Source organism: Rhea pennata, chromosome 12 (assembly GCF_028389875.1).
Source record: "Rhea pennata isolate bPtePen1 chromosome 12, bPtePen1.pri, whole genome shotgun sequence".
Lineage (NCBI taxonomy): Eukaryota > Metazoa > Chordata > Aves > Rheiformes > Rheidae > Rhea > Rhea pennata.
This window is the reverse complement of record NC_084674.1, coordinates 24329370-24470899: the sequence shown is the minus strand read 5'-3', so window position 1 is coordinate 24470899 and position 141530 is coordinate 24329370. Positions and strand designations below refer to the sequence as shown.

Below are 141530 nucleotides of genomic sequence, written 5' to 3'. Positions count from 1 at the left end.
CCTCAGATTCAGAGAGAAGAGTCTTGTGAAATTTTTTTTTAAACAGTTGCAGGCTTTTATCTTGGTAACTAGAAAAACAAAAAAAAAAAAAAAAAAAAAAAAAGAAAGCTGAAAACTAGTCACTTCCAAGATCCTTCTATCAGAACCTAAATTGGCACTGCAAGAGCAGAGAAGTTAGACAACCATCTACCAAGCTTATTTGTACTTCCTCTGTCAGCTCTGCAGCAGCCATTTTATGACTCCCACAGCTGGTACCAACACAAAGCAGCTTTGTGCACACCCTACTTAGCTGAGGAGCTAAGTGTATCTGTTTAACCCTACCAGTCATAATTTCTTGCTTCAGGAAAGACCTGCAAAAATTAAATCACGTCACTCTCACCCAGAAAAATCTTCAAATATAAACCTGGGTCCTATAGTGAAAAGGAAAAGCAGGAAAGAGTACATAGTTTAAAATTCATTAAGTCTAAGGGAAAGCACCTAAATATGTGTGAAAATAGTCTATTCAGATTGTTCTATTTTAAAGAAACACTGATAGCTTAACATTCAGCTGACCTGTTACTTAACACGCAATACTGACAGTTTAAATCCTTCCAAGACCCAAAATGGAAGCACTACAACATGCTTAAAATGGGCTCACCGCAACTGCGGCTTTCAAGAAAATGGCAGCAATAACTGCCATGCAGATCTGCTGATACAAAACCGTACATTTTTCAGTGGGCCAGGAAAGCCCATTCCTGGCTACTTACATCATTTTCTGTAACAGTGATGGGAAGGCCACGTAACATGATGGTCTTGCTTTCTTTCTCATCATTAATGTCATTCCTGTAGTCATGCTCTCCATAGTCGCCATCAGAATGGTACCCATCTTCTGATTTGTCACTATTCCTGCGCTCCCGCTCCCTCTAAGAAGCCAGCACCCAGAATTAATAGCCACACTTACAAAAAATACATAAGAAAAAAAATTCATGCAGAAGTACTTTTATTAGTTTTTGTCCTAGCACCTCCATGCAGAAATATGGATGTAAAACTTCAACTCTCACAACCGCCTTAGCAAAATGCTAATGCCTTAGCAAAATGTACAAAAACCAACACTAGGGACTGCAGGATTCCACCACTCCTAGCAGCACCTGTTTCAGGATCCGAGGCTGGTGCGGGCACTGATGCAGGGCCACAAAAGGCAAGCGCATCCCCCACTACACCCTGCCCTTCCCTTCCCCCCGGGGCGGCCAGAGCCACCCAGCACTGTGAGGTCCCACCTGCAGCGCCGCACTCTGGTCTGGCTCGCCCGCCCCACTCACCTCAGGGCTGTCGTAGTCGCGGCTATCATAATCTCTGTCGTAGTCCCGGCTATCATAGTCTCGGCTGTCACGACTGTCATAGTCTCGGCAGTCCCGGCTGTCGTAGTCTCGGCAGTCGTAGTCCCGGCTGTCACGACTATCATAATCTCGGCAGTCTCGGCTGTCGTAGTCCCGGCAGTCCCGGCTGTCGCGACTGTCGTAGTCCCGGCTGTCGCGACTGTCGTAGTCCCGGCTGTCATAGTCGCGGCAGTCCCGGCCGTCGCGACTGTCGTAGTCTCGGCTATCATAGTCTCGACTGTCATAGTCGCGGTAGTCATCATAGCGGTCGCCGCGGCGCTCCTCGCTGGACCTCTTATAGTCCGAGTCCCTGCGCCGGCTCCGGGACTCCCGCTCATCGCGATCCTCTCTCTCCACGATGGAGCCGTAGCGGCCGCTCCGCTCCGTCCTGCTCACGCTGCGGAGCACATTGGGTCAAGCTCAGTACGAGAATGGCCCACACCCGCAGCAGCTTCCACCATCTTTCAGCCCGCAGAGCGGTTCACGCCCGACCGCTCTCTCCCTCTCTCCAACCCGCACTCACCGTTTGTCTGAGCCCATGACGCTGACCGCAATCCACAAACACACCGCACCGCCAGACACAACGATACAACTCCTCACTCCCTCGCCACAAAATGGCGCTGAAGTGACTAGCTGTCTCCTACCCAGAAGGCACCGTACCCTCCGCCTGGAAGTTTCCAAGCGCTGCGCAAGCGCAGAGGCCGCCGCCCGCCGCGGGGCACGCTGGGCGTTGTAGTGCAGGGCCCCCTCGGGCGTGGCTTCGGTGGAGACGCAGTGCCCTCGGTGAGGGAGGCCGTGTGCGGCTCCCACCCGGGCCCGTCCTAGTCGGGGGGGAATTCGAGCGGTGGCGGCGAGCGAGCGGGGCATGCTGGGTCCCTCACCCAGTGTGTCCCCCTGGGGTCATTTCCTGTCCCCCACAGAAGGACTGTGCAGTGGGGTCTCAGCCCCCAAGGGAAGTGCAGTAAGCTGTGCTCTTGCCTCCTGACCTTCCTTTGTCCTTGTCCTCCAGGAGAAGAGAGGTTTCTGCCTGGCGACTCATACCAAGCTTCTCCTCAGCCTAAAGGGCACTAAATCTGTTCTGCAATTGCAAGTCTTCAGGAGGAGTAAGGGCCTTTCTCTTCCCACAAGAAGTAACCAGTTTCCAGCCGCCTTCTACAGTCTTAGGTACTGCTGAACTCAGCACAGAGCCCTCTAGCAACTTCTTTGCTGTGGGGGAGTGCGACCTTTAGAGCTGTGTGGTCTCCAAGAATACTCTAACTACTCCTCGTTATCGCAGATGCTACACAGCCTACTGACTTCCTCCCGTAACTCCTTTATCTGAAGACATAACTTGTCAACCACAGCACACCTTCTGCAGGAGAGCTGACTGTCACCCCAGGCCTAACGGAGAGGCCCCAATGCACTCTCTGCAGCCTGAGACCTGTAGACCTGCATCTGCTCTCACAGGATCTGTCCGGGTTGAAGCCTCTGACACACCTCATGCAGCGACTCGAACAACTACTGCAGAATGTGCTTTGCAGTATATCATGACGATATCTGAGGAAGTGCACACTTTAATATTGCAACAGAAAATACCTCCTTGCAAAACTTCTTCTACCCTGCTGCACAAACTTCAGGGACCTAAGCCACTAACTCTTCCCCTAAAATCTTCACACTATGAGGAATTTCTTCTTCCAGAAGTGCAACCTGAATGCTGTCTTCAAGTTGCTTGTTCTGGGGAAAAAAGCCCGTACTCCAACAGAAGCTCTGAGTCTCCTGTTGAGCTCAGCAAGGCAGACTTGGTGCCTTTCTTGAGCTTCTGCTCACACTCTTGCCATGCAGAGCCACTTCCAGGATCAGGGAGTTCAAGACAGGAAAAAGGTGTTAGCGGTTCATGAGAGCTGTGTGTTTTCTCTCTGTACATCCAGATGCACAGGCAGTCAAGAGGGATCCACCGGTTTTCAGTAGCACAGAAATCTGTTCTGAAAATAGCCCAGCTAACTCGGGAGCTGCCCTTACTCTGGCTGATGTGGAAGGCAGCGATCCACACACACCTTCGGTGGATTTCACGGGACACTGGCATATCTGAAATGCTTTTCCTTGTGCAGCGCTTCTGCCTTCCTCTCTGTTTTCTAGAGGGACACTGTCCTCTACTGTAGCTTTCTCTGGCATTTGAACTGTTTCTGGAACTTTTTTAGCAGAGCTTTCTTCCACATGGCCCCTTGATGCCCTCGGGAAAGAAGAGGAGCCGTGCTTCCAATGTTTGTTTTTCTGAATTGAGATTTCTCCATTCCCCTTTGTAAATCCATGCTGACTACTCCTGATCACCTTCTTGTCATTCATGTGCTTGGAAAGGGCTTCCCAGAGGATTTGCTCCATCACCTTCCCAGGGATCGAGGTGAGGCTGACCGGCCTGTAGTTCCACAGATCCTCCTCCTTGCCCTTCTGGAAGATGTCTGGGTGACATTAGCTTTCTTCCGGGCTGGAGGAACCTCCCTCAGTTGCCACAGCCTTTCAAAGATAGTCAGGAGCAGCCTCACAAGGACATCGGCCAGCTCCCTCGGCACTCGTGGGTGCATCAGATCAGGTCCCATGGACTCAGAGATGTCCAGTTAGTTTAAGGCCATCACCGCCCACACCCATTCAAGACATGCAAGTAGGCCCAAGACTCAGCTCACCTTAAGAAAAATCCGTTTTTAAAAATGTCTATTTATTTGAGTTGGTTTGATTTGAAGAGTAAGCCAGTCGAACAGGGAGCTCCAAAGCCCATGCAACCATCACTCACAAAGTCCAGGCCCTCAATGTCTGCACCACCGCATCACCCTCCCCCATGTACTCTGCCACTCATCTGCTTCTTTCCCTAAATCAGACCGCCAGAGACTTGCACAGCCACAAAGCAGCCCCCACATCCCCAAGCTCTCCTCCCACCGCTCCCTGCCACGGGGCACCCACCACCAACACCACCTGTGGCTGCCCACAAAGCTCTCTCCCAGCCCCACAGGCTCCAAAGCATCCCTTGCTGGATGGCCAGGACAGGCAAAAGCCTTCCCAAGGGTGCTTTTTTCCTGCAGCTAAAAGGTTGGAACTGCACAGCAAAAACTCCCCAGCCCCACCCTACCTGACAGCTGCCCTGGACCTCCATCTCACACCTCCAGGAACCTGTGCACACAAACAAGTCTTATCTGGCCTTCTCCCCGAATGTCTGCAAAGAGCACACAAACACAGACCTCACTGGACTAGCAGAAGCAAGTTTGTCATGCTTGAAATGGAAAAAAAAGAAAACCACAAGGAAGGGCTCCTGCCACGGAGCAGTTAATGCCCAAACTATCCGCATGCTCAAATAACACATGCATGTGCACACGCGCATGCCCACGCACGCATGCACACACACACATACACAGGGTCAGAAACAGCGCAGACAGCAGTCCCCTTCTGACTGTAAAGTGACAAGATGAGGTTAAGAAGCTACTCCTCATGAAAGTTTTGAGCCCGTTGATACTCCACAGTTTTTAAACAACCCACAGAGCAATGTTGCATCTGAGAGAGAAAGTCTGCCTCAAGGCTTGCCATTCCCTTGGAAGCCAAGTAGGGACTGGTGAAGGGAAACCTGTCTGTGACAGTTTTTCTACCATATTCTGGAGGGCCATGGGGTCATGCTGATGGGATGGAATATATCTTCTTCCAAGTTGCCATCAAGAATGTGAGACGACTTGTTTCACAGTGCATATGAAATGGGATGTTTCTGGGCAGTATTTGGACAATGTCTTCCCCACGCTGTGGTTTTCTGCAGCAGAGAATGAGCTTGTTTTCAGCCAAGGAAGCTGCCACCAGGGAAGAGCTGCCAGGCTGCAGAGGGCGTCCCCCACTGGTGTGCCGACTTTGCTTTTGTCTATAGACAAAAGGGGGATCAGTTTCTGGAGTGCCTTCCCTGCGGGAACCCTCCCGGCCTTGCTCCAGGGTTGCCCCGAGGAGCAGAAAGCAGTGCCGCTGTGCCCAGCGTTATCTCAGAAACGGCTGGCTTGAAGGGCCTTGCCAGTGGCCTTACTTGTTGCCAACGCCCTGAGCGTAAGGTAACTTCTCAAAAGCTCCCTCAGGGACAAAGTGAGTGTTGAGGGTCCTGTGAGGTGAGCACAACCGTTGCCTATGCACGAGGCCAGCAGACCTCGCTTGGAGAGTTTGCCTTTGCCTTTCCCAAGGAGTATTAGCAGGCAAAAGCCCCGGCTCTGCCACAAAACAGGAGTGCGAGGAGAGCGAGGCATCAGGCCTAAGCAGCCGAGAGGCTGATGAGGCAGGAATAAAGGAAGGGGCATGAGGGAAGGGGCAGAGGAGAATGGGAAAGAAAGAGAGCCCACCAAAGAGGCAGGCAACAGACAGCACTGGTAAGAGCTGCTGCATTCCCATGCTGGCTCTTGGCCCCAGATGTGCTACCCCTGGGGTCTGGTCAGCCTCTGGGTGCCTTCAGGCTTTGCGCTGGGGACAGCTGGCTCCAGCCCATGCCAGGGAGTGACCAGCGTTCACCCAGACTGGCCCAGAGCAGAGACCCTGGTGTTTTGGGCGGGGACATGGTGAGCAAAAGACTCAGAGCGCGAAGCAGAACTTTGGTAGCATTCAGGCAGCTAAGTCACCAAGTCGCCCCCCAAAACATTCCCCTCACCTGCTGACCAGCAAGGCAGTCCCTAAAATGCCCCATCAGGGCATGGCCCAGAGGGAGGGCCTCCTGGGACAGGGGGCTACCCGCTCTTCATGCTCCCACGTGCCCTTTCCCTGCCCCTCCAAAGCTGCCCTGCTGCCCCTCACAGGTTCACACCCCTTTCCGCCAAGGGGAGGCTCACACCAACTCAGAAAGGCAGTTTATTTCCGTGGGAACAACACATTTCTGTTGTAACCGCCCAGCTTGTGGTCCCACTGCTCTTTGTTCTGGAGGCTGCACATCACCAAAGCGCTGAGGGGTTGAGGAGAAAGACGTTGAGTCACTCGTGACATTGAGGTGCCTTCTGGAAATCTGATGGCGCAGCCCAGCTCCCCACTTGGTTTCAAGGCAAGGGATGCTTGGCCTGGGCCAAGGCCAGGCCCAGGCCAAGCTCCAAAGCCACTCTGGGTCCTGGGGCAGCAGGCAGGAAAGCACCCTCTTTCCCCCAGGCTGTGGCACAAGGGGCTTTGCAGGGGCAGGGACCCTGCCTGGGTTGGGGGCTATTTACCGGTGGTTCTCCTCCTGCTGCTTCAGCCTCTGGTGGTTTTGCTCCACCTTTTCCTTCCACCTGTCCCGAAGAACTTTGTAGGATGCCGTGAGCTGCATGTTCTGCTTTGCTCGCGGTGGCAGATGCCTGCAACAGGAGTAACAAAGTCCCTGTCCCTCTCCCCTGGCAGCCTTGGGGCTTCTTCCCTCCTCAGCCCCTGCACACCCACACGAGCAGAAATCAGGGGCTGTCCTATGCCATGCCCCAGAGCTGAGGGACTTGGGGTGCCAGCACCTCCGCGGGTGGGGGTGTGGGTGTGTGTCGTGGCCCACCGTCCCAGGACCTGGCTTGGAGCTCGCTCGCCTGGGCACACTCACATTTCGGGTAGCGTGCCTGTGTCTGGGGAACAGCGCTGGCCAAGGTGGAGTGGCTTCTTCAAAACTGGCATCTGTTTCGCAAGGGCAAGAAGAACAAAGGGTTTCGGGATGCAGGAGTGAACAGGGGAAACAGCACTGGCCCATTCGCAGGGCAGGCGCCTAGTCCTCGTATAGTCCTGCTCAGGCTAGGCAGGGAGCTGACAAAATGGGTTACAGTAGCTGGGCCCCTACAGCTCCGTGCCCAGCACGTCTGGGTCCAAGTGGCTCAAGCCAGCTGCCCCGGAGGCCTGGTTCCCAGGGCGAGGACCGGCACCCCAGGCAGACGTTGCAACCCCCCAGCTGCCCTCTCTGCAGCGCCTGGCTCCTCCTGGGCCCGGGATCTGGCTGCAGCCATCTTCCTCCTCGGAAGGAGTCTGCTAGCTTGGGCGCTGCTCCTCGGAGGTAGCAGTGTGGTTGAGGCTGGGCTGCCTGCAAGGCTCCACCGACCTGGAGGTAGGAAATGCCCCTTTTTCAGAGGGCTGTCAAAGGCATGCCCTACCTTTTCCTGAAGCCGGGCGCTTTTCTCCAGCACAGCCTGCTCTTGCTCCAGTGCTGCTTGCTCCCGCGTCTGTTTGAAGAGGGAGCCACGGGCAGCTCTTGGAACAGGCTGTGTGGTACGGCAGGCCGTTTCCTGGGGGGGGTGCACAGGAGGGCAACAGGATTAGACTTCTGTGTTTGGGGAGGGGGCATTTTGGGAGGGGGTGTTGCTGGCTTTTGCTCTTCACCCTCTCTTCTGGCCCTGCTCTTGAGCCTCACCGGCTGAGGTTTGGCCCCTGCTGGCACAGCAGGAAACCTGCTCTCTTATGCCCTCCCTGAGCAGGGACTAAAGAGGCACCGGCATGCCTTGCATGCCTTCAAAGCTAGGCAGCCCCCATTTCTGGCATTAACAAAACCCTGGAAGAGTTTTTGCAGGCATTTTGTGAGCAGCCAGACTGAAAATGCTGCTGCAAAAGTCGAGCCAAACTTGTACCGTTTCAGGACACAGTGGCCCAAAGAGGCCACTGAATGTTCTTGGGACCACGTGCTGAGGGCCCTTGACAGAGCGCGTCTCATAGCACCGAGCTTTTCTGCCAGTCGGTGAGATGCAAGCCTTACCCGGCGCCCCGTCACGCACCTGTGCTGCAGCCCTGGGAGCTGCGCCAGCAGGGCCAGTCCGAGGTCGGGCAGGAGGATGCGGGAGGTGTTCCATGTCCACCTCTTTCTCCAGTGAGCTGTCCGTGAGGTGGCCCAACAGGTTGCTACTGGTCCTGAGAAGACACCACAGGATGGGAGGCTCCCACACAAACTGGTGCACGCTTGCCATCCAGCAAGAGAACAACCTGGACTAGGACGTGTGTCAGGAGCCCTTCCGAAGCCCTGGGGCCAGCATGTCCAAAGGGGCCGTCTCTGCTGCACAGGTGCAAGTGCGCCCCTCACCCCTTCCGCCAAGGCTCTCACCTGGCAGCAGGCTTCTTCTCTGTGCCTTGCCGCCGCCTGCCTGCCCCCCAACTTGGCAGCATGGGGAGACAAAGCTCCTTGCGGTGCTGCAGGAGCTTGCCAGGACGCTGCTCTGTAAGTAGGAAAGGAGGAAGCTCTTCAGCACAGCCCATTCCAACCTGGCTGCTGTCACCCGGCGTGGGACAGGGACCCAACATGCTCAGGAGGCAGGCAGCTTTTGCCTTACCTTCGCTGGGGCTGGTGCTCCTGAGCTCTCCCGCCTTTTTCTTCCCCCAGGGGGAGCGAGCGGGGGTAGCCGTGGCTTCTGCACTGCCTTCCCCCATAAGCCGAAACCTGGAAACCAGAAGACAGGGCCCCAGATAGGCCCCAGACTCAGCTCACCTTAAGAAAAATCCGTTTTTAAAAAATGTCTATTTATTTGATTTGATTTGAAGAGTAAGCCAGTCGAACAGGGAGCTTCAAGGCCCATGCAGCCATCATTCACAAAGGCAAGACCCTCACTGTCAGCACCACCGCATCACCCTCCCCCATGTACTCTGCCACTCATCTGCTTCTTTCCCTAAATCAGACCGCCAGAGACATGCACAGCCACAAAGCAGCCCCGCATCCCGCAGCTCTCCTCCCACTGCTCCCTGCCCTGGCATCTTGCTGCCACCAATGCTCCTCCCTGCCCTCTGAGACCTCCTTGCCTGCCAACAGCTTGGCATCCATGGGTGCTTCTTTGGGAGTTTTTGGCTATGTCCCTCAAAGGCAGAGAACCGGGCCTAAATTCCTCTGAGCCCTGAGCCCCAGCAGTGCACGCTCGCGAGCAGGAGCTGGGAAGGCACCTCTCAGTCAGCCAAGGGCTGCAGGGGAAACACACTCACCTGGGGAACACACGGACAGGGCTAGGCTGGGTCCAGGGAGCAGTGGTCTTTCCACTGGGGACAACCGGATCCGCTGCCCATGGTCTCTGCAATGCAGCACAGACATATTGAGAGGTTAGCAAGGCGGCTTTCTGCCTGCTGCCAAAGGCAGCAGCCCTTCCTCCTGCTCCAAGAGGAGCCTGCCACCCCAAACTCCTCTTCTAAGCCCTCCAACATGCACATTAGCCCCTCGTCTGGCGTGGAGAGATTGGAGAACGGCTAACGTGTGTGCTAGGCTTTTAGTACGGACAAGGATCAAGGAACTCAGGACACCCTCTCCTTGCGAGTGGAGAATTTGGGGGGGCCAAGCACTGGGGAAGGTGTTCGACTAGCCCGCCAACCTGGGACAGCCACCGAGGCCAGGGTGCTTCTCCTTCAAGAGACTTCCCAAAGAAAAGGAAGTAGGCCTGGAAAGCTGAGCAACTCACGCTGCGAAGGGCTGCAATCAGGCTTGCAGAGTTCTCCAGCCGTTGGATACAGCTGGCGTAAAAGCTCATGCAGACCCTGTCTCCTTGGCGGGCCAGAACACCGACGTCCCTGAGGGCAAAGGTGACGTTCTCCTTGTTCCCCAGGTGGAAAGAGAACAAGTGGATGGTCTCTTCCACACAGCTTCCCACTGCACGCTGTGACAAGGAGGTGGCCAGGGACAATTGCCGGTAGTTCAACGGCACGATTTTGATGTTGTCTGCAAGGAAGATGAACAATGTGAGTGCTACAGCAGGCTAGATTTCCATTGCTGCGCCACCAAGGAATGCAAGTGGTGTGGAGCCACTTGTTAGGGCAGCTCAGAGAGAGAGAGAGAGCCTGACTTCCTGCAGTATTTGCAACAAAAGACTCCAGAGAAGGCCCTTCTCAGAAACAGCTCTCAAGGTTGTTGGTGGTGGGCTGTCTGAGGGGAGCAGTAGCCATTCTCCCACCTCTGGAGGGAATTCCCTGCTTCTAGTGGTATCCTTGGGTGCATTAGGAAGGGTGTTGCCAGCAGGTCAGCGGAGGTGATCCTGCCCCTCTACTCAGCCCTGGGGAGGCCACATCTCGAGTACTGCGTCCAGTTCTGGGCTCCCCAGCACAAGAGAGATATGGAGCTACCGGGGAGAGTCCAGCATAGCGCTACGAAGATGGTCAGAGGACTGCAGCATGTGCCCTATGAGGAAGAGCTTTGAGAGCTGGGTCTGTTTAGCCTGGAAAAGATGTTAGGGAGTCTCCTTCTCTGGAGACAGCCAAAACCCACCTGCATGCAATCCTGTCTAACATGCTCTAGGTGACCCTGCTTGAGCAGGGAGGTTGGACTAGAGGACCTCCAGAGGCCCCTTACAACCCTGTGATTCTGTGATTCTCCCTTTGATTCTGTGATTTGCCCCTTGCAAAGAGCAGGGAGTACATGCCCACCCCCCATACGCGGAAGCAGAGGGTGGCCACTGCTTTCTCACCAGGAAGAGTCACTTTGGGGCACCCGAGCCCCTGCGGCCAGACCATCTGCATGCCCAACTTGAAGATGGGTCTTCGAACCATCAGCACTTTTTCTGCACCCAGGCACAATGGCTCTCGGACTGTGCAGAAGGTGCCAAGCCCCGCTACCAGGACACCCTGCACACGGAAAAGACAAAAAGGCTGATGCACAGGCATTCTGGAGATGGAAAAAGTGAGGACTGTCAGAGTGTGGTGAAGCTGCTCTGTGCCCTCGCTGCTGCTGAGGTGCAATGGGACAAGGTGGAGCACTTTGGAAGGCTTTGGAGGAAAGGCACTTTCTCCATCTTTGGTCCAGATTTTGTCCTCACCCTCCTCCAAGTATTTCCTCCCATCCCAGAGCTTGAGAAGATCCCAGGGCCCCCTAAGAGCACAGGCGGAGGAAAATGCCTCCGTCTCTCTGCTTTGTCTCTCTGTTCTAGCCACAGGGAAAAGAGAAGCCCCACAAGGTGCTGAATGCTTTCTCCCTCTAGATCTGCACGTGGTTTCTCTCCCAGCTTGCCAAGGAGCTGCTCTGCAGCATGCAGGCCGGTGGCAGTGTGCTGCTGTGGCGCTGGGGGAAGGATTTCTCCCTGAGGCCCAGGGCTCCCTGGACACCTGAAACCACTCGGGGTGAGGGGGACCAGCACACCAGCCCACCTTGTCCTGCGTCAGCTGTTCCAGGATGTAATGGGACACAGCGTCCCAAATCGCCACAATCTCTGGAGAGCAAGGGAAAGACACATCAGGCCCTGCATGAGCCAGCTCACAACCTCTCAGCAAGCTGCTCAGCCAGGGGGTGACAGATGCAGGCGTAGGCAAACCCTCCAAAAAACCACCACCCCAGCTGCCAAGGTGGCCTCTGCCCCCATTTCAGGCCGCCAGCCTTACTCTGAGCCCAGTGGCGGTCCAGAGCAGAAAGGGGGACAGGGGAAGGGTTGGGCATAAGGGCAGTGGCCACCTGACCCCTGGCAAGGGATGCCACCTCCAAGCGCAAAACATCTTCTGCCCGCTGGACGTGTCTAAGGATGCAGGGAGGAAGAAACAAAGGGGATCCCAAAGAAGAAGCCGCCTTGGATTTTTCACAAGGTGCGGGATTTGTTTCCAACAGGGGCATTTGCGGCAGGGCCTGGACAGCCCTGTGGGAGCGCAAGGACACCTCAGGCTCCTGGAAAGGGGAACCCTTGCCTCCCAGAGCCAGTTCCCAAAGGGGGACCCCCCTCCCAGGCAGACCTCACCCTGGATTGCCACTCCATGAGCAGAGGGAGCTGTGCCCAGAGGAGCCCCAGGACCAAGACCCAGGAGTCCCGGCTGCCGCTTTGTCTCTCAAGCCGGACAGGACCCTCAGGCCGGGCTCTCACAACAACCCCCAGCCCTGTGCAGGGCTACAGCCCAGGGGCCACAGCTCTTTTGACAGCTAACAGTTTCTGCGGCACCCCGGGAAGCAGCTGCCAAAGCCCTTACCCTCCGTGGAGAGCTGCAGGAGCGTCGGGAACAAGACCCTGCACTCCGGGCTGATGGTCTCCGTCCAGGAGCCTTCCATCTCGTTTGCCCCCTTGCCCTTGGCTCGCCTCTGCCGCACGGCAGAAAGGATTCTCTTCCCACTTCCTCGCTCAAGACTTCTCTCCAAAGTGCCCCTGCTCTTCAGCCCGTTGGTGAGGGGACCCCAGAGCAGCCCCGCTGCCTCCTGTCCCCACTCCTTGCCACTGAGCTGCTCCAAAGAGTAGCAGTGGACCAGAGCACTGCGACCAGTGCCCAGCAGCACCCGGGCCTCGCAGGGAAGTGCCACACCCTGCCCCATCACTGGGGACAGGCACCTCCTTGTGAGGCGGCATGTCCCCCTGTCACCTCAGCCCATGTCATCGGGGGGTTCATGAGGTCACCAGCATGGAGCTGGCCCACCCAGGGAAGGTATGGAGGGATTTCCCCTCTTGCCCTGGGAAACAGGCAGCTCCCTTCCCCCCAGCCGTGTGGCAAAAGTTGCTGACAAATACATCAGCAATGTCTCTGGAGGGTGCCAAAGCCTGTGAAATGTGGAAAATGGGGCACTGTAGAAGCCGCTTCTGCCCCCAAGCACTGACAGCTCTCTGCTACTGGGAACCCTTGCGGGGAGGCAGCTTTGGGAGCTGGTCTGGTGGTTGGCTTTTTTCAGAGGTGGCCTCAAAGTGTCCCTCCAGAAAACAGAGAGGAAGGCAGAAGCACTGCACAAGGAAAAGCATTTCAGATATGCCAGTGTCCCGTGAAATCCACCGAAGGTGTGTGTGGATCGCTGCCTTCCACATCAGCCAGAGTAAGGGCAGCTCCCGAGTTAGCTGGGCTGTTTTCAGAACAGATTTCTGTGCTACTGAAAACCGGTGGATCCCTCTTGACCGCCTGTGCATCTGGATGTACAGAGAGAAAACACACAGCTCTCATGAACCGCTAACGCCTTTTTCCTGTCTTGAACTCCCTGATCCTGGAAGTGGCTCTGCATGGCAAGAGTGTGAGCAGAAGCTCAAGAAAGGCACCAAGTCTGCCTTGCTGAACTCAACAGGAGACTCGGAGCTTCTGTTGGAGTATGGGCTTTTTTCCCCAAAACAAGCAACTTGAAGAAAGCATTCAGGTTGCACTTCTGGAAGAAGAAATTCCTCGTAGTGCGTACCAGGGATCCGGTGCCACCAGCTTTGTGCACAGGGAGTTCAGGTCCTCTATGTCTACACCGTGTGGATCCCAGGGACTCCCCGTCTCTGAGGGAGGGAGGCCATGCTGCTGGCCAGGCCAGTGTGTGCAGTCTCCCAGGCCACCCAAACGCCACTCCCAGCAGGCAAAGTTCTGGCTGCAGCTAGAGTGTCGTGGTGGCCTTGCAGCTCCTGGCCTCAGCCACTTCAGCTGAGTCCTGCGCAGACAAGGGGACTGCCCTGTGCCGTTCCTCGGGCACGGAGTGGCAGAAGCAGTCCTCAGTTTCCCAGGCAGAAAGGCCAGGAGGCAGCACGCGTGACAAATGGATATGCTGGGGTCAGGCAGGGCAGGGGTGGCCCCTCACTCACTGCCGGGTCACCACCGCACTACAGCAAGCCAAGAGGGCCCTGCCTGAGCCTGTACATAGCCTGTAGCTGAGCTGCACAAAGAACCTGAGTACCCAGCGCCAGAGTGCACCCGTACTCAACCCTCTACCAGGTACACTGGCTGGCGGTGTTGTCCTTGCCAGGCCTACTTTTTCCCACTGCACTCCATGCTGCATGCAACAGGCCAGAGAAAGGGCAGCGCAGGGGGACACATATCTGCCCCCTCACCACTCTCATGTGTCAGTCACCACCTTGATGCAAATCCAGCCCCATCAGCTTGTGGCCTTGCACCCAAGGGTTCTTTGCATGTTCACTAGCATAAGGGCAACCCTAAAGAGCAAGGACTACAGGTGTAGCATGACCACAAGCAAGAAGCACCTTATGACTTGCTCGCACATTGCAATCTCTCAGCCTAATGCTCTATAGCCAGGCACTGTGTAGTCTACTGCCACGCTTTGGTTTCGCCATTAGGCAGCTGCCTTGCAAATTCCACCCCCTCAATGCCTCATCTGTCACAGAGCAACCACGGTGCAGGTGTCCCCTTCACAGTGGCTGGGGCTCCTGTGGTCAGGCCAGCTCTGCGCAGCCAGCTCCAAACCACACAGGATGGCCTTCATCTTCTTTCTACGGGTCCCTCGTTGTTCTTCCCTGGCAGCAGCAGTTGAAACCAGTCACAAGCCTAATTGCCCTTCAGCCACTCATGACCCTTTGCTCCTTCGTGATTGTCTTGGGTTTTACTTCTTATCACTACAGTCCCGCGAGAGCTTGAGCAGAGTGGAGAGGGTCGGCAGTGTCATTTTACTCCTTACCACTATTGCCACACTACTCTGTAGTGTGGTACTTCAGGCTGCAGACACCACAGGTGGCTGCCAGCTGCTGGCACGTACCAGCACCGCTGCTGTGCTAAGGGCTGGGCTACCCACGAGGCCCAGCCTTTCCCTCAAGCCCTGGACACAGTTACAGCAAACATGCCCGACTCTGAGCTTGGCCATGAGCTCAACCCCCTTCCCTTGACCAAGGGCAGCAGCTTCCAGCACAAGGGCAGAATAAACAGCACAGGCCCAGCCAGCTGTTAAAGTGAGCCAAGACAAGGCAAGCAACAAGGGCCGGAAGCTGGCCCAGCAAACACCGTTTTGGCCAGCAACTCCCGACACCGCCCAAGCCCTCCAGCTCTCCCAAGGGCGAGGGTGATGAACCCAGCAGGCAAACAGCTCAGCTGCAAAGCTCACACCCTCAGGTCAGAAAACAGCACCACATGAAGCACAAGTGCTCATGGCACTGACCGGCTCTGGCACCCCATACACCTGGCAGCATCCCCCCAAACCCAGCAACAGCCTCAAGCCCCAAAATGCCCCCCAAAGCCAGCAACGAGCTCCCAAGTGGGCTGCATGCCCTCAGCGCTGCCCCGGACTCCACATCGCCGACTAGCCTCCATGAGGCCCCTGCCCCATGAGCCACAGCTTCAAGGGAGCTCTCTGCAGAAATACTTGGGTATTGGGGAGCTGCGGCCCTGGTGCCTTCAGGAGCTGTTGGAGAAGAGCACGAGAGATAAGGAGGCAAGAGATCCCATGCTGCAGAGAGGGGCTTACTGTGCCAGGGGTGGGGTGGGCAGGCTGAAGGAGCAGCCCCAAGCAGTGTATGAGTCCTTCCTTTTGCAGTGGTCTGGAAAGCTGCTTCTCTGACAGAAGTGCAGGGGCACAAAGTCTTCCTTCAGTGAGAGTTACCCCGTGACTGTGCAGAGACTGGAAAGAGGAGGCAGGTTGGCTGTAGGGATGTTCTCAGGCTTCAGGAGCTACAGAACTGGCAGCTTGTCTTCTCACAAACTGTTGAATGAGTGAAAGTGCAGGCCTTGCCACCCTCCTTTGCTTCCAAGGCTGCAGGCCAGAGCCAGGACAGCAGTGGTGCGACGTGAGAGCATGCTCTGCAAAGCCTGCTTTCCCAAATAGTGGGTAGGCAGGGTTTTGGATGGTGGTCCAGCCACTGCCCTGGGAGAGCCGGGACGGCCGGGGGGTGCAGAGTGCCAGGGTCTGGAGGGACCTGCCAGGAGAGAAGCACTGTGCTGGCGGGGGGGGGGGGGGGGGAGAGTGGAACTGAACAGCCCGAGGCCTGACCGAGGCCCAGAGCTGAGAAACGTCTTTTCCCAGATTTGCCCAGCAGGAAAGATGGCCAAAATCCAGAGGAAATGGGAAAGCTTGCCCGGGAGGATGCCCCTCCTGGCCTAGCCCATGGTCTAATAGCCCGGTGGGGCCCAGGGGGCTGAGGAAAGCACAGGACACAGTGTGTGTGAAGGCCATGTTTACTCTTCTCTTCCCTAGTGTCTCTGTTTTAAGCATCGCAGCATGAGAAACTTTACTGAGGGCTTCTCAAAGCCTGGAGCCTGGTTTGACGCCTGCAGGAGGACAGCCCTGTCCTGTCCTCTCCCATCTCTCCCGACACACAGCACCTCCTCCTACTACAGAATGAATGACCCGCAGTAAAAATCAACGTAGCGGCTCACCTAAGCATCTCAGCCCAACCCTTTGTGCGCTTGTATCCCATGGGGCCTTTGAGGCCACCTCTGAAAAAAGCCAACCACCAGACCAGCTCCCAAAGCTGCCTCCCCGCAAGGGTTCCCAGTAGCAGAGAGCTGTCAGTGCTTGGGGGCAGAAGCGGCTTCTACAGTGCCCCATTTTCCACATTTCACAGGCTTTGGCACCCTCCAGAGACATTGCTGATGTATTTGTCAGCAACTTTTGCCACACGGCTGGGGGGAAGGGAGCTGCCTGTTTCCCAGGGCAAGAGGGGAAATCCCTCCATACCTTCCCTGGGTGGGCCAGCTCCATGCTGGTGACCTCATGAACCCCCCGATGACATGGGCTGAGGTGACAGGGGGACATGCCGCCTCACAAGGAGGTGCCTGTCCCCAGTGATGGGGCAGGGTGTGGCACTTCCCTGCGAGGCCCGGGTGCTGCTGGGCACTGGTCGCAGTGCTCTGGTCCACTGCTACTCTTTGGAGCAGCTCAGTGGCAAGGAGTGGGGACAGGAGGCAGCGGGGCTGCTCTGGGGTCCCCTCACCAACGGGCTGAAGAGCAGGGGCACTTTGGAGAGAAGTCTTGAGCGAGGAAGTGGGAAGAGAATCCTTTCTGCCGTGCGGCAGAGGCGAGCCAAGGGCAAGGGGGCAAACGAGATGGAAGGCTCCTGGACGGAGACCATCAGCCCGGAGTGCAGGGTCTTGTTCCCGACGCTCCTGCAGCTCTCCACGGAGGGTAAGGGCTTTGGCAGCTGCTTCCCGGGGTGCCGCAGAAACTGTTAGCTGTCAAAAGAGCTGTGGCCCCTGGGCTGTAGCCCTGCACAGGGCTGGGGGTTGTTGTGAGAGCCCGGCCTGAGGGTCCTGTCCGGCTTGGGAGACAAAGCGGCAGCCGGGACTCCTGGGTCTTGGTCCTGGGGCTCCTCTGGGCACAGCTCCCTCTGCTCATGGAGTGGCAATCCAGGGTGAGGTCTGCCTGGGAGGGGGGTCCCCCTTTGGGAACTGGCTCTGGGAGGCAAGGGTTCCCCTTTCCAGGAGCCTGAGGTGTCCTTGCGCTCCCACAGGGCTGTCCAGGCCCTGCCGCAAATGCCCCTGTTGGAAACAAATCCCGCACCTTGTGAAAAATCCAAGGCGGCTTCTTCTTTGGGATCCCCTTTGTTTCTTCCTCCCTGCATCCTTAGACACGTCCAGCGGGCAGAAGATGTTTTGCGCTTGGAGGTGGCATCCCTTGCCAGGGGTCAGGTGGCCACTGCCCTTATGCCCAACCCTTCCCCTGTCCCCCTTTCTGCTCTGGACCGCCACTGGGCTCAGAGTAAGGCTGGCGGCCTGAAATGGGGGCAGAGGCCACCTTGGCAGCTGGGGTGGTGGTTTTTTGGAGGGTTTGCCTACGCCTGCATCTGTCACCCCCTGGCTGAGCAGCTTGCTGAGAGGTTGTGAGCTGGCTCATGCAGGGCCTGATGTGTCTTTCCCTTGCTCTCCAGAGATTGTGGCGATTTGGGACGCTGTGTCCCATTACATCCTGGAACAGCTGACGCAGGACAAGGTGGGCTGGTGTGCTGGTCCCCCTCACCCCGAGTGGTTTCAGGTGTCCAGGGAGCCCTGGGCCTCAGGGAGAAATCCTTCCCCCAGCGCCACAGCAGCACACTGCCACCGGCCTGCATGCTGCAGAGCAGCTCCTTGGCAAGCTGGGAGAGAAACCACGTGCAGATCTAGAGGGAGAAAGCATTCAGCACCTTGTGGGGCTTCTCTTTTCCCTGTGGCTAGAACAGAGAGACAAAGCAGAGAGACGGAGGCATTTTCCTCCGCCTGTGCTCTTAGGGGGCCCTGGGATCTTCTCAAGCTCTGGGATGGGAGGAAATACTTGGAGGAGGGTGAGGACAAAATCTGGACCAAAGATGGAGAAAGTGCCTTTCCTCCAAAGCCTTCCAAAGTGCTCCACCTTGTCCCATTGCACCTCAGCAGCAGCGAGGGCACAGAGCAGCTTCACCACACTCTGACAGTCCTCACTTTTTCCATCTCCAGAATGCCTGTGCATCAGCCTTTTTGTCTTTTCCGTGTGCAGGGTGTCCTGGTAGCGGGGCTTGGCACCTTCTGCACAGTCCGAGAGCCATTGTGCCTGGGTGCAGAAAAAGTGCTGATGGTTCGAAGACCCATCTTCAAGTTGGGCATGCAGATGGTCTGGCCGCAGGGGCTCGGGTGCCCCAAAGTGACTCTTCCTGGTGAGAAAGCAGTGGCCACCCTCTGCTTCCGCGTATGGGGGGTGGGCATGTACTCCCTGCTCTTTGCAAGGGGCAAATCACAGAATCAAAGGGAGAATCACAGAATCACAGGGTTGTAAGGGGCCTCTGGAGGTCCTCTAGTCCAACCTCCCTGCTCAAGCAGGGTCACCTAGAGCATGTTAGACAGGATTGCATGCAGGTGGGTTTTGGCTGTCTCCAGAGAAGGAGACTCCCTAACATCTTTTCCAGGCTAAACAGACCCAGCTCTCAAAGCTCTTCCTCATAGGGCACATGCTGCAGTCCTCTGACCATCTTCGTAGCGCTATGCTGGACTCTCCCCGGTAGCTCCATATCTCTCTTGTGCTGGGGAGCCCAGAACTGGACGCAGTACTCGAGATGTGGCCTCCCCAGGGCTGAGTAGAGGGGCAGGATCACCTCCGCTGACCTGCTGGCAACACCCTTCCTAATGCACCCAAGGATACCACTAGAAGCAGGGAATTCCCTCCAGAGGTGGGAGAATGGCTACTGCTCCCCTCAGACAGCCCACCACCAACAACCTTGAGAGCTGTTTCTGAGAAGGGCCTTCTCTGGAGTCTTTTGTTGCAAATACTGCAGGAAGTCAGGCTCTCTCTCTCTCTCTGAGCTGCCCTAACAAGTGGCTCCACACCACTTGCATTCCTTGGTGGCGCAGCAATGGAAATCTAGCCTGCTGTAGCACTCACATTGTTCATCTTCCTTGCAGACAACATCAAAATCGTGCCGTTGAACTACCGGCAATTGTCCCTGGCCACCTCCTTGTCACAGCGTGCAGTGGAAAGCTGTGTGGAAGAGACCATCCACTTGTTCTCTTTCCACCTGGGGAACAAGGAGAACGTCACCTTTGCCCTCAGGGACGTCGGTGTTCTGGCCCGCCAAGGAGACAGGGTCTGCATGAGCTTTTACGCCAGCTGTATCCAACGGCTGGAGAACTCTGCAAGCCTGATTGCAGCCCTTCGCAGCGTGAGTTGCTCAGCTTTCCAGGCCTACTTCCTTTTCTTTGGGAAGTCTCTTGAAGGAGAAGCACCCTGGCCTCGGTGGCTGTCCCAGGTTGGCGGGCTAGTCGAACACCTTCCCCAGTGCTTGGCCCCCCCAAATTCTCCACTCGCAAGGAGAGGGTGTCCTGAGTTCCTTGATCCTTGTCCGTACTAAAAGCCTAGCACACACGTTAGCCGTTCTCCAATCTCTCCACGCCAGACGAGGGGCTAATGTGCATGTTGGAGGGCTTAGAAGAGGAGTTTGGGGTGGCAGGCTCCTCTTGGAGCAGGAGGAAGGGCTGCTGCCTTTGGCAGCAGGCAGAAAGCCGCCTTGCTAACCTCTCAATATGTCTGTGCTGCATTGCAGAGACCATGGGCAGCGGATCCGGTTGTCCCCAGTGGAAAGACCACTGCTCCCTGGACCCAGCCTAGCCCTGTCCGTGTGTTCCCCAGGTGAGTGTGTTTCCCCTGCAGCCCTTGGCTGACTGAGAGGTGCCTTCCCAGCTCCTGCTCGCGAGCGTGCACTGCTGGGGCTCAGGGCTCAGAGGAATTTAGGCCCGGTTCTCTGCCTTTGAGGGACATAGCCAAAAACTCCCAAAGAAGCACCCATGGATGCCAAGCTGTTGGCAGGCAAGGAGGTCTCAGAGGGCAGGGAGGAGCATTGGTGGCAGCAAGATGCCAGGGCAGGGAGCAGTGGGAGGAGAGCTGCGGGATGCGGGGCTGCTTTGTGGCTGTGCATGTCTCTGGCGGTCTGATTTAGGGAAAGAAGCAGATGAGTGGCAGAGTACATGGGGGAGGGTGATGCGGTGGTGCTGACAGTGAGGGTCTTGCCTTTGTGAATGATGGCTGCATGGGCCTTGAAGCTCCCTGTTCGACTGGCTTACTCTTCAAATCAAATCAAATAAATAGACATTTTTTAAAAACGGATTTTTCTTAAGGTGAGCTGAGTCTGGGGCCTATCTGGGGCCCTGTCTTCTGGTTTCCAGGTTTCGGCTTATGGGGGAAGGCAGTGCAGAAGCCACGGCTACCCCCGCTCGCTCCCCCTGGGGGAAGAAAAAGGCGGGAGAGCTCAGGAGCACCAGCCCCAGCGAAGGTAAGGCAAAAGCTGCCTGCCTCCTGAGCATGTTGGGTCCCTGTCCCACGCCGGGTGACAGCAGCCAGGTTGGAATGGGCTGTGCTGAAGAGCTTCCTCCTTTCCTACTTACAGAGCAGCGTCCTGGCAAGCTCCTGCAGCACCGCAAGGAGCTTTGTCTCCCCATGCTGCCAAGTTGGGGGGCAGGCAGGCGGCGGCAAGGCACAGAGAAGAAGCCTGCTGCCAGGTGAGAGCCTTGGCGGAAGGGGTGAGGGGCGCACTTGCACCTGTGCAGCAGAGACGGCCCCTTTGGACATGCTGGCCCCAGGGCTTCGGAAGGGCTCCTGACACACGTCCTAGTCCAGGTTGTTCTCTTGCTGGATGGCAAGCGTGCACCAGTTTGTGTGGGAGCCTCCCATCCTGTGGTGTCTTCTCAGGACCAGTAGCAACCTGTTGGGCCACCTCACGGACAGCTCACTGGAGAAAGAGGTGGACATGGAACACCTCCCGCATCCTCCTGCCCGACCTCGGACTGGCCCTGCTGGCGCAGCTCCCAGGGCTGCAGCACAGGTGCGTGACGGGGCGCCGGGTAAGGCTTGCATCTCACCGACTGGCAGAAAAGCTCGGTGCTATGAGACGCGCTCTGTCAAGGGCCCTCAGCACGTGGTCCCAAGAACATTCAGTGGCCTCTTTGGGCCACTGTGTCCTGAAACGGTACAAGTTTGGCTCGACTTTTGCAGCAGCATTTTCAGTCTGGCTGCTCACAAAATGCCTGCAAAAACTCTTCCAGGGTTTTGTTAATGCCAGAAATGGGGGCTGCCTAGCTTTGAAGGCATGCAAGGCATGCCGGTGCCTCTTTAGTCCCTGCTCAGGGAGGGCATAAGAGAGCAGGTTTCCTGCTGTGCCAGCAGGGGCCAAACCTCAGCCGGTGAGGCTCAAGAGCAGGGCCAGAAGAGAGGGTGAAGAGCAAAAGCCAGCAACACCCCCTCCCAAAATGCCCCCTCCCCAAACACAGAAGTCTAATCCTGTTGCCCTCCTGTGCACCCCCCCCAGGAAACGGCCTGCCGTACCACACAGCCTGTTCCAAGAGCTGCCCGTGGCTCCCTCTTCAAACAGACGCGGGAGCAAGCAGCACTGGAGCAAGAGCAGGCTGTGCTGGAGAAAAGCGCCCGGCTTCAGGAAAAGGTAGGGCATGCCTTTGACAGCCCTCTGAAAAAGGGGCATTTCCTACCTCCAGGTCGGTGGAGCCTTGCAGGCAGCCCAGCCTCAACCACACTGCTACCTCCGAGGAGCAGCGCCCAAGCTAGCAGACTCCTTCCGAGGAGGAAGATGGCTGCAGCCAGATCCCGGGCCCAGGAGGAGCCAGGCGCTGCAGAGAGGGCAGCTGGGGGGTTGCAACGTCTGCCTGGGGTGCCGGTCCTCGCCCTGGGAACCAGGCCTCCGGGGCAGCTGGCTTGAGCCACTTGGACCCAGACGTGCTGGGCACGGAGCTGTAGGGGCCCAGCTACTGTAACCCATTTTGTCAGCTCCCTGCCTAGCCTGAGCAGGACTATACGAGGACTAGGCGCCTGCCCTGCGAATGGGCCAGTGCTGTTTCCCCTGTTCACTCCTGCATCCCGAAACCCTTTGTTCTTCTTGCCCTTGCGAAACAGATGCCAGTTTTGAAGAAGCCACTCCACCTTGGCCAGCGCTGTTCCCCAGACACAGGCACGCTACCCGAAATGTGAGTGTGCCCAGGCGAGCGAGCTCCAAGCCAGGTCCTGGGACGGTGGGCCACGACACACACCCACACCCCCACCCGCGGAGGTGCTGGCACCCCAAGTCCCTCAGCTCTGGGGCATGGCATAGGACAGCCCCTGATTTCTGCTCGTGTGGGTGTGCAGGGGCTGAGGAGGGAAGAAGCCCCAAGGCTGCCAGGGGAGAGGGACAGGGACTTTGTTACTCCTGTTGCAGGCATCTGCCACCGCGAGCAAAGCAGAACATGCAGCTCACGGCATCCTACAAAGTTCTTCGGGACAGGTGGAAGGAAAAGGTGGAGCAAAACCGCCAGAGGCTGAAGCAGCAGGAGGAGAACCACCGGTAAATAGCCCTCAACCCAGGCAGGGTCCCTGCCCCTGCAAAGCCCCTTGTGCCACAGCCTGGGGGAAAGAGGGTGCTTTCCTGCCTGCTGCCCCAGGACCCAGAGTGGCTTTGGAGCTTGGCCTGGGCCTGGCCTTGGCCCAGGCCAAGCATCCCTTGCCTTGAAACCAAGTGGGGAGCTGGGCTGCGCCATCAGATTTCCAGAAGGCACCTCAATGTCACGAGTGACTCAACGTCTTTCTCCTCAACCCCTCAGCGCTTTGGTGATGTGCAGCCTCCAGAACAAAGAGCAGTGGGACCACAAGCTGGGCGGTTACAACAGAAATGTGTTGTTCCCACGGAAATAAACTGCCTTTCTGAGTTGGTGTGAGCCTCCCCTTGGCGGAAAGGGGTGTGAACCTGTGATGGGCAGCAGGGCAGCTTTGGAGGGGCAGGGAAAGGGCACGTGGGAGCATGAAGAGCAGGTAGCCCCCCATCCCAGGAGGCCCAGGTATTGGGGAGCTGTCCAATGTCAACATGATGGCCAGCACAGGGAAAAGTCTTCCCAAGTGTGCTTTTTCATAGAATCATAGAATCGGTAAGGTTGGAAAGGACCTCTGGAGCTCATCTAGTCCAACCTTCCTGCTCAAGCAGGGTCACCTACAGCATGTTAGACAGGGTTGCATCCAGGCGGGCCTTGAATGTCTCCAGAGAAGGAGACTCCACAACCTCTCTGGGCAACCTGTTCCAGTGCTCTGTCACTCTCACAGGGAAGACATTCCTCCTTTAGCTCTATCCCCTTGACACCCTCCCTTCAGGTACTTATACACATTGATAACATCCTCCCTCAGTCTTCTTTTCCTAAGGCTAAAGAGGCCCACCTCTCACAGCCATTCCTCACAGGGCAGATGCTCCAGCCCTCTGATCATCTTTGTAGCCCTATGCTGGACTCTCTCCAGCAGCTCCATGTCTCTCTTGTACTGGGGAGCCCAGAACTGGACACAGTACTCAAGATGAGGCCTCCCCAGGGCTGAGTAGAGGGGCAGGATCACCTCCAGTGACCGGCTGGCAACAGTCTTCGTAATGCACCCCAGGATACCACTGGCCTTCCTGGCCACAAGGGCACATGGCTGGCTCATAGTCAGTTTGTCATCCACCAGCACTGTCAGGCCCTTCTCTGCAGAGCTGCTTTCCAGCAGGTCAGCCCCCAGCTTGTACTGGTGCCTAGGGTTATTTCTCCCTAGGTGCAGGACCCTGCACATGCCCTTGTTGAACCTCAGGAGGTTCCTCTACACCCAACTCTCCAGCCTGGCCAGGTCTCTCTGAATGGCAGCACAGCCCTCAGCTGTAGCAGCCACTCCTCACAGCTTGGTATCATCAGCAAACTTGCTGAGGAGGCACTCTGTCCCTTCATCTAGGTCGTTGATGAAGAAGCTGAACAGCATGGGAGCCAGTACTGAGCCCTGGGGGACTCCACTAGACACAGGCCTCCAACTGGACTCCATGCCCATGACGACAACCCTCTGAGCTCTGCCATTCTGGCAGTTCTCAAGCCACCTCACTGTCCTCTTGTCTAACCCACACTTTCTAAGCTTACTTCTGAGGATGTTATGGGAGAGACAGCGTCAAAAGCCTTGCTGAAGTCAAGGTACACAACGTCCACTGCTCTCCCCTCATCCACCCAGCCAATCATTCCTTCGTAGAAGGCTATCAGATTGGTTAATCAGGATTTCCCCTTGATGAGTCCATGCTGGCTACTCCTGATCACCTTCTTATCCTCCATATGCTTGGAGATGACATCCAGAATGAGGTGTTCCATCACCTTTCCAGCGATGGAGGTGAGGCTGACCAGCCTATAGTTGCCTGGGTCCTCCTTCTTGCCCTTTTGGAAGACTGGAGTGACACTGGCTTTCTTCCAGTCCTTGGGCACCTCTCCAGTTCTCCAGGACCTTTCAAAGATGATGGAGAGTGGCCTGGCAACAACATCCGCCAGCTCCCTCGGTACCTGTGGCTGCATCCCATCCAGGCCCATGGATCTGTGAATGTCAAGTTTGCCCAGAAGATCTCTAATCCTATCCTCCTCAACCAAAGGAGTCTTCCTTTCTCCAGATTTTCTCTGTGGTCTCCACACTCTGGGATTCTTGAGGGCTGCCCTTGGAAGACTGAAGCAAAGAAGGCATTCAGTAATTCTGCCTTCTCTGTAGCCTTCATCTCCAGGGCTCCTGCCCCATTCAGTAGCGGACCCACATTTTCCCCAGTCCTCCTCTTGCTGCTGATGTATTTGAAGAAGCCCTTCCTGTTGTCCTTAATATCCCTTGCTGGACTCAATTCCAAATGGGCCTTAGCCTTCCTCGCCACATCTCTACATACTCTTGATTGCATTCCTATAATTCTCCCAAGTAGCCTGTCCCCTCTTCCACATTCTGTGTACTTTCCTCTTGTGTCTGAGTTTGGCCAGAAGCTCCCTGCTCATCCATGCAGGTCCTCTGCCCCGTTTGCTGGACTTCTTTCTCCTTGGGATGCACTGCTTTTGAGCTTGGAGGAAGTGGTGCTTGAATACTAGCCAGCTCTCCTGGAGCCCCCTTCCTTCTAGGGCCCTAACCCATGGGATTCCTCCAAGTAGGTCTCTGAAGAGTCCAAAGTCTGCTCTCCTGAAGTCCAGGGTTGCAATCCTGCTTGTTGCCTTACTTGTTTCCTGCGGGATCCTGAACTCCACCATCTATCTCATGGTCACTGCAGCCAAGGCTGCCCCCAACCTTCACATCTCAAACCAGTCCCTCTCTGTTGGTTAGGAGAAGGTCCAGCAGACACCCTTCCTGGCTAGCTCCTCCAGCACCTATGTCAAGAAGTTATCATCAATACACTGCAGGAGACTCCTGGACTGTTTGTGCCTAGCTGTGTTGGCCACGCTCTGTCTATGACTCTCCCCTTCCCCCTTCCCACCTAGTTTAAAGCCCTCTTTAGCACGCTGGGCAAACTGTTGACAAAGACACATGTGCCCTGCTTGGTGAGGTGAATCCCATCTCTCCCCACCAGTTGCTGATCTTCAAACAGTGCCCCATGATCAGAGAAATCAAAATCCCGTTGCCAACACCAGCAGCGCAACCAGTTGTTAGTTCGGAAAATTTTGTCTACTCCTCCTCCCATCCCTCCCCCTAATCGGCAGGACCTACGAGAAGACCACCTGGGCTCCCAGACCCCTGGCCACCATGCCCAAAGCCCTGAAGTCTTGTTTGATTGTTTCCAGCTTGCTCCTGATATCATTAGCACCCACGTGAAAGAGCAGCAGAGGGTAGTAGTCTGATGAGCGGACAAGCCTTGGCAGCCTTTCAGTCACATCTCGTATCCGCACCTCCGGTATTGTGGATAACTAAAATTGTGAAAGAACAGCTAGGCCTTGAGGCCCCTCAGCTGGACTCAGCTAGACTATAATCATGGAGACAGTGACAAGAGGACTGTAAGAGTAAAGCCAAACAGACTCATTTGACCTGAACCGTATCACCAAGAGATACAAGAAACAAGGAGAAGAGATAAGTCGAGACTTATATGGAAGTTCTGGGGAAGAAAGTATAACCAAGGGTTTTAAGAGTCTGTGTTGAAAGCTGAGGACTGCTTCTGCCACTCCGTGCCTGAGGAAGGGCACAGGGCAGTCCTCTTGCCTGCACTGGACTCAGCTGAAGTGGCTGAGGCCAGGAGCTGCAAGGCCACCACGACACTCTAGCTGCAGCCAGAAAATTGCCTGCCATGCTGGGAATGGCATTTGGGTGGCAGGAGAGACTGCACACACTGGCCTGGCCAGCAGCATGGCCTCCCTCCCTCAGAGACGGAGAGTCCCTGGGATTCACTTGGCATAAACAAAGTTCCCAAACTGCCTGTGCCCAAGGCCCAGAAACTTTGTTTTTTTTCCCCCCAATCAGCAAATGCACAGACTGTCATGAAGGCTCCACTGGTTTTCAGTAGTACAGAAATCTGTTCTGAAAAAATAGCCCACCTAACTCAGGAGCTTCCCTTATTCTAGTCGATGTGGAAGACAATGATCCACACACCTTCCATAGACTTCCTGGGACACTGGCATGTCTGAAATGCTTTTTCCTCGTGCAGGGCCTTTCCCTTCCTCTCTGTTTCTTGGAAGGACACTGTCCTCTGCTGTAGTTTTCTCTATTATATTGTTTCTGGAGCCTCTTCAGCAGAGCTTCCAGGCGGCTGGCTCCTCCATGCCCTCTAGAGGAAAATCAGCCATGCTTATTCTGTAATTGTTGCTGTTCCAGCCTCCACAGCTGGCAAGATTCATGCTCCTCCCACTTGCTAGGTGCCTTCTTGGAGCTTTCTGTCCTGTTCTTCTGAGGAAATGTGGCTTTTTCCAGGTGATGAGCTCAGGTTTTCAGCTTGTTCCTTTGGAGCCTCATGCCCACCGGCAACAACTTCCTTCAGCTCTGACACCTGTCTCGCTGCCTGTTGATGCAGTGCCACTTCCTTACTGCCATCCTTGCTCATACTGTTCTCCCCTTCTGAAGTTCCTGGCACTTCTCTTTGCTTTTATTCAGATTTCCTCTTTCCCATTGTCATTTACCAAAACCTCTTGAAATGCTGCAGGATGACTATGCAAATATCTAACATACAGCAGTCAAGACAAATGCATCCTAGCTTCAACACAGTCTTCTTAGCCATGCAGACATGGAGCACCAATATACAGACAGTTCCCACGTAACTGCATGGAGCACTTGTCAGTTGGGCCGGTATGTATCAGTGCAGTCCACTTGAATGCTCAAGTATCATCAGCTTTACCACTCTCAGCACACTACTGAGCTCACCTCACTGCAGGGTCTGCTGGCAACAACCATTGCTGGTGTTCCCCAAAACACCACAACACACAAAGCAACACTTCACAGAATTATAAGAGCCCTGAGAGCATTCCCATTCCTAGAGGTCTGCATGCCAGGGCTCAAGGCCAACTTAGAGACAGCCCAGTTGAGGGCGTCTCCTTCCAGCTGTCAACTATGGGGAGAGAATCCCAGTGTTGTGGAGGGCCACAGCCAGGCCCAATCCCCAGGCCCCAGAACTGCTTTCAGCTTAGGCTCTAGTGTTTGGGCCCCATCTTGTCCAAAATCTGGGTTCTGTTACCTGGTGTGCAAGCAACCAATAGACACACAGGGTCGAGATATTTATTTCATTTCTGCACAGAGACATGTGCTAGCATTGTTGGTTGCTTGCACACCAGGTAATAGAATCCAGATTTTGGACAACAAGATGGCAACTCTGGTGGGACTTGCCCGAAGGCCTTGCCCAGATCGTCTTGCCATCCCTGACAGCAGACTGGATTGAATCGAGCTCCAGCACACACCAACCTGTTAATCAGGGAGTCCTCTGACCTCCCTCCAAAGTCAGGACCACAAGAGATTCAAAGGTGCAATGCCAAAGAGAAATATTTGTGCCAGGGTGAAAGGGGGGTGAATCTTTGGATTGGTGAGTATAAAATTTACCTACTTCTGCGGAGGATCATGTTGGATTATATCACACGTAGGCGCTTGGCAAGAGTTGCCTTAAATTGACCAGAGGGGTCAGAGCTGAGTGTGCACAAAGGTAGAGGTATAGAGGTATTTCTAGGTAATAAGGTTGGTATTTCTATGTAATTAACATGGGATCAAGTCAATCTATGATTCTTCCTTGTAGCCCTCCTGGGGGTGGGGGGGTTGTATTTTGAAACATTAGGATATTTTTGGAGAAGATACTGTTATTAATATGCGTAAGTTGAAATGTATAATTTGGAACGTGACGAGCAATGGCCAGAAAATGTGACCTTGAACTGTAATACTGTATTATAATTAATACTGTTTAAGGGAATGGATGTTGTTTAAGTTGTATTAACAGATCCAGAGTGGGATCCAAATAGGAGGGAGGGTAGGGAGCTATTGAGGCAGTATCAACAGCTAATTCTCTACACGGTTCAATATGGGGTTCCAAAACCAAAGAACGTGTCAAAGTTGTATGAATTAAAGCAAGGGCCTGAATAAAATTCCTCGGCCTTTTATGAAAGATTATGCGAAACAGCCAGAAAATGGACAGACCTGGATCCAAATGAGGAAATGAATCAAAGACCGTTTAACATGCTATTCATTGGCCAGTCAGCTCAGGATATTAGAAAGAAGCTACAGAAGGTAGATGGAGCTGGGGGAACGTCTATTTCACAGCCGATAGAAAGAGCATATAAGGTATATAATAACCAAGATGAAAAGAGAAACACAAAATCGAGTGAAACTACACGCCTCTATCTTGGCGGCTGTTCAGGGAGATTAATTCCAAGGTAGGGGCAGAGGAAGTGGAAGAGGTAATAGAGGAGGAAGAGGTGGAAGGGGAGGGAGGCCAGGAGGAGGCCTCACTAGGCCCCTTTTGGGTCCAAATCAGTGTGCAATTTGTAGACCCGAAGGGCACTGGAAAAATCGATGTCCAAACCAAAGAAGGATATCAAAGCTACAGAGCCCAGTAAACACCAACTTAATTATGTCAGAGGGGTCAAATATGGAATAAAGTGGACCAGGGAAGAAAGTCAGAATTTCCCCAGTTGATCCCCTCGTTCCAGTAAAGCTGGAGAATGAAACTATAGACTTTTTATTAGATAGTCGAGCCACTCATTCAGTGTACTACCACCACCGTTGTTGGGGCTAGTACAGGGAGAAAAAGTTTGAGGCCATTTTTGCAACCAATGGAGTGTACAATTGGAGGTACTAAATTGACTCATGAGTTTCTCTATATGCCAGAGTTTCCCCTCCCTTTATTAGAATGGGATTTACTATGCAAATTGAATGTGCAGGTGACCTTTTCCAAGAGTTCTGTGCAGCACCACATCCCTCCAGAACCAGTATGGAGAGCACAAATCTGCCTTTTGATGGAATCAACTTCAGAGGATAACAGTGCTAGTATCACTTCAAGTGTATTGGATGCAGTAATTCCCGTGGTCTGGGCCTCGACAAAGCCAAAACAACAAAGCCAGACAATTTACACTTTTGAAGGGAAAGTCCCACTAGGAGGAGGAAGGAGCAGTTATGCTGGACAATTCTTCCTCAAGGATTCAAGAACAGTCCTACCCTGTTTGGTGAGATCTAGGCCAAAGAACTAGTCCAATGGCAGGAAGGTACCTTCATCAACATGCCCCCTCCCCTTCCATTGAACTCCCCTGTGCATGACTTCAGGCCTGGGGATCTAGTTTATATTCACACATGGAAAGAAGAACCACTAAGAGAAAAGTGGAAAGGACGTTACCTGGTGCTTCTGACAACTCATACTGCAGTAAAGGTGGAAGGAATAAGCTCCTGGACCCAGTATTCCTGAATAAAGAAGGCACCTTTGAGTAACTTATGGACTGCCACACCCATAGAGCCTCTCGAGATAAGAATACAGAAGTTGCAAAATTGATGAATTGTACTTGGGAAATTGTAGTTTACATTGAATTAGTGCGCTCTTCAGTGTTATTAGCTGTTATTTTGCATTCTGATACTATTGTTAATAACAGAGAGAACTGCTTTATAAGAATATTGATTTATTTAATCCTTGCTATAGAGTTAAGATGGAAAATGAAGACACTTATTTTTGTTATGCATGCCCATTGGTAAAAGTAACCTGGTTTTGTAGCTTATACATGCCTTCAGAAAAAATGACTCAGATTACTGTTTATCTATTCCCCAAATCTCCCAGATTACCTGTGTCATGGGAAATACTTAGAACTAACTTAACATCCATATGAGAACAACTGAAGTTGTTTAAATGAGACTTGCTAGGTAAGTGATATTATCAAGTCTCAAAGGGGGGAATTGTTGGAGCAATGCTGTGAGAAAAACCTTGCAAATAGTTAACAAGACTCAAGAACAAGGGAGAGAGAAAAACAGTACTGCAAAGGATAACCAGCTCCAGCCAAATAATCTTGATGAAACCACAGCACTTTGAAGAATGTGAGAGGTAGGCAAGACAAAAAAACAGCAGAATAACCCAGAAGTGACCTTAGGTTCATTAAGGCTTATTAACATATTAAACTACACACCCCTAAATGAATAATAAGATCGAAATGATGTGATAATGATGTTACCACCTCTTCTCCGCTTCCTGTGCTAATTAACAGGAGTGTGAAAGCACAAGCGCAGAGCAATTACCTGATGTAATGAAACTGCAACCAATAGAAAGATTTGTATAAAGTACTCCCTGAAAAGTGTGTATAAATCAAGAATGCGAGGGGGAGGTGTGCTAGCTTTGTGGATTTACCACCTAGCACCCATCTCTGCACAGAAATGAAATAAACAAATATGTCAACCCTGTGTGTCTCTTGGTTGCTTGCACACCAGGTAACAGAACCCAGATTTTGGACAGGAATCTGAGCTCCAGGTTCAACTGCCTCGCAGCAATATTTGAGCCTGGCCCTAGGCCCCATGTTCCAGACCTGGACCCTTGCCCACAGGCTGGCTTCCTGGCCAGACCTCAGTCACCACAGACTTCCCCAGCCAGCTGGATTCTCAGCTGGAGCTGGCTCCTATCCCTGCTCATGTCCTGGTCCCTTCTCTCAGGGACTGTGGTCCCTCTGAATAGCGGCACAGCCACTCCATGTATCAATCACTCCTCCCATTTTTGTATGATCTGCAAACTTGCTGACGGTGCCCTCTGTTCCATCATTCAGGTCATTAATGAAGAGGTTAAAATAGTATTGGCTACAGTATCAACCTCTGGAGTACACCTCTAGTGACTTTGTGCCTCTGATCACCACCTTCTGAGCCAGGCACTTCAGCTAGTTTTCAGTCTGCTTCACTGCCCACTTATCTAGCCAGTACTTCATCAGCTTGTCTATGAGGATGTTATAGAAGATGGTGTTCAAATCGTTACTAAAGTCAAGACAAACAACAACCACTGCTCTTCCCTTCATCCACCAATGTCTAGTTTGTTAGAAAGTTCCCTAACCTGATCCTTCTCCACCAACAATAAGCTGGCCTTACTCCAGACTTTCCCACTGGTCTCAGCCCTCTGAGATTCCTGAAGGCCCATCTGACTAGTAAAGACTGAGGGAAGAAACCCTTCAGTACCTCAGCCTTTTCCGTGTCCCTTCTCACCCCATCCCCTGCCCCATTCAGCAGCAGGCCTACATTTTCCTAAGTCTTCCTTTTGAAGTCCTTCACATTCCCTTTCACGTCCATCGCCATACTCAACTCCAGATGGGCTTCGGCTTTCCTAACCCTATCCCCGCACGCTCAGACACTGTCTCTATATTCTTGCTGGATCAACTGTCCCTGCTTTCACCTCTTGTACACTTTCTTGTTATGTTTGAGTTCCGTCAGGAAGGGGAAGGGAACATGTACACAAAAATAAAATAAAATAAAACAAACAGCTGGGAGAGAATTTGACATTTCTCTACCAAGACTGGACTGACACTGGTAGAGGGAAAACTCACACTCCCCAGGCAGCAAACCCCTGCCTTAGCCACATGCTCCAGGTTGGCAGCTTGGACCTGGGGCTTTGATGCAGAGCCAAACACAGAGTCTGCATGCCCAGCCATCAGTGCAAGAGAGCCCCAAGACTTGTGCAGGCACCAGGGCCTCCCATTCTCCACAAGCACCACACTCCCAGCAACACTAATTTAAAAGCCACCTGTAACAGCAGGATGATGCCTGACTGCCCCCCTTCAAAATAATATGTTATTTATCCAGAGATTTACATCTTTCAGGTGATACTTAGCGATTTTTCTCCTTCAAATATCCTTCTTCTCCAATGTTTCAGTGGGTTTTCTCCCCTATAAAACCCCAAAAGCAACAACAGATGAGCCAGGATTCAATGGAGAATTTCGAAACACCCAAGCCAAGTTTAAAGAGTAACACCCCAGCAATCTATTTGCAAAAAGATCTTTTTGCTTTCCCAAAAGCCTATCCTTACGGCCAAGAGCCCCCCACCCCCTGTCCTGGTTCACAGTGGTGCATTGAATGCCCATAGATGGTGTAAACTTGCTCCTTCTGTGCCTCTTTTTGCACACTCTTATCCCCTCTCTTCCCCCCGCAAGCTGCAGCTCCCATTTCCCACTATGCACACTGAGCCGGTATATCCTCCCTCATCTGCCTGCTATTCTGCTCATGTGCTCCATGCACACCCTGCTCCCTTTCCACATGGAGAAAGATGGCTGGAAGTGGAGGTAACATAGTGCTAAACAGAGGACACCAGCATGAACAAGCAAAGGATACAAAATGGAGGTGATCAGAGCGAATACGGTAGACGGAGGGTAGAAACAGGAACTAAGCTCTAACAGATGGAAATGAAGTGGATAAGAGAGCCCAGGGGGATGGAGGCCAGTAGGGAAGAGCCGACAGGCACTAGGACCGAGGACAAGGGGAACGCGAAAAAGGGAGGAAGACGGGGAGGGGTGTACAGCCACAGCGACACCAGCCGACAACAGCAGCACCCGCTCCCCAGCAAAACAGAAAATGGCGGCACCACCCCCCTTCCGCCCCGCCTCTGCCGGAAGGACGTCGCTGTCCGAAGGACAGCGCGGCCCGCCAATGGGAGGCGGGCGGCGTGACAGCCCCGCGCTGTGGGGGCGGGGCCAGCGGCCGCCGCTAACGCCGGCGAGCCCGGGGCGGGGCCGATGCGAGGCGACACGTGCGGCAGCAAGATGGCGGCGGCGGCGGCGGCGGCGGGCGGCAGGAAGAGGAAAGCGCCGCGCGGCACGTTCCTGGCTGTGGCAGGGCGGCGGTGGCGGCGGCGGCCGTCGCCGCGGCGACAGCGGGCTGCGGTGAGGAGTTGCGGAGGGCCCACGGCGCAGGCGGGGCGGGGGAAGCCTCTCGTGGCCGCCACGTTCCCCCGCTGAGCGAGCGGGCGTGTTGTGCAGGCGTTGGGCGGGGAGAGCAAGGCGCGTCCGGCAGCCGGCTGGCACCGCAACGAGGAGGTCTCCAGCGACTCCGAGGGGGAGAGGTAAGGGCGGTGGGGCCGAGGTGGCCGCGCTGCCACAGCTGCTGGTAGCGGCGCTCACGTGGCTCCCCGCAGCCCGGCGGCGGGCGGGCGCCGGCCGGAGGCGGCGGCAGCGGAGGAGGAGGAGGTGGAGGAGACCCCGCAAGAGAAGAAGCTGCGGCTCGCGAAGCTGTATTTGGAGCAGCTGCGCCGTCACGGTGAGTCGCGGGAGCTGCCGCGGCCTGGAGAGGCTCTTTCGCTCGGGCCCCTCGCTCCTTCCATCAGTGGGTCTCCAGCGCGGTGTTGGGGGCCCTGCAGGCTTATCCCCCACCGGCACGGCTGCTGGCACTGCGTTCTCGCAGCGGGGCACAGAGGAGGGCGGCATCCTCGCTGTAAGGGGAGGCCCCGGCCTGGTGGGGTGAGGAGCTGAGCCTGGCACGTGGCAGAGATACAAACCGGGCGCTTACATCACGGTGTCCGGCACAGAGGAGGAGAGAGCAGAGGAAGAGGCCTTTGCAGAGGATCTTATTGGCGACCGCCTAAAGGAAGATGTGGTGAGTAGGAGAGCTGTGGCCTGGTGCACCCCGTCGTTTGGGAACAGCTTCGATCCCACCTCCCGGTCCTTCCCTTCTCCCTTGAGATAGCAGCCCCCAGGGACACAGTGTCTCCTCTCCCAGATGGGGAGATCAGAGGTGTTTTGGAGGCCTTCTCACAGAGGTTCATCTTTCTTTTCCAGCTTGAGCAGAAGGGCCGATTACAGCGGCAAGTTGCCAAAGATGTAAGTAGGCAGGTTTGGGAGAGCCCCTTTTGCTTTGGGTGCACCATACCATTCACCTTCAGAGGAACGCTACCATGGGCAGCTGTTGGGGTCAGACAGTGCTGGCAGAGGCACGGCCCCAACTCTGCTATAGTCATCATGCGTGGGCTTCCCATACCTCTGCCAAATGCAACAATAAGGGCCCTTCTCCCTTCCTGGGAGGGACTGGCAGTGCTTGACTTATGCGCTGGAGGAAGGTGGGGAGGTGGTTTTGGAGTCCTTTGCTGTGTGGGGATACTGACCTTTCTGAAGCCACAACATGCCTGGGCACCCTTGTGCTTGGGGAAGCACTTGGGGTCCAGACCAGGGAGAGGACCTGTTCACAGCCCGCTCTCTCCATTCAGGTGCAGCCTCCAGATCCGGCGAGCATCCGAGTGTTGCGGGGGCACCAGCTGCCCATCACCTGCCTTGTCATTTCTCCAGATGACAGGTTCATCTTTTCAGCTGCCAAGGATGGCTTCATCATTAAATGCAAGTCTGGTTCCTTCCTCTTCAGGGGTTGAATCTATCAGTTTCTCCCGTTTAATCCCTGCAGAGACCCTGCCACAATAGGATTGCGGGGTCTTACTGAGGTTGTCTGGCTGTCGCAGGAGGAGCTGTGATCCTAGAGCATGAGGACCAATGACTCTGGGGCTTGACCCTTAGCAGGTCCAGGAACATTGTAGTTGCCCCTTCTAGGGTGTAGTGCAAGGTTTATTCATCCTTTGGAGGGGGGAGGGGAGATAGCAGACTATCCTGTGGGGGAATTGGCAGCAATTTCTGTCATTTAACAAAGGCTACCTTTCCTGCAGGGGAGGTGGAGAGTGGGAAGAAGCTGTGCGTGGTGCCTGGAAGGAAGAAAGGCACTGAAGAGCAGCAGGTGGGGCACACAGCTCACATCCTCTGCATGGCTATCTCATCAGACAGCAAGTACCTGGTAAGGCGACAGGAGGCTCATGTTGTCAGCTGGGTCCAGGCATCGTCCCCAGCACTGCTTGGCCCCTTTCCTGCACTCTTGGGAGCCTCTCTCTGGTGAAGGCAACCAGAATGTTGGGAGTGCATCTCTTCCCATGGCCCTGGAGGGTAGTTTTGCAGCTGCAGATTTACCCTGTTAGGTTGAAACAGCCCTCACCTCACAACTTGCTAGAGTTGGTGGCATGTTCCCAGGATGAGACTAAGTGGGATGGGAGCATCGGTTGTGCTCCACTGCTGGGGAGGGCTGCAATCTCCAAGGGGAAGGTTTCAGGCATCCCCTGCTTCCCATCAGGCAACTGGAGACAGGAACAAACTGATAATGATCTGGGAGGCAGCCACCTGCAAACACCTGTACAAGTTCACTGGTCATCGTGATGCCGTGTCGGTGAGTAGGTGGTGGGGGCTGTGGGCATTGGTTGTGGATGCCTCTGGGGTCAGACAGCTATGTGCAACTGTGTTGTCCCTGGTGACTCTTACATGGGGGTTGGTTGTGGTTCCTGCCTACCAGGAGCTGGAAAATGGGGAAGGAATGCTCAAGGACTCATTTGAGAGCATACAAGGCTGCACTGGTATTCTCCCCCCATTTCCATGGGGGTGGGCTTTGCTGCACCTGCCTCTAGCTGTAACTGCTCATCAGCCCCATCCTAGGGTCTCTGGAGCTCTCTGAACCTCTTGTTGCCCCCAAAGGGGTAGCTTGGATGCATGGCCCTTCTGAACAGGGCAGTCAGTTTATGGGATGTCCCCTGGCCTTGCGGTGATCCCTGGGGATAGGTGGGGAAAGAAAGGGAGATTTGTGGCCATGTACATGTCCATCTGCCTTCTTGTTCCTCCACAGGGCCTGTCCTTCCAGAAGGGTACACACCAGCTGTACAGTGCTTCCCACGACCGCTCTGTCAAGGTCTGGAACGTGGCGGAGAATGCATACGTAGAAACTCTGTAAGACCCTGGTCAGGCAGCGGGAGATGAAGAGAGCACACCACTAACCCTTTGGACACTGTATCTGGCCAGCCTGCTGGCTGGAGGACTCCAGGACCGTCCTGGTCTGGGATGTACCAGCAGCCCTGCACAGAGACAGGCAGGGGAGCAGAGCTGTGACTCAGGGCAGCTCTTTTTTCTCTCCTCCAGATTTGGGCACCAGGACATCATCACAGGGCTAGATGGCCTGAGCCGGGAGTGCTGTGTGACATCAGGGGGACGAGATGGCACAGTGCGGGTCTGGAAGATCCCTGAGGAGTCACAGCTCGTGTTTTACGGGCACCAGTAGGTCCAGGGTGAATCAGTGGCTCATGGGGGCTGTGAGCAGGCCCGTTGGGCTGGCGGTGAAGCGTGTGCACGTATTAAGCCAGCAGGCGCCCTGGTGGGCTCTTGCCTGCATGGGTCTTTATCTCCCTTCCTTCAGTAGAGTCCCAAAACTCATAATCAGTGCTAAACACCACTCTCTTTAGGGGCTCTATTGACTGTATTCAGCTCATCAATGAGGAGCACATGGTGTCAGGTGCAGATGATGGGTGAGTGCCATGACGGGGCCATGCTGGGAGTGGATATGGCATGGTAGTACTTCCTGCACCTCCCTCACCACCTGCTCCCCCTGGGCAGGTCCATCGCTCTGTGGGGGCTGACAAAGAAAAAGCCACTGACGCTAGTGAAGCAGGCTCATGGCACATTTGGCTCCCACGGCCTGCAGCAGCCATACTGGATCTCAGCGGTGGCTGCCCTGCACAACAGTGACCTTGTTGCCACAGGTGCTTTGTGGTGTGAGACCCTTGGTTTTGCTGTTGCTTTGAGGTGGTGGATAGGGGAAGCTGGGCATGGGGCCTTGCTCCCTTAAGAATAGGGTGCATGGTGGGGGAGGGGGTCATCTCTGTTTCTCTGTGCCAGGCTCACACAGTGCCAGCGTGAGGCTGTGGAAATGCGGCGAGGGATTTCGGAAACTGGAGCCTCTGTTTGATGTTCCAATGGTATGGACAGGGCAGGTGGGGGAGGCTGGGGATGCTGAAGAGCTGGGCTCTGTCCTGTTGGCTCAACACCTGGCATTCCAGGAGGCCACAGGTGAGGGCTGAGTGACTGCAGGAGTAAAGCTGCCATTCTGGAGCTACCTGGTCCTCATGCACGTTCTATTCCGTCCAGGTTGGCTTCGTCAACAGCCTGAAGTTCTCAGCAGCAGGTGACTTCCTGGTGGCTGGCCTTGGGCAGGAGCACCGGTACTGTCCCCTCTCCCATGGGTTATGGGTACAAAGCTCCAGCGGGGGGGGGGGCATAGGGCCTACCTCCTTCTAAGGGCTGGGCACCTTGATCTAGTGTCCTGCCCAGAATGAGGAGGGGGGACACAGCTTGCTGTGAGGACAGGCAGCAGCTGAACCTTCTTTTTCTCATTTACAGGCTGGGTCGGTGGTGGAGAATCAAAGAAGCCAAAAACAGTATCTGCATCATCCCCCTGAAGCAGAGGGCGGGAACAGCTGACAGCTCCTCCCCCGCTTCCTCACTGTCTGCCAACCCTGTCCCCTGATTCATTAAAGCCTCTGTTGTTCATAGACTTGCTTTTGGTGTCATTAGTGTGGTCACCCTACTGGGCCAGGGAGAGCTTGAGCATTCCTGCCCCTCAGCAGTGGAGTTAGTGCATGACATTTCTCCCTGGTCTCTAACACCCTGACTGCAGGCACTCCACTGGCACCTTAATTTGGGCCGTGGCTCTCACTTGTACTCATGGCCCTGCACCTTGATGCTGCCCTCTTCTCAGAGGAGTCAATTACCAGAAAAGAAGAAAGAAAAAAGAAAAACACTTTATTTACATAAAAATTACCCCCAAAATCACAATCTTGCTCACAGGAAAAAAAATCTACTCTTAAAAACTTGATTGGGCTCAAATACACAGGGTAGGTCATTCAACCTAGGCAAATGCCAAAAAACAGAACTCTTGGGCTCTACAGCTGGCTGAGCAGAGGTTAGCCATGATGCTTTCTGTCACCTTCTCAGTCTTGAGCATCTTGTGCCAAGAAATACTCTAAGAAAAAACTAAAAACACCATGAGAATACATAGGTGAAGTATGCTGGTGCAGCCTGGCTGTGCTTTTATCAGGTTGCTGGGGCAAAGGGAGGTGTGACTAGGGTCAGTGCAGCCATGGGTGCTCAGCTGGGATGCTTGAGAGGCAATTGGGGCTAGTGGCATAGGTAGGAGGCAGTACATGCCCTTGGGGCTGTTGGATTCCTTTTGGCTCCCTGCAAGCCCGGGGCAAAAAAGAATGGGAAAAGTTCTAACTGCTAAGGGCTAGTGCCTAACTGCTGTCCTGGGGAAACATGACATGTAACGTGGCTCATTACAGCGTGAGCATGATGTGTAATAGAGCTCAGTGTGAAAGAGGTGTGATGCGTATCACGGCTCAGCAACAGGAAAGCATGATGTGTGATGTGGCTCAGCACAAGGGAAGAGGAGCACATACCATGGCACGGTGTGAGGGAAGTGCAATGGGTAATGACTCAGTGCAAGGGGAGTGTGATGTGTAACATGACTGAGTGGAAGCGAAGCATGCCACGTAACAGCTCAGCATGGTGGAAGTGTGATGTATTATGTGGCTTAGCATGAGAAGCATGATGTGTAACATGGAACAATGTGAGGGAAGCCTGGCATATTATGGCTCAGTGCAAGAAATCCCAATGTGTAATGGCTTTGTGTGAGGGAAACATGATATGTGATGTGGCTCCATGCAAGGAAAGTGTGCAGTGTAACACAGCTCAGCGCCAGAGAAGTACGCTGTAACACAACTCAGCACAAGGAAAGCATGTTGTGCACTCTGGCTCAGTGCACAGGCCATGAGGCTCGCACTGGACTGGGGGCTGAGCTTCCTTGCTGGCTTGGGCCCCCAGCAGCAGGGCATGAGGCCGGGGTGGGTCCTGCTCTCTGGATTCTGCCTCTGGCAGTGCCCTCACCTCGGTGAGCAAGCCTTTCAATTCTTGTTGAGCTGGAAAATCCCCAGGGGACTGGGGCTGCCAGCAGGACTGCAGGAGCTGCAGCACCTCAGAGCAGCCAATCCCATCTTTCACAAGGATGACGTCGTGGAGTCCACCACCTCACGACCGTTGCACACCGTGGGCACATACTGTGAGGCAGAGCCTGGCCAAGAAGATGGCAGTGAGCAGCATATTGGGGTCTGGCATCAGCCTTTCCCGCTCACGCAGGTCATCTCGATTCGGTGGGTGATGGATGCCCAGAGCGGCTGCACCTCACTGGGCTGTGATGATGGGTGCCCTTGGTAGCTGCATCACTAGTATGGGTAATGGGCACCCAGCGTAGCTGCACCCCACTGCGGTGGGAAATGAGTGGTGAGGCAGTTGCATCCCACTGACATGGAGGTGGGGAAGCAACAGGCATTGGGTACCTGTGGTGACTGGCGCGGGCAACAGGTGCTCAGGGCTACTGCATCACACTAAGATGAGGCAATGGGTACTCACGAGCAGTACCCTCCGGCAATCTGTGCCACAGCCTTGGGGCTAGCAGCCATTTTAAACAGGAGGAATTGGGATTCAGAATGGGGGACAGAGAGGATCAGTACAGCACACAACAATGTCTTTCACTGTCCTGTTTTCAGCTATGTCCTACTCCCGTCCCAACTTTGCTCCAGGGTCCTATGTTGGCATCTTCCACCTCAGGAATGAGAAGTGGGATGCTGACCTCCCCCTCAGCCCTCTCCCCCAGCCCTGCTACACTCACCATGGGACTGGCTAGAGCCTGCAGCTGCCACGCTGAACCGAGTGGTGCCCACACGGTGGCTGGCCACGTTCTTCTGCGGCTGGAAGAGGATGATGTGGAGTTTGGGGGTGAAGAGGCAGCCAAGGACCACGGTGCCGCTGAGGCTCACTGAGATGCACATGGTGGTGGTCTGGACCTGGAGACAGGGCAGTGGAGGGGGCAATCATCAGGCCAGGCCTGCAATTTCAACAGGATGCCAAGAAAGCTTCTCTGAATCAGTCTGCCACGAGCCCTCTGCCCCAAGCAGAACAAGGCAAAATCTGCCCTGGTACATCAGCCAGCTTCCAGGAGCAGAGGATGCTGCTGAGCCACAGGGAAGGGCCATTGCCATGTACATCCTGTTCCATGGGACACACTGGGTGAGGGTGGGATCCAGCACACTCTTCCCTGCCCCTTCCCAAGCTGGGACATACTCAGAGCCAGGGACAAGATGCTGAGGACAGCAGCCAGTGTCAGCTTCCTTTTCCCACCTGCCTGCATCACTCAAGCAAATTGGATGCCACATCCCACATCAAATCTCCCCATCAGGATGCCCTCACTTAGCAGACTGAAACCTTAATGCCTTGGATAAAGAATCCCCTGCCAGGCCAGTGCCTATATCCAGCTGGAGACTTGTGGGCGGAAGGCGGCCACTGGCCCAATGGAGACATGCTGTCTGTGCATGGCATACCCTGGGAACACCCCCAACAGCCCGCCAATATGCTCTAGGCACTGGGCCACACTGTTTCTCCAATGCCTTGCAAACATCCCCATTTTGGACTTTTCCTGATGTGGAGCTGGACTCTGGCACTACTGTAACACAAATTTCTGCTCCCACCAGGGGCTGCTGTTTCTCTGTAGAAAATCAGGAGCACAGCCATTCTCATCATCTGCCTGCACTGCTGGCACCCACAAGGCACAGAAAGGAGGATAGACATGGACCGCCTCTTTTCAGGAGTGGGTATTGCCATGCATCTGTTGGCTCCCCAGACCCACGACAGGGTGCTCCCTGCTCTCCAGGATTGCTTGACCTCCCTAGATTGCCCTAGATCCATGGTCAGTGTTTGTCTCTAGGGGGCAATGGGCAGAAGTGATCAGGGCTACCTGGTACCCTTGCTCATAGCCAGGCCCAACGAGGGCAATTACTGCAGGGTGGGGGCTTGGAAGGATGGGCAGCAGATCAGTTGGATGCTCTGGAGAGCTCAGGGACATGTCCCATTGTCACCCTGGCCAGCAGTTTGTGAAGGGGTAGTCATGCCCCCCCCAGGCACCATTGCCCCTTCAAACACACCCTTTTAACACCATCTGTGGCCACACATCACCCAGTCTGAAATGCCCTAAAATGTTGGTAACCATCACCCTTATGAGCTCCAATTTCAAAGGCTCCCTTCCCCAGAATCACTCATCTCCCAGCCACAGGCCTTGCAGGGCATATATTACAAGGATCAGCTGGGCTAGGCGCTGCCTGAGCCCCCCAAAACTCAGGTTCTTACTCGGTAGTCACTGGAGGTCACATAGAAAATGGGCAGGAAGGCCAGCCAGATGATGCAGGTTGTGTACATTGTGAACCCAATGAACTTGGCCTCATTGAAGTTTTCAGGGCATTTCCGTGTCTTGAAGGCATACACCGTACACAGGACAATCAAGAGGACATTGTAGGTGAGCGAGATAAGCATGTTGGAGTCACGGTTGTTGCACTTAAGCGTAACAATGTATCTCTTGTCAGGCTCAGTCTCCTTGCCTGTACCAGGGGTCTCCACCAGCAGCCAGATGACAACAATGATTAACTGGCAGGAGATGAGAGCCATGCAGATGACCACCTGCGATGTGGGGCTTATGAACCGAGGGCGCTGCACACCTTCCTTCACACCACTGAAGATCCTGGCAATGCGATTTGTCTTGGTCAAGAGGGCCGAATAGCAGACAGCGAAAGATGTGCCCAGCCCCAGGCGCCGGAGTGTGCACACCTCAGTGGAAGGCTTTGCGATGAAGATGAAGGTCATGCTGTAGCACATGAGGACCCCTGTGAGGAGAATGTAGCAGAGTTCCCGGCCTGAGGCCTTCACAATGGGGGTGTCATTGTTCTTGATAAAGACCCCAAAAACAAAAAGGGTAGAAATAAATCCCAGGCAAGAAATAGTGACAGGACCAATGGCCCAAACATCTTTCCAACGGATGTACTCTTGGGGCAACTCAAAGCAACCATTCAGGGTCTCATTGGGCCAGTAACCAAGACCACAGTCCATGCAGGTGAATTCGTCCAGCAGGTATTCATAAGGCTGGCAGGGGATGCAGATCCAGCAGCATATGTCTCCAGGCTGCATGCTCTTTATCTCATTCTTCTTGCATGGGTCACTGCACTGGGACACAGGGACAGATGTCTCAGCCCATGGGATGAGGCTGGTATTGAGAAAGAGCCCCTCGGCCCAGTAGCCCACCTTCTGATACCGATACCGCCCATCCACGTGGTAATAGTTGAAGATATTGTAGCGCCCAATCCCATCACCGTAACGGTCAAATCGAACAATGCTCTTGGTATCTGCTGGCCTGAATGGAGCTGGGGGGGAGGAGATGAGGAGACAGTCACTGTTCAGAAAGCTGGCTTCACACTGCCCGTATGCTGCAGCAGCTTTGCTCAGCATAGCACATGGACATACACACATACCCCGGCCCACCCACTGGACAGGAAAGCACTTGCTCCCAGTGTAGAGATGTAGCTGCATCGAGCAGATTAAAGGGACATGTCCAAGCTGCTAAGGTCAGGGGTAAATTTCCAGCCTGTTCCCTGCCTTCATGATAACTCAGCAGTAATTACTTCCAAGGACCTAGCAGGATCATGAAAGTAATGGTGGAGAACTATCTTCCCACATGTCTAAGAACTTGGTAGCTCCCCAGCCAGCTCTGCAGGGGAAAACTGTGTGTGTAGGGGTGGATTTTGAGCTCCTGTGCAGTATTGTTGCCCTCCTACTACCTACACAGCTCTGAATTACTCACAGGTAACCAGATTCAGCCCAGATTATAGATGAGATACTTCAGATTCACCCTCAGATCTGTAGGTCTCTAATCAACAGTCTCCCTCCAGTTTAGTTCCTGAAACAGGGGACTAAATCCCAGAACATGCAACTGAAGTCTCTGAAGACACGTATGCTTTGAGAGGGGAGGCAGAGAGTGGGGAGGGGAACCTGCGGGACTCAGTCCCACACAGCCATAGCAGTCTCTTGGGAAGGCAAGGCTTGGACTTCCTCCAAAGAATGATAGTATGCTATTAGTGTCCTGGGAGAGCTACAGCTCACTGTGTGAGGGCTCTTAGTTTGGGCACACTGGAGGAACTGCAGGGTTATAGATGAAATCTGTCTTTCAGTCTTCCCTGCCCTTTCACCCATTCCTTTCAGATAGATAGTCAAACCTCTTCACCTCTGAACTCACCATCAAAATTAACGTTGAGCATGAAGTCCTTGTAGAACTTCTTGCCGTTAACAGGCTTCATGGAGTCACAGAGTTTGGTGACATTGGGGCACAGAGCCTGGTGCATGTTGTGAAGAGAGTGAGCCATGGCATAGACTGCATTAACCACAAATGTTATCTTGGACTCTGGCTCAAACTTGCCCATCTTTAGGGAATACCGGCTGCAGTCTTGAGTGTGGAAGCTACACTTGAATTTGTGCTCCCAAAACTCACGGAACCAGGGATTTCGGCTGTTGTTGTAGGGATTGAGATTACGGAAGTAGGCAGCAAACTCTTTAATGGGATATGCTGCCAGCTCAATGGTGATGGCTCCCTCAGCAACAACTTCTCTCCCAGCCACCACACTCTCCAAGGCTCCCCACCCGTCGCTGGCCACCCACATGAAGGATACGTTTGCTCTGTGAGCAGCCGCCAGCAGCTCCCGGGCATCTTCACTCCGGGTAAACAACACAACCACTCTGGCACTGGGCTTCTGCAGTAGGGCCCTGACCACACCATCATATGTTTTTTTGTTCATGGAGCGTCCCACCTTCTCTGAGGTAGCAATGCAGATGTTGCGCATGCGGGCTTCTTGCTCAAAGGCCTCTATGCCTGTCTCACCATAATCACCTTCCGAGGCCACAGTGGAGACATATGTCCAGTTGAAGAAGCGGAGGATCTCTGACATGGCCTTAGCTTGGTAGAAATCTGGTGGGACAGTGCGGGCAAAGTAATCGTAACGGGATTTGTCGCTCAGCTTGGCACTGGTAGAGGCATAGCTGATCTGTGGAATCTGGAAGAGCCGCAGCAGGTTGGCTACCTGTGTAGAGGAAGAGGGAGAAGTATAAGGTGCAAGGGACATATTGCCCAGCTATGGTCTGCTCCTGCAGTTCTCCTGAAGACATGTCGCAAAGAGGGACATTCCCACTCTAAGATCTCTGCCCAACACCAAGTATTAAAGAGTCAGCCAACCACCCTGTTGATCGTAACTACAGTAGCGTATTTGTAGAGCAATCCCACATCTGGTGACTCAGAGACTCTGACTGCTCAGCAGCCAGTTCACACGGGGCAGACAGGCAGATGGAAGGATACATTTACAGGATTGCCCAAGCCCTTACATATGTGCTGGAGCACAGCTGTTAAGTATGGTCCTTGTAGGGCTGCAACAACCTCAGCCCACAAGCTTCCTGCCAGCCCTCAGCAACCCACCAGGCACATATAAGACCTTCTGCTCCTTTATTAGTCACTGGACAGACATTAGCCTTTGCTGCCAAAGGTGGCCAGACCTTAGCAAGGATAGGGCTAGAGGGAAGGACCAAGTCATGTCTGGGCCTTTGTGGCTCCGCAGCAGGCCCATTCCCTGGCTCTTGCCTGCTTGCCCTCAGATGCCAGGGAAGGAACATTATGCTGCCTAGTGGGCAAAGGGACTTAGGGTCATTTCCTCATCCCATTGGCACTGTGATTACATTCTTCCAGGAAGCACAGCAATTTTGCTGGGTTCTCATTCCTTCCAGCTCCTGCTTATTCAAAATATTGTTTTTAATATTCATACTATCCCCTTTGAAATTCAGGGTGGGGGCAGGAAGGGAATGGACTCATCAAAAGCAAGGAGGGGGGGGAAGAAAATGCAGAAAATCCGCCACAGGTAACCCACAAGAGACAGCTTGTCCACGAGGACAAAGCCAATGCACCTCACAGCCCAAGGTGGGCCTCCTCAGTATCACCACTGCTTGCAGGCAGGGAAAAAGGGCCAGGATTAGAGCTTCCACTCCTGAGCCAGAAGGAGGCATCAGAGTGCTGAAGATGGGGAGGGGGCTGCAGGCAGCCCATTGCCTGCCTACAAATGCCTGACACAGTTGTACCTTCAAACTGCTCAGCAGAAACTCTTCAAAGGGGAAAAAGTGCTGCTAATAAAGCTGCTAAAAATCCAGGCTCTCAGAGCAGGGTGAAGGGGGGGTGGGGATTAGGGAGCCTGAATGCTTCTCTCTGCTGCCCATGCAAGAACCATGCTGCTTAATTAACATGGACAAATATGTTTTTAACAGCAAATTACTTCCCTTTATGGGAAGAAGGCCCCAGAGAGCAGCAGTGCCTCTACGTAGGTTCAGCCTGGGGTGGGAGCTATCAGACAATAATTCCTCCCCAGTAAGGCCTGTGGCTCACTAATCAGGTGCATGGGCCAGGGGCAGGGATCCATGTACTCTGGAACAACCCCAAAATTGTCTGTCCTAATTGTCTCAGAAACATGCTGTCTCAGGAGGTGCCCTCAGCATCAGGGCACCTTAGGGTGCTTGGATATGGCAGTAAGTGCTGGTACGTACTCTGGAATCAAACTGAACAGCAAGAGGAGGGAAAAAAGCCCAGGCCAGTGAACTGTTTCCATCACTAAGCACTGGATTCCTCCATCCTACAAGAAGGGAAACATGTGCACTTGCTGACAGAAAGTGGCACATAGAAACTGATGGGTGTGCTTAGACTTGCAAAATCCTAGAGAGCATGTGGCCCTCTGACAGCCCAGGGTCTTGGCCAGCCCCTCCAGCTGGTTGCATCTTTAGAAAGGATGCTCTTTCCAAGGCATTCCCCTGCCAAAGCTGTCCCCTGGATTCACAGAGACTCTGCTTTGGGAAGCTGAGCTGTGTTGCATCCAGGGTTACATCTCAGGTCTCAGATGCTAGAGGTGCCCATTCCTGCAGGTGGGCACTGAGGATGTTCAGGAAGTTGTCTCTTCCTTGTACCCTCTTCTATCTAGGCAATGCTCTCAGCTGAACCCAGTAAAGACATGTAGCTGGCCATCATAGTTGGCCTGGGTTTGGTGCAGAGGATGGTAGGATAAGAACCCTGGCAAGCATCATCCTAGCTGGCATCACCTTGTGGCCTCCCCTGCTTCATGTCTAGTGGCTTTAACACCCATCCTGCCACAGGCAAGAAGGGCCACAGAAGCTGGCTCCTCTCCCACAGGCCTGCTGGTGAGGCCCCAAGGAGCCATTCTGATGTCAGGAGACATCACAGTCATATCAGAGGGTGTCCCCACACCCACCAGGGCATCAAACCCTCCAGGAACAGGAGTCATGGGGCTGCAAACAAGCCGACGTTGGGTGCTGGCACACTCTTTCTCCCACCGTGCAACATCGCCGGCGAATGACCACGCACAACAGCCAGGTGTCAGAATGATGAAGCAGCCCCAAGTCCCAAGTGCTACAATGGGAAGGGGGGACTGGGACAATGCAGATGTCCCACGGCAGCTGTTTCCTCCAGAGCAGCCCATGAGGATTGTGGTGAGTGGACTCCCTCCTCCACCATGGGCTCAGTCCTGTGCTGGATGCTGGGGTCCTTCCTCTGGTAAGGGGGACAGAAGGTCACCATGAACCCTTATGGGGACAAATAGAGGAGACACAGCACCTCCTGCAATCTCACTTTCTCCCTTCTCTGCCCTGCAATGTGTGGATTTTCACCCCAGTTTGCATCTGGGCCAGGGCACACTTCCCCAGTAGGTTACTTTAGGCTCCTTTGAGTGACAGAATAGCTACAAACTACAGTCTATGCACAAGGCAGCATTTAGGTGTGTGGTATTTCCCGTGAACAAGTGTGCCTGCAGGCCCAGGAGCAGCTATGCCATATCTATCCCTGGAAGCAGCCAAAGAGGTTGCCCAAGGAAGTTTGGGTCACACTTCCCTAGCATATGCTCTGGGTCTCCAGGGATTTGTAGCTCAGCAACTTTCCCAGAGGCTGCTTCTATGGATTTAGTAACCTTCAAGAGGTTGCTTCTCCATAAACTTGCCTAGTTTCCTCTCAAACACAATTCTAGTGTCCAAACATCTGCAGCAAGGAGTCACACCAGTAAATATGAACAGGAGAAAAACACTGCCTTCAGTTCATTTTGAAAAACTTCCAGGCTGCATTCAGTCCCCAGATTCTTGTCTTGGATGATGGGGAAGAGTTGATTCCTCTCCTGGCCTGGATCAGCCCTAGGTCACCAAAGCGTATTATGTTCCCAAGAGACCCCATGCTCCGTCTCCACAGCAGGAATGTCATGCTGATGCAGCTGTGGCCATCCAGGCCTGGTGGCGTGGGCAGCTGGTCCGCCGGGCCCTGTGGCAGGCAGTGAACAGCGTGCTCACAATTCAGGCCTGGTGGCGCCAAGCCATCGCCCAGCAGCGTGAAGAGAGGCGGCTACAGGCACTGTCAGCGTACTTGAGGCTTGAGAGAGCGAGCGTCATCCTCCAGGCCTGTGCCAGAAGGTGGAATGCCAGGACCCAGTACAAGAAGTACCAGAAGGCAGCTCACACCATTCAAAATGGGTGGTGGAAGAGCAGGCAGTTGAGGGCACTAGTTGGTCATCACAACACAGAGGATGGTGTGGACCTGAATATCAAGATAATCATTGGCTAAGCAGCCCCCTGCTACCACTCTCATGCTTTGGCAAGCCACAGAGGGGGGGAATAAAGTATTTCCCATCTGTTCCAAGCCTGGCCAGTGTCCACCTCAGAGGGAATTGGCAAGGAATGATTCTGCCACAGCCCAAGTTGCAAAAACTTCTGCTGAGGAGCTGGTGTTGGGCAGGCCCAGCAGGGTCCTCCACAGCCTGAGATAGGGAGACCTCAAGAAGTAGCCCACACATCGACAGGGCTGCAGATCCCCAAATTAGTAGACAGATCGAGCTGGGAATGCCATAGCAGAGAAATAGCTCCTAGTGAAAGCTTCAGGGCTCTCCCACCTGATGGGTTGTCATCCCCTCCACTGCCTAGGGGGAAGAGCATAACCTCAGAGCAAACAGCTCATAATGATAGCAAGGGCTGGCATGAAAGGATGTAAGGGAGAGGAGGGTAGCTACATACCCTTCAAGCCCTGAGAAAACACAAATGGGAGGTTTTCTTTAGCAGAAATTCAGACACCACCCCCTCCCCTGGAAACACACTCCGAGGCCAAGGAAGAGGATGGGTCCAGAACTTCCCAGTTTGAGGCGGTCCTGGGACAATAAAGGCTGAGCCCTGTAACCAGGTTATCCCCTACTGCCATTTCTGCCAACCGCTTAGCCTTCCTGTGGGGTACCTGGATGGAGACATCACTGTAGGAGCCCCCAATGACGCCAGTGATGGCTGTGGGCACATCATCATGGACAGCGTAGGAGCCGTCAGGGCAGATATGCTCAGAGCCATCCACCCTGGTCAAAGATGCACGGACGAAGTCAAGTGACTGCTCCAGGGCATAAGTGTCCTTGGAGCAGGTGTCGAGGATATGGGCACCGAGCATGATCCCTGGCAGAATGCTTGGGTCCTTGTTGATCTCATCTAGGGCGAAGAGCATAGCCTCAAGACGCTGGATGCCCCGGTGCTCATTGATTTTGCCGCAGTCTTCACTCCCCACACCTTTCTCATGCACAGGAAAGAGGCCCCCGATGACCAGGTCCCCATCAATGCTGATCTCCTTCTTGCCAGCTGGGCCATGCCCGCTGGCCAAACAAGCAGCTGAGTGCAGCAGCCAGACCCAGAGAGCAACTGGGACCACCATGGGGTGCATCACTGTTGGTAGAGGGACATGCATTAACCCCTGTTGCCAGTTGCCACCCATCAAGGTGAGGGTAGCTGGTCCCAATGCATCAGGTAGCAGTCAGAGCTGCACGGTATCAGCAGGAGAGGACAGTGCTGCCTGGGCACAGCACTCGGCACCTGGAAAAGCAGAGAGGAGAGAGTGAGTCTAAGGGCTGCAAAGAGAGCCAAGGACCAACTGCCAGACTTGAGGGACCCAGATAGCATATTGCTCTTCCAGCAGCTCCAAGGGTGATCCTGTTTGTTTGTGTTCTCCATCCCAGTGTGCCCACACCAGCCCCTGTGTCATGTAGGCAGAAGCCCCTCATGCCGTGCAGAGGGTTAGGAGAGAGCTAAGTGGATGTGACAAGCCCAGCAGTGACACAGGACTTTTGATCCATGAAAAAGTGACACAAATCTGGAGACACAAGCTGGAGCATGGCATCTGATCTTACCACAGAGCCTTCCAGGAGGAGCTGGCATGTCCAACGCAAGCTGGGAGCCAGCTTCCGCAGCAGCACCAAGCAGAGTGGCCAGGTAGGGGAGAGCTTTTCTGGCCCACTAAAATATCAGGAAGGGAAGAAACGAATGAGCCCAGAGGCAGGGCCATCACCCAGGGCAAAGATGTCACCCAGAGCAAGGACAGCCAGCACAGGCTGGGCAGCGAGACCTAGTCCTGGCTCCAAGTAGAGCACCCCAACCCAAACCACAGCACTGCCTTCCTGATGGGACCTGCAGCTATGTCTTGCAGATGAACAGGACATTGCTGCTAAGCCCCTTTTGCCAGCTGGACTGCCAAACTCTGGGCTGACACACATGGACAATTCCTGCATTCATTGTATTTTAGACACAGGTTTTTCACCCCCTTCCTTCCCCATATACTAAACGTGGAAATTTCAGGAAAAGTAAAAGCCAGATTTGCTTGCTGCTGCTGCACAAATCACAATGGAGCTAAGAAATCAAAGAATTTTGTAAGACATGCCTTTCTGGATATAAACGAAATCTCTTCAGAGATTAGTTATCTTTTCCCAAAACATGGGAGAGTTTTGTTTCCTATTTAAAGTAAGCTTCTGAAACCCTCCAGGTCTGGGGTTTAGGCATCTGGGCCACGAAAGCAAGAGCTGCAAGGAGACCTACAGCAGCCTGTCAACCTCGGGATGCTCTAGCATTAGGGTGACACTGCATGTCCCTGGCACTTGTGTGCAACACAAGTTTGCAGCAGTGGGAAAAGGCAGCTGGATGGTTAGGGTGCTCATGGGAGCATGGGAGACCTGCAATGCTGGATGGAATGCTGGATGGTGACACCAGATGGAGAGGCTACATGGTGATGCCAGACAGTGATACTGGGAGGTGGTGATGGATGGCATTGCTGGACAGCGATGCCAGACAGTGATGCTGGATAGTGATGTTGAATGGTGATATTCAACAGTGATTCTGGACAGCTAGGGCAATGCTGTATGGCAATGCTGGACAGCAATACTGGATGGCAATGCCAGATCATGATGCTGGCTATCAGTGTGGAATGGTGAAGCAAGACAGCAATGCTGGATGGTGATGTTGGATGATAATGACAGACCATGATGCTGGAAAGCAATGATGTGTCCCCCTGCTATCCCACCCTAAGGCAGCTCTGCACCCACCCCGGGGCACACCAGGCACACCGGGGCACACTTTGATGCCCATGAGTGCATAGTCAGTGCCTGCAGGGCAGGCAGAGGTGGCCTGGGTGCAGAGATGCTCACAGCCAAGGAAGAAAGCCCTAGGAAGGGCTAGAAGTGAGAGAGTGGACTTCAGCACCAGCTGGAAGGCAACCGGGAGCCAGTGGTGATTCTCCGCAGCTTTTAACCACCCAGAGAGGGGAGTAGTAGTGTGGTGATGTGTTTAACTTGGGAGGTGTGAAGATGGCAAGCAGCTGGAACCTGCATGAGGACTTCTTCCCTCATGTCCTAAAATTGCAAGCACCTCTCCCCAGCATGAGCTGGGCAGTATCCCATTGTGCTAAGGTGCCTTCTGCCCACAGCGAGCCTCCAGCAAACTGGGGGCATTTCTTACCCACCCCTGCAGTTCAGTGGAGCCCAGACAAAAGGCCACAAAAGAGTCCCTGCATAATTAAAACAGTGAACACATTTAAGGGATGGGTATGTTGCTCCCAGGGATTCCTCAAGCAGGAAAGAAACCAAACACACATCAGTGTGGATGGTGCCCAGTGGCAGGCTGAGCTCTGGCATATGGGATCAGCAATGCAGGGAATATCCCTGCTCCCTGAGGTCCAGCTCTCTCTAGGGCAACCAGCAAGATCCATTGGAAGAAGGGCATCTTTGGGCCAGGCTCTCCTGAAAGAGCAGCTCACAAAACATCAACTGCCCTGCAGCGAGTTCAATCAGGGATTCTGTGTGCTGGGTTATGGCCATCCCTTGGGCTGCTTGGGTAGCTTGACACGGTGCTGGAAGGGAAGACCACGCCTCAGAACATCTAGGGAACATCTAGAAAAGTGAAACTGCAGCTGGCAAATAGGCTTGGTGGCATCCTGAGTGCACCAGTCAAGGCAGAGCCAAGTCCCTCCCAACTGATAAAGAGCAGTGGAGGGACTGCACTTTATCTACTCTGTCTACTCCCATCTGCATATGGCCCCCCCTTCCCAAAACATCAGCAATAATAAATGTTTACAATTTGCAATCAGTCCCACGTGCCCGGAGAACATCCTAACCACCCACAGCAATGAAACTGTGGCATATCATGACCTGCTCATCTCTGACACCAGCACATTTAGGGGCAGAGTGGGACTGGAGAAGACAGGGGTATGGAGAGGCACTAATTAATACAAGCCCTCAAACAGGACCACAGGGAGTGAAAAAACAGTCCTTGCTCCACCTCCCAGAGAGGCCACATAGCCCACATGTGCACTTGCACTCACACACACACTCCATCATGGCTGGATTCCTCCTTTGAGGGCTGATGCCACTGTCACTGCATGCATACACACAGTTGTGTGAATATGCACTGTGTACATGCTCACACCCTGGTGTAGGTGATACACTGTGCATTTGCACAGCTTTATACACTGCATATTCACACAGCTCTACAGGGAGTGCAGTACGCACATGCACTTGTCTGTATAGAGATGCACTGCGTGTGCACACTCACACATGGCTGCAGGGTGTGCGTATCTATCCCTATAGGTATGCACTGTGTGTGCATTTGCACATCAATATATTCAGTGTATACATCTGTACAGCTAAACATGGGGTACATTGTGTAGACACCTGTGCAGAGCATGCACTGTGTGTGCACGTACATCTGCCCAAGTATGTGCTCTGTGTATATATGCATATCTGTACAGAGAAGCACAGCATGCTAAAATGCACATCTGGGCATGTAGGCAGCTGTGTGTGCACCCATCTGTACAGTTATATGCTGTGCATGTGCACATACTGATGTGGTGCACACCGTGTGTGTCAACATCTGCACCTTGCATGCGAGGTGTGCCTGCACATCTGTATAGGTATCTACTCCCTGTGTGTGCACACCTGTATAAGGGCTGCATTGTGCAAGTGCACACGTGCTACATAGTGCCTCAGGGAGGTGGTGTGATGGCACATGTGTGTGTGTGTCACCAGGAGTTGACATGCACACACATGCTGAATAGGCTAGGAAGCTACTGGCAGCAGGGGAGCAAAGCTTTGAAGAGCCTCTCCCATCATCTCCTTCCAGGGTTCCCATTGGTACCACAGGGCCATGGCCACCTCTGCTGGGCTCTCCCTCCCTTCTAGAGTCTTCACAGCTGCCCTTCTCCCCCAGCAGCCTGCAAGCCCTGGCACACCACAGGATCAAAACAACCACTCTGCGGTCCTTGCTATGTCACCTCCAACCACCATTTGGTTCCTCTTGTCCAGCCTGGACAAGAGAGAGCAATGAGTAGCCAGGAAAGCGCAAAAGGAGAGAAAGTAAGGAAAGAGGAGCCTAGAGTGGTTGAGCCCATACCGCCCTGGGACTGTGCTCCCAGCAGCAAGGCCAGAGAGGAGGGTGTCTCCTGCCCGACACCAGCTCTGCTGAGGAGCTTGGGCAAGGATATGGTGTCACATGTTTCACTAATTCATCCATCCCATTGCCTCCCCAACTAGCCCTGGGCTCTAGGCACCCTCAGAGTTCACAAGATCCCACCATTGCCCTGGATGAGAACCGGAGAAGGGAGCTATGGGCACACCATCACCCTGCAGTGATCTCCAGCCATGGAACCATCCTGCCAAAGCATCATCTGTGCCCTGGGAGAGAGCAGGAAGCTGTCCCCACTTACACCAGGGCCATCCCTTCCACTTTGCTGCCTCACAGCCACTGCCTCTCCTTCAGGGTGCCCCAGAGGCACCAGCCTGCCCGTGCTGGGGTGCTCCTGGATCTGGCCACACAGCTGACTGCCAGCATTGCCTTGCTGAGCAGAAAGCAAGAGGGGTCAGTGAAACATTATGGGAAAAGGAGGCTGCAGAGGCCCCGTCCCACCAGCAGCTCTAGCAGCCTGGCTGCTATGGGCTCAGTACTGCCAGGTCATTGCTAGGATGAGGATCTCCCCAGCAGGCTTTCGCTGCTGAGGCTCTCAGGGAAGGCACCCTGTGCCCTGCACCCCAGAGGTTTTGGGAGTTGACTCTGGAGTGCTGCCCCTGGGCAGGGGGCAGGCAGTGGGCGATGGACGGCAGCATCAGCACTCGGCCCTGGTGAGGTTGTATTGCCTAATGGTTAAGCTCCAGCTCCAGCCATCCCATAAACACACACACGGACACTCAGGTCAGTCAGCACCCGTGCTCCGGGAGCCGTGCCCGTGCCCAGCTCGGCACCCCACTTGCAGCCCTGGGAGCCCGGTCCCGCACACCGGCTGGGGAGCCCCGCGGGGTCTCGGCAGTCCGCGGGTCCTAAGGGGGTGCCGCTGCTCTGGTAGGGCATGGGACGGCCCGAGGCCACGGGGTCGGGCGGCCAGTGCCGGGAGTGGAGGTGGCGCGGGAGCCGCAGCGCTTACCTGGGCCCGACGGGCTGCGCCGGGAAACGGTGCCGATGCCGGTGTCCGTGCCGGTGCCGGTGCCGAAGCTGCCTGCAAGCCGCGGCTGCCGCCCGCCCGCCGCCGCCGCCTCTGACACTCCGCCAATCCCAGCCGCGCCGAGCTGCTCCGCCCTCCCCCGGCCCAGCCCGCCCCGGCCCCCGCCCCGGCCCCGGCCTCTGCCCGCCGGGCGGCGGCACCTCCGGGCCGCGGCTCGCAGGTTCATCCCGACCCTCCCCGCAGCGGGCACGGCCACTGCCGGGGCTGCGCCGCCTGCCCACTGACCGTGCTGCCACAGCCCGCATGGGCACAGCGGTCAGGACACGGCCACGTCCAGGCAGGACCAGGCAGGGACTGAGCAGATCCAGGCAGGACACGACCAGTGCACAGACCGACCCAGCAGGGCACAGGTCTACACACACATAACCACAGCTCGGTTGTCCCTGGGGTCACTCACCTCACGCTCTGCACAGCCTCTTGCCCAAGGTGGCATCACGCTCACCAAAACCTCCAAGAGCCCAGCACCAACCAGCTGAAACAGCACTCCAGCATGTGGCCCCCAGCACGCATCCTTAGCCCAAGCATTGAGCTTGGGGGATGGCTTGGGTGATGCTCACAAGGGGATGATCTCATCAGAGATCCAGGGATTTCCCAAGGCAGAGACAGCAGTTGGAGATAGTATTTGGGGTCACTGGTTGCCTTCCAACATTTGCCTCAACCCTTCCTGGCCCCATCTGGCCTCCTGGGAGTGCTGTATCCTGATTGATCCCCAAGAGAGCTACAGATCTCAGTGACAAGAATGGAGTGACTGGGGGCAACCGGGGGCAGAGGCAAGCAGGTGCCTCCAGGGCTCCAACAGCTTTCCACCGCACTGTGCCTCAGCTTCCCCACTGTGCTTGCAGGCTGCAGGTAGGGCTACCACAACAAAATTTGGCACAGTTCTGTTCCCCATCCTCCAGTGGTCCTATTTTGGGGAGGATAACGCAGGACTTCTGGGGCTAGGTCACCTCCCAGGGCTCTCACAATGCTGGAGTCCCAGACACTGCTGGTCCATCTCCTTCAGCACTCAAAACACAGACAGACCAGGGTGTTGTAGGAGAGGAGGATGTGTTGGCTGTGGTGACCCTTTCACCAGCTCTTCTGCACCTCACTGCCGCTTTGGCATTTCTGGCAGCAGAGGGATGGTGGCAAATTCCCACTCCCCATGTTGATGGGGCCAGGGGACAAGCAGCTAGACAATATCTGCTGTCTGGCTCCAGCCCCCAGGGAGACTCAGCCAGGCATAAATATTTCAGGGGGTTTGGCTGTTTTGTAATAACTGGCAACAAAGATAAACACCCAGGAAGAGCAATATTTTTCCACATGGGCTGGAAAATATTTTTAATATTTTATCACTCAGAGCACAAAATATTTATGAAAAATCCCATGTCAATCGCTCACTGAGGAGTAATCTTCACCATTTCAAGCCAGGGAGGACATGTCCCCACCCTGGAGGAATGGCCAGGTGTCCCCTGACCCATCTCTCCCACATTGTGGACCCAGCCCTGTTTTTTGTGCCACAACATTCAACTTGTGGAGGAACAAGCCCTGGGTTGCCAAAGAAAAACTGAGGCACCAGGGCAGAGCTGAGGGATGGGGGTGGGCAAGGAACTTAGCTCTGCTGGGCCTAGAGAGGGGCTGTAACCAGTAGGCATCGCTTCAGGGTACTGTGGCAGCCAGGGTGATGACATCCCAGCTACTTTCTCCACTTTCCTGGGGTAAGCCTGGTCTTGGTTGCCTGCGCCTCTTCCAGGGGCTGCAACCAGGGCCTGCACAAGGATCACTCTCCACCCAAGCCCTAATACAGCCCTAAATCACTCCTTCCTGATCCCTGGGTCAGTCCCAGTGGGCCACACCACACAGATGGCAGTAGTGTGCCCAGGGGTACTACAGACACCTACAGTCCCGCTGGATGGGACAAGTCCTGATTTCCATGTCAACAGCCCAGCAGTGTGAGTGGGGAAATTAAGCAAGGCAGATCATGCAGCTCTCCCCAGACCTGTTAACAAAGACTGAGGTGAAGGGATGGAGCAGGGAGAAAGGAGAGCCAACACAGCCGTACTTCCCCAACCCTTCTGTGCCTCTCCCGGCCCAGGCAGGCTGGTCCCGCTCACTGCTGAACCCCCATCAAGGAAGTTCCAGAGAGCAGGCAGGGACTTCATGCAGGAGGGGAACATGGCACTGCCATGCCCACTAAGAACTCAGTGAAGTGGTATGGGGGCATTTTTACTCCCAGCGGGTTTGCAAGACCCAAGAAGAAATTATCCTCCTTCAGCAAATGTCTGGCCCAGCTCAGCACTGCTGACATGGCCCCTTCATTGCTCATGGAACAGCTTGAGAAAGCAGGTGCTATCCTGGCCCCTCAGCTCAAGCCCTTCTGTGAAAGTGAGTATGATCAATAGGGCTATCCGAGGGCACTGCAAGGCCTTCTTGCATTCCTCCTTGCACTGCATCCTTCTCCCGGAGCCCTGGGAGGGTGTGGGGAGCCTGCCAATTCACTGTGGTATGGGAGAGAGGCAAGCCCCACATGAGACAGCCTGGAAGAAGTCCTGAGCCTGCAGCCTGTTCCCCACGATGAGGAAGGACAGCACAGTCAGCCAAGAGGCAGTCAGTAACCCTGTTGGCCATCTGAGAGGAAAAGCATCCATTTTATTACAGATTCCAAAAGCTTCCATGGCAGTTTCAGGAGGACAATTTTACACTGGATGTTTCAATTTTCAGCAAGGAAAAGAGAAAGGGGGAACAAAATCAACCAATCCTATTCACTGCTCTTTGGTGTTAGCAAACACACACCCATGTGACAGAGAAATAGGCTGTGGGTGAGAGAGGGGCACCAATAGAGAGACTAGAGAGAAGGGGAACCTGTGGAACACACATACACCCCCAGAGATGCCTGCAGAGAATACGCAAGGCAACTAGAGACACACAAACTGCAAATGCATTTCACTACCCACCAGCGTGCACCTACCCCAGCACACCCTAGCATTGTAGGAGACCCACTGCCTCCCAGCTCCAACCCTGCAGCTGAACCATCTGCCCTTGTAATATTCAAACACCCTTTCTGCAAAGAGGGAGAGTGGCTCCCAGAAGAAATCAGTAACTTAATCTCTCGGCTGGAGAAGAAGGAGACAGGAAGACAGACAGTTCTTGGTACTTTAAATCCCTACGAAAGGCAAGGAAGTCAGGTCTCTGTTTTACTCTTCGCCTCTTTCAGCAGCAATGGGTTCCTTGGTCCACTTGCCTGTGACCTCCTGGTCTTCTGCACAGCCCAAGTCAAGCAGCAGGCCTGGAGCTCCCTCCCCATCCCCGGTGACTTCTAGGTCCAGCTCCTCAAAGGAGGAGCCACTGGCTCCAGACTCACTGTAGCTGTGCTCACTACGATTGTCGGTCTCCTCCCGACCACGGCTGGTTGGGAACGGCGAAAGGATGGAGGTGGCCACTGAGGTGTCTCTGCTGTCGGTTGTGGCCTCCATGCTAATGGAGCTAGTCTCACTCATGGTGTCAGCCCCTGAGACAGAGAAAAAGGAAGTGAATGTTGAGGCATGGAGGGGATGCTGTGGGCCTGGGTGTTCCAGCACAAAGCCATCAAAGCCATCAAAAACCTTGGAGATGTCAGCAAAGCAACAGGCCAGAGTGGAAAGTAACATCTAGCTCTCGCCACCTCTTGTGCCTTCAAACAAACAACCGAGCCAAGACAAGCGTGAGCACCCTGTGATGGGATGCTGGAGGTTGATTCATTAACACTAGATCCAGAAGAGGCACTGAAGAGCAGCAGCTGTGAAAGTAAGCCCCCCCCCCGCTCACCAGTACTGCCTCAGTCTACCAGCTGTATACTTGCACCACTCTGTTTTCTATGCACACACAACTCAGTGACCCATTTGTGATGGAGAGCAGCCAGACTGGGAGCGAGGGGACAACCCTGCCCTGATCGTGGTGCTGGAACCTGGAACAATGTCAGGGGTAGGGTGCTGTGTTGCAAAGATCAGAGAGGAAGGGCTGTTTCATTCCTTGAGCACCAAACGAGGCAGGGACACCCAAAGGGAAAGTGGTATGTGATCAGGCTCTTGGACATCCTAAAGTCAGAGTTAAAGCTACATACGCAGCCTTTGTTGCAGAGACTCCTAATGCTGGCTTTGCCTCATAAGAGCTGTCATAACTTGCCGTTCATTCCTCTTCTCTCCCAGTTGCTCTAATGGGAGTAACTATGGTAGGAAAGTGACTGCCCACAACATGATTACATTATCGTATCAACAACAAGCGCTGGAGAGCCATACATGCAGACCCAGTGGTGCCTACCCTGGCTAACTGCATCCAACACCCTCCTCTGCATTGCCGAGACCCAGTCCTCTCATCTCTCATTACTCAGTGCATTTCAGCTGCCAGTACAGCAACACGGACTCCCTGCAAGAGCAGAAAGAGATCCAGTGCCTTTAGAGAGATGTTCTCCACAGCAAGGGAGAAGCACTGACAGCCAGAAGGTCCCAGCTCTTCTATATATGTGGCAAAGAAGGACGGACAGTGTTGGGAAGATGGCTGTGCCCTTGAGCTGCAGCTGCCCTGCTCCAAGCCTCCCCACATCCAGCCCATGAGCTAGGCTTCCCAGAGAAAGAGGCCTTTGCACCTCAAGAGAACATGCAGGGGACCTACAGCTGGAGAGGGACACAGGGATGTAGGCTGGACTAGGGGAGCCCAGGGGAGGTGAATCAAGGGCACAAGGGCTGACAAAGTGGAGGGGAAACTGATGGCCCTCATCCTTCCCTTCTGCCTGGCCCTGGGAACAGCAATTAACACCTTCCTTTTCTCTCCCCGAGCACCAAGTCCTTCTGCCCCACCTTCTTCCTCTCACAACATGGGCCCTCACTGCCCAATAAAATGGTTCTGCCTTCTCCCATGTACCCCTTGGATATAGATGGATGGACCCAGGCCAAGGTGCCTGACATGTTTGAAAGCAACAAGGACACAAAGCACTTGGCATTACTGCCCTGTATTGCCACCACCAGGCCCTGGCTCCTTTGCAGCCGTCAAAACACATGACAGCACAAGGGCACATGGGGCAGCAGTACACCCAGCTCAAGCCTTGATGGAGGGAAGCAGAGCATAATCACCAATCTGCATTCTCAGTCAGATCATCATCTTTATGTCACCCCTCTCATGCTAATCACATCACGAAGTCAGCAGGTGCATGGACCCATGACCCATCCCAGCTTCATGGGTGGACCCCTGGAGGCTGCCTCCCCAGGCCTAGCTGGACCCCTCAGTTCACCACCTCCTTCTCAGCAGATCACAGTCTCATTAGCTTGGTCCACAGCACAAGTAAGGAACTGACAGAGAGACAACTGTCAGATAAGGAACAGCAGCTTAGGGCTGTTGCCACAGCAACTAGCTAGAAGACAAAACTCTCCTGTAAAACATTAATAATTGTTAATTAGGACAAGAGCAGCAAATGTTAGGTGGCCTTTCTGCAGCAGAAGAAGTCTGCCTTTTGCCTGGTGTCACTTGCCTCCCCATCCTCTTCCTCTACAGATCAGCTGCCTGGAAGCTCGTGTTGGGCTCAGGCTGTCTTCTCGCTCTATCACCTCCACTTATTCCTTCTCCCAGGGGTAAAAACTACACCAGGTTGGAAAATCATGCCAAATAACACTCCCATGTCAAGCCTAGGAAGGGAAAATGGGGATTAACACCTGCAAGGACATGGGAAATCTTGGCAGGCATCATTCAACACAACAGTGGCTCAGAAATACTTGAGGTCCAGCTCAGAAGCAACACTGGGACTGAGGTCCAGCTCAGAAGAGGACTGCGGGTTCATCAACACCAGCAAAGCTCATCTCTTGTGTGCAAGCTGCCTTAGGGACATCATAGTCTGGGGTGTACAGCCAGACATAGAGCCAGCAAACAGCAGAGAGAACTGCAATGAATCCAGAGGGGTTCAAAAAGAGGGAGAGGAAAGCACTCTTTTCTAGACAGCATTAACACACTCACTCCTCTCAGCATAGTCAGATGCAGCTCCATCTTCAGACTGTGGCATATGAGCTCAACCAGCCCTCTGAAACCAGAGCTGGACCACCAGTCTCCCCAAATGCCCAGCAATAAAATCCTTTGTCTTTTCTCCATCTCAGCAGCAGGCACTCTGGTTTCTGGAAGGAAGGGACCTACTGGAGAATTCTTCAAAACACTGTTAAATTGCCACACATTCTTTGCTGTTTTTGCTTCTTGGCATGGTTGGCTGCCAAGAGAACTGCTTGAAAATGGCAGTTCTTTTCCTTCTTAGCAGCAGCATCCCACAGTCCCACCTTCACAGCAAGAACAATTTGGAGAGGAGCAAGCAGCAGCAGCAGGAGGGGGAGCAAAAGAGTAAATGCAGAGGAAAAAAGCACAGCTGCTCACTGATCAATCCTGCCTTCATCCTGCCCCTGCAGGCCCACGAGAGGAGTTTTGCCAGTTCTTAGCTGAGGCTAATGTTAGCAAAGGAAACCACCCAACCATCTCCTGTCCCATCTCTGCCAAGGTTCACAGGCCAGTGCCTATGCTTCACCCCAGAAGTGTTTGCATTTCAGCAGGTGACATAAGCTGAGCTGAACAAAGCGCTCAGCTTTCCAAACAAGCAGTGCTTAGAGAACACTCACTGAAGGGGAATAAAGAAATACCAACTCTGGAAATGCTGCATGTTTTCTACAAGATCTGGGAGAGTCTTAACATGGAAACCACATTTACTGTAAGTTAAAAAAGATGTTTTGCATGCTGCTGGTTAGGTGCTCACTGAAGGAGACCATGAATGGCAGAGAGCTGAGCAGGCAGTGGAGGCAGAAAGCCTGGAGCTCCTGTTCTACCTGCTGTAACCTCAGCAGGGCAGTCGGTCAGCTGAGACCTTCTAGAAAGATCACGAGCACAGGGAGCTGCAGGAGAGGAAGAGCGCACAGTCTCCAGGCTCACTGCAAGACTGGTGCCTCATCCTTAAGCAGATTGCCTTTGACATGAGCACTAAACTGTGCGCCAGGATTTGCACAAACCCCACTGCATACCAAGACAGGGCAGCCCATCTTGCACAGTGCAACCATTCCTGGGAAGCTGCAAATGGGCATGCTGGGCATCAAACAACGCAGGAGCCATCTCAGGCTTACATCCAAAGGAACTTGAGGAACCAGCAGAGGCTCCTTTCTTCGTTGCTGGCCTGCTGGTGTAGGCAGCTTGGGCTCACTTTGGTTGACCAAGAAGAAGTATCGTGAAAGGCTCATAGGGAAGTGAAGTGGAATTTTAGACCTGTGTTATCAGCCTTCTAACAGATTTCCAGCAAACAGGTAAAGCCAACAGACTGTGTAAAACACGCAGCCCCACGTATCCACATGCGCTGACTTACACGGCTGGGCCATAGTGAGGCAGGTCCCCATTAGAGTTTCCTTGAAGAGTCTCAGCAAGGAAGGACAGGCTCTGGTTGGAAGAGCATCCTCGAAAGGCAAAGCAGTTTCTCCTGTCTCCTTTCAAATAAAGCCCTAAAACTCCTGAGGCCAACCAAAGTTTTTCACGCTCCCCAGTGGGGACCTCAAAAGATCAAGTTTAGCCAAAGAATGGTGTAGCTGCAGTGCATTGAGGTAACACTCCCTCCATGGCTCACTGGTGTCAGGGCAAAGTATAATACAGCTTCTGGACTGAAGCTCACACCATTCATATTCATCTTGAGGACCTCAAAAAGCTGGGCCAAGAGTGAACCAAGTCTTTCTCTGCCTGCTCAATATCCATCCTGCATTAAGCAGAGAACAGTTCTAGCTGAGGAGCTGTCACGTAACCACATACCACAAGATAAAGGAAGTCTTGAGGAGACAAGCACCAGCTTTGGAAGTTAAAAGACATGGATAAAGCTGACCTATGGTTGCAGTAGCTCTGCTCTAAGCTGACTTCACAGAAGAACGCCGTTGTTCTCACCCTCCAGCAGCCTTGTCTCTCTTCTGCTCTGAGGGTGACAATAAATAGATTCATGTTTCCTTTTAGGCAGGCACTTTTTCACTGCTCTGTCACTTTTGATCATGTTTGAGCAGCCTCAGCTGGAAAATTTGCCCATTTCAGCAGCCTTGTTCCCTTCTGCACAGGACAGGCTTGCTCTGGTAGAGCCTACCAGCCCTGCCAGGGAGGGATAGCAGTACAAGCAGCCAAAACATGCAGGGGTGAGAGAAAGAGCTGTCTGCTCTTGTGGAAAATGTGGGTCACCTTTGGCAGGGGGACATGGCATGAACCCACATATGTTCCAGCAGATTTACAGCTGAGCCCGGGGAGGCCAGGCAGGGAACACGGTAGGGGCCTAAAGGGCCAACCAAACCAAAGCTGGTCTCTTCCAAAAGTACCTTGTGGATAGCAGGGATTCAGCTCTCATCTCATGAGCACTGAGGTTTCTGGCAGCCCTCACTCCCAGGAGAAACTGGATCTTACAGCACTTCAACCTTTGCGGCCAGTATTTCAAACCTCCAAAGTCCAGATGCAAGTCAACATCCACAGCAACCCCCATCCTATAGGTTTAAGCCCTGTACAGATGGTCTTCAATAACAGTCTTTCTTTACACCTCATGTTACCACTCCTGGGTTAGCAACAGAGCTTTGGATCACTACTAAGGAAGAGCCATTATTTTTTTATTTGAGTTGAAGCAGAGAAAGCTACTGACCAGCAAGGACTTCAGATAAGGCATGGGCTCCAGATGTGGGAGACAGCTGGAGGATGTACACCAAAACCAGGACAAAGCCCATGAGAGATGCGGTGGTGAGCTCCTGCTCCATGGCCTTCTACACAGTATTGGGGTTTCTTTCCTACCTTGAAGACATCCTCTCAGCTCTTCCTGCCTGACTATCTTCTGGACATAGCTTCCCTCCCTGGAAATCCAAATTATTGCCAGTCATTCTCAGAGCAATGCCTTGGGACTCCCAGTTATCGAGTCTTTCCTATGTAAATAAAGTTAACTAAACAACTGCCCAGAGTCCAAGCTAAACAAGAGCTGACTGTAGGAGCTATCAGCTCTCTCAGGACCAGCTGGACACTGAAGAGCAAAGCCCAAGTCAGCAGCCCCTTATGAAAAGGTTGCCTGTGACATTTTTTAAACAGAACCTGCAACGGACTCAAGAGAGACCTGCAAGGGGCGGCAACTTTCATTCAATGAGAAAAGAGCCCTGCTCCCCAGCCAGGTCCTCCAAACCTGAACTAGGATATGGCAGCATCCAACAAGAGCCTCAGGAGGAGGGCAAGACAGTCAGGTCAGGAGGACTTAGTCCCTCCTATCATTGTTGCATGGCCCTGACAAACTTTGACAGTCCTCCGAGTTCCCATATCTGTCCCTGTAGGTGGCATGCTGATGAGCAGCCCATATACAGCATCTCCCCATGCTCTGTAAAGGACATTGAGACTAACTCAAAATAGCTGGGAAAGAGGTCAGCTGCAGAGCCATGGAGGGGAAGAACTGCAGCCTAAAACATTCCTTGGATCAACTGCTTCATCTTGTTCATGGCACCTTCTTTTGTCCCCCAAAGAGTAGCCTGACACGATGGCACAGATCCCCCACACTTGTCAAGGCCTTGCAAGCCTCTGCTCAGAGTTGGCCCAAGCTTTTGGGTCCAACAAGGATTTTCCCTATGGCATGCAGCTAGATGGAAAGACAGTCTCATGAAAACACTCTCATTTATTCTGCTTCCTCCAAGGATAGCATAGCCATCCTGCTGCAACAGGTTCACAGATCAGGAGCATGGAACCTAAAAAGTTTTCCTTTATGAAATAGAGAGACAGTTTCTGACTTGCCAGATGCAAAGACTACTAAACACAGCACTGCAGCCAATCTAATCAGGCTGTGATGACTGTCAGTGTCTGAAACACCAGGACCTGAGTTATTATTATAACAAAATGTATATTGTATTAATACTGGAGCTGTGCCCAAGCTGGAAAGGATAAGATGGCTAATCCACAGGGGTACAGTGTGTTCTGAGGGTCAGGAAAGCCAAAAGCAAGTGAAAGCGCTGAAGTATGAGGCTTGAAGCCAAACTACGTCTGCTTGGGATTCTCTTTCCAGGCAGAGGAATGGCTAACCATTTTGCAAATTGAGAGGAGACTCTGCAAGTCCAAAGCAACAGACAGCTAGGACAGGTCAGATGGGACAACTGCTTGGCAGGAGTCGGCCACACATTTTGAAAGAGGGGAAGTTCTCCTTGAAAAGCTCATTGCCTTGGAGAGGGCAGAGCAGCCATATGGATCAAGTAGCCAGTGGCACTGACTTTGCTGTTACAAGGGTTGAAATCACCATTGTAACTACAATGCTAAGACACCACAGTACAATGCATGCTACAAGGCCGGCTGGGTCTGAGGGAGCCAGAGAACAAGCCTGGGCTGAAGACCACACTTGGTGCTGTGGAACCCACCCAAAGGCCAGGGCCTAGGCTGAGAGTGCCACCTAAGAAAACGAGAAGCCAAGAAGCCAATATCCAGAGCCAGGACACCAGCCAAGTGAGAGGTGCAATGTCCAGAGCTGGTTTCTCATCAGCTCCCTAGCCTCAGACGGCACAGCAGCTGCTCCTGCAGAGGAACTGTTCATCTTACAACTGCTAAAGAGCCTCAGCAGGGCCCCAGCCACCCCAGGCAGCTCTGGCCTGGGGACAAAGCAGCTTCCAGCAGCCCTGGGCCACCCTGGGTAAGGTCAGCTAGAAAACCTCCTAGGAAAGAGGGCTGGCTTGCTCCCTCCTCATATCACCCTGCTGGGACACAAAAGTCTAAGCAGAATTCCCCTCTTGGTGCACTTGGGCCCTCTCTTTCCATAGCCTGATCAAATATTCATCGCTTCTGCTGCTAAATAATAGATCAATGAGCTGTCAGGAGAAGAACAATTAATCTGAGCTTGCTAAAGCCTGTACAAAAGTCACCAGGTGCCAGGGCAGGCCAGGTAGAACAGCAGGCAGGCCAAATCATTGCATGGCAGGCAAAAATGTCCCTGCCTGTACATGAACTTGGCACTGTGAGCCATGCCCCAGCCTGGGCCCAGCAGGAGGGGCCTGCTGAGATGTTTCTTTAACAATGATGGTGGTTAAGCAGGGAAAGGACAGCAGTGAGACAGAGTACATCAGGAAGGGTCACCAGTGTCCCCCCATTGTACAGGGGTACAGCAGGTGATACCACCAGAGTTACACAGATAGGATCCTGGCTGCCTAGTTTCTTATCTTAGCTGAGTAGTGCCCAGCACCAGCAGAGTGACAGAGTGCAGGGCTGAGGACTTGAAGACTAAGAAAACAGACCTGGGCAATGCACATAACAGCCCAGGCAAAGTGCAGGCTGCCTGCCTCAGAGCAAGAGGGAACAGTCCAGTCTTCACTTTGGAAATGCCACATGGTCCTGGGAACATGGTTGGAAGAACCTTTCTCCAAAACAGACTTGACTCTAGCAAAAGCAGCATCTGAGCCTCTTAGCAGAGCCATGTGCTTAGAAACCATCCACGTTCTCACCAGGAAGCCCATGTCAAGAGGTGTCTTTTGTTTGCTTTCACCTTCCGCTCACTGCAGCAGGGTCATGCTTGGAAGCATGCTGCTGAGAACAAGCCTGGAGCGAAGGCCCGCTGTGTGCAACACTGATGCCAAAGCCCAAGAAAATAATTAAGTACAAAACAAAACTAATTGTGATTGACACTGGCCCCCTGGAGACCTATCAGCTGTGTTCCAAAAATGTTTCCTGTCTTTCTGATGACCCTGATGACTGGAAAGAAGGGACAGAGTTGGTGCTAAGGCATCAGCATCTCCCAATTCATTTCATGGGTGCTGGATACATCAGTCCTCAGAAAAGCAGCCAGAATCTTGCTCCATGCATAGACAGATGACAAAGAGCAGAGACACTGGATCAAACTCAGCAGCCTTTGCAGTCATTGGTTTCACTCAAAGCTGGAGGCACAGAGCACCTTGCAGGAAGAACTCAAAAGAGAGGAAAGACAACACATGACAACCTAAATGAGAGGTGTATCTTCCCCACTACAAGGTCAGGTGCTCACTGCTCAGGCTCAAGAAAACAAATCCAAGCCCTTACAGTGCATACAAGTTGCTGACTTCTGTGTTGCACTAGCCACACTGAAAGGCAGGGGAAATGGCAGAGCCTTCCACTGGAAATTCCTAAAGTCACTAATTCAAGACAGCTTGGGATTTGTTAGTACAGCTGCTTGTGGTGACCATAGAGAGCCATGGTTGTAAGGTGCTGTGTCCACACAAAACATTATTAAACACTATTGTTGCTCTGAAATCAAATGGTCATTTATGTTTTTTTCAACATTTTAGGGGAAGAAGGGGAAAAGAGGGCTTAAATATTCCAGTTTGGGGTTCCAGCTGAATGAGGAGCAATGGTCCAACACTGCCTAGTGTACAGCATCTTCAACTGCCATTTGTCTTAATGAGAGGAAAAGATGCTCAGCACTTCCCTGGCTTTTCCCACCTACCTTGCGACCCAGCAGGGAACAAGAGCACCATTTCTGGATTTCCACTGTTTACATATGGCCACTGCCTGTGGAGAAGCTGGTTCGCACCAACAGAGAACAGGACCCACTCACGTCCCTCCAGGAGCATCCCTACTCTTTCCAGACTTAAGTGGAATCAGGACTGTCAGCACTGAGGTGAATCGAGCAAAAATCCAAGTCCTTCTAATTAGAAAGGGAGAAGCGTCAAAAGGCAGACTGGGACATTGCTGTACCTGTACTCCAGCCAGGAGAGAAATGAATGAAAGCTGTCAAAGACACCCTGAGAACTGCAGGATCATTAAGAGCTTGTACTGGCCACCACATCTGTTTGAAGGAGCTGTGACTAAGCTGAACTAGCTCTCTGAGCAGCTCACCAGAGAATAACAAAAAGAAGAGACAGGAAGAAAAATCATTGCCTTCTCTCTCTCCAACATAGAGGCAGGCCTATGAACAAAATGGTTGCACAGATCAAGGAGCAATAGGAGCAGGCAGCGTCATCTGGGACAGAAAACACATGGAAAGCAGGGGACCTGTCTGCTCTCTGGTCTCTGATAGGCTCTGTGTGCAGCTTGGTTTCTAGGGAGAGTCATGGTCTGTGCATTTGTCTGCATTCACTACCCTCACCCCAAAGCCTTCTGAACCCAGGGACCTTGAAGCTGCTTCAACTGCAATTCTCAAACCTGTAAAGCACTATGTTCAAAACTTTTGAAATGAGAGACCAGGTAGAGTAGAGATAGCCATCTGTTGTCCCTGTCTAGAAGGATCTCCTCTTATGCTAGGATTCAGGAAATCCATGCAGGACTTCAATGGCAAGAAGCAAAGTCCTGAGAGAGTAGGCTTCCCTACCACAGTGTTCATGGATTGCCTGCTGACTCCAACCAAAGCACCTATGCTGCTGAAATAGGGTCTGCCTGGCAGCCCTAGAGACTCAACCATCGTGGCCAGAGCAGCAAAGACAACAGTAAATTGAGCTTCTCCCATGAACAAGCTTCCTGGCAGGCCTCTCTTCCAGGAGAAGAGACATCCTTTCCCCACAACCTGGGACATGCTGCATCCTCAGTCACCTCACCCAAAGCATTCTGAACATGGGTGACCTGCGTCATGCAGGCCAGTGGCTGCATGACAGAGACGCTCTTTGGCCACCACCTCCCTTTGCCCAAAGGCACTGCTGAGAGGGCCTCCCCACTGTCACTCCTTGCAGAGTAAGGCTCACTCACCAAAACCTTCACTGTGTGACAGCAAAGTTAGAGCAGCCTGGGGACACTGTGATATCACAGGGATGGAAGAGTTGCAGTTATGACCTCAAGGATTCTCAGACAATAATGACACCATCAACCAGAGAGCTTGTCACTTCCTTGGCCCCCCCAGTGGGGTTTGGTGAAGAAGAGTAATGGGATGATCTTGGCCCCAGATATTCTCTACAGCTCCCAGACCCATTTCTACTTCTATGCTCAGTAGCGAAGATGGTAATAAGGATGATATGTAAACTTAAATTTTTAGTCCTTACAGAGGCAATGTCAACCTTTTGTAACTATTACTATTTTTTAGTCCTTACAGAAGCAATGCCAACCTCTTAAAGCTATTATTATTTTAAGCTGTTTTTCTGCAAACTCAGCAGACAACACTGCATCAGATTGTATTTATGAAAGCTTATCTATGCAGCTAGAAAGGTGGTAGTGGAGGAGCCACAAGAGAACTGCTGTCACAGCATGCCGCTATTTCTAGGAAGCCCATCTCAGATTAACGGTCATACAACACTTGCCACCTAAAATCTGAAACAGCTTCCTAGCCCTTCCTCTAATTGGGCAAGAGGATCCACCATCAAGGAAATCTTGGTAGGAGAGTCACAGAAAAAGCACCAAGAAACCAGGCAGCGCAGGAAAATAAATGCACTGAATAATTCCCCATCTGTGCTGGCTGAGGGCTCATACACCATCTAGAGTGGGTGCAGCCTGGACAGGCCTGCCAGAAGCAAAAAGTCTAGGGTTCTGGACATCATCTCAGCATTCTCCCTCTCCCTCAAGATCCCTCCATTTCTCTGTTGCAATGTAGAAGTTGTAACTTTGAAAACAGCACATTAACCAAAACCCATCTACTAGCACCAAAGTGGAGATATTCCTAACAACAGTCCGAAACAGCTTAACTCTGCCCCAATCTATGCATTGTAATGCATGTCTCTATGCACTACAAAACATAGTTTTCTCTCTACATTTTCAGAAGCAAAGTTACTCCAGGCCCAAATTTCTGAGACTAGACATACAGAAATGTGCATATGCAATTACAGGAGCCAAGGACCTGAAGAAGCCTTTGTTCACATTAGTTTGTTGTCCCTTTATAAAAGTAGGCTGAAAACTACTCAAAACAGCTAAAGGCTATCTGAAGAGCATGGCATGTTTTAGCATCACCAGAGCAAACACTGTTGCACTGCTCAGCCTTTCTGCCAGATGACCACCTGAGGCTTGTACGCCACAGCTTCTCCCATTAGATACATACATCTTGACATGTCTTGAAATGTCCATGTGTGACCTCATTGCATGACCAGATGTTCATACAGCTGCCTGAGGGGCCCTTGTAAAGAAAATGGGAGGGAGCAGGCTGTAGGGCACATTCAGTGTTCTGGCAGACCAGAGGTAACCCCAAACCAGCCCTTCTGATACAAAGTCAGAAAAAAAAGGTAAAAAGTAGAAAGAATGCCATAAAAATACTAGAACTCAAAACTTTGTGAAACTCATATTAGACTCTTAACTTCAGTACTAAATGGAAAGAGCTCCCACAAAGCAATTTTCCTGCTTGTTTTTACAGTGAACATGATTAAGAATTAAAGAAATTCAAAACTGAAGATGTGTAAAAAAAATACCAAACTACCCATGAGGCAGAGAGGCACGTTCAATAGTCAGAAAAGGCTGTCATGTTTTTTTCATGTCCATTATAAAAGCATGGGCAATCTGCAGGGCAGGAAGAGGCACCTTCCCCAGAAAGTGGCCGTACAAGCCTGTCAAAGTCCAGTAAGCAGAAATCCCCGCTGCTTGCTTAAGTCTCAGATTACACAGCTTTCGTGTCTCACAAACATGTGAGCATGTGGGCCGACTGCAGTAACTAGCATTTCGGGTTACTATAGCACTGCTGTTCTGCGCCTACAGTGATTGTGGTCCCTTCCTTTATAAATACATACAGTCTCCAACAGATCTCTTTAAGCAGATGCTATTGGATCATTCTACCACCAGTTACAGAAGACTGGTATTTAAGTTCTTCACAATCCCAATATGCAACAGTTGAAGATGAGATCAAGAAAGATGTATATGACAAGGAAAAAAAAAACAAGCCCAGCTGCAAAAGTTGCTATAACCAGCTCTGTTATAATGTCAGGGGATCAGTGCCTCTGCAGCAGCACTAAGAACAGATTCACCTTTTCCCTGACATCATAGGCATGACCATGTAGCTCTCTAGGGCATGGCATACATCCTCCAGGACAAGGTCAGGCTTTATTTTTTCAATCATAGTGATAGGAAATGGATCACTGAAATTTGGTGGTTCCCTGATCCGGCAGGCACTTAGCAGGCATAGATCAGCTCACTCAACTGCTGCTTTCACAGAACAGCAATGGAGACATCTGGGGCCCCTGACCATGGCGAAGGCAGATGCCAACAGAAGAAGAACAGAAACTTGTGCACAAGACACGCATACCTGTAATATCTGTCTGGGCATCTTCAGCCTCAGCTGCCACAGCCCTGCTCTTCCTCTCCAATTCTTTCATTTCAGGCACATAAAAGTCCCCTTGACGAGCAAGGGGACACACAAAATAGATTCGATCTTCTTTGTAGATCTCAAGTCTGGGATGGGCGCACAGCTTTCTCTCCTGAAAGAGAGCAGGCAACCATGACATTAGGAACGTACCTTCATTCCTGGCAGCCACCTCATCAAGCTGATGGTGGTTTGTGATAAGCTGGCAGAATTACAGACCATCCAGTTTTACCCACAGCCCTGATGCCATAGATGCTTGAGCTCAGAGGGAAGAGTCCCCCTCAACATGTGCCCACATGCCATCCAGAAATCGCAGTGCCATTTTCCCCACAGCACCAGCTTCTGCATGTGAAGGACCATGGGTCCAGTCAAGGAAGGAAGGTTAGCAGCAAGCAGCTGCACCAGGCTCCTAAAGGAGGTGCTGTGTTGCTGAGCCCTAGAGAGGCCAAGACATTGTGCTCATCTTCAGTGGCCCATTTCTGGAAGACTAAACTCACCACAGTTTTCAGCATGGGCGTTTCAGAATCGACTCATGCCCCAGGTGGCAAGCCAAGATGGTAACTACTCCACACTGCAGAGGTGCTTTGGGGGAAAGGATGAGGGAATCCATCTGGGCACACTGGACATGCCAAGCCATGCATGGGAGCACCAAAGCTCTGCCTCCCACACCCTGAGACATGCCAGACCCAAGTCCTGGTGAAAATCCCAGCTCGATCAGACCTCACAGTGAGCTGAAGCAGGGTGGGTGTCTCTGCCACTGCAGCAGGGCTGTGCCTCTGCTGACTGCCACCCCCACTCCCCACATCACCAGGAGTGAGCAGTTCTGGGGAACCCAGCAGCTGCTCTCACAGACCCTGCCAAGCCTCCAACCTTCCTCTCAGCATGGATGCAAGAATCCTCCAAGCAGGCACGCCACTTTCCTGCTAATTAATATAATCCAGAAGCGACAGCTAAAGCAGCCCCTTTCAGAAATGTGAGGGCAGTGGGAGTTGGAGATGTATTCATTGCACTTCAGACAACCTTCCCTCCTCCTCTTCCTCATCCAACCCCCACCTCCCCCCTGGCAGTACACTTCAGGCTCACAGAGACACAACCAGCCCAGTCTCTGCCAGCCTGGCAGGGAGATGTGATGGGGGCACTTTTCTCCTAACATTCTGGTTTTCCCCAGGCTCATATGAAGGCAGGTAAGTGGGGCTCCAGGCACTCATGGGGGCCTGGGGCTAGGCTGAAAAAAGCAGCTGGGCCCTGCTTGCTATCCTCTCCTCACCCGCCCAAATGCTGCAGTGCCGGCAGTTCGCCTGGCAAAGGGGGCAGACTGTTTACAAGCCAGGTGAGAAGGGAGAATGTCTCTTCAGTGGGTTTTTGCCTTTTCAAATCACTGACAACTTTTATTTTGGGAGCTCAGGCAGCACAACACATATTCCCAGAGCCCTGTGCTGGAAAGGTCTATGCCAGAGAGTGGGGAGAGCTGCAAAGTCATGCCTGTTCTGCAGGCAAAGCACCTACAGAAACCAAAAAGGGTGCAGTGACATGGGTCTGGAGCACAAGGACTTCTCACTGTATAAGTCAACAATTCATGGATATTCCTGGATTTCATCCTCTCCCTGTTCCGGCTCTTCTTACAGGTCAAGTGAAGTCTAGGGAATTAAATGGTACAGGAGGATGGGACATTGGCTTCTCAAGACATGTTGACTCGATTGCCAGCAATCACTGTCCATCCCTAAGGGAAGTACCCAAGTTGTGCAGAGCTTGGGCCTGACTCTATATAGAAACACAGTACTGGCTCCCTCAACCACCTTCCTCCTCCGTGCCCAGCCAAAGACTTTCTCAACCTTAAAGGGCCAAACCACTCTCAGACCAGCTTTCCAAACCCTCTCCTCCCCACAGAGAACCCACACAAAGCCAGGCAACTCTGACCCTACATGACCAGGGATCAATCACAAATGTGAGAAAGGGGTCGGAAAACTGCATGTAGCGCTCTCTACGTGTCCTTAAGCCAGGGCTGGACCCTCACTTCTTGCCTATGGTAGCTCTATGACCACATTAACCTTATAAAAACGTGTGTTTACTCCCATTGCTGTACCAAACCTCCTCTGCTCCCAGGAATGGACTGAGCTGCTTCCAAACCACTCATATACTGGCCAAATGAAGGCATCAGGCAAAGTCTATGACACAGAAGAGCCAAAGCCAACTTCTCGTCGATCCTTAGCACCAAGGCTTACTATCTGAAGAGCCATCTCCACACTGATGTGATGTTGTATTTCTCCCTGACTCTGCCGCCCAGGGAATGGACACATGGGATATCACAGAGGTCTGAACCAAAAAGGTGAGAAATGGAGTAACGATGATGAGCGAGTTGGAGCTAGAGCATAACCGCCCAGCAACATGGCAGATCACAGGAACTTCAGGTCCCAAAGTGAAGGTGAGGAGTTGACAGCAGCTGTCACCTCCCGTTAAACAGTGACATTCAAGGCCAGCTGCGGTCCCCAAATGCTCTCATGAGCATTTCTATCACTGTGAGGCTAACAACCACCCAAGGACAGGCTGCAGAGCAAGGAGGCAGGGACACCCTGCCAGGAGCACTCAAAACATCTCAGGGCCCCTGCTGATGGACAGGCCATTCAGATTACCCTTGCAGGTTTCAGCAGGACCATGGACAACCTCTGTACAGAGCTGCAGCATCACAGCTTCAAGCCAGGTTTCCTCTAAAGAGAGTACTCGGGGACAATACTCCATTTATAGGCAATAACATAGTCACCTCCAGTCAAATCAGTCCCACCCAATTACTCAAATCTTTGGGCTGGAGCCAAAAAATCCTTTCAGATTCCCTGTGAGTAAGGATGGAAGCAGGATACACAGTGAGAAAAGCCGGTATGAGTCATTTTCAGGTCTAGCCTTTCAGGAAAAGCCAGCAGGAAGCCTGACAGCTCAATGCCTTGGATAAGTGGCCTAGGGAATTTTGTGGCAGGTGTCCAAGGGCCACAGACACTAGTGAAAATCACTTTCTCTCCATGGGGCCTCAGTTTCCCCATGTGTAAAATGGTGATGGAAATATGAATTGTAAGCCTTGAGAATATAGAGGGCCACAGCTGCTGACGGAGAGCAGGCAGTAGGAATCAAACTCAAGCCTGGGCAGAGTTTTTACCAGTGCAGAAGGTTTCCTTGTCCCATTGCAACATCTCAGAGCCTAGTCAAGCTCAGACTCAGAGTTTTGGCAGAGTCCCTTATCCAACTGACTAAATCAAGGCAATTTGTGAAATCCCAGCGCCTCGAACACCCCTGACAAGGTAGCATTCAAGGTTAGGGTCCGGCTCCTGTTTAACTGGGGCATACAGCAAGCACTGAGTCCCTCATGGAGGTGCCAGCGCTGAACAGGGAAATCAGTTTTCTCACCCATGTGCTGCAGGAACAAGGAAATGCAGCCCCCTCTAACATCCTGTGCAGGCAATACCTCTTGTGACTGAGCTGAGAGTACTGCTGAAAGGAAATCACATTTCTGACAAGCAGGCAAACTCGATCCCTCAAAAAGACTTGCAGGAACACGGGCAGGCTTCCAATGCATTTGAAGCCTAGAGTTCTCACTTCTAGGCAGGTGAAAGAGTAACACACATAGATCAAAACTGTATTAAATAAAAACAAGTTGAGTTGTTTTTAGCAGCAGAGCAGAGGCGTCTCATATAACTCCTGCTTTTTAAGCAACACACCAGACAAGAATCCTCCCCATCACTCTGCCCCTTGCTCCACTAACAACCAACCGATCGGGGAATCTTCAGCTCCCTTAGTTATTTTAGGTTACTGCAACGCATACTAGAGACAGCGATATTCAAGATTCATTGGTTTCTTGGAGGCATCCAGCTAGCTCTCCATCACTTAATGAAGACTAGGAGAATGCAAAAGATATTAGAGCAGAGAGACCCTCGATAAGATTCACACACTCTAAGCAGTTTAAAACTTCAGGGCTGCAGTGTGGTCTTCAAGACATCCCAACTGACTACCCAAAGCCTACCTGGGATTCCTTAACAGCAGTTCTGGGACATAATCTCTCAAAATGGTTTGTCAAGGCTGCTACAGGTCCCCTTCCAATTCTACAGAAATAGTAGTGCCTTCCCTCAAAGCAAAAGCAATGCCCCCCTTGTGCACAAGAAAAGCAGGAATCATGGCTTTTTAAGGGGAAAAAAAAAGAGTATGACTGTACGAAGAACAGGGTCCCAGATCTGCAGTTGAGCCAAACACTTTTCATGCTTTGGGACAGTCCTGTAAGAGAGATGAGGATGCTCTGTCCTGCCAGAGCAGGGCTGGGAGCTTTTGTTGGGAGAAACAGTCTCCCTGATAAGAGACAGACACCCACTATAAACACTGACCTCATTATTGACATCAACAAGGATGCTTAATACTTGCCTACCTACCTCATTCAAAGTTTTCTCCTAAAACAGCTGGAGGGAAATCTTCTCAGATCACACTGTTTTTCTAGTAGCAGAACAGGGCACTCTAGGATGTTGTTGCAATCCCTGTAGGAATAGTGGCACCAGCACACACATGATGTGACTTGGAGTCTGCATCAGTATGTTACAGGACTGAGAGAGGGAAAGTAATACAAAGAGCAATTACAATGTTTGCAAAATGAAGAAAAGGGGGGAAAATAGACCATCTTGTCATGGGTGCTTCCACACCACTCACATCTCCACAGAAGCAGGGCTGTTAACAAAGTCCTGAAACCTGACACAGCCATGGCTTGTGTAAAGGAGAGCTGAAAGGAGCTTGGCCACAAGTTGTATATCAGCAGGGCCTGCTCAGAGACCACCAGTTTTTAAGCTGCCTCCAATCATCTCCAAAGGATTAGGCCAAAACACAGCCACCAAGCTTTGTCACACCATCCTTTTTACCGGGGAGCTCCACTTTGTGGTCAGATCTCAAGGAAGCAAGAAAATCTTGACCTTACTGTCAACCCAAAAACAGAGAACAGAAAAGCGAAGGGCAAGGGGCCTCAGACTACGCTCTCAGACCCCAAAGGGATTGCTCCAGCTGAAAAAGTCACTGCCAGCAAAAGTTTCTCATCACTTTGAGTGCCCAGTCACAGACTGGCATAACCCAGAGCTGACAGAGCTGACTACAAGTGGTCAAAAGCCCATGCTGCCCACTCTGCAGGCCAGCCAGGAGCTGAAGAGATACAATAAGCACCAAGACCGAGGGAACGCTCTGCTTCTCCACCACCAATGCAAGCAGGTGGGAATGAACTCACTGCTTTCCCAGCTGCCTTTTTAAATCAAGTCATGATCCAGACTAGAGAGCCAGCCCTTAAATCCGTGCTTCTTCCCAAAGCAACCCAGCTCCTTGCAGGGCCACTGCAGAGCTCAAAAGTAGCAGCAGATTGGCTACCCTAGAAAAACCATACAGGAATACAGGGCTGCACTACCAGCTCCTCCTTCCAGCCTACATAGCTGGCCAGGTCTCTGTGGTGAGAAGCCTGCAGCACTCACAGGAGAAAGTAGGAGAAGGACCCAGACAGGAGAACAAGCAGTGTGAAAAGATGGCAAAGGTATGAAGATGAAAATCAGGAGCTGAGTTTTGGCCACTGGTGAAGCTGAGGAGAGAACTGGGACAGGAGGCTGAGCTCAGGCAAGATGGACACCATGGGGCACTGTGTACCCCAGCTGCACACCCATGAACCCTCATCAAAGGGTCGCTGAAGCTGGGCAAGTGAATTAGATCACCAGAGAGAGGGAGCTGAGAGAGGGGATGAGGAAGGCCTAAAAGACATTCTGTAAGAACAGCTCCTGAAGTTCTGTCAGAGGAGGGCTGCATCACTGTGGGGAAGATGAGTGAGTGCTGTAGAGGGAGTTGTAAAAGAAAGAGGCAGCAATGGAGACCAAAGCCCAGGTCTGAGATGGCCAAATAAGGAGAAGAGAGGTAGCAGACAGGAACACTGTCCCATCCAGGTTGGAACCAAGGGGATGAGGCTTGAGGAAAAGGCAGAGGTGATGAGACTAGGAGACAGAACTTAAAAAAGGCACAGAAGTGGAGTGCTCGAAAGTGGCAGAGATCACAAGAGATCCAGAAATCACAAGGCAGGGAGAGACATGGCAAGCACAGATGGAGGTAGAGCCAAGTATGGTCAAGAGGTGGGTGCCAGCGTGGGACAGAGAAGACTGAGGATTAGCTCAGAGGTGAGGAAGGCCACAAGCCAGCTGCAAATGAGAAAATCAACTGTAAGATACTTGAGACCAGAGTCCAAAAGTAAAGTAGGCACACAGTAAATTATTGAAGGTCCAGTGACACGGCAAAACAACAGGGAAGTTCAACATGCATAAGCTTTGCAGCTGAGAAACAAACCGTTCCATTAATTGTGAAGCTAAGTCAACAGATGGAGTGGCAAGGTGGATATGGAAGTTTACTGGGCAAAGCCCTCGAGTCAGATCAAATGCAGTCTTGCACAGGCGGAGCAGCTCACCAAGATGTGAACAGTGGGACACTGACAACAGCAGGGGCCAGGCTGCCAGCAATGAAGGCAGAGCCAGAATAACTGGGGCAGAAAAGGGGTGTAGTCTCTTCTCAAGGTCATGCAGCATCATGTCCCTTCTGAGTCCCTGCCACAAGTTCATTCTTCCTAAATAAACTGAGATCAACAGCCCAGCTAAGCTCAAAGAAGCTGTGCCCAGGTAGAAGGGGTATAACCAGCAGAGATGGAGGAGTCAGTGCAGAGCACAAGGCTCCTTTATTTCTATGCAGGACCTTCCAGGTGGTTATATGCCTGTGGAAGCATCAGATTTATTGTTTGCAATCGATACCATCAGGCAATACATACACAGTAAAAATCCAGTGCATCAAGAGTATATCAGCTTAATCCTGACATGCACAGCAGATCCAGCATATTTCTGCTGTGTAAGACTCACTACTTCACATGAAGCCAATTCCTTCTTGTCCCATTCAGGAGCCATAATGGAGAGATGCTCACTATCACCTTGGGAATGCCGAGCACTCTTCTTTCCCAGGTGAAGCAAACACCATCCCTCTCATCTTTATCCTCAGGTCCCATTTCCCAATCACACATCATCCCTTTTATAGAATCACAGAATCGGTAAGGTTGGAAGGGACCTCTGGAGATCATCTAGTCCAACCCCCCTGCTCATGTAAGGTCACCTACGGCATGTTAGACAAGATTGCATCCAGGCGGACTTTGAATATCTCCAGAGAAGGAGACTCCACAACCTCTCTGGGCAACCTCTTCCAGTGCTCTGTCACTCTCACAGGAAAGACATTCCTCCTCACATTCAGGTGGAACTTCCTGTGGTTCACTTTGTGCCCATTGCCACTTGTCCTGTCACATGAGACAACTGAAAAGAATTTGTCCCCATCCCCTTGACACCCTCCCTTCAGGTACTTGTACACACTGATAAGATAAGATCCCCTCAGTCTTCTCTTCCTGAGGCTAAAGAGGCCCAGCTCTCGCAGACGTTCCTCACAGGGCAGATGCTCCAGCCCTCTGATCATCTTTGTAGCCCTATGCTGGACTCTCTCCTGTAGCACCACGTCTCTCTTGTACTGGGGAGCCCAGAACTGGATGCAGTACTTGAGATGAGGCCTCAGCAGGGCTGAGTAGAGGGGCAGGATCACCTTCCTCGACCTGCTGGCAACAGTCTTCCTAATGCACCCTAGGATACCATTGGCCCTCCTGGCCACAAGGGCACATTGAAGGCTCATGGTCAGTTAGTCCTCCAGCAGCACTCCAAGATCCTTCTGGGACTTTCTCCACGTTGTCCTCATCTTTCTAGAAACACAGTATCTCTTGGCCTTTTGCTTCTGCGAGCAGCATGATTACTGCACCCAGTACTTCAAAAGACATTTCCTGTCATGCCAGCAGAGCAGGAGGTAGCTGATCTCCTCAGTGGCGTAGGCTTTCCTCTCCCTGCTATTCCATTAATGAATAAACTATTGCTTGACCCTCTTTCTCCAGCTGCTCTGATGGGCAACTAGCAAGCATGCCAAACCAAGCAGGCTGGCTAGCCACCCCATAGCTGATATCCCTCAATGATTTGGCACGAGGGCAGATTTCCTTTTAAAGGCCAGGGAAGTCCCAGTAGTCTGACAAGCACCAGCTGTCAATGTATGCAGCTCCCTGCCAAAGTGCCAGTTCTATTCCAGGCCTTGCCTTATAACCTCTTGAGTGGAGGATGCACCTGCTTCCTCTTGCTGACTTTGGATGGGCACAAGAGCTGTTCCAGCTGTATGGGGCACGTGAGGAGGTGCCTAAGAAGTGCCCTGGTGCTGCATGAAAAGACAGCAGTATCCAGATAATGGCTGCTGCAGGAGATCTTCTGGATCAAATGTTCACCATGCCCAGGGATGAACAGAGGACCAGGCAAAGGAGAGTTGCCCAGTAAAAGGTCCTTCCTCATCAACCCCCAAGGGTGACTGTTCACATAGTTCAAAGAGGCCATCACAAATGCCACAATGCCAGCAAGGGAGCACAAGGAGGAGAGGTCGACACAACAAACCTGATGGCCCTACTAGAAAGCATGCATGTCATGGAGTGCATGCAAGGCTTTCAGACTACAGAAAAGAATTATTTGCTACTTGGAAAAAAGCAGTCTTGTCTAAAGAGTCAGAGGCAAAATGATGGCTGAAGGAACAGACAGAAAATAGATATGCAAAGGACTGATCGACCATGATACCTGATATGTGAATAAATGAATGCTGGAGCTTGAACCAAGAGAAAGACAGACAAATCCCCATTTTTGTTCTCAGCAACAATAACCACACATAGATCTGCGCTTTTTTTTTTCCTTTGGCTGATACAAGATACCTGAGCAAGACAGACTTCTCCGAAACTCTAATCTGAAAGCAGCCACTGAAGAGCAATAGAAAGTAGCCAAATTGCTTTCTCCCACTTCCTCAGAGCCCAGCAAGCCCCATGCAGTGAGCAAGAGCACTTCAGCCAGCTTTCACTGATGCAGAAGGAAGGGGGAGACATCTCCCACAGTGTATGGGGCAGAGGGAGAGACAGCAGACCAACCTGCCCAAAGCACAGAGGTGGCAGGAGGTCATCCTATCCCTTTCTGCTGACACTTACACTGGCTTGGAGACACCCACTGAATCACTCACTTCCTTGCCTGAAAGGCTGAGCACCCCAGGGGGAGTATACTCAGTCACATTCCCACCACCTCTCTGAGGATGCTGATTTTGCAGTTCTGGCCATCACCACTCCGCCACACAGTCAATGGGTTGCCCTGAAACTGCAGGGCAGCAGTGCAGGTGGATGAGCAATGCCCCATCTGCTCCCTTCTGGGCAAGGGCCTGGAAGTCACATTCAGGGAGATAAGGGCTACCCAGCCCCTGTAGACATTACATGACCCTTCACAGGTGGGCAAAAGCATCCTTTCATGCACACACACTTCCCCACTATCCTGCAAGTCCTGCGAGTAGGATCCACCACAGGAATCCTGCCTAAGTCCAGGTCTCTTCCCTAGTCTTGTCCTTCCCTAGTCTTGTGTTTATCAATCTTCACATCAGAGGCTGCCTTTAATTTTGAGTACAAGGTACCCATCTAATTAAAATTTAATTTATAGCTCAACCTGAAATCATTAAAATACCAGCTGAATCCTGTCGAAATAAATAAATAAATAAAAAAGAGGCAATGGTTTGTTCATGCTGCACAGTGCCCCTTGGTGTTTGTCGGGAAACAGAAGGCATGTTGGAGCACTGCAGGGATGGGCTTTGTCACTTCATCAGCCTCATCTGCTCAGAAATTCAAATGCCACCAAAAGACTCTGCTTCATCTCTCACTGCTGGAAGAATTCACTGCTTGTTAAAAGACCTGCAAACAAAGAGCCATGTGGTTACAGCCAGCAAAACAGTTATTCAGCAAAAGGCCCTCTTATGGTCCTCGCAGTGCTCAAGCACACCGGCGCTCAGACTTCTGTCAAACCAACTATCTGCCACAAAATGCTTGTTCAGCCTTAGATTTCCCTAGAAAAGTTGTGTGGAAACACAGCAGAGGTGTTCGGGGTCTCTGGTTGGTAAAAAGTGGTGTAACATCCCCGAGACTGCAGAGGAACACGCAGATCAGCTGGCAGGTCATCCTGCCTCTCCACCGAGTGCCTGCATATATTCTTCACCTTCCCTGCGTTGTTGAATGCCTCCCACCCCACAACCAGGGCTGCCTAAATGCAACCCCCCACTCATCCTCCCTGGCCTGGCTCATGGGGTAACCTTCAAGACATGCAAGCCTGGTCATTCATGATTCCAGGGCTGATCACTATGATAACATCTTGCAGAGAGGATTCCCACACTGCTGCCAAGCTCTGAGCTTCCCAATGTGGCAAAATTGATGTCCCAACCAGCCACATCTTAGGACTGAATCATCTATGTAATAGAGGAGCTGAGCAGCTCCCACCTCTTCAGAGACGTTCACCTCATGTTCCAGCTCACCTCGGCCTCCACACTCTCACTCAGCTTGGCATGCACTCACAGCAAAATCCTGCAGCCCTTGCTCAGGCCTGAGTATCTTGGGCAGAGCAGGCCTCGCAAAGGTGGAGAAGAAACAGAGGAGAGAGATGAGAGAAAGGGAGAGAAGGGAGAAGATGAGCAAATGGAAATAGTTACAGATACAGATTCTCTGGAGCACCTGTCACCCTTCTCAGCTGCAGGATCTCCTGCTTTCTGGCAATGTCTACAAGAGTCTGTAAAATGGAACCATTACTGGAAAAGCAGCAGAAGAGTAAGAGACCAGTCATCCTGATAGAAGCTCTCTCTTCAACCTGGCCCTTAGAAACACTAAGTGGCCCTCTGAGCTGCCTGCACTCTGTGCATCTGCCATCCAAGCAATGGTTTTAGCCGGAGCAGGACATGTTCAGATGTAAAACGTGAGGCAAGACAAACAACAGGGCAGACCACAGACACCACTCCTTTCAACACTACCCACTGCCTAAAGCAAACATAAGGCTCTTGTCAGGCACTTCTAGAAAGGAGGTAGAGCTATTCCAGCCCTGCCAGGCATGAATGGGCCCCAGGAGAGAGTGGTGGCGCAGGATCAAGGCACAGCACAGCATCCAGTTTAAACATCAGCCCCTTCCCCTGCTGTGGTCCCAATTGAGAAAACAAAACTTCCCCTAGGAGAAGATCAGTGAGAGGCCCAAGCTGGCTTTGGGACAGGCATGCAGACTCACAGAGAAGCTGCTCATAGCTTCATGCCAGCCATTTGTATGTTAGCTTGTCACAACGGGCATCAGAGTGCCAGGCACTGGTGCAGTTTGCAATACCAAGTGCCCAGCAAGCAGATACAATGACACCATCACAGTATGGAGAGAGCCTGCTGGGCACACTGAGGACCAACCCTATCTACAAGTCTGCTGCAAACCCAGAGCAACTCCAGTGACTCAAACACATTTTCAGTACCCAGCAGAAGAGCAGAGTCTGCTCACAGTATCGTTATGTTCAGGTTCAACTTGATACCGCATTTGATTACAAATATCAGAAATGGTTTTCTAAATGCTGGCATCCAGAGCACAGGCTTGGTTCTCACTGTAACGCAGCACAGAGCCACAAGGCCGACAAGAGGTGATGCTGACGGCCAGTTATGCCTCCAGCCCCGCTGGGTCCCTCCCTCATTCTTTCGCACTAGGACGCACACAGTCTCCACTTCCTCCATTTGCTACACTTTTAAGCTAATGTTGAGTTTGCTCAGACAGGCCCAGACAGATCAGGGGAAGGAGCTGAAGCTTTCAGCAGAGCAACTCGGTTGGTGAAGTGCAGGAGAAGGTTTGTGGTGCTATGAAGAAAATCTGCACTCCTCTCCTAATCTCCAGCCTCCTTAGGATCCAGCCCCAAGGAGACTCCTTTTCTAGCCATCCCGTGCCCTCTGCCAAGCAGCTTTACATGGGAATCAGAGACAGAAGGCAGCAGGGGACAGCACTCCTCCTTGCAGTGGCACCTCCTGCCTGACAGACAGCTCTTGAAATGGAAATAATAAAAAGAAATGAAGGGATGGCATGAGGGGAAAGTGTGCTAGGAGATGTTGCCTTGGAAAACAACACTGGACACAAGGTAAGAGGGGCAGACAGGCAGGGGATCTGGCAGAACAGAGAGGCTTGGACGCATGGACAGGAATCCAGGGCCGAGCAGGGGTTAACCACATCCTTGGTGACACTGACAGAGCACTGGGCTAGCACTGACCCCTCCTGACCATGCATCTCTCCCTCCACCATGAGGTTCAGATGTCCTGGCAATCAACCACTCTCTAAATAGCACAGAATGTATACTTTAAATGAGAACTCTCTGAGACACTGCACTGATATTATTCTAGCTGAACCCTTTAAAAAAGAAAGAAAAAAAGAAGCCCAAGAAAATTAACCCTACATATCTGACCGAATCTGATGGATTTTTCATATGACCAATGGAGCTTTATTTCCCTTCTCTCACAAACAGGTAGGCAATTCACAGCCAGGGAGAGCACCCATGTTCGCACCAGTCCCAATGCATTCTGGCAGTATATATACATTCGCACACATCCAAAAGCTCAGAGCTCACTCGTTCTCCCATATAAACATCAGCAAGGGCTCATACATCTTTTCACTATGACTGCCCCCTCATCTGCACTGCTGGGACTTAGATTGCTGCTTTTTATGCCAGCAAGTCAGCTTGTACTCGGCTGCTGTGCAGGGGGATCCAGGAGGAGACCTGACATGTCTCTTCCCAAAGCATGCCAGCATCTCCTGTCTCCTGCTCTGAGAAAGCAAGACTCCACCATGTCTTGCTTTCGGTCAGGGAATGTCCATCCTCTTCTCCTCCTGAGTAAGAAGTCTGGCATTTTGACACCAGGGATATAAAGAAATGGCAAAACTGTAAGGAGTTGAAGGGCCCTGAATTCAGTCACTAAAATTAGACCTAGAGATCAGTATGCTGAAACTGAGCCTCTGGCTAGTACTGCAGGGACTGTGCTGTGTGCCACATCCTCCTCATTTCCTCACATGCTCCACGCTCAGTATGTCATCCCATCTTATATTAGACTGTGCGTGCTGGGTAGTGCAGACTGTCTTTTTTAGTTTGTATAGTACCTAGCTCAGCAGGCCTCTGACCAAGAGCAGGGCCATTTGGAGCTTTCCCAGTTCAGACAGAGCACCATGTGAAAGCATTTGTGTTGGCCCATCACCTCACCTTCAACCCCAGACTGGGGATTTCTCTGTTTTCATTTCTCTTTGTCCCATCTGGCCCTACCTGACCTTCAGCAGTGCTGTTTTGAGACAAATGCACATGTAAGACTCATTAGGTGCTACAGAACAGCCCTGCTTTCCTATATCAGGCAAAGAGAGACAGCATCACAGCAAGGGGGAGCATACTGTCCCTATGCTCTGCCAGTCCATCTGTACAGCCAGGTACTCACTCACAACTAGCTTGCACCACAGTGTGTGGCTCCACAGGGCAAAGAGGACAACAGCCTGCTGACAGATGGGTTTGATCCTGACCACACCAATGGGACCAACCAGCAAGAATGGAATGCAGTAATGCTGTGCTCCATTCACAGAAGTGAGATGATACTGGATACCATCAGCGCAGGAGCAGCAATTGGGATGTGTAAACCTGCAGTTAGACAGAACCTGCAAAGAAGTAGCCCCAACTAAGGATAAAACTGGTCTGGGTGCAGGATCATTTACTGCAGCACAGTCCTGGTGAGGGCAGGCCACAGGAAGGGAGCTCTCACATCACAGTTAAACATCTCCTCCTTGATCCGAAATCCCAGATCCTGCAGATGAAAATGAAAACTGACCTTCTTTTCTAGGTTTTGAGAAGAGATGTTCTCCCCTCCACTAAAATGTGTTCAGTGGTACCAATGCCTGACCAGGAAGATAGACAACAAAGCACCTCTGCCTGTGCCAGCCTGTCCCCTTGAGCAGAGGAGCTCAAGTAGGGTCCTTGAGCAGGTTGCTTAGGACTGTGCCCAGACAACTTTTGAATATTGCCAAAGACGAAGTCTCCACAACCTCTCTGGGCAACCTGTTTCAGTGCTCAGTCATCCTCACAGTAAAAATGCTTTTTCTTATGTTCAGACAGAATTTCTGGTCATTCCGCTTGTACTCATTGCCCCTTGTACTGTCACTGAGCACCACTGAAGAGAGTCTGGCTCCATCTGCTTTATATTCTCCTTTCAGATATTTAAACACATTGATAAGATCCACCCCCAGTCTTCTCTTCTCCAAGCTAAACAATCTCAGCTCTCTCAGACCTTCCTCATATGAATGATGCTTCAGTTCCTTAATCATCTTAGTAGCACCAGTAGCTCCACATCTCTCTTGAACTGGGGAGCCCAGAACTGGGCACAGTACTCCTGGTGTGGCCTCACCGGTGCTGAGTAGAGGGGAAGGACCACCCCCCTCGATCTGCTGGCAACATTCTCTCTAATACACCCTTGGATTCCATTGGCCTCCTTTGCTGGAAGAGTATATTGCTTGTCCACATCCAAATTCATGTCCACCAAATTAGAGGTGGACTGAAAGAGGGGAGGCGTGTGAAAATCAGGATGGTTTGGGCAAAAGGGAGGGCAAGATGCTGGAGGGAGAGGCAGATAGGCATGCTTTCTACTAGTAGCATGTCAAACCTCAAGGAAAACCTGGTATTTCACAATTTGCAGCTCAGGCAGAGCTATGACATTGAATAGGGCACACATGCAGTCCTGCTGCAGGTGAATCACAACATTGAGGTTTGCCTGGATCACACAACTTCCTTTTTTTTTTCCAAAAAGGCTTCATATCCAACCCTCCAGGATTTGCTCAGCATGATTTACCTCCAGAAACGGCCAGCATAGATAGCCAGCACCCAACATACGTAGCAAGAGCCAAACTGTGAACATGATGCTACTGAGTACTGTGAAACAACTGCTGCTTCCCAGTCTGGGGAAAATCACATTTCAGAAGCTGGTGAAACTGTTCCAACATGCCAGCCATGTGTCCTTGTGGCCAGGAAGGCCAATGGTATCCTAGGATGCATTAGGAAGACTGTTGCCAGCAGGTCGAGGAAGGTGATCCTGCCCCTCTACTCAGCCCTGCCGAGGCCTCATCTCAAGTACTGCATCCAGTTCTGGGCTCCCCAGTACAAGAGAGACATGGAGCTACTGGAGAGAGTCCAGCATAGGGCTACAAAGATGATCAGAGGGCTGAAGCATCTGCCCTGTGAGGAACGTCTGCGAGAGCTGGGCCTCTTTAGCCTCAGGAAGAGAAGACTGAGGGGGGATCTTATCAGTGTGTACAAGTACCTGAAGGGAGGGTGTCAAGGGGATGGGGCTAAACTCTTTCCAGTTGTCCCACGTGACAGGACAAGAGGCAGTGGGCACAAAGTGAACCACAGGAAGTTCCACCTGAATGTGAGGAGGAATGTCTTCTCTGTGAGAGTGACAGAGCACTGGAAGAGGTTGCCCAGAGAGGTTGTGGAGTCTCCTTCTCTGGAGATACTCAAGGCCTGTCTGGATGCAATCTTGTCTAACATGCTGTAGGTGACCTTACATGAGCAGGGGGGCTGGACTAGATGATCTCCAGAGGCCCCTTCCAACTTTACCAATTCTATGATTCTATGCATGTACTTTACTTTGAAATCCCTTGCGCTGAGGGGTGTTACAAAAACATAAGGTGGTGTTATTGTAATCAAGAAAATCGCATTTCCAGCGGTCAGCAGGAAAAATTAACAATGACAAAACACTATTCCAGTACTATAGCAGTGCTGGGGACATGGGAGACTAATAACTGGAAAATGAAAAAATCACTGCAGGACAGCAAATCCTCCAGGTAGCAAAATACGTCACCTGACAATTAACACTTCTTGCAGCCAACAGCATCTCTCCCTGCCCTCCGATTTCTACATTGGAGTCACCATTCTGCAACCAGGACACCATCCTGTAAATCAAACAGTGCTTTACCTTCAGACAGACAGGTGAAAATCGGCTTCTGAGATGCCCTCTGCAGGAGTGAGAGGAAGAGCATTTGGACTGTGGGAGCTAAGAAACTCGGGCACACTAGTTGGAAGAGTTTTTCATTTTCACTTTGGTGAAGGCAGCCTGCCATGTAATTTACACCTCAGCTATCTTCCTCACACTTCCCAGGGTCAAAACACCCAGCTGCTCCTGTCCTGGCACGCATGCGCTTTCATGCACAGTGGAGCCAGAGGAGCTGGAGAGCAGCAGCTGTCACACACAGCAAAACCAGGACATGCAAGAATGATCAGGTGTGAATTCCTGGGTATAGGAGTTCCCCCTTCCTGCTCCTGCCCTTGGCTGGGAGGTCTCAGCTCAGAGAGAGAGCTGAGTGTGGAGCCCATGAGACACAGAAATGGTCTCTGACAGGTGCAGGTTGCTGCTGGAAGCTGCCACAGGGCTCCTTTACCTTACCCCTTCCCAGGAAGGATACGGAGAGGTTGCTTCCTTTACTCTTTTCCAGTAAGTCCTAACACACCTTCCCTTTCTGCAAACACAGACAAGCTAAGGACCTCTGCTCCTTCTCCCATTTAGGACCTTGTCAAGATGCATCAGAGATCCTATAACATCAACCAAATACATGAACACCCTCCATCTTGAGAGACGAGGATTGGAAAGATCCCAGGTCAGGCAGTAAGTCTCAGCATGACAGTCAGAACAGAAGCAAATTTTTTTAGAAGGTAGCCAGAGGACAGTGAGAGCTTATGGCATGGGAACGGGGACAGAAATCCCTATCTCCCAACTACAAAGGATAAGCCTGGGATACGGCTGCAGCATCAATGTTACCTGCCCACCTTAAGGTACTTACATGTGTTAGCATACACGCTATCAGGAGTGTATTTTCCTGCTCCGATCTATGGGAAATTCACTTGCAGAATAAGGAGCTGACAGTGCCACCACACATCATTTCAATTTATGGAGTACGGGTCCCTCACAATTTTACTATTATTTGATACTAATTAATCCTGGGACATAAAATTTCAGAAGTGAAGCAAACATTGCATTTAAATTAGTTTCCTTCATCAACTTCTTGAAATTGCCTACTTTCCACACCACCAAATTCTGTTTTGCTCTTGTACAAGCCATGGGGTAAGTGAAGCCAACTACATAGTCTTTTCTCTCCCATTTCCAGTGCCATGCTGCATGTCCTCCACTCTTCCTTTCTCCCTGAATGCAATTGTCCAAACTGCGTCCCTTCCTACTTGTCATTATTCCCCCATCACTTTCATATGGAAGCTCTCTGAAGGGGACTTTTGTTTTAATCACCTAGAAAGCTCAAACCCTAAATTTACATTATAAAACAAGAAATCTGTGTAAATCCATGCAATCTCTTCTCACTTGAGGGTCCAGTCCTGGATTGCTGTTTCTGTCCCTTGTAACATCACAGCTATGGGAGCATGTACTTCAACAGCCACACTGGAAGAGACTGAGAGAAGTGAGGAGCACAGCTGGAGAGGGTTGCTTCTGTTTCAGACTATGAGTCCCCAGGGACCAACACTCTCCTTTCAGTCCTCCAAGGATGCTTTTTCAGCATTAATCACACAGCTGAAGAAGAGGCTGACACAATGATCTCCACTATCACGGATGACTGGAGCAATGCTAATCTGCCTTGCGTGTTTTGTTGCCTTGGCAAGGTTGCCAAGAATTGCAGCTGTGGCAATTCCTCTGCCTCTTGTCAAGGCATAGCCTTCCATTTCCTCATCAGGAAAGGAATAATAGCCTAAGATGCTTTTAGGCACACCACACTCTGGCCAGATAGGCCACTGGACTGAAGACTCCCATATTACACAGGGTATCAGGCAGGTAAGAAGAACCTCTTCCTCTTTGAAACACAGGTCTTCATTAGGTTGCTCTCAGGAAGAATAAATACTAAGCTAGAGAACTACATACGAATCTTGAGATACCCAGTAGTAGTTTGTTTCTTATGCTGAAAGATTTTCTTCCATGCCTAACTCACAGCTGAGAGCCCTGAGAGCTCCTGATCCACTTGAATATTCAGTGTTATCCAAATCCGCCTTGATTTTCAACATCATCTCTTGGGACACCACTCACTTGAGTATTTGTCATTCTACAACAGGAATACACTTGTTATTTCCAACATTCTAACTATGTCTTTATCAGTAACAGGCCCTAAAATTAAACAGTTGTGTGACTAAATTAGAGTGATCGAGACATTACAGGAATACAAGAACATGAACTTCAGCCTTGCCACTGCAACCAATGCCCAAAGCACATGGGAAGTGTCTAAACAGGCTACTTGAGAGAATTATAGGAATGCTGTCAGAGTATGTAGAGATGCAGCAAGGAAGGCTAAGGCCCGTTTGGAACTGAGTCTGGCAAGGGATGTTAAGGACAACAGGAGGAATTCAAATACATCAGCAGCAAGAGGAGGACTCGGGAAAATGTAGGCCCTCTCCTGAATGGGTCAGGGGCCCTGATGACAAGGGATACAGAGAAGGAAAAACTACTGAATGCCTTGTTTGCTTCAGTCTTCACTGCTAAGGGCAGCCCTCAAGAATCCCAGAGCCTGGACGTGAGGGAGAAAGTCTGGAGAAGGGAAGACTTTCCTTTAGTTGAGGAGGATAGGATTAGAGATCTGGGCAAGCTGGATGTTCTTAAATCCATGGGCCTGGATGGGATGCACCCATGAGTACTAAGGGACCTGGCAGATGTTGTTGCCAGGCCACTCTCCATCATCTTTGAAAGGTCCTGGAGAACAGGAGAGGTGCCTGAGGACTGGAAGAAAACCAGTGTCACTCTAGTCCTCAAGAAGGGCAAGAAGGAGGACCCAGGCAACTATAGGCTGGTCAGCCTCACCTCCATCCCTGGAAAGGTGATGGAACACCTCATTCTGGATGTCAACTTCCAAGCGTATGGAGGAAAAGAAGGTGATCAGGAGTAGTCAGCATGGATTCACCAAGGGGAAATCCTGCTTAAACAATCTGATATCTAGGAGGACATCCTCCTAGATAAGCTCAGCAAGAGTGGGTTAGACAAGTGGACAGTGAGGTGGCTTGAGAACTGCCAGAATGGCAGAGCTCAGAGGGTTGTCATCAGTGGCACGGAGTCTAGTTGGAGGCCTGTGGCTAGTGGAGTCCCCCAAGGCTCAGTACTGGCTCCCATCCTCTTCAACTTCTTCATCCACGACCTAGATGAAGGGACAGAGTGCCTCCTCAGCAAGTTTGCTGATGATAGCAAGCTGTGAGGAGTGGCTGCTACAGCTGAGGGCTGTGCTGCCATTCAGAGAGACCTGGCCAGGCTGGAGAGGGTGTCAAAGGGATGGGGCTAAACACTTTCCAGTTGTCCTGGGTGACATGACAAGAGGCAATGGGCACAAAGTGAACCACAGGAAGTTCCACCTGAATGTGAGGAGGATTTTCTTCACTATGAGAGTGACAGGGCACTGGAAGAGGTTGCCCAGAGAGGTTGTGGAGTCTCCTTCTCTGGAGATATTCAAAGGCTGCCTGGATGCAACCCTGTCTAACATGCTGTAGGTGACCCTGCTTGAGCAGGGAGGTTGGACTAGATGATCTCCAGAGGTACCTTCTCTTACTGATTCTACAATTCTATGATTGTAAACAGTCTCCTGAACTGAGGTCTGGGCCTTTCCCACAGAATCTCAACCCTTTTATCTTGCTGTTCTACTCCACAGGTCTTTCTCTCTAGCCACTCTTCCGCAGCTTGTTTGTCACCAGAACAAATTCAGTAGATGTGTCAAGATTAACAACTCTGGGAAGAAATGGCACAATGGACTTTTCTAACTCCTTGAACAAGCTTGTCTTTTTGTAATGACCTGGACGAAAGGACAGAGCGCCTCCTCAGCAAGTTTGCTATGATATGAAGCTGGAAGGAGTGGCTGATACACCTAAGGGCTGTGCTGCCATTCAGAGAGACCTGGCCAGGCTGAAGAGCTGGGTGGAGAGGAACCTCCTGAGGTTCAACAAGGGCACGTGCAGGGTCCTGCACCTAGGGAGAAATAACTCCACATATCAGTACAGGCTGGGGCTGACCTGCTGGAAACCAGCTCTGCAGAGAAGGACCCGGCAATGCTGGTGGATGACCAACTATGAGCCTTCAATGCGCCCTTGGGGCCAGGAAGGCCAACGGTATCCTCGGCTGTCTTAGGAACTGTGTTGCCAGCAGGTCGAGGAAGGTGATCCTGCCCCTCTACTCAGCCCTGCCGAGGCCTCATCTCAAGTACTGCATCCCGTTCTGGGCTCCCCAGTACAAGAGAGACATGGAGCTACTGGAGAGAGTCCAGCGTAGGGCTACAAAGATGATCAGAGGGCTGGAGCATCTGCCCTGTGAGGAACGTCTGCGAGAGCTGGGCCTCTTTAGCCTCAGGAAGAGAAGATTGAGGGGGGATCTTATCAATGTGTACAAGTACCTGAAGGGAGGGTGTCAAGGGGATGGGGCTAAACTCTTTCCAGTTGTCCCATGTGACAGGACAAGAGGCAGTGGGCACAAAGTGAACCACAGGAAGTTCCACCTGAATGTGAGGAGGAATGTCTTCTCTGTGAGAGTGACAGAGCACTGGAACAGGTTGCCCAGAGAGTCTCCTTCTCTGGAGACATTCAAGGTCTGCCTGGATGCAACCCTGTCTAACATGCTGTAGGTGACCCTGCTTGAGCAGGGAGGTTGGACTAGATGATCTCCAGAGGTCCTTTCCAACCTTACTGATTCTATGATTCTGTAATAATTTCCCCAGCTCCAAGGCCTTATGAAACATATTTCATGAAGAGCTAAACTCATCGTCACACCATTCCTTCAGATGAGAAAGTTGAAAAAGAAAGTTTAAGAACTTGAGCTTCTTGAACTTACACAGATAAAGTCACCATAAGTCTAGAGCAAAGCCAGTATGCAGGTTGCCTGATTCCCAAAGTCATCTCAGGACAAATACAATCCTTCCGTCCCCACTGATTAGGATTTTACATTACATGTCATCAGCCTAATTTAGAAAAGAAAAAATGCTGACAAAGAGGAAGACCCAGCAGTTTTTGGCCTACTTTGCTGAGGAAGAACAGGTAAGGCGATCATGATGTCCATCAGTGTGTCGCCAGCAGAGCATGCTGGCAAATTTCAACCAAATCTGATAGTGGAACACAAGTCTCAAATATATGAAGATCTTTCATGTTACGGGATAACAGGCAGCCAACAGAGGAGAAAGACTATTTGATCTCCTGCTAAGGAAAAGGCCATGGCACAAGTCTGACTCAGTCAGATGCCAGGATCCCCCATAGACCCTCGAAGACACACACCCAAAGGCCACCATGCATCCTTGGTTCACTGTTCATGCTCCTCTTGCTTCTTTTTTCCTTGCCCCAGGAACAGATAACATTGGACCTGTCTTGCGTTTCAGGACTGGTATTTTAAAAGCAAGTCAGAGCCCAGGACAAGCTCTTTCTGAATTTTTATCAGTATATAAACAAACAAGAGAGACATTTCCCTGCAGGCTTTCAGGAAAGCTGTGTTCAAAGCACTCATGCCCAAGAGCTGGTATTTCTTCCCAAAAAGCTGACAACCCTTAGGAGCAAACAGCAAGAGCAAGTGACCCTGGCAGGCTCCAGTGTGAAGAGGACTCCTGCCAGTAAACTCAGCTAATGAAACCCTTAGAACCTCCAGATATTGCACGTTAACTGTGTTAATAATTTGCCCTAGAAAATCTCCCCTGCAAACAGCACTATCAGGCAGAAAGTAAAAGGCAAAAAGGCATATTGTCTTCATTTTGGGAGGCCCAAGTGCAGGAAATCCTGGTAGAGTCAAAGTCAAGGGGAAATTAAGTGGGAAAAATGAGCGGCATCAGACAGCACTGGTGGCAATGGCCAGGTCAGTTTTGCTCAGGCCAGTACAGGGGCAAAGTACAAACCCAAGTGCCCAAGCTTAGTCTGATAGGCTTATCTGGGAACCTCCAGAAGAAGATTCATGTCACTATCCTACCTTAAATCTCAATCTCTTACCTTTACTAAGTATAGGGCTGAGGGTAGACAAGCTCCTAACTTGGGTTCTTCAGTTAGATGAGATGAAACTGAGTCATCAGATATCCCTTCTGAAGCCTTCGTGAAAACCTGCTACATCAAGTCGAGCTCTGTGAAGAGCTAATTTATAAGTCCAGCCATAGGCAGCATTGGTAGTGCTACTAGTATGAAGAAAACCACCTCCCAGTGTGGAAACAAAGCATATTCAGTGGGGAATCCCAGAAAGAAGCCCCCTCTTATCTTCTCCATGCAACTGCACGTCTGCTGCAAGGTGGAAATGGGGCAAAACCTGAGAAGCTCAGAGAAGGCTTTGTCCGTTTCTGAAGGTGGGGGAACAGATGGGACCTCTCCCCTGTACAGAATCTTACTGTTTGGCCCCACTGCTTCTCAATGTTGGACTCCTCAGTGAGCAGCGTTTTGGGAAAGCGCTTCACAGTTTCAAAAATAAACCCAGAAATTGTGCTATTTCAGGGGGAAACATGCAGACCATCTCTTCAGCCACTTTGCCCAGATCACAAGTTGGAGGCAAAGTGGGGTTGGGTATCTACCCTTACATCACAGCACTTCCCGCAATTCCTCCTCCTCCTCCTTCACCATCAGGGACAAGGTCCCAGGGGGGCTCATTACCTCGGCCTAGAGGACAGCGCCTGCTGAGAATTCTGCTGCAGTGCCAGAGTGCGCAGTGAGACAATTACCAGCCTATGCTGGCAGGTAGCACTGAAGCAAGCATACAAAGCAAGCGCCTCCAAAGGAAGATTTCTTCTGCAGTCACCAAGCACAGGCACTAGGCGAGGGGAGGGTAGCAGCTGATTTTGGCGACCTTTGCAGTCTGCCTGCTTTTCCTCTGCCAGCTCAGGATCATGCTTCTCACTGTGCAGATCAATCAGGAGATGAAATCGAAGTGAATTAGGCAAGGACAGAGCCCAGCCTCTCTCTGCCCTTCCAGGAGCCAGCTCCTTTCCTGCTACTTTCAGAAGCTCCCACAGGTGCTGTGTACCTGTGCAAACAGGTGAGGAGGGTTTAGGACACTGAGAAAAGCAGTCTTATGCAGGCACCGTCTCTAAACTTTAAAGGAAATCCAAAAGCCATGCTCTCACTTTTCTCACTGCAAGCCAGCATGCAGTCTCAGACCCAGTTGGAGTAAACCCTGGCCCAGGTACCTCCAGGCCAGCAACCAAATCTGCAGTAAATGCCCCTGATGCTATCCCACAGGCAGGAGGCACACAAGCAGATAGGACTTACAGCATTCAGAGGCAGCTCCTTCACTGCAGACTATATACAATGTGTGGATATCTGAGAAGAGCACTATGATCGCTAGCCACACAGCACAGTATAAAGCCAGAGATGAGCTGATCCTATGGGTCAGCAGATCCAGAAAGCTTGGCTTGCACAGACTGGGAGCAGCTGATGCTAACTACAGAGCAGGGAAAGCAGAGGGAGTAAATCTCTCTGGCTGCAATGCAAAAAGCTCTGATGGACACAAGCAGCTGCTGCAAAAGTGAAGTTAGTTAGGAGACACAGCTTTGCAGAGGAACTGGTGAGAAATAGAGACAGGAGCTTCTCAGAAGGGCAGGAATGCTTAGCAAGGGAAGGACAAACTAAAGTGAATCAGGACACGTATATGAGAAAGGAGAGTGATGCAAGAAACAAAGAGGAACCTAATTCTGCAACAAGGGCAAGATCCACAGCACCGGGCAGTTCCTGCAGCTGCACTGATGATTTCCACTCTGCTCATCTCCCAAACTGGTCAAGAGAGAAGTATCAGAGCAAATCTTCCTCCAGCACTGACCTCTTGACAATCTTCTTCCAACTCACACTCTGATTATTTTACTGCTGCCCAAACTGTGAATACGCACAGCATGAAAAGAAGAGCAGCTGGCCACAGCATATGATAAATATCTACCTCTTAGTATAAAAAGGAACTGCCACCATCACCAGGCAGAAATAAATCCCAGAGGAGTTTCTGGCCATCCAGGAGCAGGGAGAAAATGCCAGTGTCTGCAGTAGGAATGAGGCCATGGTTTCCTTGCCTCCAGCTTTCCTGCAGTGCCTTATGGCACAACAGAACTTAAATAGAGTTGATTAACAAATGCAAGAAGTCAGGATGTAGCTAACAGCAGCACCACTCTTGTAAACAGTTACAGCATAGCCTCTTCAGCTGCAAGGGGCCAGGACATTGGTTTGGGTTTCATCTGAAAGACAACAGCCCTCAGCACCATGCCTGGATATGGACTCACAGAACCTACCACTCTTCACAGCTACCTTCCTTAAAGAACTCTTCATGAACTTCTTACAAGCTGAAGCAAAATTTTTGCCTTAGGATTCACTCCACACAGCTGTGAAGATAAGGAGGATAAAAAGTATATATCCTTTAAATATACTAGGGGATCTTCTGCTTGATGACAGGTGTCTGTGGAAGGGAGGAGACAAAAGACAAAATTTTTAGGAGTCCTATAACGCAAACCTGTGCCTCATCCACAGACTAACATTATAATTGACTTGATGGGACGAGCAAGCAGGGTGAGGGACACAGAGCAGTTACTTCCTGCAGTGTTCCTGCTGCCACACTCAACTCTGTCACACATACACACGTGCACATACACACACATGTGCACACACACACACACATGTGCACACACACATTCATCCTCAAGTACTCATTATAATTCCTTGTATTAGCAGAAGATGAACAAATAGTACATATCAGCTGTGGAGCAAGCATCTGAGAGTAATCATAAAATCTGTCAAAAAAATCACCCCAATTACGCCATAGCACCAGAAACTCCAAGGCATCCTGACTCTCCCTCAAACCCTTTGAAATGTAAAGCTGCACCGTTAGGCATAATTTATCTGAAGCTCATCAGCAGCCTCTGCCTCAGATCAGCAGAGGCCTTGCTGAGCTTTAGAAGGAATGCACTCACATCCAGATACAGAAATCGCAAAGACCTAAAGGCACTCAAACTTCAATGGCCTGGAAGAGTCAAACACACTCCAAGCCTCATTAGTAACTCCATTTCTCCTTCCCAATGTCAGAGAGGGCTGGCTGTGAGTTTTTCCTCTTGCTGTGCAATGAGTCCTGCTGGCTTTCTCTCTCTTGCTTGGGATTCACCTCTCTCCCAGATGGGCAAAGGTTTGGGAGCAAGTATCTCTCAGATACTTCATTCATGCAAGCCTGGAGTAGAGCTCAGGCTCTCTGTTGCTGCTGGGGCTGCTCTCACAATTTAGAAACCTTCCAAAATCCTTCTTCGTCTCTTCTTCTGCACACAGGCCATGATATCAAGACCTTTTTTTTCCCCCCATCCGCTAAGTGATAAGTTTTAGAGAAAGTGGATACAGTGGTTACAGAAATCTGATTCATGGTCTTTCCTGTCACAGGAGCTATACTTAGGCTCTACTCCAAGTCAGTGTAAAAACTCTTTCTAGTTTTTCTCTGTTATCCAGAAGAAGAGGTGATGCTCCTTCCTCACGAGCTTCCCTCTTACGTGGGTTTGTTCTTCTCCTCCACACTGGAGAAGCATCCTTTTTCTGCACTATAGTCCCAAACCTTCTATTGGCCCTAGAAGGGCTAAGACATTTCACCTAAGGAAGAACACATCTCCAATAGAACAGAAATGCCCCCACTAAAACCAGGCATGAGCCAGCAGTGAGCCTCCTGCTCACTGGAGCACTGAAGAGCCCAGGAAACAGAAATGTTAGGCAGGTTAGGGGTAAAGCAATGGGACGCTGCCTTGGCATATAAGGACAGGTTCCATACAACAGATACCTTCAATTTCTTCCCAATATCAAGCATTGCAGAAGAGATCAGAAGAGAAGTCAGCTCAAAGGTAACAGAGGACAAGCACTGACTTAGGCCTTAGCCAGTCCCCAGTATACCACTATTTTCCTACCTACTGTGGTTTGACAGTAGGAGAATACCTTGCTTGCTCCTTTTTGAGCAAGCAATCGAGAGAGATGCCAGATGCCTGCCCACCCAGCCCACTAGAGATGAAGGCAAAGCAGCTCATCATGGCTTACCATTCATTAATCACTCCCCAGTTCTGTCTCTGATGAAGCCAACTGCCTAATACAATGGTCTGAGGAGACATCACAGTCTTTCAGACCCAGGGGCAGTTCTCACCTAGAGTTCTTCTAAGGAGCTCCTGCCACCGTTGCTGAAGTTAGGAACTGTCAACATTTGTATTAAAGGCTCTCATTTCCGCTGTTTTGGTTCAAGCAGAGAGTCTGGAATAAGCAGATGCACGCTGGAAAAGAAATGGGACAAAAGGAATCCTAGGGGTTCCTGAACTCTCCAAAAATCCACCAAGTCAAGAATTAAGCAAAGCAGGATCATGCTTTTTCAAGGAGCTCTCAGACTAGATTGCAAGCAGCACTGAAGTCCTGCAACAGCAAGCACCTAAAGACCACAGAGAAGAACACAGTCCTAGCCCCAAGGCACTGGCAAATTCAAAAGATTTCAAAATGGTCAGATTCTAGTAGCATGATTTTCTGTAGCATATTGAGACAAAAGGCAGAGTTCAACTTGGGACTTTTTTAATAATGGCTCTCCAAACACAGAGATGGTCTGTTTGCTCCTCAAAATGGGTCATGATCTGTTTGTTTTCCCTAGGTCTTCACTTAACCATTTCACTTCACACCTTGCACAGTGCCATAAATGCCCCTCCTGGGTGAACAGGCTTTGTAAATACAAATGGGTACAGATGGAGAAATAGTTACCAGAAAACAGCAGACTAAAAAGAGGAAAAGCGCATGCTGTGAGGTAGCATGTGAAAGTCTCCCAAAGAGTGCTGAGCTCTGGAGGTTACTGTACCTGTTGAATCCATAAAAACTGATAAATTCAAGACACCACAAATCTGCTGAATATGTCCAGTGCTACCAGCACACACTAGCTTCAGTAGTGGGTCATGTAAATTGTACAATATCCAAAAAGGCAGTGGCTACTACATGCAGACAAAACTAACAGGATTATGTATAACTCTGATGAAACAAGGGACCCTGAGGGACTTCCAGTACAACCCTCTGCTTCTGAATAAATAGCTGGGGTCAGGCTCCCTGCTGCTGCTCCAGCCAGGTAACTGTTTGTGATTTACAAGTGTGTGTGATGAATTAATTAAATATACCATGTGAATAGTTACCTACTGTTAATGATAAAAGCTTGATTCTATTAAGAACAACAGCTTAATTAATAAAAGGTATTCTAGTAAGCATTGGTTGTGATCTGCATTTCCCCTTACTTGATAACCTATCAGGAAAAATTATATCACCAGCAGGTATACCAAAGAAAACTGGCCAACTGGCCCCTTCCAGCAGAGCCCTCCTAACGGGTCACAAGCCTTTCTCATCTCTAACACGGCATCTGCAAGTGTCATATCAACACGTAATCTTCCTGTCAAGAAGTTAGATGTGCATGCTGGCCCTAGCCACAGAAGCAGAATCTCCCCATCCAGCTTTCGCTAAATCCCCTCAAATGGGCAATTCCACAAGTGAGCACCATAATAAGGAGTGGGCAATTGCAAAGCCCCAAGCTTGAAGCCAGCAGCTCACCCATTGCACATAAGCTCTCTGCATCAGAAGGAGCGAGAGCCAATTTTGTTATTTCATCCCTATGATCAAATCACCTCCCAGCCATAAGATTTGCTCTAATAATCTGCACAGACCAGCAACCCCAAGATCCATACATTGTCTCCCTCAAAGCAAAAGGGAAACGTTTTCCTTCTCTTGCCTCCTGAATCAGAGCCTTTACTAACCTTTTATATCTAACCAGAATCAAAAAAGTGCAAGTTAGTCATAGCACAATAGCAGATTTTCTGGACATAAAAATGCCATTACTTTCAAATCTATTATCTCACTGCTCTGAAGGTTTCAAAGTAGAAGCTTCACAGAACTGGAAACTAGGCCAGCCATCATTTGGAGGCGGAGAACAGTATTTCTAAGAAGCTGTTTCACATTTCTTTGGGTTCAATTTACTGTTTCTCAAGCCTAGCATAGCTGGCATGGACTGGCGCAGAGGTGTAGGGAGAAGAACCAGCCCAGTAAAACTCATTAGGACTCCATTAAAACAACTGCAGATGGAGAGATCAATCTCATCCTTGAATTAACTGACTAGCTGGGGGTAGACCCAAAGGTTTGGGGTAGAACCATCATTCACAAGAGCTGGACTCATCTCAAAAGCCTGACAAGAAAATCTTTCAAGCTGACTGCATCCTCTAGAGTTCTCTATATATTTGGGGAGAATACACATACAGATTGAGTCAATAAAGAGATCTGACAGAAAAGCACTGTAGTATTTTACTCTCTCTCCTTGCCCAAGGCTAGCCATTTCAGTTCATCTTCTCCCTCGGACAGCCAAGTAAAATATCACTGGCTTTCTCCATGATCGTTAATCCTTGCTGCAAAGGAGATGGGGGCGGAGAGCAAATCTTTGTGCCTGAGCGGATACGTCTCTATGACAATTTTGCAAGGCTGGATTAGCCTTTACAAAGCTGCAAGTCTGAGGTTTCCAAAGCAGCAGCTGAGAGAGTGAAAGGACTTGCTGCCCCCTTCCAGGAAAGAGCTCGGGGGTTAAAATGCCCACCAACTGGGCCACCAGCTGACAGGCAGCACCATGCCAGACTTTTGGCTATAGAGGCATCAGCAATCGTCCACTCTGTACGGCATGCATGAGAATGTAGACTCTTGAGAGAAACTGGCTGGCTCTCCTTCCAGAAGCTGCCTTTGGAAATGCTAACTGAAAAGGAACCAGGATGGAAACATGACCAACATGATGGATGTCACAGAAAAGCACGCATAGTGGCAGGCTTCAGCAGAAACACAGGACTGAGCAGTCAGTGGCCCCAGAACTCCCTTCTCCATCTCTAGTCACTCAGTCTCTAGTTTATTTTAAAATAAACTTGGGTTTATTTTTATTTATTTAAGTCTTCCAGGTGAAATGCCAGTGACGGCATAGTCACGAACTCTCCAAGGCCAAGTCTAGGTCTTGGGGTGAGCTAGCCTGGCTGCTCCTGGGCTTTACACAGAAGCTGAAGGTGCCAGCCTCCTGCCCTATTCATCTGGAACGGACACCTCCACCCCAGGGTTTTTGTTTTAGTTATTCAAGCCCTAGAAGATGAGGAGCTGTCTCAACTTAGCCATGAGAACAGGGAAAGTGCATCTTACCAATTAATATCATAAGTCTGCAATGAACTATTGGCTGAGCCAACTGAAGCTTTGCCTGGTAAATGAGTCCTCTTCTCTCTGGGAGGCTTTGCCCTCTTCAGCACTCACCAAAGAGGAAACGGCCTCCACAGGGCTCTGAGCTGCAGCCTTCTTCTCTGAGCTTCCCTGAAATGATCCAACATTCATTAGCCTGACCTTGTTCCCAACACTAACACCAGAGCACTCCTCTCTGCTGAGAGTCTGCCCTGAGTTCCTGCTGCAGAGCTAGGGAAGGCTCTAAGATCCTCAACAGCCTCCACACACCTAAGAGGAAAGAGCTATGTGGGATTCACAGGGACATCAGCTATGTCTCTGCAGTGTGGGGCAAGCAAACACTTTGAGCTTAAAGACTTCAACAAACAGAAGAGCTGTAGCAGTGAGCTTCCACGAGCACATTGCTCCTGCAGCCCACTCCCCCTCTCTCCATCCTTAGGGTGAGGGACAGCTGGCATACTCCACCTGCAACACTACGCTATGCTTTGTGCCAGGGCTACTGTGCAAAAATTATGCCTGTCCCTTCCACTACCTAGAGCATTTGTCCAAAGGTTATGGTAAGGGAGACAGATACCCCACTGCTTAAGAAAGAGAGAGGATACTTTACTCTATGAAGGCCATGAGAGAAACACAGGACATTAATAGCCTCATCCCAGTACTGTGTCTAACCCTCAACTACTGCCAGCACAAGGAAATCATGGCAGAAGCATCCATGGCATGGGGCCATGTGGAGCTGTGAAAGCAGTGGCAATTGGAAGCCTGTATCCCACATAAACTCTTCCCCTGAGACCAGGACCCTTCTGCCTACTGCTGGAATGAAGCTTCTTCTAGGGAGGAACATAGCAGACATTTGCACAGAATCAACCAGAAATCAGGAAAAGCAGGCAATTTTGTGTATGAAACTGAAATGGCAGGGACAGGGAGGCTTTGCAACTACCAGAGTTTGAAGCTGGCCTGAAAACCTCTTTTGTGTTCAAAATACCAATGCCATTGGATCTGTGGTTTTACACCTCCCCCCAGTAACTGAATAGCAGAGGCAAAACAGAGGAAGGGTGAGCCGTCCCCCAGCTTGCCCATTCCAGCACTCCGCACAGCTGCACCTGCAAGATGAAGGCTGCTTGCAAATTCAAAGCAGCAGAGCAATAGGTACAATACTCACACACACACAGGCGGCCAACACATACGGTGCTCAACACGTATAGAAGTATGTGCAGCACGAGTCACTCACCACCAGCTCTGCCAGGGCAGCACCCTGCCTCCAACATGAAGCACATTCACTGCTAAGTCACAGGCCACCCGCTTGTCTGCAAGGATCATGGAAAAAAATGACAGTAGATAAATAGTGGTCTTGGGCTGCCAAACATCTTCCAGAGAAGAGGAAAGTTGGGATGCCTGCTGTGAATGGCAGGAGATGTGACGCAGAGGCCTAAGCTCCCATATGTTCCATTACCTACAAGGGAGGAGCAAATTTCCCTGCAGAAATAGGTTAAAAACAGAACTGCTCTGCTTAAGGAACTCACCTTGAGACAGGTCTAAAGGTCCCTAAGGCATTTAAAATGATCTGACACAACAGAGAGCCCCTTCCAGGGTCTCTGCTAAAAGAAAGGACAGACGTCCCCAGGGTCTCTTCAGATTGAGCAACATAGTTCACACTCAGGAGACTGCTGTTACAGCAACAAAAAGTCCTTGGATGACAGGTGGGGATGCTGAGCACAAGGTTCAGGAAGGCGATTTGGTAAGCTGCCTGCCAAAAAGCCTTCACTTGGCTTAGTTCTCATCCTAATCTCCTCCGTTTCAAATCAGTCTTCTTTCTCTCTCCTGCACATAACAGCATGTGATGCTGAAGGCTGGGTCACTGGTGCTCACACGACTAAAACTTTTTAGGAAGGTTTTGTTGCTAAAAATACTTAATAAATAGAAATTACTGAGAATGCATGAACTGATGTGATCTGACATGCAGCTGGGGGTTGCCAACTATGAGTGAGCAGGCATCCTTGCTGGAGAGGGAATGCTGAAAACCAGCTGTCAGTATAAGTCAGCAGGAGATGTGTATGCCCGCAAAGGCACCAAGATCATTTGGAGACAACTTATTCCCCAGCTGCAGGCTTCCTCCTCCACTGGGAGGACAGCATAGAGGCAACCAGCATCAAAATGGATGCGGTACCCACTGGAACTGCAAGTCTCAGGTTAGAGCACCGCAATGCTCACTCCTCACTCACTCCTTCCACCCACTCTGACGATGAGCATTTTGCTGGCTACCAGTAGAGCAGCACGTTAAGAAAAACCCACAGCCAAGGCTGCCCTTCCAACACCTCTTGCCAACAGCACCCAACAACTGCCTTCCAATACCTACCAGTCAACAAGCAACCAGACAAAGCAAAAACACTTGCCCAACAACTTTGACTTTGCCCGCTTCATTTCTCCCTTCTTCAGCTCCCACAGCCACAAACAGTGGTGGAAGACCACACTAGCATGTCACAGGTTGGATGTGACATCCTCCATGCCTCAGTTTCCCCATCCACGAAACAAGCTGCCATACATTCCCTTGGGCTATATGGAGGCACTGCAAGCATCAGGCTGTACTTCACTGCCCTTCCATGGAACAAGCTACAAACATCCAATGTTTTTGCAATGCCTGAAACTAAAGGAAAAAAGAGACACAAATTACTATGTAGCTGAGTGCTCCTGGATATGAGTAGCAGGAGACAAGGACACAATACCGCTGAGGACTTCCTCCTCAGATCCTCAGAGCCAGATCCTCTCTGAAATGCTGCTTACCTTGAGCCCCATGCAGTAGTCCCTCTGTTCTCTGGGCTTCTACCAATCAGGCAGTCAAGCCATTTCCCCGACAGCAGTGTCTGAGATAGTTTTTGTTTCTAAAAGGGGAAAGTAAGTGGGATGTGTTTCAAAAGGGTCCTGTTCCTTCACACTCACTTCCAAACCCTCCTGCTGGCTGGCTTTCATCAGTAGTAAGGGCAAAAACAGGGGCATTGCTTGTCTTCAGTACCCAAATCTGAGTCAGATCATAACACTAAGGTTAAAACCCACAAAAGTGGAAAACACTGAAAATGGAAAATCTCACAGCCTCTTTCAGGATAAGCCTAGAGGTAAACAGCATAATGATCTCCTTCCCACGGGCCCAGGGAAGGAAAGATGAAAGGAGAGGTCATCAGAAATATGTCTGTGCCACCCTTGACACTCAGAGTATCCATATCCCAGTGGGGAAGGGTCACCTCCCCACCCCTGAACAAGTACCACCTGCAGGAGATGTTCTTAGCCTGTAACTGCATCCACACTGGAGATATCTGAGGGACAACCAGGCAGAGAGCTGCTGAGATCTGTTGCTGCCACACCATCCAGGTGCACAATATGCTGCCAGGAGGTGCAAGAGCCTAGCAAGATCTACACACACAGCCCAAGCTGGGTAACAGGCAAGACACTTGCAAAGGCTTCCAGAACTCTCTTCTCCAGAGTCTGTATCCTTCATCTGAGTCCCTGCCAAGTCCAGAGCCCAATCCCTGTCATGCTGTCAGTTGTGGTCTCATCTCTGCTATCAATACAAGATAGACAAGTCAAATCCTCTATGACTCTCAAGGGCTTTTTCCCTCCATTTTTATTAGCTACATGAGGATCATTTGACAACAGCGTCAAATAATCTTGTATCTTCCTGGATACTCCACAGAAGCAGCTTCACAGTAACTATATTATCCCACCTAGCCAGAGATACAGAATGCCAGCAAGACTTCTGCACCCCAAACTGCTTCCAGAACATTCACGAACCAATATCCACAGTCGTCCTGAAGCAGAGGAGCAGGGGAAGAATGAGGACACAGAGTTCAAACTCCCAGAAACCCCACAGACATGTTCTGCAGGGTGACCTACAATTTATAAATAACCGAAGGGATTTCCCCGATGCAATGAGGGAGAAGATCACCTGGACTTCCAGGTCAACAAGATGAGACAGAGAAGTAGAAAAGTTGCAGTTTGGTAACAATAAGTTCTGTATTAAGGAATCCTGCTCATTTTCCTCCTCGGGAAGATGGAGATACAACTTTGAGTGGTGTTGGCTCAGTAAAAGGACTAAACATTGATCAGTGGTCTTCCACCTGCAGTCCTCCGAACTCCGAGGGGGCCAAAGGAGGTAGCAAAGACAAGTAAGGCTACTATGGAGGAATGATACACACTGAGAGGACTGACTGCTCACTGACAGACCCACATCCAGTTTAAAACTCGCTGGTCAGACGAGAGGATCAGTGGAGCAGCTGGGAAGGACAAAAGGACAGAGAAAAAAATAACAGAACTCTTTTAGACCAAAATCCTAGTGCTGTGAACAAAGCAAATCAAGGCATCAGAAGACAGGAGACAAAAAAACCTTCCCTGGCTTGTACACTAATACTAGAAATAAGAGGAACTTAAGTGCCTCTTTCAGGGGCACAATTGCAGGCAGACTGGCATAACGCAGTGCGAGGTGGCACAGTTCCCCCAGTGGCACGCAAAACAAACCATTCTGGAAAGGTCAGAGGGGCACAATAGGAGGCCAAGAAGTACTTCTTGTCAAAAGTAACATTAACCTGTTTCCCTGTCATTGCCAATACAGTCTTGTATTGCTTGTGAATCAGATCTTGATTCACAGATCTTGAATGCTTATGAATCAATGTTCCAGCATATAAAGTTCAAGAGACAGTACAAGCCCACTTCTGCAGCAAAGCCCCATCACAACAGAGCACCGGCTGACCAGTGCCAAGACCAGCTATTCAGATAGCATGGGAGATGGGATGCTGTGTTGTCGTAAGAAGTTTCAGCACGTGTAGCACATCCTTGATACAAGGAAGAAAAATTCCAAGGTTTGAAATAAGAGCTACCATTTTCCCAACTCGGGAAGTGTTAATACCTGCGGGAAAAGCAGGAGGTGGGAAGAAGCAGCTCGGTATCTGACTGCAGGGTGACGGACAGAGGAGCGGATTAGCAGTAGCTGCAGCTGCAACTGGATCTCCAGTACTTCTGCCACATACAAACAGAATTGGAGCCCAAAGCACTCACACATCCCAAGCTGGTATTTTAAAAGGCTCTATTCACAGAGCAGGAAATAAATGAACTAAATCCGATGGAAGAAAGAATTTAGGTAGAAAAATCTTAGAATCACTGAGCACTCTTTGTGAATATTTTACTTGCTGCCAACCCCCGACCCCAAGCCCCTCTCACATAATCAAGCAAAAAGCCTGATCCATGGTTTTGCCTTTAAAACAAAAAGACAAACTGGCTGGGATGGGAAAACAGCTCTGAAGACAATCTGTTATAACAACCAGGAGAAAAGTGACCTTGACAGTTTTGAACAAAGCCAGAAAACTGTAGCAATGCAATAAGGGAAGCAAAAGGAGAAACACAAGGCTCACACACAGGCACCGCAACTTAGCTGCAGGGAAGGACCACATGTGGGTTTCCAGTCCCCTATAGACAGGAAGCAGTTCACATTAAGAAAATGTTTAAGGGGCTGGAACTGATTGTATTGGGAACAAAGGGAGTCTGAACAACAGCATAGATCCCCGACAAGCCGACAAGGAGAAACCTCTGTGGTACTGCTGAGAAAGGAGGAGCAATCAATGAATATTTCTGCTCTGGATTTAGAATAAAGCCACATAACACAGTCAGAGGATGCTGATGAAATGTTTTCTCTTCCATGGGAAGATACAACCCATGGCTAACATAAGCAAGGGTTTTAAAAGCATTGAATCCAGATGACATATATTTAAAACATGTAAAAGACTTGGCTGACGAGTTCTCTGCATATCAAACAGTGATTTCTGATCAGCTGGGAGACGCTAGGAAGTAGAACAGGGTCGGGAGTCTGTTGTGCCAATATCTGAAATGGGTAAACAGGTTGACTTGTGTAATTACAGGCCCGTCAGCCAAAGACTGAGCGAAAACAAAATAAAGAGATAGCTACAACAGGACTTGATCATCAGAAATCAAAAGACATTGGCATAATTAACGTCAAACAATGCACATCTACAGAAGACAGATCCCAGCGGCTAACAGGATTTACCTTTGTGGAGATTACAAACCTCATTGCTAAATTAACTATCACCAGTGCTACACATTCACATGCAGAGAAGACATTAGACTTGGTACTATTTCCCATTTTTATCAAGAAACTACAACCACATCAAATCACCATGGCACATATTTGAAATTATTACAAGCTGACTCAAAACCCATGAACAAGCAAGGGGTTTGTTACTGAAGGCAGTGTTTCTACCAGGATCCTGGAGAGATCAGCTCCTTGCCTAAGTGGTTCAGTAACATCATTGCTCTGGCTGGCATGCAATGCAACACACCACAAAGAGACTGGAGGAAGAGAAAGAAGGCAGAGGACACCTCCCCACAAGCAATCTCCTGAAATCTTTCAGAAAATTGGAACAACTTAACCCCAACACTCATTCATACAAATGCCAAGGTTGAAAACAAAAGCCTGTGTTTCCACATCAAGGGCCTTCATTTTTGGAAGTGCTGGTTTGGAGGAAGACTTGGTGCACAAGGCAGACAATAACCTGAAACAGAAATTACAGCATAATGCCTGGACTGAAACATCTACTGTATTCCCAGAAAGAGAGATAAAAGAATATCAAACCGAAGTCAGAAAAGCTCAACATCCTACAGCAGTAAAATCGCTGCTGAAATAACCTGTCCAGTTCTGCTATCTACAATTCGGAGATGTTCCTAAGCTAAAAAAGCTTAGGTCAGAAAAGGGATCCAGGAATTATGAAGAGATTGGAAAACATGTTAGAGTGAAAGACTTTGCAAGCTCTATATACGTAGCTTTTCAAAGAGAAAGGTAAGAGGTGACTTCATCCTAAACTGTCAGAGCCGATAATGGGAACAGAGCTCAGATAACAGGCTCTGTAATCTAGCGGCCAAAGGAATAATGAGATCTCATGACAGGAAATTGTAGCAATGCACATTCATACTAGAAAGAAGAGCCTAAGTCTTTCAAGTGAAGGCAGCAACCCGGTGCAAGAACTTACTAAGTGTCCCACCTTCATACGCACCTTGGGGTCACTGCCACAGCACTCCTCCAGACTGGCAGCAGAAGATCTCTTAAACCATTCATGATGGTTTATACCAGGCAGTACTTCAGAGGAGCATGACAGCCCATGCTAGACCAGGGATTGGCTGGACCAGCCTCCCTGATTTCTCCTGGCCTTAAGGAGCCTGTCTCTCGTGGCCATTGCTGCTGCCACTCATCCACTGCAAGACAGGTGTGCCATAAAACACTGCCACACAAGCTCACATAATCTGATGGGAAACACCCCACTGCAGAAACCAGAGAAGGAAAAAGGCATAGTGGGTTTTGCTGAAAACCACACAAAGCATTTGCAAGAACAGCTAAAGAGATGAAATTCCACTTTTCAAAGTTACACAAAGTCAGAGTTCGGAGCCAGACAGCTCATATTCAAGTTCAGACAAGGCTGAAAGGCACCTGAGAAGCAACCAGATGAGAGCACCTTCCTCCCCCTTTGCTGATCCACCTGCATGTCATCTTCAGCCAGAAGGAGCACAATCTCCATCAATCACAGGCCCAAACTTCTTACCCAAACTCCCAAGAAAAGAGACCAATTTGAGACAGTCACTGCTGAGCATGCCACAGGAGACACCTGCCAGCTACCGCACTGTCAAATCCAGGGGCGTATTGCCATGAACTGTAACAGGCCAGATGGACATCCCACCTAGGATGCAATTAGCCACCTCTCAGGCTGCCCAAGCAGCTCCAGGGATGGGAGATCTAAGTCTGTTAGCCTCACAGTGCTTGCAAGAGGCCAATCTGGATGCAGAGAGATTCACAAACACATAGCCCACCGCAGAGAGCTAATTAAAACGAAGCCAGAATAAACGCTTCCCGAAATGGCAGGAGGTTATAGTTTAATAACCCACTTGCAGGGCCGTTAAAAATGGGCCACCACAGGAGAACAGCTTTACAGAAGCTCTCATCCATATTCCCCAACCTGCAAGGAAGGTACTTCTGCAGCTGAAAAATGCTATTCCTACCTTCCCCATGACACCCATGGGTGCATTAATCCTCACCCTGCTGGCACTTTGCTCTGTTTTGGACCAAGGACCTGGTCACCCACAACCCAACCTGCAGGTTTCTGAAGGATGAGAGAAGTACAGGGGAGGCAGTGATTTGAAGAGCCTGACTAAAAGAGCTAGGATTCAGGACTCCTAGATCCTGTCATCTGCTGTGCTCGGGGGCTACTGTGTGAAAGGCACAGCCTCTTTGCAGCTCTGTATTCCCACATATGAAAGTAGTGCATAGCTGTCTGGCAGCAGGGAGAGGTACTGGCAGGAGCTATTTGGAAAGAAATGTGTTGGAGGGGCACTAAATAACCCCATCCTACCCCTTAAATAATACACGCTCAGAGCAGCAAGTCAGTAGGGTCTCCTGGGCTTCTCCAAAAGCAATTCAGGCCAGTTACTGCTGCTGTCAGCCAGCCATACTAGAGGAAGAAATTCCCCACTTAGCCGCTGGGGATGGCTCAGAGGGCTGCAGCCATTTCCTCACAGTTCCTGAAAGCCTTGGCCACAGCTGTACCCAAAGTGGCATGGAAACGCCAGCTCCCAAGCCAGATAAGAGTCACCAGAGTGCTGCAGGGACAGACTGAATGCAGTGGGTCCTGCTCAGTAGCAGCTCATCTCCTTTCTGCCCAGCTCCCTGCTTTGAGTCCCTAATGAAAGGAGTCTCTGTCATCCTATTTATCACTCCCTGCTCTGAAGCAGTAACAACGCAACAGGAGACACTAAACCTAAGCAGCTGCAAGGCATCACAGTGCTGAAAGCCAGTACTGCTGTGCCCATAGCTGGGTAGGCTTCAAGACACACCCCAAGTTGGATGAAATGCACTCTTGTCTTGGAAGGACCTTGGAGGAGAACAGAAGGCTCAGAGGCTGCACAAAAAGCACAACTAAGCCACTGGGCTGCAATCTCCACCTTCTCCTAACATGTCTGGCCAACTACTCGTCATGTCGAAGCTGTGTCTGTGCTGCTAAGGAAATCTGGGCAATATGCATTCCCAGTGACTCGGCCTGATGCCAGTGAGTTCAAATAATGCCATATTCCCCACGCATGTCCACAGGCCTTTGCCCTCAGTGGCTCTAGAATTCCCCATCAGTTAGCAACAGGAGAGACCTGTGGGAAGGATGCTGGAGGTCTATCAGCACTGGAGCGATTTGGGCTCCCTCCAAGCTGGGCCCAGCAGCAGTTTCCAGCACATCCCAAGACTTCCCACTGTGGATGACACCAGGGTTATAGCAGAAGCCAACCCGGCATCTAGGCTGACAATGCAATGAGGGCAGCACTTGCTGCACCAAGGCTCTACCAGGAAGCGAAGGGGCTATCCTGCCCTCACCCTGCCCCACCAAATGAGGGCTTGGGGCTCCACATCCCAGGCCATCCCATAGTCTCTCTCCTGGTCCTGTTCTCTCCACTAAACCCCAAATCCTTGTCTCCTTCTCCTTCTCCGTCTCCTTCTCAACACACCTCCACACCTTTCCAGTGTCCTTCTCCTGCTCTCTTTCCCCTCTCTGATTTTCTAGCAGCTCTGGAGCCTGTTTCTCTTCTTCCATCCTACCTCCCCACTTTCAGTCTTCCACTTCCATCATTTCAGCCCCTCTCCCTGCTGCAGCATCCCTGCCTGCCTCCTCCATCTCCCTCCCCTCTGTCTCCCACACCTCCTCTCTCTCAGCTCCTTCCCCTTATTAATAGGCTGCTAAGATGTCCTCCCATCTGACAGAAACTGCTCCATTTGAACTAATTCTTTCTCTCGACTGGAGACGGCGTTTCATCTCTGCCACTGTGCCCTCTTTAATGCCTCTTCTCTTTTGCAGTCCTGTCCCTTCTTCCCCGAATCCCACTGGGACGTGAGGGCAGCAAGGGGATGTCTGTGCATAGCACGCCTGACCCACACCTCTCATTAAAAAAATCTTTTTCAAAGCAGGCATTGTGAAAAATAAATAGATAAATAAAAATAAATCTGTCTCACTGCTGTCTCGGTTTCCTTAAGGGAGGCCAGCAGAGGGTGGGGGTGGGGGGGGAGAAAGGATGGAGGAAGCTATTTAGAGAAGTAGTCTCCATGGTAACCCACATTCCCATCACAAAATGGGCACAGGTCACCTGTTTCCATGAAAGTTTTCCCTCCCTCCTTCCTTCTCCTTTTCCAAGTCTTCCTGCGTTGCCACCAAGTGCCAGGGGAGCTGATGCCAGGGGCTCCAATAATGCAGTAAGCTGGGGGAACACTGGCTTGTCACAGGCACTTGTGTCCCTGAGCCTCAGCTACCTGCTTCAGGAAGGAGAGCAAGTGCAGAAGCTCATTGGCATGTGCACAGCATCTTCAGAAGCTCGAGAGCTGCCTGAGTTCAGTGACAGGCAAAAAGGAGCCAAGCGCTGACATGCCCACTAACAGCAATGGGTGCCAAGGCTCAGCAAGTGCAGCCGCTTCCAGAAAGGGACACAAGAGCACTGGGGATCTGGCAAAAATGGAAGGACAGTTTGAGATGGCTGTGCTGGTGCTGAGATGAGCCAAGATGTGGGCACATCACCCAGCAAAAGGATGAGGCTCGTCCCAGCAGCCCTGCAAAAAGCAAACCTTGGGTCAGCAGGGAACCGGGGACGAGGCTGGCTTTCAGTTCTTGTTAGTCCAGTGTGAAAGAGAAACACAAAGCATGCTTCAAGCAAAGCCCCCAGTGCCAGTCTCAGGATATAGCTCATGGCTGAACTGCAGAGGATCTCCTAACTTCCCCTAACAATGTAGCAGAAAACCTAGAGCCTCCACCACCCGGGGCCCAGCGCATTGGGCCAGGCAGGATTCCTGAGCTCGCTCCCTCTGCCTCAAACCAGCTGTCGCTCAGGTTGGGAACTTCATCTCCCTGTTTCGATCCTCACAGTCTATCTAACACATCTGGGATGGCAACACTCTGCCAAAGGACTTTAGGATAGACAAAGACACTCCTGTGATTGAAGTGGGCATGGCCTGAGGGCAGGGTTTCTTACAGGCAAAGCAGATCCTGGCCAGGCATCACAGAATTATGTCAGCATCCAACTTAAAAATTTTGGGTTTATCCTATTTCATTCACTTCTAAAACAGCAAAGAACTCCTGAGAATTGACAATATCTCTCCTCCCCATGCAGCTGAAGAGCTACTACAAACTTTACAGGGATGGTGGTACTGAAGAGAGAGGAACATACACCTGAGAACAGAGCACTTTATCTAGACAAAAGAGCAGACAGAGCTCAAGATGGATCCCCCTCCTCTTCTCGCTCCAAACACTTCTCTGGATGCTGGCACTTCTATATGTTTTCGATTTTTAATTTTATTTAGAAAATGGCCATTCTCATTAAAAGCTGCCAGGTGTTCCCAGAACAACCTGTGGTTCCCTTTCTAGCTCTAACAATTTCATCTCTTGTGTGACAGATGCACTCGCCAGGACTTATCCCTGAGCAATGGAATGTCAGTCATGCATTGCCGAGTGTTCACTGAACCAACCTGATGCTCCCACCCTCTCCAATTCCTTTCTTCCACACGCACACATGCAAATGTTGTCACAGGCCTGGCAGCAGCACCCAATCTTCTTCCCTAAAAAAACAGCCAGCACATCTCCAGCACGGCACGCAAGTTCCAGGAAGAGACACAGAGAGGATGGAGCAACAAGAGGATGACAGGAAACAACACCCAGATTATCTGGCATGGCTCTCCACACCAGTCCCTGCCAGCTTGGTGTCATCCTTAGCACAGGGAGCAAGACAGCAGGGGTCTCATCTGTCCTGGGCCTAGTACACTTTCTGCTGGTGCCAGCAGGCAGCTGGCTAAGGCCAGGAAGGAAAGTGGTCTGCTCCCAGATCTCAGCTGAAATTCTTGGATTGGCATACAAGCAGCAGTCTTGCAGCAAGAGAGGAAGGCTGAAGAGATTCTCTCAGTTCCCCCACAGGGATGGGATTTTTGCCAGGAAAAGTAAGTTTATAAACTTATAGTGTGTTTCCAGATGAACAAATAAAATTGCCAGCACTCAATGGTCAAACAAGTCACAGAGTGAGCACCATCCTTTCCTGAATACCTTGTCCAACAGGGAAGCATGGTCAACTTTCCTCCACCTCACAACTAGACAGAACCTTTCTTACTCTCCCAAAAGACCTAGATCTGGAGGTGTCTTTGTCAGCTGTGATCCATCCCAAAGTCCACCCCACTTCCCACTTAGAAATACCATCATTGCAGTTGGTCTGGCAGCAAGCACAAACCAGTAAAGCAGCCCCACAGTTGACTTAAAAAGACCTGAAGCAGGAAGAACAGCCAGAAGCTCAGTAAAGTAGCAAGGGCTGAAACAGCAATGAGCTCTGCAGGAGGAAGGCCAAGGGGGCTGGCAGAGATGCAATCCATATGGAGTCAAAGGGCACGATTGATTCATTGCTTGAATTCAAGTTTTAATCAGTTCATGGGCCAAAAAGTTTCTACCTTCTCCCCCCATGAGATATATACCCCATTGGTGAGGCTGGCAGCTGAAACAGAAGTTTCACAGCATCATATCTTCAACAAAGGTGTACATACCTGTCTGATCATAATTACTAGCCAGACTTTCAAGTAGAGAACCAGTTTTTACCTCTGTAGGAGGGAGAAGCAGAGCAAATAATCAGATAAGAACTTGCTTCTCCAAATCAGACAGTGGCAGAAAAGACCCCCCAACCCTCACGAGCTGAATAAAAGGGAGGACATCCCTACTGGGGAACTATGTGCCAGATCGCAAAAGGAGATCTTGCTCACATGGCCCAAGGGAAGACAACAAGAGACAAGAACTCAGAGCAGTCCTATCAGCTGATGGCAGGAAGAGCTTTTAATAGTCTGTTTAACAAGTGTGTTGCTCTTCTTGCCACAGTTACTTACCTTAATGTAGGTGTCAAGGGCTGGGTGGACACGATTGACTGCCAGATGGATAGATAATGGTGTGGTGAATGGAAATGTCGCCATGACCACATGGCTGGGAGCAGGGAAGGAGAATATCTTGAAGCCATACTTCTGGAATCGCTTGATCTGCTCCTCCGACGGCTTTGCCTCACCCTCGCTCAGGATTCGGCCTATGGCAAATCGGCACTTTTCTGGCGGTACCTGACCAAAGGGAACAAACAGTCTGTGTCAAAAAAACAGAGAGGCTGAACACAGGCTGAACACATTGACCTGCTGAGTGTGGCAGACAAGAAAATACTTTGAAAATTGAATGGCCTTTACTTGGGCAGGCTGGCCAGCCTGTGCCAGAACTGGTAGCTCAGCTTCAGAAAGCCCTACCCCAAAATAAGATTAGTTTCTCTCCTAAAATCTGAAATGCAATTTGGTTTTCTCTCTTGTGTAAAACCAGGAGACAAGAGGATAGAATCTCAACTCCCACCTGAGGAATATAACCTAAGGTAAAGGCAATCACCAGCAGTCCAGCACAAGTCATCAGGCACACCAAATAACACGTCTACTCCTAGCAAAGACACTGATCTACCCCCAAATTGTTCATGTTCCTCCCAGCTTCTAATCTCACGGTCAAATGGCGAAAGGCACTAATCTCCTTTTTGGAGGGCAAAGGGACTTGCCCACAGGAGTTGCAGCAGAGAACTAAACCCTGCTCAACTGCTTGCTGGCAAAAGCCTTTTATCCAAACCTGCCCCAATGGCTGCAGAGCTCTAAGAGCAGGGAAAGTAGGGCTGTTAGCAGAGCCACTGAACCCATTCCATCTTAGAAAACCCATCCCATCTTAGAAAACCCATCCCACCTCTCACTGTGTTTGAGAGGTTCCCAGCTCTGCAGACACACCTAGACTGCCCAGGGTGCTCATACAGCTTCCCGAAAAGGGGCTCTTAATCCCACTCATGCTCAGGTGGAAGCACTGGGGAGCCACTGTAGGTCCTTCAACTGCATATGCAAGGCTGAAGCTGGTTTCTTCCACCTCTCCAAAGGAGGAGAGTTTTGGCTCCAGATGAGAAAGCTGGCTGGACGGGAACTGAGATCATCTTTTCAGGACAGGAGCAGCATCATGTGATGGCTAGTCCATGGGCCACAGCTGCTGCAGAAAGTCTCCTCACAACAGTGCCAACCCTATCAAAGGCCTGATTGGAGAGACACACTCACTGCTGTTCCTATCTGCAGAACATCCCACAACTCTGGAGGGGTTAAAAATAGTGTGACAGCAATCTGTCTTGTTTGCCTCCATCCCACCCGGGAGGATAGAGCATGCGTGGGAGCAGGCCTGGAGAGAAACAGAGAACACATTCAGGTAAAGAGGTCTCAAAAGGCCAAGGCAGACCTGATCAAACCAATTCTTTTCCCATCTTGCAACCAGAGAGAGACAGCATGAGGGCAGCCCCACAAAGGCATCTGCCTCCAAGAGCCTCCCAAACCCCACCAGTATGAGGAGGCGCAGGCATTAAGCAACAGGGAAATTTGGATGCTGCTAGGATCAGCCCTGAGTGGGCACACTTGATAGAGTGTGCTGTTTTAGGAGTGGGAAACAGAGACAAAGACGACATGCAAACAGTCACCAACCTCTTAACAGTAACACAAAGAGAAATAAATCCCCTTTAGCCCCAGACGCCAACAACGTACGAAACATAAAACATACTCTCTTTCCAGATTTGGAGATTATTAAGACTGGAGGCTGCAGGGTTCCAGGCCAGGCCTAGGGGTAGGCTAACTTGGCCAGGCAAAGAGGTGTTGGAGGCTGTGTTCCCAGTGCAGTGCTTGTCCATGAGACTCTCACCATCTCCACACCAATGCTGAACCAGTTAGACATTTTCATTTCCTCTTTTTAACAAAATCCCACCACCCAGCTTCACATTTGCAAGGGGCTTGGGGCAGGGATGTGCTAGGGAATAGGACAGCTAGTGACTCTCGCCTGAGGTACTGCTGAAGGGCACAATGCACCTTCCTGCTTCTGTGATGGAGCCCAGCTCCCCTGCTTTGATTCTAGTTAGGCTGTCTTCCCCCCTGCCAGCAAAGCTAACATCCTTTCAGCCCCCCGCAAAAAGATACTCAGAAAAGGAGTTGACAGGCAGCCTTAGGAGGCAGGATGCTTCCACACACAAGGCTCGTTTGCCCCATGCTGCAGTGACTTAAAAAAAAAAGAGCCTAGCAGGGAGAGAAGGGTGCAGCAGGCCAGCAGGCACCAAGGAAGCACTGTCCAGGCAGGCCAGAAGTGTTTGTGATCCTGCTACCTGCTCTCAAACCTGCTTGACAGAGAGGGGATGCTGTAGATGCAGTGGCAGTACACAAGCCTGGCTGCCTCCTGCTAACCACCTCTCTTCTCTTCAGCTGGAGAGGGATGGAGAATGAAGGTCTCCAAACTCATGCCACAGAAGAGGACAAAATTCACCAGGATCTACCTGCTCAGACAAGTGTCAGCAACAACCAGGAAGAGAGATAATCTGCTCAAATCAGCCTCATTAAACCCTAGCAAGAAAGACAGGAAACAGAGAGTGTGCAGCCAAGACCAGGATATTATCACTCTCCCACTTTTCATCCCCATGTGCCCTGCAAAAGGATCACTGCTCCACACTCCACAGTCTTGCCTCTAACTCTGCCTGTGCTAAAGCTCAGCAATGTCTTCTCCTGTAGCTCACCTATCCCACACAGGACTCACTGTCCTCCCTTTCCCTTACAAAACCTTTGATGTCACAGCAGGACTTCCTAGAGAGGAAACAGAAGCATACGTAAATGGGAAGAAAAGAAGAAAAAAAATTTCAGAAGCAACATCATCCATCAGGCTCATGTGTGAGACAGCTCACTGCTGTCCTCATGTGCTGTGAGAGGGAGATGCATGCAGAGCATTGCTAGCTTGTGGAAAGGAAGAATCACCTCATAAAGAGCAGGAAAGAGCAACAAAAAGGGACTGGTGAGGGAATGCTCAGATGAATCAAGCTCCTACATAAAGCAACAACAGCTCTAGTTTGTCATGAGGCCACATAGGCTGGGATTTGGGCTGGCACCAGTTATGACAAGCCAAACTGCTTTTTCAAAGTACGTTTGGTCTCCAGCACAAGACAGGCTCCCCATCACTGGTACAAGGGAACATTAGCACTATTCCCTTAGCAGGACATATGCTACACAGATGAGCCTCATGCAATCCCTGCAGTTGAGGGTAGCACCAGCAGTCCATTAGAGCACAACGGGATATAAAGCTACACAATACAGCCATTAAAGCAACAGGAAACCCCAATCCCCTCTAAATCTATGCATGAGAACAGGAAACTTGTTAATACCAAGAACAAGAAATGGCAAAAGTTTGACTTTCCAAGTTTTTCTAAAGTGGTCAAAGCATACAGAATGTGGAAGAGGGGACAGGCTACTTGGGAGAATTATAGGAATGCTGTCAGAGTATGTAGAGATGCAGCAAGGAAGGCTTGTTTGGAATTGAGTCTGGCAAGGGATGTTAAGGACAACAGGAAGGACTTCTTCAAATACATCAGCAGCAAGAGGAGGACTCGGGAAAACACGGGTCCACTGCTGAATGGGGCAGGGGCCCTGGTGACAAGGGATACAGAGAAGGAAAAACTAATGAATGCCTTGTTTGCTTCAGCCTTCACTGCTAAGGGCAGCCTCAAGAATCCCTGAGCGTGGAGGCAAGGGAGAAAGTCTAGAGAAAGGAAGACTTTCTTTTGGTTGAGGAGGATAGGATTAGAGAACTTCTGGGCAATCTTCATGTCCACAAATCCATGGGCCCGGATGGGATGCACCCATGAGTACTAAGGGACCTGGCAGATGTTGTTGCCAGGCCATTCTCCATCATCTTTGAAAGGTCCTGGAGAACTGGAGAGGTGCCCAAGGACTGGAAGAAAGTCAATGTCACTCCAGTCTTCCAAAAGGGCAAGAAGGAGGACTCAGGCAGCTACAGGCATAGGCTGGTCAGCCTCACCTCCATCCCTGAAAAGGTGATGGAACACCTCATTCTGGATGTCATTTCCAAGCATATGGAGGAAAAGAAGGTGATCAGGAGTAGTCAGCATGGATTCACCAAGGGGAATGCTTCCTGCTTAACCAATCTGATAGCCTTCTATGAAGGAATGACCGGCTAGGTAGATGAGGGGAGAGCAGTGGACGTTGTGTCCCTTGACTTCAGCAAGCCTTTTGACACTGTCTCCCGTAACATCCTCCTAGATAAGCTCAGGAAGTGTGGGTTAGACGAGTGGACAGTGAGGTGGCTTGAGAACTGCCAGAATGGCAGAGCTCAGAGGGTTGTCATCAGTGGCACGGAATCTAGTTGGAGGCCTGTGGCTAGTGGAGTCCCCCAAGGCTCAGTACTGGCTCCCATCCTCTTCAACTTCTTCATCCACGACCTAGATGAAGGGATAGAGTGCCTCCTCAGCAAGTTTGCTGATGATAGCAAGCTGTGAGGAGTGGTGCTACAGCTGAGGGCTGTGCTGCCATTCAGAGAGACCTGGCCAGGCTGGAGAGCTGGGCGGAGAGAAACCTCCTGAGGTTCAACAAGGGCACGTGCAGGGTCCTGCACCTAGGAAGAAATAACCCTAGGCACCAGTACAAGCTGGGGGCTGAGCTGCTGGAAAGCAGCTCTGCAGAGAAGGACCCGGCAATGCTGGTGGATGACAAACTGACTATGAGCCAGCCATGTGCCCTTGTGGCCAGGAAGGCCAGTGGTATCCTGGGGTGCATTAGGAAGAGTGTTGCCAGCCGGTCACCGGAGGTGATCCTGCCCCTCTACTCAGCCCTGCTGAGGCCTCATCTCAAGTACTGCATCCAGTTCTGGGCTCCCCAGTACAAGAGAGACATGGAGCTACTGGAGAGAGTCCAGCGTAGGGCTACAAAGATGATCAGAGGGCTGGAGCATCTGCCCTGTGAGGAACGTCTGCGAGAGCTGGGCCTCTTTAGCCTCAGGAAGAGAAGACTGAGGGGGGATCTTATCAATGTGTACAAGTACCTGAAGGGAGGGTGTCAAGGGGACGGGGACAAACTCTTTCCAGTTGTCCTGGGTGACATGACAAGAGGCAGTGGCACAAAGTGAACCACAGGAAGTTCCGCCTGAATGTGAGGAGGAATGTCTTCACTATGAGAGTGACAGGGCACTGGAAGAGGTTGCCCAGAGAGGTTGTGGAGTCTCCTTCTCTGGAGATATTCAAAGCCTGCCTGGATACAACCCTGTCTAACATGCTGTAGGTGACCCTGCTTGAGCAGGGGGGTTGGACTAGATGATCTCCAGAAGTCCCTTCCAACCTTACCAATTCTGAGTTGCTTTCTGCCCTCACTGGTAGGACAAAGATGAAATGGGACTGGAAACTGTGGCCCCTCTTGTGTTCAGGATGGGGTACGATGAGTTGACAGGCATATCCACAGATCTTGTCCTTGTCTGGAAGGGCTGGATTTGTTCACGATGTGATGGTTGAGTGATACTTCTGTTATGCCTCTGCCAGGGATATGTTTGCCCCTGGAGGCATTGTGACAGGTTAGGACACAGTAGGGCCTAGTAGTCCTGGGTTGTGCAAAGACTGTAGGAAGTAGCCTTGGGGCTGTACATACTTGGGGGCTCTGCAAAGCAACAGGAGCCTTTCTGTCTCTGAAACCTATGGGCATTCTGGCAAACTTGAGTCTTTGCAACTTTGCACTCTTCTAACAGAGCAACAGGAGCTCTGATAGGAAATTTTCTGGGTTGATCTGTGGCTATTGAGTTCATTCCCAGTGAGCCAAGAGAAACAGCTTGCCCCTGCCACCTCTGCAGTGAATGTCAGTGGTAACCCTTGCTGGCAGGGAGGCTAAGGTGGTTGTCCAGGAGGCTAAACTAAGTGGAATGTGTCGGGCTGCAGTTGGGCTGATCGCTCTTCTGTTGGTACTGTGATTGGGTCTGATCCCACTCTTAGTGATTTCAGCTTGTGCATTTTTGAGGTGAGCCAAGTTTTGGCAGCGTCTCTGCTCTGTGCAAGCCAGTTTTTGATGGCACAATCCTGAGAGGGGCTGAGTGTCTAGGAGCTCATGGAGGGCACAAGCACATTTCTTCTGATTGAGGCTGCTAGATAGCATTGGGTGCTCTACAAAAGATTCTGCTTGGTTCTTGTGAGTTACCATCCATTTGTGAGCAGTAAAATGCCAGTGCATTGCAAACGGGTGATGTGAATCAGCTTCTCTGGAAGATTCCGTCTCACTGATGGGAAGACTGAGCCAAGCAGGTGACGTGACTCCTACAGAACAGCACAGCTGTAACAGAGGTAGGAGGAAAACCCAGGGTACTGCCTTCTTTTCTCTCCTCTGAAGTTCTGGGTTGTTTCCAGATGAACAGCAAGGAGTGAGAGCGCTGTGCTTTGTCTGAACTCAGCACTGGTGCTCCTGCTGACAGCCCTTTGCAGACAGTCAGGCTAAGGGCCTGCAGCACTGATAAAACATATACTGAGTGCTGGGAACGAGCATGTCCTTGCGTTGGATACAGAAATGGCTGCCTTGCCTCAAGGCAAATCAAAAGGGACTAATTTTGGCTGGGCTGCACAGCTGGCTGCAGCAGTGTTCCTGTCTGGTGTGCTGACTCAGGCCCTGAGCATCTGTTCATCCCTAGGCCTTGGCATCCGGGCATCCGTGCTAGCTTTGGCTCTGACGATTTGAAGCAGCAGACGGTGTGCACTGTTGGCACCTCAGTCTCAGGGGCCCAGTGAGGTGGGATCCATCAGCTAGCCTACCTTTTCCCCATGGACGATCTTGCCAAGAGGAGAGATGAGCTTCTGTTCCTATTTCTTAGCACTATTGTGACCTTGATGTGGCTTGAAACATCCCTTTGCGCAGGGAAGTAGAGGCTGGTCCACTCGGAGCTGACAACCCACCTCTGATGTTGACCTATGACCAAAAATAGACACTTTTGTCATGAGACAGTGGAAATTGCTGGCTGCCGGCTCTGTCCCATGGCATCCCTGGCCAAGTGGGCAGTGAAATGTAGACAGGCTCTTGTTCAGGACGCCCCTTTGAACCTGACTCTTGATATGCTTCTCACACCATCTCTCTGAAGGATTTTGGTGACCCCAGCGCTGATGATGAAAGGGGGGTGGTCCTGATGGGGCTTTTGCTAGTTTGTCTGCCTTACGCCTGCAGCAAAAGCAGGTCTTGAAAGGAGGGAACATGGGATTTTGAAAACTGGAAGGCCGCAGGAAAAGCATTCGGTGACAGCTTTCTGCCAAGATTAAGGCAAAGAAGAATCTTTTGTTCGGAGAAGTGGTTGAAGCCTGCTGGTTGGTTCTGCATCATGCTAGGCCTTGGGGAGGCAGTCATAGCCTGGCATCCCCTGGGGCTCCTTGCTGGCCTCTGATTTTCATGTACTCGCACAGAGATGGTCCCTGAGTGCTGAAGAGACCATGCCAGCAATATGTTAGGTATTTTAATGCACATGATTAATACTAACTTCCACATTTTCTTCCTTTTTATTTAATCTTTTAGCAGCCTAGACAGCTTCTCCCTCTTTCCCCCACCTCTGACAGGGAACAAAAATAACTCATCGGCAAGGGCTAGATATGGCAGGCAGGTTTCTGCCCAGCTCCAGCCAAGCGCTTTTGCTAAAATTTAGCTGTAGGCACATGCTGGGGCCTTTTGCCTACAGTCTGCATGTTTGCGTGCTCAAAAACTAGCCCATGCCCAAGTGTTTGACAGATCAGACAAAGTGTTCTTCCAGTGCAGCAGTTTTGCTCCTTCAGGCTGAGCTGTTCTACGAATAGGAGAACCAGTTGTTTCCAAAGCTTCTCTACTCTGTTTTTCGGGGGAGCTGAGGGTTATGATTACTATTACCTGCGCAGAAGTAATAGATCCTCCAGGAGCTTCTCCCATGGCAGATTGCATTTGTTTTTCAGTTCCCCCTAGATACAGGTGTGTCTGTTACTGCTGAAACCTGGAGCATAATATGCTGCTTTAATATTTCACAATTGGACTAAATTCCTGTTCATGCAGGATACTTATAATTTATGTCTTTAAAAAAGCAACATTTTGAATGTGTGCTCTTCCCTTTCTTGTTTCAGCTCTCTAAACCACAGGCTTTCATTGGCTCCTGCTCACCTTACCTTGAAAGGACAAATTCATTAGAGAACTGCAGGAGGAAGCCTGGTTTTGACATTAAGTACTTACAGTGGAGTATTTCCTTTCCTCGCTTAAGATGAGCTTTGCCAGGCAGGGCAGAAGGCAAAACTACCATGCTGATATCCTAGAGAAAGTACCTGCAGGACTGCATGTTGTAAAAAAAAAGAAAGTTAAAGGAGAATGGAGGAAGCAGATGAGTCTAGCCTGACTGGTGCTGCTTACCCTGGCAACTTGTTTTGCTTAGTTGATTTCTCTGGGGCTGTAGGTTAATTATCTTTGCTTAATACATGTATGGAAATTGTGTGTTTAAAGGAATTTTGTCTTGATTTTCCTTGAGCATCTGAGTGCTCTAGTGCTGATCTCTAGTGAAATGCTCTCAGATAAAGCAGTAGTTTCTGAATTGTAATGAATATATCCCTGTCAGGAAAGGTCCAGGAAGAGATTTCATTTCCATTTTTGTCCATATTTAAGATTCACATCTATACAGTTGTGGTGCTGTGCTGGTTGCTGGTACTTCTAATGAGTTATTAAGATAAAATCTTTCATCCAGCCTGTTTTCCTGAGGCACTACACAGGGTCTAGACCACTTCCCAGTTATACAATCATAGAATCATAGAATTGGTAAGGTTGGATGGAACCTCTGGAGATCATCTAGTCCAACCCCCCTGCTCAGGCAGGGTCACCTACAGCATGTTAGACAGGGTTGTATCCAGGCAGGCTTTGAATATCTCCAGAGAAGGAGACTCCACAACCTCTCTGGGCAACCTCTTCCAGTGCCCTGTCACTCTCATAGTGAAGACATTCCTCCTCACATTCAGGCGGAACTTCCTGTGGTTCACTTCGTGCCACTGCCTCTTGTCATGTCACCCAGGACAACTGGAAAGAGTTTAGCCCCATCCCCTTGACACCCTCCCTTCAGGTACTTGTACACATTGATAAGATCCCCCCTCAGTCTTCTCTTCCTGAGGCTAAAGAGGCCCAGCTCTCGCAGACGTTCCTCACAGGGCAGATGCTCCAGCCCTCTGATCATCTTTGTAGCCCTTCGCTGGACTCTCTCCTGTAGCACCACGTCTCTCTTGTACTGGGGAGCCCAGAACTGGATGCAGTACTTGAGATGAGGCCTCAGCAGGGCTGAGTAGAGGGGCAGGATCACCTCCGGTGACCGGCTGGCAACACTCTTCCTAATGCACCCCAGGATACCACTGGCCTTCCTGGCCACAAGGGCACATGGCTGGCTCATAGTCAGTTTGTCATCCACCAGCATTGCCGGGTCCTTCTCTGCAGAGCTGCTTTCCAGCAGCTCAGCCCCCAGCTTGTACTGGTGCCTAGGGTTATTTCTTCCTAGGTGCAGGACCCTGCACGTGCCCTTGTTGAACCTCAGGAGGTTTCTCTCCGCCCAGCTCTCCAGCCTGGCCAGGTCTCTCTGAACGGCAGCACAGCCCTCAGCCGTAGCAGCCACTCCTCACAGCTTGCTATCATCAGCAAACTTGCTGAGGAGGCACTCTATCCCTTCATCTAGGTCGTGGATGAAGAAGTTGAAGAGGATGGGAGCCAGTACTGAGCCTTGGGGGACTCCACTAGCCACAGGCCTCCAACTAGACTCCGTGCCACTGATGACAACCCTCTGAGCTCTGCCATTCTGGCAGTTCTCAAGCCACCTCACTGTCCACTCGTCTAACCCACACTTCCTGAGCTTATCTAGGAGGATGTTACGGGAGACAGTGTCAAAAGGCTTGCTGAAGTCAAGGGACACAACGTCCACTGCTCTCCCCTCATCTACCTAGCCGGTCATTCCTTCATAGAAGGCTATCAGATTGGTTAAGCAGGAAGCATTCCCCTTGGTGAATCCATGCTGACTACTCCTGATCACCTTCTTTTCCTCCATATGCTTGGAAATGACATCCAGAATGAGGTGTTCCATCACCTTTTCAGGGATGGAGGTGAGGCTGACCAGCCTATGCCTGTAGCTGCCTGGGTCCTCCTTCTTGCCCTTTTGGAAGACTGGAGTCCCACCTCAATCCATCTGTCCAGAAGGATCCAAGAGGTAAGCAGGTTCCCTGCCTGGAATCACAGCCAGGAATTCCCAGCCTGACCCGCAGACGTAGGGCCAAGCATCATCAAAACCATCTAGGGACCCCGCACAAACTTGCCAACAACCTTCACAAGGGCCCCACTGCGGACTGCATCTCCCCACAGTATCCTGCCCACCACAAGGAGCTTGCCTTGCCCCTTAGCAGGGACATGAAGTTCTCCCAACAGCATCAGCTGTTTTGCTCTATCTCCAAAGATGACAGGAGAAGAAGGAACAGCATCAGGAAACTGACTCTAGAGAGAAAAGAGACTTTGTCACTTTTCTCCAGAATGGACTGCAAGGATAAATACTAATGAAAGGCAGAACTGGCCACTCTGATCACTGCTATAGTGCCATTTAGACCTAAACACCCCAGTCCCTACCTCCACTCCCCATAGACTCTCACCCTCCATCCAGCCCAAATGAAACACTTCTTGTAGGCAGAAATGTCCAAGTGTATATGGTCACATTCTGTTTCTGCCCACTCATTCCAGAAGGAGATGTCCCCCTTGCCACCTGCCTTCCCAGACAAGGAAGAAACACTGTAGGATGGCTCTTCTCTGCCTCCCATGATCCAGAAGCAACAACTGGAAGATAAACAAGGCAGCTAGTCATGCCCTACGATACGGACATCTCTGTCTAAGCAGTTTAAGGCACCACACTCCACAGAGCACAGACAAGTTCAGTATTCTCTTGCCTGTGATCCCTTCCTGTTACAGTGCTCCAATGAGCCATGCAGCACTACATTTTCATGGACAGGTATTATCCAGCCCATGAGAGTTCCTCATGGAGGGCCAGTCACCTCAACACCTCAGAGAACAGCAGCACTGAGCAAGAGCTGTCAGCGCAATTGCTATGCCTTACTCCAAACCCCAGCACATGTGCCCAAGAGTGCACATGCAGCTGCTAGCCACTCTGTTGTCCCTCCTCCCTCACAGCATTCCTCCAAGGTCACACTGGCTATTGCAGAATTACTGGGGAGCCAGTCTGTCTGCCATGGACAAACGCCCACCTGCTGTTATCTGGAGCCCCCAGTGCCATGTAGCATCAGCAGCCAGGCTTCCTAATCCCTAGCAAGTTAAGTTGCACATTCATCTGCTTTTCTTGCTATCTGGACTGCATCCACCAAAGTACTTAGCTGTAGTTCATAGCCATCAGGCAGTGAACTTTCTTCTCCCCTTCAGTCTGAAACATACCATGCAATAGCAGTTTCATCAGACAGGAGCCAATACCTTCACCACACACCATCTGAGGCTTCAATAAAGAACTGTCAGGAGACAGAAAGCCTAAAGGGAAACTCAAAAATATATGAGAGAGGGAGAAAGGTGAGGAGTATGGATATAGCAAACTGAAAAGCCACAGAGTAGAAGCTGCAGTTCCAAAGGAGTCTTGGCTGCACTTCCTGCTGCCAGTGGATCTGTCAAGGAATGCTCACCTTGAGAGTATGGACATTGGCCTCTTCTCCATAACCAAATCAGGGATACGACTTGTTAACAGGCCTTATCAGAAGATGGCAAGCTATGTTCAGACACTGCCTTCCAGTAAGGGTTACCCAAGAGACTGTCTGCTTTCAGCTGCCTTTCCACACAGATCACCCTTTACAGATCTGGTAGACTAGGCCATGTGAATTCCAGTGATCATCTAAGGAGGATGAGCTGCAAGTGCCCAAAATACCATCAGAGAGCAGCCCAAGCCATGAATCTGAATGCCAACCATGAGAAGAGCAAGATCAGGGCTGCTTGTAGACTCCACCAGGCACGTCTTACCGTGTGAGGGTTGTCATAGTAGACACCAATGGAACAGAGCTTCGAAGAGATGCTGCAGCCATCTGTGAACAGTTGCCCTGATTCGCCATACGGCCCAATTCTGAACTTGTAGGCCAGCGTGATGTTGCCAATAGGTGGTGAGCCAGCACTCACAACAACCTCTGTGAAAAGCCCCGAGTAGACAACGAAACCAAAGATGGTCAGCAGCAGCAGCACAACCAGCGCTCCGATCAGCCCAAGGAGCACCCAGTCAGACATGATGCTTGGTGCGTCAAATTCCACTCACAAACTATTGGCAAGAGAAGAGAAGAAAAAGGAGGGGAGTTAAGCTAGCCCTTGGAGACCGAAAAAAAATAGCTTTAGAGGATGACTGCTATCAAAAGTCACCCACTTCCAATTCCTCTTCCTCATGTATGAAGAAGGTTTAAAAGCAACTGAGCTCCCCTGCCCCAGCAACCCTCTGTAAGTTAAGCCTACATTGCTTTTGCCTGTTCAAACTTGGTCATCAGATACAAATTATGTTGCTTTGATAGCTCTTTGGAATTAGGTGGTTAAAGGAACGCGGTCAGAAAGGCACTGTCCCCATCTCCCCGAAATCAGCCAGACCACCAACATTCAGCACTGCATTCAAGGGAGATCAAAAACTAATCAGAAAGCCTGATTCACTGGCCATATCATAAACAGGTATGCAGCACTGGACTGAAGATTGTTGGACCATAATTAAATAATTTATCATTTATACATACCAGCTCCTATATTTTGATTCAGGCAGCTCCCCTATCAAAATTTTGAGCTAGAAGCCCATTTCCTTAAAGAGTTAAACTAGAATTAAGATGGTCTAGAGGTGAGCCTTGCATACCTAGAACTAAACATACTGAGAGTCTCAGAAGCAGCAGCTAAAAGCCCAGCTAGAAAAAGCATCCCAACATGCTAAGGTGCAAAGAATTACTAATATTTATTTTTAGATTGCCTTCTTAATCTGGAAGAGTTTTTAAAACCCCAACCAAGACTGCCTGTTTTGTTTGATTTTTGCTGACTGTACAATACACCAGCGTGGTGAATGTCCCTTGCTAGTTTTCATACACCAAGCACAATTGCTTTGGGGAGTTTTAATGAAACACAGCAAAGGAAAGTTGTTTATATTTTACTCTCCCTTGAAACACAGCTCTGATCACAAGGACCATTTGTGAAATTCCTTTGGGATTTCTAACAGGAGCTAGGTTTGAAAGCTAGAATTCAAATAAACAATTCACCTTCAACTCTATTTTATAAACACGGTTCCTCTGAAAAAAAGTTTTTCACCTCAGCTCCAGTTTGTTCAGGCTTACAAAAGAAAACAGCCACATCCTGGTAAGAACTGCACACAGTTCAGTTCCTTCTCCTACTCAAATAAGCATGAGTACAGAATCACAGTCACAGAATGGCTGAAGTTGCAAGAGCTGGAATGCAATCCTCTGTTTGTGGCATCTGTTCAGATCTGTTGGAAAAGCTCTGGAGACCATCTAGACCAACCCCCCTGCTCAAACAAGGTCACCTACAGCACGTTTCCCAGGACCCTGTCCAGACAGCTTTTGAGTATCTCCAAGGATAGAGATACCACAACCTCTATGGATAACCTATACAATAAAATCAAACATACAAAGCCAGCATCATCAGCTGCTGCCCTCTGTCTCAGCACCACTGCAGGGTCAAGCCGGGGACAGTTTGCTTAGCTTGCATGACAGACCTACTCACCTGAAAAATCAGAGGTGCTGAAACTAGAAAGAATTCATGATCTCTGCCCTACACAGATGCAGGATCCCTGTCTCTGCAACAGGAGAAAAATAAGTATCATTACTTCCTTTTAAAGTCATGAAGCCAGAAGGAAGAATCTTTTTCAGAAACAAAGTCATAGTGAACTATTTTGAAGGTATTTAGTTGCACTATGTATGGGCTCAAGGATCTGCTCCCAAAGGACAGACATCACAAAAAGCCATGCTGCAGAATTTTACAGGAATCCAAAGATAAAGGCACAGATTTATTTCCAAAACTCTAAGAGCAAATATACTGTGACAGAGAAGAAAAATTTAAAAGCAACAGCATGGCCCGAATGAGGACAGCTTTTTGCATCAGCATGTCTTACTCTTGGCCTTCACCCCCTTGGCTTCATCTCTTCCCCATAGCTACTCCAGAAAACCTTAGTCTTGACTTGCAACCCCCTCTGCTTAACCTGGGACAACCAGCTGCACTCAATATGTTTTCTGCAGTACTCATGAAGCAGAATGCTCTCAAACATTTGGCTTACATGAAAATTACATTTCCACTTCAATTCTTAACACTACCATGTGTCAGCCTAATAAATAATTCAGATTTACTACTTTAAATTATTTGCCTGTTTGGGTATTTTTTTTAATAATCTACCAATCAATCAACTTAAAAATGTTAAAAATTATAGATTTCAAAGAACAGAAGGATTATTTTATCCTGTTCTCTTCCTGATTCAGTTTAACTTGTATACAGATCTTTAATCTTGTGCAATACACATGTGATTTGCCATTTGTTCTCACTAGAGGTGACAGGATCTAAGTTTGCACAATCCCTTTCCAACCTGGTATGCAGTCAGAAAGCTGAGAGATTTGTTAGTGAATTGTTAGACTTCCCTCTCCCTGGCACACCATATTCACTGACAAGAGAGAAGAATTTTAGATATTAAGAAGAATTTGACCAAAACAGGCTTAACAAGTAACAAAAATAAAGTCACTATTTTATGCCAACTAGGCAAGAAAGCAACAACTCTTGGCCTTGTCGGTTTTTATTGCCCAAAACCTGCTCAATCCTGCTGAGAAATGAGATCACACAGCTTATATTACTCCCCTACACAAAAAAAGTCACACAAGCAGCAGAAAGCATGCACGATAAACAAGAGGAGGAGGAAGGCTGCAATCAGCGCTTTTAAAAAAGTGACAGGAGGCAAATGAACAAAGCCATCAAATAAATGGTCTGCCCAGTGCAGAGACATTATTTAAATCCACATAACTGGGAATCTACTACAGAACTGCAATTCCCCCTACAGTTAGACAGAGAGTTGTTGTGGCCACAGCCTGCAAGCTTGGCGCTTCTCTTCTGTCTACGTTGTGCTTCCTGGTTCCCAGCAGCAGCAGGGGAAGTCACAGGTTGAGCTCAGCCCACGAAGCCTCTCCTTCCTTGTCTTAAAGTGCCTGACGGAAAACTTTGACCTACTCATTTTGGAAGCAGTTACGTGTGTCAAATGCTCCAGATGGGAACAAAACAGATCTGTTGTTCTTTCCATTAATCCACCCTGCCTTATTCTTCTATCAACCTGTATTGCAATTCTCTGTTTGTGGCATGTGTTCAGCTGACTCCATGGCCACAAGCAGGGGATTATGGTTTCAGCGGCTTCCTCTCAAACACATCTTCATCCTCAGCTGAGGTAGCAGTCAATGGCGCACTGCCCTGGCCAGCATCAATCCCTGGGCACCAACAGGGCCACTGCCAGAGCCAGCGTCAGTCCCATGCCATCACCTGCTGTGGGCCAGTCCTCATCTTGGTGCCATGGTCCCCAACAGTCTGCAACTCCACCAGTGGGATCTCTTGACCTGGCTGAGCATGTCCCTCTCTCATGGGGACCCTCCTGCACAGGACCTAGGGCACTGCACCTTGGCCAGGACCTGCTGCTTACTAGCCCTGCCACAGGACCACCATGAGATCCTCCATTCCCACCCAGGACCCTCACCTCCATCACTACTTACCTCACCAGGACCCTCACCTCCATCACACCACCATCCCTAGCCAGGACCCACTGACCCTCCCCAAGGGATCCCCCATGAATGGCTGCACCCGGACCCCTTCCAAGAGCTCCTAGGTGTCTATCACCCCCAGGAGGCATCCCAGGTGCCTGTGCCCCCCTTGAGGGAATCCCAAGGATGGCTGTCCTCCAGTCTCCTCCAAAGGGATCTCAAGCGTTCATTCCCTCCAAAGGGACTGCAGACGCCTGCTCCATTCAAAGGGACCCCGGGTGCCTGTCCCCTGCCCCGAGGGACCCCCGGACAGCTGCCCCCCAGACTCCTTCAGAAGGTTCCCAGGTGCCGGTTATCCCCATGAGAGAGCCTGGGGACCCCCGAGGGATCCCCGGTGGCCGTAGCAGAGTGACCTCTTTGGAGGGATCCCAGGTGCTTGTCCTCCTCCTCCAGGACTTTCCGACTCCTGCCCGCGCACCCGGGACCGGGGCGCCCGCTCGCCCGCCCTCCCCGAGGGGTCCCCGGTGCCTCCCTCCTCCCCGCTCACCCGCGCTCGCAGGTCGCGGCTGCAGCAGGCGGCGGCTGCGCTCGGGGGCGCGCGCGGCCCGCGGAGGGCGGGGGCGGCGGGGCCACGCGCGTGCGCGCGCGCCCGCTACCGCGCATGCCGCGAGAGGAGGGAGGAGCCCGCGCGCACCAGGGCGCTGGCCCGCGCGGCGGGCAGGGGCGCGGCACCAACGGGAAGGGGCGGGGGGGGAGCGCGGTGCTTCCCGCGGCTCTGGCCTGGGCTGTTAATAGACAGCAGCGTCCCTCCTCCCCCCCCCGCCCCGCCCCGCCGTGGTTTCGCTCTCACCCGTAAAGGGATAGGGGCGGGGGGAGCAACCTGAAGCGCTCTGCACAGGGCGGCGCTCCCTTGGCGAGGGGCCTAAGGTGCCGCGCAGGTGGTGGAAAGCTAGGTAACTCAGCAGAGACAGCACTAGGTGACAAGGGGGAGAACCAAGAGAACTGAAAAGAGGTTAGACGCCTGCTTCATTTAAGGGTTCGTTGCAGGGCTGTTTCCAGATGCTCGTGGCTGGTTCTGAGGTGTCCTCTAAGCCCAGAGCAGATGTGGGTCACTCTCTTCCAGCAGCCAGGAAGCTGAACTCTTCCATCAGCTGGGTTTTATCACCCAGAAGGGAACTATATTAGCTAATTGATAAAACTACATTTAGAAGCTGTGCAAAGCTTCAGCCAGCACAGGAACTAGTCAGTAGGAGCACCATCACCTTGCGCACCCTTCAGTGTCCCAAGCTCTAACATCCTTGGGAAAGCTACAGCGTGTCTCACAATCCGCTTCCGTCACCACACAGCAGTCAGCTCACACCTCATCTCACCCTTGGGAGAATTCCCCAGCCGAGAGTTCCCCAAAAGAGCACGTAGCACCGCAAAGCTCTGGTGCTCAGCCAAGGACCTCTGCCCCTCCACTTCTCAGGCAACTCTTTTAAGTCCTGATTTATTTTCAAGGAAAATCTAAATCCATTTCCCTCCACTTTCTTCTATGTTTCCTTCTCTTGACAGAAATTCAAAGTGTTACAGAGTAAGAAAAGGCATTTACATTTTTTTTCAGAAAAACTTAAAAGCCTTAAGAAATATGAAAGTCTTACGGTTAACTGCCTATTTAGGTCGCAAGTGTTAAATAGCAAACTATTTTTCCCTTGTGTCTATTAGCAAAAATGGTCTTGTAAAGTTTACAAAAACTTGCAAAGTTTTTAACTCAACCTTCCCCATCTTCTACCTTCTGAAATGAAAAGAGGAAAGTTTAGCCTCTTGCCTGTCAAAAGATTTCTTCCCTAAGGATCTGAAGAACTGCATGAACTTGGGCAGCCAGGCTCTATGTGAAGCACCAGAGCCCAGCCTGTGTACCATGGGAAATTCAGCATCATCAGAGCCATCAAGCCACCTCCAGAAGATGATGTGTTCTGCTCTGTTCAGCACTGCAGCGCATTTACTGACCATATGCTGACAGGTAAACAGGAGCCAGGCACACTTACAAGATTTACTACCAAATCTAGTTGAGTGCTTAGATCCAAGTCACTGAACCATGCAAACCTTGACAGAGTAGAATCCACTTGCTAAAGTAAATCTCAAGTCACTGAAGCAATAGAAAAAAGTACAGGCACCAATAAAACAGTGAGCAATGCCTATACTGTGTCTTGAGGAGCATAAACTAACAGCAGCAGGATTAGGAGGAATTTCCAGTTTAGAGACCAGTCCTCTTTGGTCCGATGCATTGCATCTGATTTTTCAATAAATTTACCAAATGCTACCTTTAAAATAAACAGGTTCCTTGCTCCAGTAAGTAGCTTTTCCAGGCATTTACTTTGGACAGGTGGAAGTCAGAAGAAGAGTTCTAACCCACTTTTATTTACAACTAGTGTGTACCCATCTTTTCCTGTGTTTATATTGACTTCACTGTGGTGAATTTTACTAGGCACAAATACTTCAAGGGGAAAAATGTTATCCCATTGCAGCTAGATAAATAAAGAAAAACTTGCTTTCATACAAACATTCCCCTTCTCTACACCTATTCCATTTGACTTAATATTTTATAATAAGGATGTGTAGAATTAGACAGATTATGTCAGGTGTTTTGCTAGACTCCTACTTATCTCACAGGAAACTTCCATGGATATTACAAGAAAACTTACCTGAAGTTACTGAAAAAAAGGTTTTTGCAGGTTCTAGCCTATGATCATCTCCTTTTGCTATCAGAGCACCAAAGAACATACTAGAATTTCAGACCTGTGACTGTCAGCTATTTAGTGAGATATTAGATTTTTTTTTTTTTAGAAAATTGTGATGAATTTTTCATCTGTCCCTTTTAGGTATCACATCACCTTCAGTAGCTACTGCGACAGTGAGCAGCAGTCATTCAGATGACTCTCTCCAAGGTTAGTAATCAAACTTGTACATTGCTTTGATTTTTGTGAACAAAAAAAATGCTTACAAGTATGGAGGGAAGCATTATTCAGCTTCAAACTCCACTGAAAATTATTTAGAACAGTTTAGACCTCCGTTCATTTGGAACTAGGTGAAGAATTTTGACTCACGAGCAAGTGGGACTTTAGTAATTGCTCCCAAAGATGCCAAGTTGTCTGAAGCAGGGTCCTGCTCTACTAAAACCAGTAGCGAAACTTCCAGGAAATGTTTGTGCCTAATCCACAGAGGTATACACTCTTTTTACCTGCACTGTTAATATTGGTACCTCCTTACTGTAACTTATCACACAGCCACATGAAGAACAAGTTATACACATCGTTTACTTCTGAGAAGGTATTTTGTAGGACCAGTTGCATTGAAATAGTCTTAATTTCTTCTCCTTTGGCATGCTTTGAACTTTCACTGTTTAGTGGCTACTGTCAACTTCCTTCTTCATCCTCAGAATCATTTTTTGTTGTCTCTAAGCTACAAAAGAATACTCATATACAAACTAGGTCTCTTCTGTCCTTTTTAGCCTTCTTTTCTTGTATATGAAGTTTACATTAAGTTTAGATATTTTATTTCTGAAAACTTGAAATATTTCACCCAGAGTATTTTCCCCTTTTTTGTCTACACAGAAACAAGAAAAGCATGAACATGCTACGTTCTGTCTTTCTGGGTTTGAAAACAGTGCTCACAAAAAGTACTAGTTTAACGTGGTCACATCAACAAGTTTACTCTGTAAAGTGAGTGACACTTTAGACTGGTACCCAGCATTTTTTTATACTCTGCTGCTCTACAGCTCTACTGGCTGCTATGGAATAGAGAATATTGTGTGAGAAACCCTTGCATTGAAACAGAACAGCCATGACTAATAGAAATCGCACTGCCCTCAGCTGTGTCACACAACTTCAATCTCCTTTCCTTCTTGGGATCAGTTAGGGTGAATCTCAATTCCTTCATTTCAAGGGGGTAAAAGCACACACTCACAGTTTCTCTGGCTCACTCTTAAGCAACAGCCACTTGATTAGGAGTTTGAACCCCTCTAGACTCAGAAAGCGGATGCTGGTCCCAGCTGAAGACCTCCACACAAGACATCTGCATTCTTCAGGGATGAGATCAGCAGAAGTAGTGGGAGTAGAAGCTACTTTTCATCCTGCTGCATGAAATGGGACCCAAATCAACTCAATGAACTCTAGGTTGAAAACAGATGTACGTTATGGTCCTACTATGACTTCCCTTACAGCCAAAAGGGGGCTTCCAGACCATAGTTCTTCTTAGGCACCTTTTTAGACTAAGGTGAGCCATGCCTCAGTTTTCTCTCTGCCTTTACTACACTAGGAACCTAGACAAATAACTCAAGCAGAGATATCTAAAGAAAATGGAGAGAATTACACCCATTTTGGGGACTGCTAGAAAAAAATCTACCTGTAGTGCAGATTGCTGCTTAGAATTGTTGGGTTTTATTGCAGTCCCAGTAGACAAAGATAGAAAGAAGTAAGGACTGAAAGGCAGTCTAGAAAAAAAGACAGAGGAGCAGTGGTGGACTAATGTGACACAGATTGTCACAAGTATTTTGTAACTCTTGAATGCAAAAAGCCTAAGATTGAGGGGGCAATCACAAAGAAAGCATGTTAATTGGAAAATCAGGTTTCTTGACGAAAGTTGGCAGCTTTTCTGACTGGATATCCTGCAGAGACTTTGCAGAGACTGCAAAGTTACAAACTGAGTTGAGGGGCATTTCCAAACAGCACAAGTATATTTTGGCTCAACATTGAACATTTTGTCTTGGCTTTTTCAGGTAAATCAATTTCTCAAGATATTGGAAGCTTATGAGACTGCTCTGAGATTTAACTGGTCCTTGTTGCCATTAAGGGCAAATTTTTGGTTAGAATAGAAAAGTGAAGATCCACAAGGGCTTCCTCAAGCTTTCCTGCAAAACCTTGGGATTAAATTTTGATGAGCTCTGTCTTGCTTGGGTCAGAATTGCTCCTGGAAAGGGACTACAGAGGAGTGCTTATATCAGCAGGTCCAATGGGGAGGAGATGACTTCCTCAGAGCCTGTGAAAGGACAACCCACTATCTCTATCGACAATTATAGGGACATTCTGTACCTACCGAAGACCAACATGAGCCTTGAGGATGCTGCTGAGTATTATTGCACAGGGAAGACAGTGCACAGAAATCAGTGTGAGCTCAGTCAAAAATTGCAATCAGTGGCTCTGAACTAGACCACAATACTCCTCATAGCAGGGTGTCGCCTTTAGTATTCCAGGCAGCACAGCATGTAAGAAAGGATTCATCAGACTTCACCTTAGGGACCTAAAATACACAGCCACATCTGAGTTAGCTCTATAGAGTCCCTCAAAGTCAGCAGAAAGCAAAAGGGACTCCTACCCTGGGATGCAGGCTTTCTAAATCACAGAGATTCATGGTAGTCGTGGTTGACTCAGAGCCATTCACAATACATGAGACCCTTGTCCCAGACACATCCTCTGCATTTATCTCTGTTTGCTCCAATATCAACAAAAGTCCTATTTTTTAACTTTTGTGGCCCAGTGACATGTATTCCATAGGCCGAAACAGATTCCTAAAACCAAGACTCGTCCCCACTTCACTACAAAACAACTTTGCTCCTTTCACAGGAAAGAAGTCTTACACCTCTTCAGTATTTGCTCCTGTATCCTTTGCCTCTTGTCAAAAGCCATATTTAAAAAAGAAAATGTAAAAGGGTCAGTCCAACACTGGAAAAAGATTAATTTCTCTTCATTAATACAGCCCTCTCTGGAATTAATGAAGCTGGAATATTTTTCCTGAAGGCTCAGTTCAGGATAAAACCCTGAGTTAATGCCTTGATTTTTCTTAGGGGGGTTTTGTGCAACTCTGCATCAGTGTGAGCTGAGTTGCCTGGAAAAAGGGTTTCTGTTGATCCAAGGATCATTTTTAAACTCTTCTCAAATTCAATGGTCTAGGAATGCTCTTTATACAATCACATTTCAATGTGCACAGTTTTAGCAGAAAACTTCTAGAAACTGCCATTCCCTGAGTTGCAAAAGCTTTGAATTCAGAAATATTTTAGCATGCCAGGGACAACTCTCTGTGAAATTTGAGTGTCATTTCTGTGGAATAAGTGTGCGGTCTGATTTGTGTCAGTCACCACTGCACAAGCCCCACAATTTACCATTAATTCAAATCATCTGCATAGGATTGATGCTGCTCCATCTACTGAGGTGGAGGAAAGACTTCAGATTTCTAGCATTAGTGCATTGGTGAAATATGAACAGGATTTGGTGGACTGATTGGGCCTGAGAGATTCTGTTTCATATGACATTTGGTAATACCTTCTCACTTGATCTTAGCCAAGTAACAATCTGTATTCCTCGGGTACAAAGCAATACACTGAGATCAGAATCGCAACAAAGGCAGTATGTGCTTCAGGGTCTCATCAGAATTTAAAATGAAGTCATCTGCCATAAGGACAATCTTCGTGACTGGAGAAATAGAACATGAGATGCTTGGCAAGGAGACAGGCTGCCTTTTCAGCTTTGTCACTTTCCTGCTGTGAAGTTGCCCAAAAGGTAAGTGTGGTGGAAACCAGTCCATAGATATGCCACATGGTCACCTCATTTTCTTATTTGCCTTTTCCAAAGCCCAAGCAATTAATGCGGGTGACTCATATGAGCTGGGTCTGAGCCATGTTTCTGAAAGTACAAAGACTGCATAAAACAGCTCTATGTTAAAGTAGAAAAAAGACCTATGTGGTAAATTGAATTCAGCAATATCACCAGGAGTTTCTGATTCATAGTCCCTTTCTGCCTAGCTGTACGCTCAATACACATACCTGCAAAATTAGCATGATTCAGCCCACTTGGAGCTTTGCCATAGGCAGCAGGACACAAGACTGATGTAACTGTAAAGCAACATTTACTGAAGAAATTCTTACCTTTTTCCTTTCCTTTTTCCTTATAATTAAGGCATACTTTGGACCATTGCTACTGGACAAGGCAGGAAGGCTACCAATGACTTGCACCAGATGACAAGGCAGACTGGATAAGGTTCTTATTTCACTAACATCTTTTGTGTCTTTGAGTAATATGAAACAGTTAAAACGATCTGAACAGACTATCCAGTCTTGAGTCAATCTCAAATCAGTTTAACCTAGCCTTTTCACTTTTCTGCTTCTGTTGCCTGGCAGGTATCCCAGATAAAAGGGCTACTTGCATTGCTCAGACACAAAGGAGGGCATTCTGTCTCTAGCTGATAACAGGAAGGTGTTGCACACAATGTAGTTTTGCAGTGCAATAGAGGGAGGTATTGCTATATCAACCAGAACCTTCAAAACCCTATGGTCAAAATGTTCCAACTTTGAACAGCTTCTTAGACCCACTGTTCCCAGACTGTTCCAGCACACTGTGTATTGTGGCTTCTCATTGCGCAGGGAAACACCACAAAAGACATATACTTAAAGCAAAAAAAAAAAAAAAAAAGGGGGGGGGGGCACTTTCAGGCTAGTGTCCACCTCCTGCAAGCCAACTTTAACCCCTTCTTTTGGTGGACCACCGAGACAGTTTACCAACTCCCAAGTGGGTCTCTCTGCTGGCTGAGCAAGTTCAATGGTAAGCTGACAGCTCCATCCTGTGTTAGAAAACACTAAAAGCATTCTAAACTTTGTCCTCCAAGTGTCACTTGGAGCAAGGAATTTGAATAGTAGGGACAATATTTTGCATTTTCTCCCAATTTTTGCGCATAGGAGAAGAGCATTTCAAGTGCAGCTTTTTGGTCATACAGAAATGGACAGGAACCCCTCACTCAGGTGCACAGAGTGCTATTAAGGCTTCAATTCTTATCCTGTTGTGCTGCAGACAATTTGGTGAGCTTTACAGTCAGCAGCAGGGCATGGCCAGTGCTTTCTTCCCCTTTCCAGCTGTATAAGCATATACCAGGAGTCCTGCTCTTGCTCTTTAGTGATTTGGCTTTTTCAAAGCATAACGGCACACTACAAGGACATAGAGGAGAAGCACTATAAACATGCCCAGAGAAGAACACTCTGAGAACAGTGGTAGGTCTCTCTCGGCTGCTCAGTTGCAGCATATTTCAGGTTGATGGGGCATCTTTAGTCCTTCCCTTCTATATGTAAGAAAAATAGTGTTTTCTTCTGAGCATTTAATGGCAGGCTGAAGTCACATATGAAAAGTCAGTCCCAGTAGAATATTATCTCTGATGTTTTCCTCTGCTGGCCACACAGCTTTGAACACAAGCTGAATGTTATACATGCTATATATTTGTTCATTGTGCAAAGTTTGTGTCTGGAATGGGGTGCATAATCTAAGGGCTTTTTTACTGGTCCTTGAAACAAAATCAGAATTTTTGGCAATCGGGCTTAACTGAAAATCAGATTTTGAAATACTAGTAAAACGGGGGAGACATGAAATTCTTTCAGGATCAAAGTGCCTCAATATATCCTCTTCAATTTACCCTCTAAAAATAAAGGAAGTGAGGTTTTATTTCACTTCTTCACACTGTAACTCTTCTTAGAGCTCTTCCACTGCTTTCACTGCTTGTTCTTGCTTTGCCAGCTACCGTGCACTTAGAGCCACCAAAATGCCATGTACAGGCTTTAGCAAAGATGAATGTGTGGAAGTAGAATAATTGTGAACTGAGATTCAAAGCAGCTTTCACCTGAAGAATGAGTCTGAAGTATTCTACAGAAAAGTAAATGACCTGCAACAAATAGAGAATGATAGTGAAATATAGAAAAAGTTTTCAGTTTCCCAATTGCTTTGGGAGCTGTTTGTGCCCTATTTGCAAGAGGAAGGAAGGTCAGTCATATTAGGATTGAAGCTGTGAAACTTACTGCCTTCAGAATCTGTCATGCCCAAGAACCAGTTAGGGTCTCTAAGAGCTACAGATTTCTGGATAAACAAGGAGAATGTCTTTGGTCATTCACAGATAGGGATGCAAGATAAGCTTTCTGGTTCAGATAATAAACCACATTCATATAAGGAGGCCAAGAAGATTCCATACTTGGACAGGGGAACACAAAATGCCAAAGTGTCTGGTAACTTCTGCTGTAGGAGTGGTACAAGTGGTTGCTGCATCTGTGTAGGCATGAGAAAAGCCTCAAAACCCAAACTGTTCTTGGAAGGCCTATGTTCCTCTAAACCTCAGCAGTTTCTATACTGGGGTTTCTCACAGTGGGAATATAAAGCTGCTTCCTCCTTTAGAAGTCCTGCAACAGAGCTGGCTGCTCCTTGGGAGCTGCCTATGCCACAACCAAATCTGTGCCAATGTCATACACTTTAATCACTGGGACTCATAGGCTTCATTTGTCCAACCATGGCTAAAGGCCCCATGTTGGGCAGCAGACTAGCAGCTTTCTAGAGCTTCTGCTCTTCCTCTGCAAATCAGGGGCTTTTGCTATTCCTTCTCTCTGCGGAAGGGTGGTCCCTTGTTCTATGAAAATCCACTGTCCAGAGCAGAGTTCTCTCCCTCATTTGAGCTATCATGATAACATTACAAATCAGCACACTGTCCAAGAATTTGCCTGCAAGCTGCACTCCTTGGAGAGATGTAACTGGGTTAATTGCTACCATCCATCAAAGGGAAGCAGGATTAAAACACTGGCCTTTGAGGTGGCCACTTCCTGTAGGACTTCAGACCAGTGCTTTGCCCTTCAGGTTCCTTTATCTATGAGACAAGACACAGAAGCTAAATCTGTTAAACTTGGCACTTAGTCTAAATGCTGCATGGACTGCAGGGAGAGAAGGACGAATAGATGTACTAAATGGAAGAAATATATCATTTTTTTGGTTTGGACTCCGTTTATTTTACATATTTTACACTGGCACCATTGGGAGAGTTCCCATTTGCTTAACTGGGCCATTTATGAAGAACTTTGGGAAGACATTTAAAATGATTAGAATGGCTTAACCTGCTAATTTTCATTCATTATGAATCCAGACTGTTTATTCCCCTCAGCCTGAGTTCAGATGGAAACTACCAACTTCAGGAGGAGCAGGACATCCAGATCTGCTTAGAAAGGTAATTCTTTTTATTTTTAAATTTACAAACACATTTTTGCATGGGTAGATACAGACATGTCACATTGGTAAAATCACAACAGTCTGTAGCAATAATAAAATTGATAACATTTTATGTTGACTAAGCATGTCTGGGAACTGGGATGTTTATCAAGAAAAAAACATACAAAAACAACTGTAAAACAACCGAATAATAGAAAACATTTGAGCACAGTAAGTTATGGAAGGACTTTTGCTAAATAATGTCATGCTATGGTGTTAGAAGCCCTCCTAGAATCCTGGCTCAGGAACTTTGTCTTTAATCAAGTGAGTATAACTTGATTAAAAATATAATCCATACTGTGCTCCCTAAGAAAAATCCTGATGAGCTAGAGCACCTTGTTATTTTCACTGATTTTTTTTTTTTTTCAGTTTGTTTCTGGTAGCTGTAAACTCACTTGAAAGACTGCCTAATTTAAGTGGAATTGATTGCAAAAGCTATACTGCAAAAAAATGTTTCAACTGTTCCCCAAAATCAGGTAATAAGCACTTTTTTTTCCCATATAGACTCTTACCTTGGAGAAAAATTTATTAGGAAAGAAATAAAAGTTGCATTTGTGAGCGACTAATTGATTCAGAGTAAGTTGCTTTAACTCATAAACAAAGTCTATGCATGTGGTATGGGAAGAGCTGCAGTCCCCCACTGCCTTCTCATCCTTGAAACTAACATCTAGTGAGGTCCTGAGCATAATATAAAAGGCCGGATGAAGATTTTCTTTCAACCCATCCTTGCCATAACATAGATACAAGATTAGACAACATGGCAAGATAGCCCTACAAGCATCTTCAAAAGGTGCAATTTAGAGAAAGGGAGTTAGACCAAGGATCTTCCTAGGTAGTAGTAAAGCTTTTTGGTTGCCACATTTGATGAAGTGAAAGCTCTTGATAGATTAATAGCTGATATATTTGCCAAATAGGAAAAAGCAGCTCTACACTTCTCAAGATCCTGAAGCATGTGTATTAGCACAAAGCCCACTTTAACAGTGCTGACCTGATCTGGGGCCACAGGCCCATCCAAATCCAAAGAGCACTCTGCTTTTTCTACTCTTTTTCTAGAGTAAAGAAGTATTACTCTAGGAAAAGGAATTACCCTAGGGAAAGGAATTCATAATGTGATGAAAATACCTAACAGTGTTTTGTAAACCAGACCTGGAATAAAAGGCAAAACTTCGTATTGGAGCAGAAAAGAGCAGTAGACCACACCTTCTAACAGAGAGTAAGGATAACAGAAAAGATGAAAACAACATGCAACCTAGATATATCTGAGTCATGGCTAGAGCTCCATCAAGCTGGTGCCCAAGCAACATAGATTATTTCTCTACTGACTTCAGACAAATTAATTTCAGTCTAAATATTTTATAACATTAGAAGGGGAGAGGTATCAGTTACCCTAAGAACATACCATCTCATGGAACTAGCTATCATAAGGTCTCAATGATGATACACATTGTTGACTGTTAATTCAAGAATCAGTCAGTCTGTATGCATTAAACCTATTTATTAGTTTATATCAAATGTTTGTTACCATTTAACTTCACTACAAAACAAAGAACGTAAGAACAGCTTCATTGGATTGGAACACTTCAAACAAATAGTTTCAAGCCCCCTCCTCCTTACATCCTCCCTTCAGCTACCTATACCCATTGATAAGATCCCCCCGGCCAGCCTTCTGTTCTCAAGGCTGAACAGTCTCAGCTCTCTCAGCCTCTCCTCATGAGAGATGCTCTAGTTCCTTAATCAACTTTCTAGCTGCACTTGCTCCAGTAGCTCCATGTCTCTCTTGTATTGGAGAGCAAAAAATTGCAGATAGTACTCCAGATGTAGCCTCACCAGGGCTGAGTAGAGGGAAAGAATCACCTCCTTCGACCTGCTAGCAATGCTTGTCCTAAGGCAGCCCAGGATACCGTTGGCCCTCTTGACCACAAGAGCATATTGCTGGCTCATGCTCAACTTGTCCACCAGGACCCCCAGATCCTTCTCCATATAGTTGCTTTCCAGCAAGTCAGCCCCTAGGTGATCAGGTGCATGACTTGGTACTGGTGCATGGAGTTACTCCTCCCTAGGAAAAAAAGTGCAGGGCTCTGCACTTCCCTTCATTGAGTTTCATGAGGTTCCCTTCTGTCCATCTCTCCAGCCTTTCAAGGTCCCTCTAAACGGCAGCACAGCCCTCTGGCATATCAACCATTCCTCCCAGTTTTCTATCGTCAGCAAACTTGTTGAGGGTACGCTCTCCCCCACAGTCCAGATCACTAACAAAAAACAAAACAAAACAAAAAAAAAGAACAGTATTGGAACTAATACTGAGCCCTGGTGGACTCCACTAGTTACAGGCCTCCAACTAGACTTTGCGCCACTGATCATAACCCTCTGAGCTCTGCCTTTCAGCCAGTTTTCAACCCACCTCCCTGCCTGCTCATCTATCCCACATTTTTTGAGCTTGCCTATGAGGATGTTATGGGAGATAGTGTCAGAAGCCCTACTGAAGTCAAGGTAGACAACATCCACTGCTCCCCCCTCATCCACCCCAGCTATTCATTCTATCATAGGAGGCTATCACATTGGTTAAGAATGATTTCCCTTTGTGAATCCATGCTGACTACTCCCAACTACCTTATCCTTCATATGCTTTGAAACGGTGTCCAGGATGAACTGCTCCATCAGATCTCCAGAAATCAAGGTGAGGCTGACTGGCCTGTAGTCCCTGGATCCTCCCTCTGGCTCTTTTCCAAGACCAGAGTGACATTGGCTTTCTTCAAGTCCTCAGGCACCTTTCCTGATCTCCACGATCTTCCAGAGATGACGGAGAGTGGCCTAGCAACGACATCAACCAGCTCCCTCAGTGCTTGTGTGTACATCCCATCGTGGCCCATGGACTTGTGAATGTCAAGCCTGCCTAAACCACCCCTAACCCAATCCTACTCCACTTAGGGAAAGTCTTCCTTTCTCCAGTCTTTCTCGTCTCCAGTGTCCAGGATCCCCGAGGGGCAGTCTTTCCAGTAGAGACTAAGGCAAAAAAGGCATTCAGTAACTTTGCCTTCTCTGTATCCTTCATCACCAGTGCCCCTGACCCATTCAGCAACAAGTTCACATTTCTCTTACTTTTGTCACTGATGTATTTAAAGAAGTCCTTCTTGTTGTCTTTGACATCCCTTGCCAGACTGAACTCCAAGTGGGCTTTGGCATTCCTAGCCCCATCCCTGCATACTCAGTCAACATCCCTATTCCTCCCAAGCGGCCTGTACACTTCCTTGTTTGAGCTTTGCCAGGAGCCCCTTGTTCATCCAGTCTCTTGCCCCCTTTGCTTGATTTCTTGCTCACTGGAATACACTTTTCTTGAGCTTAGAGAAGATGATCCTTGACCATCAAACAGCTTTTGGGGGCCCTATCACATGGGATTCTTCCAAGCAGGTCCCTGAAGAGGCCAAACTTTGCTCTCGTGAAGTTCAGGATTGTGATCCTGCAGCCTGAATTGCCTCTGAAATTGTGTCCCCTCACAG

The 141530-nt window shown here is 50.3% G+C and overlaps 4 protein-coding genes across 7 annotated transcripts in view; 1 reads left to right on the top strand and 3 right to left on the bottom strand.

The window, feature by feature from the left end:
- Positions 1-2008, bottom strand: part of RBM5 (RNA binding motif protein 5) — a 16145-nt gene extending 14137 nt beyond the window's left edge. The window contains exons 1-3 of one of the 2 annotated variants that reach the window (XM_062585157.1): positions 1879-2008; positions 1299-1752; positions 747-902 (exon numbers count right to left, since the gene is read on the bottom strand). In XM_062585157.1, coding sequence (XP_062441141.1) covers positions 747-902; positions 1299-1752; positions 1879-1895 — 627 coding nt within the window. In that variant the 5' untranslated portion in view covers positions 1896-2008. The remainder of the gene's footprint in view (positions 1-746; positions 903-1298; positions 1753-1878) is intronic. The other variant, XM_062585158.1, reaches the window with a different exon arrangement.
- Positions 2009-33243: 31235 nt separating this feature from the next.
- On the top strand, positions 33244-37836 carry RRP9 (ribosomal RNA processing 9, U3 small nucleolar RNA binding protein). The gene is made up of 15 exons (XM_062585432.1): positions 33244-33377; positions 33474-33556; positions 33629-33750; positions 34019-34086; positions 34269-34310; positions 34694-34820; positions 35141-35265; positions 35596-35688; positions 36139-36239; positions 36429-36563; positions 36749-36811; positions 36900-37045; positions 37182-37261; positions 37431-37504; positions 37683-37836. The coding sequence occupies exons 1-15, from the start codon at positions 33258-33260 to the stop codon at positions 37807-37809; spliced, it is 1506 nt and encodes a 501-aa protein (XP_062441416.1). The 5' UTR covers positions 33244-33257; the 3' UTR covers positions 37810-37836.
- A 232-nt stretch (positions 37837-38068) lies between these two features.
- On the bottom strand, positions 38069-48978 carry GRM2 (glutamate metabotropic receptor 2). Of its 2 annotated transcripts, none has more exons than XM_062585249.1 (5): positions 48520-48978; positions 43453-44290; positions 41520-42583; positions 40009-40183; positions 38069-39411 (listed from the first exon to the last, which is right to left on the bottom strand). In XM_062585249.1, the coding sequence occupies exons 1-5, from the start codon at positions 48976-48978 to the stop codon at positions 39338-39340; spliced, it is 2610 nt and encodes an 869-aa protein (XP_062441233.1). In that variant the 3' UTR covers positions 38069-39337. The 2 variants fall into 2 exon arrangements, with proteins under 2 accessions (XP_062441233.1, XP_062441234.1); XM_062585250.1 differs by having other exon boundaries at positions 40003-40183; positions 48520-48845.
- Positions 48979-56686: 7708 nt separating this feature from the next.
- Positions 56687-128628, bottom strand: TEX264 (testis expressed 264, ER-phagy receptor). 2 transcript variants are annotated; one of them, XM_062585825.1, is made up of 6 exons: positions 128547-128628; positions 125997-126069; positions 124263-124551; positions 112281-112502; positions 70190-70361; positions 56687-57565 (listed from the first exon to the last, which is right to left on the bottom strand). In XM_062585825.1, the coding sequence occupies exons 3-6, from the start codon at positions 124518-124520 to the stop codon at positions 57252-57254; spliced, it is 966 nt and encodes a 321-aa protein (XP_062441809.1). In that variant the 5' UTR covers positions 124521-124551; positions 125997-126069; positions 128547-128628; the 3' UTR covers positions 56687-57251. The 2 variants fall into 2 exon arrangements, with proteins under 2 accessions (XP_062441809.1, XP_062441810.1); XM_062585826.1 differs by lacking the exon at positions 125997-126069.
- Positions 128629-141530: the final 12902 nt, after the last annotated feature.

Excerpts from the sequence above, each read along its gene's own strand:
- RRP9 (XM_062585432.1), top strand. The coding sequence starts at position 33,258 with ATGGCGGCGGCGGCGGCGGCGGCGGGCGGCAGGAAGAGGAAAGCGCCG. Across the intron at positions 33,557-33,628 it reads AGCGACTCCGAGGGGGAGAG|CCCGGCGGCGGGCGGGCGCC; the intron begins GTAAGGGCGGTG and ends GGCTCCCCGCAG. Across the intron at positions 36,812-36,899 it reads GTGTCAGGTGCAGATGATGG|GTCCATCGCTCTGTGGGGGC; the intron begins GTGAGTGCCATG and ends CCCCCTGGGCAG.
- GRM2 (XM_062585249.1), bottom strand. The coding sequence starts at position 48,978 with ATGGTGGTCCCAGTTGCTCTCTGGGTCTGGCTGCTGCACTCAGCTGCT. Across the intron at positions 42,584-43,452 it reads GCTCAACGTTAATTTTGATG|CTCCATTCAGGCCAGCAGAT; the intron begins GTGAGTTCAGAG and ends CCTCCCCCCCAG. Across the intron at positions 39,412-40,008 it reads AGGCTCTAGCCAGTCCCATG|GCTCTGCCTCACAGTATGTG; the intron begins GTGAGTGTAGCA and ends CTTCTTGGCCAG.
- TEX264 (XM_062585825.1), bottom strand. The coding sequence starts at position 124,520 with ATGTCTGACTGGGTGCTCCTTGGGCTGATCGGAGCGCTGGTTGTGCTG. Across the intron at positions 112,503-124,262 it reads ACTATGACAACCCTCACACG|GTACCGCCAGAAAAGTGCCG; the intron begins GTAAGACGTGCC and ends CCCTTTGGTCAG. Across the intron at positions 57,566-70,189 it reads TGCCCAGACAGATATTACAG|GGGCTGACACCATGAGTGAG; the intron begins GTATGCGTGTCT and ends TCTCTGTCTCAG.